The sequence below is a fragment of the Carcharhinus amblyrhynchos genome, unplaced genomic scaffold (assembly GCF_965287045.1).
Source record: "Carcharhinus amblyrhynchos unplaced genomic scaffold, sCarAmb.v2.hapA scaffold_45, whole genome shotgun sequence".
In the NCBI taxonomy this organism is placed as follows: Eukaryota; Metazoa; Chordata; class Chondrichthyes; order Carcharhiniformes; family Carcharhinidae; genus Carcharhinus; species Carcharhinus amblyrhynchos.
In genome coordinates this window covers 295,457-422,199 of record NW_027649786.1, presented here as the reverse complement: position 1 = coordinate 422,199, position 126,743 = coordinate 295,457, and the positions used below count along the sequence as shown (strand labels likewise).

General features: G+C 45.8%; 1 protein-coding gene across 1 annotated transcript; it reads left to right on the top strand.

Moving 5' to 3' along the window:
* Positions 1-17,232: 17,232 nt before the first annotated feature.
* On the top strand, positions 17,233-114,703 carry LOC145337230 (uncharacterized). The gene is made up of 20 exons (XM_080182022.1): positions 17,233-17,607; positions 28,205-28,300; positions 30,452-30,685; positions 36,002-36,024; positions 36,118-36,233; positions 39,767-40,312; positions 45,964-46,068; positions 83,494-83,732; positions 87,370-87,465; positions 88,071-88,408; positions 89,767-89,882; positions 93,069-93,665; positions 95,389-95,616; positions 100,746-101,064; positions 101,158-101,341; positions 104,309-104,398; positions 105,763-105,996; positions 107,558-107,580; positions 107,666-107,775; positions 114,156-114,703. Exons 1-20 carry the CDS (start codon positions 17,233-17,235, stop codon positions 114,701-114,703), a joined length of 4,617 nt encoding a protein of 1,538 aa, XP_080038148.1.
* The last annotated feature ends 12,040 nt before the right edge of the window (positions 114,704-126,743 follow it).

Genomic DNA, 126,743 nt, shown 5'->3' with positions numbered 1-126,743 from the left:
CAGTTATACAGGGCCTTGGTGAGGTCACACCTTGAGTATTGTGTGCAGTTTTGTTCTCCTAGTCTGAGGAAGGACATTCTTGCGAAGGAGACAGCGAAGGTTCACCAGACTGATTCTCAGAATGGCAGGATTGACATATGAAGAAAGACTGAATCCACTGGGCTTGTACTCACTGGAATTTAAAAGAATGAGGGAAACTCATAAACATATACAATCCTGATGGGACTGACCAGGCTAGAAGCGGGAAGAATGTTGGGAAAGTCCAGTACTAGTGGGTCACAGTTAAAGAATAAGGGGGTAAGCCATTCAGGACAGACATGTGGAAGAACTTCTTCACTCAGAGAGTTGTGAACCTGTGGAATTCTCTACCACAGAAAGCTGTTGGGGTCAGTTCATGAGATATGTTTGACAGGGAACTGGACATGGCCTTGCGGCTAAAGGGATCAAGGGGTATGGAGAGTACTGTGTGCAGTTTTGGTCGCCGCACTTGTGGAAGGATATATTGGCCTTGGAGGGAGTGCAGAGGACATTCACTAGGCTGATACCAGAGATGAAGAGGTTAGCCTATGAGGAGAGATTGAATAGACTGGATCTGTACTCAATGGAGTTTAGAAGGATCGGGGGGGATCTTATAGAGACGTATAAGATAATGAAGGGGATGGATAGGGTCGAGGTAGAGAGATTCTTCCTGCTTAGAAAGGAAGCCTCAAGATAAGGGGGGGTGGTGTGTGGTTTAGATCAGAGTTGAGGAGGAACTTCTTCACTCAAAGGGTGGTGAATCTCTGGAATTCTCTGCCTGTTGAAGTGGTGGAGGCTATTTTGCTAAATATATTTAAGTCACGGGTAGATAGGTTTTTGATAGACAAGGGAATTAAGGGTTATGGGTAGAAAGTGGGAAAGTGGAACTGATCCACTTCAGATCAGCCACGATCTTATTGAATGGTGGCGCAGGCTTGAAGGGCTAGATGGCCTACTCCTGCTCCTATTTCTTATGTTCTTAGGTTAAAGCGGGAATGGGATACTGAAAGTGCATGTTCAGCCATGATCATATTGAATGGTGGTGCAGGCTCCAGGGGCTGAATGACCTCCTCCTGCACCTATTCTCTATGTTTCTATAAATGGGCTCTTAAAGAAAGATTTTGAATAAAGCAGCAAGGAATTAAGTGACTGACTGTGTTATTTTAACTGTTCCTCAGCTCCAGCCTCTCTGACTCTAGATCTGAATACAGCAAATCCCTGCTGATCCTGTCAAAGGACCAGACCAGTGTGAGACTCGGACACAAGCTGCAGCCACTCCCTGACACCCGCAGAGGGTTGATTTCTGGCCCTTTGTCTTGGGGTCAGAAGGATTCACAACAGGGAGACATTACTGAGAGGTGGAGGTGGGGAATAAGAATTGGTAGGGTGTGGGAGTAGCCCGAGAGTCTGCAGACAGGAAAGGAGAATTTGCACTGAGACCCAAGACTGGATACTGGGCTGAGTCCCAGCAAAGTCTACGTTGCCTTCACCACTTCTGATACCATCCTCGCCCTGAGTGCGAATCCCCGGAGGATCGGAGTTTACCTGGACTATGAGGGTGGACATTTTACAATGGGGACAACATGTCCCCTCCCCACACTTTCACTGAGAGAATCTTTCCCTTCTTCTATCTGGGATCAAATGAAGAACTACCGATAATCATCGGGATTAAAATTTTCTAACAGATCAATCCCATAATTTCACAGCATCATCCTGCCTCCTGCCAGCTGTAACTGCTGGGTGTCAATCTCCGTCGTGGGCCAGATCTCAAACAATGACAGGAATGAGATAGAGAAACTGGTGAATGGATGTGTCAACAATAATGTCTTCCTTAATGTCAACAAAAACGAAGGAGATTACCATCGACTTGAAGCAGCGTGAGGAGAACATGCCCGTGTCTACATCAACAGGGATGAAAGGATCAAGAGCTTCAAGTTTTTAGGTGGCCAGATCACCAACAAGCTGTCCTGGTCCCCCCATGCTGACACTATAGTTAAGAAAGCCCACCAACACCTCTACTTTCTTAGAAGACTAAAGAAATTTGGCACGTCAGCTATGACTCTCACGAACTTTTACAGATGCACCACAGAAAACATTCCTTCTTTTTGTATCATACCTTGGTATGGCTCCTGCTGTGCCCAAGACGCAAGAAACTACAAAAGGTCGTGAATGTAGCCCAATCCATCACGCAAGCCAGCCTCTCATCCACTGACTTTGTCTACACTTCCCCCTGGCTTGGAAAAGCAGCCAGTATAATTAAGGACCCCATGCACATTCTTTCTTCCACTTTCTTCCATTGGGGAAGATACAAAAGTCTAAGGCCATGTACCAAACAACTCAAGAACAGTTTCTTCCCTGCTGCCATCAGACTTTTGAATGAACCTACCTTGTATTAAGTTGATCTTTCTCTACATCCTAGCTATGGCTGTAACACTACATTCTGCACTCTCTCGTTTCCTACTCTATGAATGGTATGCTTAGTATAGCACGCAAGAAACAATGTCTTTTACTGTATGCTAATACATGTGACAATAATAAACCAAATTAAATCAGGTGATGCAGATGGCCCTAGTGTTACCTGAGGTCAGAATGAGTACAACCCAATTACAATGTCTTGCTGGTGATATTTCTTTGGTTAATCGGTACAATGGAATAAGTTCATGGCAACTACTCCAGAGACCCCTGTAAAATTATATAACATCAATAACATTGTGAATCAATAGGCCACAGAGGGAGACTTAAAACACAATCACTGTTCCCTCAGCACTGAAGTGTCACCTCGGATTCTGTGCTTAAGCCTGTGTGAACGGCCCCAAGGATGCTGAACATCAGTTATATAGACAAACTGGAGAAATTACAACTGATTTCTCAGAGAATAGAAAGTTGGGAGGGGATTTGAGAAAAGTATTCAAAATCCTGAGGTGTCTGGATGGAGCCAATAGGAAGAAACTGTTCCCACACTTGAAAGGACCAAGAACATGAGGATTTAAAATAATTGGCTAGAGAAGAAGTCACAATGAGAAAATGTTTTTTCATGCAGCAGGAGATTTCAGGTCAGGAATGTACTGCCTGAGAATGTGGTGGACGCAGATTCAATCAAAAGGGAATGAGGCTGTTATCTGGAAAGGATGAATGTGCAGGGCTATGGAAAGAAGGCAGGAGAATGGCACTAAGTAAACTGCTCATTTGAAGAGTCAGCGTGGGCCAAATGGCCTTCTTCTGCACTGTAACAATTCTGTAATTCTGATGGGGACAGAGGTAAGGGAGCTGAGTGAAGACTGACCTGAGGCACACTCCCATGACTGGTGTTGAAACAGCCAAGGATAAAACCAAAGAGAGTAAACATGATGCTCATAATTGAAGAGGGAACTCAGCACAGCACACAGCTCCACCACAGTGTCTTAACTGAATCTTTGTAGAATTGCACAGCTGATCTCATTGAGACGTATAAGATGATGAATGGGATGGATAGGATAGAGGTGGAGAGACTCTTCCCGCTCAAAAAAGACAGTAGGACTAGGGGGCACAGCCTCAAGATAAAGGGGAGGCGGTTTAGAACGGAGTTGAGGAGGAACTTCTTCACTCAAAGGGTGGTGAATCTCTGGAATTCTCTGCCCGTTGAAGTGGTGGAGGCTGCCTCGCCAAATATTTTTAAGAAGCGGGTTGATGGGTTCTTGATAAGAGAGGGGATTAAGGGTTATGGGGAGAGGGCGGGAAAGTGGAACTGAGCCACAACAGATCAGCCATGATCTTATTGAATGGCGGGGCAGGCTCGAAGGGCTAGATGGCCTACTCCTGCTCCTATTTCTTATGTTCTTATGTTCTTAAATGCAAAGCTGAAAAAAGAAATCTTTTTATGAAGAGCTTCCATCTCACTGAGGAGGCTGCAGTCCAATCCATGTCCAACAATCTGCTCTGAAAACTCTGTTCAGTTTCTGAAAGCTGTGACATAATCAACCACAGCAGCGGAGACCATTCACCACATTCTAAAACAATCTGAATTAAACAACCCACAACATTCTCAAAGAGATATTTAATGTCCTGTCTCCCAATGTTCATGGATTCTTTTAAAAAATTGAAGGAGGCCTAGGGAGGTGAACAGAGAGGAATACAGAGGGTAGTGGTGGAGAGGCTAGGGGTAGGTGAGGAAGCAGGTCCTCCAGCTACTGGGCCTGAAGCAGGGGGAGGGGACACTGATGTTAAAAGGGGGCTTTTGATGGAGGTATCATCCACCTTCCCACCAAGATCTGAATCTGATTCGCTTTTGGGCTTCCCTTGCGCCTGGAAACTTTGATCGGCAGCCTGGAAACTGAAGCTGGGTGGGAAGCACCCCCTAGCGGTGAATAACTGGCCTCAGACCTCAATTAGGACAAGACCGTGCACTGGCTGAGACCATGGCCACTTTAGTGTAAAATTGCAGATAGGTTGGGGCAGACAGGAGTCCAGCTTGTCAGCCCATCAAGGAATTTTACACTCTCCCTCACTGTCAAGGTTGAGAATGGGCAGGGGGACTGTAAAATTCTGTCATAACCTCCATCTTCAATGGTTGAGATAATTACAGCCAAATAAATGCAGAGTAGCAATCAGTAAGCTGCTGGATTGTTAAATAGCCTGGTGTCGAGATCAGACAACTATAGATACTGTAGCGAAGGCTGGCGGAGTGATCTGGCCCATCTCCCTCTCACAGGTATAAAGGGGAACTTTCCTGTAGGAGTCTCTTTAGCTGGGTTGCCAGCTGACAGTGAACACTGTAGTCCCAGTCAAATGGTAATCGGAACTGTATATCTAGAGAAACTGGGATCATTCTCCTCAGATATTCAATCAAAGGGTTCGGTGAAGGGGTTTGATAAACAAAAATAAAGATAAATTCTTTCAGTTGGCTAAAAATGTCAGCAACTAGAGGATACGGAATTCAGGTAACAGCAGAAAAACAACCAGATGAACTGAATAAGTGCTGATTTTTTAAAAAATTCACAGGTTTAAATTTTTCTTGGGATGTGGGTGTCACTGGCAAGGCCAATATTTATTGCCCATCCTTAATTGCCCTTGAGAACGGGGTGGCAAGTTTCTTTCTTGTTTGGAAGTGATTTCTGGATTTGGATCCAGCAACACTGAAGGAACAGAAACATAATTCTGAGTCAGGGTGGTGAGTGGCTTCAACAGGAACTTGGAAGTAGTGGTGTTCCCATGCATCTGTGGCCCTTGTCTTTCTAGGAGTAAGAGGTTGTGAGTTACAAAAATGCTGTTTTAGGACTCTTTGTGAGTTGTTGTCGTGCAGCTTGTAGAGGATACACATTGCTGTTACAGTGCATTGGGCGCGAATGGGGTTCCATCAAAGTAGCTGCTTTGTCTTGGATGTGGCAAGCTTCATGTTGGAGCTGCACTCATCCAGCCAAATGACGAGTATTCCATCAACTCCTGACTTATGTCTTGTAGATGGTGGACAAGCTTCGGGATGTCAGCCGGTGAGTTATTTGCCATGGAATTCCCAGCCTGCTCTTATTCACACAGTATTTATATGGCAGGTCCATTTATATTTTTAGTCAATGATAGCCTCCAGGCTGCTGATAATGAGTGATTCCGTGATGCTAATGCCATTGAATATCAAGGAGAGGTGACTGGACATTCTCTTGTTGGAGATGGTCATCATCCTGCAATTGTGTAGCATGAATGCTATTTGCTACTTACCAGTCCAAGCTTCAATGTTGTAGAGGGAATGGAATCGGAGACTATGAACAGGAGTAGACTATCTAGCCCCTCACAACCTTTCCACTCAATGTGATCATGGCTGCTCTGTGACCTAACTTCGTAAAACCACCTCCCCTCTGGAATTCAGCTCTTTTGTTCACGAATGGATGTAATGAGGGCTGGAGCCAAATGACCCTGGTGCAACTCAGTGAACAGATTATTCCTGAGCACTGTCAATGTCACCTTCCACCATGTTGCTAATGATTGAGAGTAGACTCAGTTGATGGAACAATAACTAACTGGGTTAGCGTGGTCATGTTTAAGAACACAGCACATAAATTAATATTTTCCAAACTGTTTGGTAAATACTGATGTTACAGCTGTTCTTGAATGGTTTTGTCTGGAGCACTGTTAGTTATATAGTGTAAGTCTTCAGTACTTTGGTTGGGATGTTGTCAGTGCTGCTCGTCTATGCTGTATCCAGTACTTTCAGCTGTTTCTTCATGTCACATGGAGTGAATCAAATTAACTGAAGACTGGTATCTGTAATACTGGGATTTGCAAGACGAGTTTGTGATGGATCATCTTTAGACACCTCTGATATTATGCTCCAGCATGGAACCAATCTGCCCACAGAAAACATATTGATGTGCAAGTCATCAACATGCACTATGAGAGGGCACCTTCGACCAAATCGCCTCCTCTGGCTACTTGAGCAACATCATCCTCCCCACATCAGGTAAGTTACTACTCCAACCCAAGCCTGGTCTCATTCAAGAACCTCCTCACCTCCCCATCAGCATTACATCTTCTCGCATGTCACCCCACATGGTTAAACCCACCATGCCATAGATAACAGCTGAAAACCTATGGTAGAGAATTGGTCGGAGTAACAACTCCCTCCACTCACCCACCTGGCTTTAATTTCCCATAGCAACAGGCTCTCTTTAAACTGTTTCCGGGCTGGCCAAGGTCTCTGTGCAGCCACTCAACATCACTGAGGTTTGTCAAGATCATCCAGGCTGCAGCTGTGGTGAGGTTCAAACAATGACTCTCATTGTTGAGGATTATTCACTGATTAAACTCAAATGTGAGATTTTAAAATGCCATCTTTCTACACTAACAAGGCTATTTCTTGGCTCTGTGATTGTGCTCATGTTTACCGTGCACGTGCTAAATAAATAAATGAGCTTCTGACTGACATTTGTGGCAAATGCTTCAGTCTAATTTTGTTGCACTGATGTGCTGTACTCTGCCATTGTTGAGGATGGGGATATTTGTGGAGCATTCTCCTCTAGCTAGCTGTTTAATGTTCACCACAGGATATGGTAGCACTGCAAAGTTCGGGTGATTCATCGGTTGTGGGATGGCTGAGCTCTACTGCATGCTGGTTGCAGTGTCTAACATGATGCTGATCTGTACTGGAAATTCAGTAGGTTGTTATCTCAGTTCTAGATGTGCTCCGACAGACCTCGCGGAACCAGTCATGGTAATACCATTGAATGTCCAGGATATCTGGTGTTCCCCATTGGCTGTGCCTCTTCCTTACATGCAAAATGTTATTCATCCCGTTGAGCCTGCTCCATATTTAATAAGAACATTGCCGTACATTTACATCCAATCCACTTTCCTGCTCTATCCCTCGATTCCCCCAGTGCTTAGTAATTTATTAGCCTCAGTGCTAAGTATATTCAATAGTTGAATATTCATGTCTAGGGTGACCAATCCAAAGGTTCACAATCCTTGGTCCAGAAACTTCTCCTCCAACTCCTAAATAATTGACTCCTTACTTTAGTGTGGTTGTTCTTAGAACGATCTCTTGGACCAAAAAACAAACTGCTGCCACTTCCCCTTCCACTCTGTGTCTCTTTCCAATGGTCCGAACTAGTACAAGCTGCAGCATCTGATGTTTAAAACAGTTTCCTCATGGACAATCAAGGCCTTACTTGTCAGCCGTCTAATCTTTGACTTTCTTCCTCATCTGTGTAAAGTTACATTTGCTGGATTTCTACTGCGTCCCTGTCATGGAATCAGAGGGGGCAAGGGGTGAACAATGGAAACATCCATTGACCTTCAGAGATTTCTGGTCTCGCTCGAGTGAGGCCATAAAAACCCGTCCATTGTCTCAGTTGCATGGTGGCACAGTGGTCAGCAATGCTGCCTCAGAGCGCCAGGGAACTAGGTTTGTTTCCCGGCTTGGGTCGCTGTCTGTGTGAAGTTTGCACATTCTCCTCCAGGTGCTCCAGTTTCCTCCCACAGTCCGAAACACGTGCTAGTTAGATGCATTGGCCAAGCTAAATTATCCCTCAATTGACCCGAGCTGGTGCTGAATTTGATTTGATTTATTATTGTCATGTATATTAATTAGCCTACAGTGAAAAGAATGGTTTATTGCACTCTATACAAAGCATACCCTTCTTAGGGAAGGAAAGGAGAGTGTGCAGAATACAGTGTTACAGTCATAGCTAGGGTGTAGAGAAAGATCAACTTAATGCGAGGTAGGTCCATTCAAAGGTCTGATAGCAGCAGGGAAGAAACTGTTTTTGAGTCGGTTGGTACGTGATCTCAGACTTTTGCATTTTTCCCGATGGAAGAAGGTGGAAGTGAGTATGTCGAGGGTGCGTGGGGTCTTTGATTATGCTGGCTGCTTTCCCGATGCAGTGCGAAGTGTAGACAGAGTCAATGGATGGAAGGCTGGTTTTAGTGATGGACTGGGCTTCATTCACGACCCTTTGTAGTTTGATGCGGTCTTGGGCAAAGCAGGAGCCATACCACACTGCAATATTACCAGAAAGAATGCTTTCTATGATGCACCTCTAAAGGTTGGTCAGAGTCGTAGCAGACATGCCAAGTTTCCTTAGTCTTCTGAGAAAGTAAAGGCATTGGTGGGCTTTCTTAACTATAGCGTCTGCATGGAGGGACAAGGACTGGTGTTTGGTGATCTGGGCACCTAAAAATTTGAAGCTGTAACGATTTCTACTTTGTCTCCATTTATGTAGACAGGGCATGCCCTTCATTATGCTCCCTGAAGTGAATTACTATCTCCTTCATTTTGTTGACATTGAGGGAGAGATTATTGTTGGTTCACCAGTTCACCAGATTCTCTATCTCTTTCCTGTACTGTTATCTTGTCATTGTTTGAGATCCAACCACAACACTAGTGTCATCAGCAAACTTGAAAATCGAGTTGGAGGGGAATTTGGCCATACACAGGTGTATAAGGAGTATAGTAAAGGGCTGAGGACACAGCCTTGTGGGGCACCGGTGTTAAGGATTATTATGGAGGAGGTGTTGTTACTTATCCTTACTGATTGTGGTCTGTTGGTTAGAAGTCTATAATCCAATATAGAGGGAGCAGCTGAGCCCAGGCCATGAAGGTTGGAGATGAGTCTCGTCGGAATAATGATGTTGAAGGCTGTGCGTAGTCTATGAATAGGAATCTGACATAGGTGTCTTTGTTATCTTGGTGCTTCAGGGTTGAGTGTAGGGCCAGGGAGATGGTGTCTACTGTGGACCTGTTGCAGTGATAAGCAAACTGTGGTGGATCCAGGCAGTCCAGTAGGCAGAAATTGATTTATGCCATGAAGCACTTCATAATGAAGGATGTCAGAGCCAGCAGACAATAGTCATTAAGGCACACTGCCTGCTTTTCTTTGGTACTGGGATGATGGTCATCTTTGAAACAATAAGGACTTTAGATTGTTGTAAGGAGAAGTAAGATGTCTGCAAATATCCCCGCCAGCTGGTTCATGTAGGACCAGAGTGCATGTCCAGGTACCCCACCTGGGCCAATTGCTTTCCATGGGTTGACTTTAGAGAAAGCTGCTCTGACGTCGGCAATGGTGATCTCAGATACAGGTTCATCTCAGGCTTCAGGGATGGAGAGCATGCTCCTGTGGACCTCTTACTCAAAACGGGTGTAGAATGCCTTGAGCTCATCGGGGAGAGGTGCTTTGGAGCCAGCGATTTTACCTGCCTTCATCTTGTAGACTGTTATGTCTTGCAGACCTTGCCAGTCAGCGTGAATCCGTGTAGCTAGTCTGGGATTCTAGCTTGGTCCGGTATTGTCTTTTAGCATCTTCGATGGATCTCCTTAGAGCATATCTGGTTTTCTTGTGGAGGTTAAGGTACTTGACTTTTTGATTTATTATTGTCACGGGAATGTGGAACTGAGCCACGACAGATCAGCCATGATCTTATTGAATGGCGGGGCAGGCTTGAACGGCTGGATGGCCTACTCCTGCTCCTATTTCTTATGTTCTTATACAGTGAAAAGTATTGTTTCTTGCACGCTATACAGACAAAACATACTGTTCCTAGAGAAGACAACAAGTGCAGAATGTACTGTTACAGTCATAGCCAGGATATAGTGAAAGATCAACTTAATGCAAGGTAAGTCCATTCAAAAGTCTGACAGCAGCAGGAAAGAAACTGTTCTTGAGTTGGTTGGTATGTGACCTCGACTATTGTATCTTTTTCCTTGCAGAAGAAGATGGAAGAGAGAATGTCCGAGGTGCATGGGGTCCTTAATTATGCTGGCTGCTTTGCCGAGGCAGCGGGGAGTGTAGACAAGAGTTGATGGATGGGAGGCTGGTTTGCGTGATGGATTGGGCTACATTCACAATCTTTTTAAGTTCCTTGCGGTCTTGGGCAGAGCAGGAGCCCTACCAAGCTGTGATACAACCAGGAAGAATGTTTTCTATGATGCATCTGTAAAAGTTGGTGAGAGTCATTGCTGACATAGTAAATTTCCTTAGCCTCCTGAGAAAGTAGAGGCGTTGGTGGGCTTTCTTAACTATAGCGTTGGCATGGGTGGGAACCAGGAGAGGTTGTTGGTGATCTGGACACCAAAAAACTTGAAGCTTTCAACCCTTTCTACTTCATCCACATTGATGTAAACAGGGGCATGTTCTCCTTTACGCTTCCTGAAGTCGTTTTCTGAACGCCTCAGACTTAAGACTTCAGCAGGCAGTGGATATCCATGTTCATTCATGGTTTCTGGTTGGGAGACACACAGCTTTGCTTGTTTGGCACACAGTCTTCTACACACTTACTAATGAAGTCATTTACTGCAGTGACATACTTTTTCAGGCTGGTCGCAGAGTTTTTAAATACTGACCAGTCTACTAACTCTAAGCTGTCCCATAGGAGATCATCCGATTCCTCAGACCAAAACTGCATGACTTTCTTTGAGGGATTCTCCTGTTTCAGTTTTTGCTTGGCAATTAGAGGATTTTCATAGCAATTTAATTGCAATGTTAATGTAAACCTACTTGTGATATTAAGGCGAAGAAGCACTACCTTCCCCTGGACAAATGTGCTGCCCTGGGAACAATCTGACAAAATGATTTAAATATAACAGTAAAACTGGCAGAACCATCCAAAGTTATGTTTTGGGTGCCTTACAGTAAAGTGCAAGAGAATAGGTCACCGCACTCTGGGTTGCTGAACCAACCTGTCAGAGTTTATTGCGATAGGTATTGTTTCATCACAGGCTAAGGTAGAAGAGAGGGAAAATCTCCCAATGCCTCCGATGATGTCACCAGATGCATTGGTTTACAATACACCACATCCCTCCAACTGTACAACTGACATTAACTTTAACTCTTACTCGCTATGAACAATAACTATTTTACCAAGTATCATTACATACAGTTTTATATAAATATACAATCAGTACAAGAATCTTTTAGGTTTTGGCAGAAACCATCATTCGGAAGTCTTTGCTTTCATGCCCCTTGGTAGTCAGTTCACCACTTGGTTCAGGTACATCAGCTGATAAAATTGGTTCCTCTTCAGCTTCTACAGATGCTGTTGGTCCAACTTGTGTAGAATCTGAATTCAGCTCAATTCTGATCATAGCTTCAGGGATTTCCAAACACTGAGTGTCAAATGTTGGATTCTCAGATACCAACACCAAGAATTCTCTTTCTGAAGAGAGGATTTGATCTGTGTGTCTCCACCAAGCTTTCTCATCATCAGTTTGCGCCATATAAGAAATGTGCCCTGCTCTTGCAAGCACAATGACAGGTATCCACTTCTCACTTGAAGGGTAATTTCTCACTAAAACTTTTTCTCCTTGATCAAAACTTTGTTGTTTTGATGTTTGCTCACGGTGACTAACTTGGGTTTGTTGTCATTGCTGTGATATGGTAGTAGCACAGTGACAACAATGGTGGCGAGAATAGGTCAAGTTGAATTCTCAGTTTTCTTCTCAGGAACAGCATTGCCAGTGAATTTTGTGTGGTAGCAAGCTTCATGTTCCAATAGGACATAGGAAAGTTGGCTATATTCCTGGTAACAAACATTCATCTTTGGACACTTTAATGGCATGTTTCAGTGACTATACTAGCCTTCCTGCCAATCCATTAATAGATGGATGATATGTGGCAGTCTTTAAATGCTGTATGCCATTGTTCTTAAGGTAATTCACAAATTCCTGGGATGTGAATTGCGTCCTGTTATCACCAATCAGTCATTCAGGCTGCCCAAACTTGCGAACAAGTTGTCCATCTCCTTCACCATTGTAGATTTCATCACTCTGACTTCGGGCCACTTCAAACACGCACCCACTTCGACAAGAAACATGTAGCCTTTAATTGGCCCTGCAAAGTCCATGTGAATTTTCTGCTGGTGTTGTCTTGGCCAGTCATGAACTACTGGGTGAACTGCTCCCCAGTTAAACTTGATTTTGTTTCACCACGCTCTTCCAGAGGGGGCAGTAAAATTTCCCTTTCCTATGTGCAGTGGCAGTTCAGCTGATTGAACATTAGCTTCAACTTCAACCACTAAATATCCTTTCAGTGGGACAATCTCCTCAGAATGTGTTTGCATGGTTACGTTTGATGGTTTAAATGGTAGATGTTTAAGCTTCTGATTGCATATGCTTTCTGAGTAAAGTGATACAGCACTTCCCTATCCATTTCCATCTGTACTTCGTTTGTCTAACTTTAGGCAAAGCCAGAACCATTGCATATCCCGATTTATGAATGGGACACCCAGTTTAAGTTCTTGGGTCTTCACCAGTCTGCTATCACCTCAGAAAATTTTGTCCTTGTCAAATATTTCGGAGATCGTTTTTGTATTCTTGCATTTGTATTTCTTTGAGGTTTGAGAAGTCTGTCAAGTCCAACATGCCTTCAGGCTGTTTGCTCATTTTCCACAGAATTTTGAGCCCACCAATATCTTAAAGTGGAGTGGATTTCAATTTGATCTGAACTTGCATCAATCCCCCTTGATTACTGAATCCGTACATTACTTCAGAGATCTTTCTTCAACCTCTCACTGTTATGACGGCCACAATAAATTATCAATAGATCTCCCCATGACCCTTATAGAGTACGATTTCCCCTATTGAGTGAAGAGGTACTCAATAGGAAATGAGAAGCCGGAGTGTAAAACCAGCTGTCTTTGCCAGGCATGACTTGTGTACTGTAGCCACAGGGGCAGTGCTATGTTCAGCTTAAAAATAAAGGTGATGGAAGACTGGCCACGGTGAGATTCTAACACACTCCTTAATCTCAGCTCCCACAACACAACCCTCGAGTGACTGGTCTGCAAATGGACAGCATATTTCACAATGCACTTACTCAGCAAGAGTTATGTTGCTCAGTTCCAGTGAGGTCAACTCAGTGATAGCGATGTTAACAGAGGAATGGAATTACCAGCGACTGTCATCAGAGCGAGGGAGTGAAGAGTGAGATAAGGAGAAAATGGAGAGTGTGATCAGAGTGAACGTAGAGTGAAATAAGGAGAAAATGGAGAGTCTGTGATCAGAATAAGATCAAGTGAAAATAGAGGGTGGGATCAGAGTGAGTGAAGAGTGAAATCAGGAGAAAATGGAGAGTGTGATCAGAGTGAGTGAAGAGTGAGATAAGGAGAAAATGGAGGGACTGTGATCAGAGTGAGTGAAGAGTGAGATAAGGAGAAAATGGAGGGACTGTGATCAGTGAGTGAAGAGTGAGATAAGGAGAAAATGGAGAGTGTGATCAGAGTGAGTGAAGAGTGAGATAAGGAGAAAATGGAGAGTGTGATCAGAGTGAGTGAAGAGTGAGATAAGGAGAAAATGGAGGGACTGTGATCAGAGTGAGTGAAGAGTGAGATAAGGAGAAAATGGAGGGACTGTGATCAGTGAGTGAAGAGTGAGATAAGGAGAAAATGGAGAGTGTGATCAGAGTGAGTGAAGAGTGAGATAAGGAGAAAATGGAGAGTGTGATCAGAGTGAGTGAAGAGTGAGATAAGGAGAAAATGGAGGGACTGTGATCAGAGTGAGTGAAGAGTGAGATAAGGAGAAAATGGAGGTTGGGATCAGATTGAGGAGAAAATCTTCATTCCAGCCACAAAGGACCGTCACGTGCTGAACAGGCAGTCGCTGATTGGTGGTGTCCGTATCACGTGAGGAAGAGACGGTCTCTGATTGGTGAACACGGGGTCACGCTCGGAGCGCTTCTCGCGCGAGCGAATTTGGGCAGCGCGGGCGGCAACGAAAGGCTCACGTGCTGCGAGGCTGCGGTCGGTGGGGACGGGATCACGTGCTGCGAGGCTGCCGTCGCTGATTGGTGGGGACGGGGTCACGTGCTGAGTGGCTCGCGGGCGGCAGTTGACAGTTGGCGGTGTCACGTGTTGGGAGGGACGCGACCCTGATGTCTGGGGGCGATGGAGGAATCAGAGTGGGTGATATGAGTCAGGGCCAACATTGCCGAGCTGTGTTCCCGGTTCAGCCGCTCCCTGGGCTGGGCTGTCCGGCCTTCCTGTTCTGGAATAGCTCTGGCTGCTGTTAAAGTTGGGAGAGGATTAGTGAAGACGGCAGAGTCTGCCCTCTGGACTCAAAGCCCCGCTCCCTCTGTCTGTGTGTCCGGGACCCGAGCTCTTCCCGCTTCAAACCAGCCTTCAGCACCACAGGGACAGGGGAGCTGCGAAACCAAGGAGCCATTTCCCTGTCCTGCTGCTCCTGCTGCAAATTAAAGATCCCTCGGACCCTGTTTGAAGAACATTTCCCAGGTTTAATGACCAACATGACTCTGTCCAGACTCACATCATTCCTCCCTGTCCCATTCACTCACCCTCAATTACCCTCATTCAGGAGAAACATTCCCTCTCACCTCTTGCTTTGGGACAGGGAGGGAGAGGGTGAAGTCTTTTCCTTTCTATCCCTGATCCATATATCAAACCTGCTCAGGTACAGCAGCACCTCCAGCTTCAGCTCAACTAATCCAGAGACTTGTGGAGATCTGCGGACAGACCTGAGATCTATAGATGGTCAGGAGATCTGGAGACGGATGTGAGATCTGGAGATGGATGTGAGATCTGTAGATGGACAGGAGATCGGCAGACAGTTTAAAATTTATTTATTAGTGTCAGAAGTAGGCTTACATTAACACTGTGATGAAGTTACAGATAAAGCCCTGAGTTGCCACACTCTGACACCTGTTCAGGTGCACCGAGGGAGAATTTAGCACGGCTGATGCACCACAAAAGTGCCTGTCCCCCTAACTAATGAATATGCTGTTATCACTGCTCTTCCACTCCTATTTCTCCCTTCCTGCACTGCAATCACCTGTGGTACAGCGAAACTGGTGCTGACCGCACTCTGAGAAACCAATGCCCTCACTGGAATCCAAACAGAAAACTGATTGGTGCACTGGGCCCCAGGGGAATGCCTACAATACCTGCCTAATTTTCTTGATCACTCATTTCCTTTTGCCTCCAGTCTCCTATGCTGTGGTGTGACTACTCTGAAAGTGCTTTTCACATAGCTCTCAGCCACTATTACCCCAACTACTGCTTGGGCTTCAAAATCTGTAACTCAGGGTTCTGTGGTTATCAAAGTCACAAATGGCTTCCACGACTTCCCACATATTACAGGACAAAACTAATCCACGACCAAGATGTCCTATCATTGGCTTCAGTGTACTTTTACTCATGCAACTTCATTTTACCTGGCATCAACTTTATTTCTTGTTGCTTGAGTTTCTTACTTAAATGTAAGTAGCCCCTTTTAAAAAGATTGTGTTTTTCAAATTCTCAGGTTCTTGATGATCTTCCCTAACAGTTTCATGTGATGTTTGGCACAATGTGCTGCTGGTGTTTCAGAGAGACATCACCTGTGTATAAATAATTTCCTGCCACCCTGACCAGCAGGAAACATGGTGCAGAACCCGCTCGCCATGATGTTTAAGTTTTAAAAACAGTGAGTTCCACCCATTATCTCTGTTTGTCTTTCTGTGAATGCTGTCTGATTTACTGAGTGCAGCATTTTCTCTCAGGTTTGCAGCATCTGCAGTATTTTGTTTTGGAATGTGCAGAGTAATCTCAGGAATCAACAATAGTGCCATCAGGCAACAGCTGTACATCACTGAGCTCCTCAGCAATGTTATCATCAATCCACTGATCTTCAAGATAAAGACCATGATTCAGGTCTGGGAGGGGAGGAGAGGCAGGACGTAGTGCCGGTGGAAAGGGGCTGAGGGTACAGAATATTCAAACTAGTCAAGTGCAGGAAATCCTCAAAATCAGACACAATTACACGAGCAACCAGGAGAAATATTCAAGCAACAAACCTGTAAATACTACACGCTTCCTTTAAATGGAACTGATTAGAGGGGGAATCTGGGGAGATCCTTCACTCCATTTAACACCATGTCCAGCTGTGTGAGGTTAAGACAGGCTGGAGTGTGGAATTTGAAAATGGCAACAGTGGTTTCAAATCAGATTCCTGTCATCATCTGACTGCTCTACACACTGCCAGAGATCGTTAGGTCGGTGCGTCAGTTACTCACAGGAACTGTGCAGTCACATCTCAGACCCCATTTCTGAGCTTTATGTGGCCTCATTGCACCAATAAAGTGGCTACTTCCCAATTCAGCACCCATTGTCTTGGTATTATAAATATTTGATGTCTTATGACATCATGACTTTAAATTAAGGGGGGGTAGCTACAGGACGGATGTCAGGGGTAGGTTCTTTACCCAGCGGGTGGTGAGGGATTGGAATGCCCTGCCTGCTGCAGTTGTAGATGCGTCTAGTTTGGGGGCGTTTAAGAGATCTCTGGATAGGTTTATGGACGAAAAGGGATTGGTATAGGCTAGTGGGTCATTGTTTTTGTAACTGGTCGGCGCAACATCGTGGGCCGAAGGGCCTGTTCTGCGCTGTAATGTTCTATGTTCTATGTTCTATGTTCTATGTTCTATTGATACAATAATAATTTACTCACTCCTGATCAAAAGTCTGTGAGGACAGTTTAACTTAATTCTATTCTGGCTTTGTCCTCTATTAGCATAATGTAAAAATATATCTACATTTTTACAGGAACAGAGACAGAGTAGGGCCTGTCAGGCTGGCAGAATCCCTAAGTAATATTAGTGAACAAATCTTATTTATCTTCAATCTATTACTCATTTCCTGTGTCATTTTCTTGGCTGTGGTTTATAATAATGTTGCTGATAACAGGAAATGAAATTGCATATCCCACTGAACACTGATCACCATTTTGCTTAGAGTAACGAACAAGGTGATCAGCCCTTCAAAATGGAAGTTGATCTTTCCTGTGCTATTTGCCACAATCTGTATAAAGATCCTGTTTTAATTGACTGTGATCACAGCTTCTGTCGATCCTGTATAATCCAGTGCTGGGAGAAAGCTGTCACTGCCTCTTGTCCCATCTGTAGAAAGGAGACTTCATCTCAGGACCTGAGACCAATCCACGTCCTCTCCAACATCGTAGAGACATTTGTAAAACGTGACAAAGGTGATAAAATTCAGCTGGAATGCAGCCGCCACCAGGAGAAGCTGAAAGTTTTCTGTAAAACTGACAATCAGCCCATCTGTGTCGTTTGTCAGATTTCAAAAAATCATCAAAACCACGAGATGCTGCCAGTGGAAGAAGCTGCTGAAGAGTTTAAGGTGAGGAGATCCTGTGTAAAATAAAATACAGAAACAGATAACAGAATCCTCAACAGGGAACAATCATAGATTTGGGTTTCAGTGTCTCTCAGTAATTATTATTTAATTACTCAGTCTTTAGAGTAATTTGTATCAGTGCTTCAGAAACCAGGGACAGAGGGTGAAGGAGTTTCACTTGAGATCAATTTATATTTATCTAGCCGCATTAATGTAATAAAACATCCTGAGGCCCTTCACAGAAATGTTATAAAGTTACATTAAACACTGAGCCACATTGGGCAATGTTGGGACAGATGGAGCAAAGCTCGGTCAAAGAGTTGGGGTTTAAGGCATGTTTTTAAGAGTGAGAGGTGGAGAGTCAGAAAAGTTTAGGGAAAAATTTTCAGAGCTTACTACTTTAGCAATTAGAGGTGTAGTTACCAATGGGGGAGTAAATAAGATCAGGGATAATCAAGAGGTCAGGATTAGTTGAGAGCAGATTTCTCAGAACATTGTGGGGCCGAAGGAGATTACAGAAATAGAGAGGAGCAAAGACATGGAGAGATTTTAAATCTTAAGGATGTGGAAGATTTAAACTCCTGAAGGTGCATTACCAAAATTGAGAACTCCTGAATTATTTTCAGATCATTTATTAAATTAATTAAAATTTAAATTGACGCAAAAGACTTTTGACTGTGACAAGTGGGAACAGTTCACTTATCCCAGATTGGACGAATGGATGAAGTTGATCTCCATACTTCTGCTTTATTCAAACTTCTTTTTAGCTAGTCATAATGTTAAGCTGAAACCAGTATGGATCAGTTTGAAAAGCTCTCCTCTGCCTTAAATCTTCTTGGACTAACCAAGGTGCTAGGCGGGAGCCAGCATTGATCCATCTTCAGAGGCTCTCTTCTGTCCAGAGGATTGTTTTAAACTTTTTGAGAGTCATTCACTTACCTTTTTTCTGGGAAGCTTTTATGACAAATACTTGTTTGATTGTCCATGTATAAGAATCATTAGAACCAGGAGCAGCAGTGGGCAATTCACTCAAGCCTGCTCCACCATTTAATACAACCATGGCTGATCTCAACACTGCTTCAACTCCACCTTCCTGTCCATTCGCCGTATCCCTTCAAACCCATTACTAATTCAAAATGTGTCCACCTCTTCCTTAAATTACTCAATGCTCCAGCATCTGCCACACTCTGGGGTCGTGAATTCCACAGATTCATGATCCTTTGAGACTCAGAGATTAAACTCTCTCGCTCTTTCTCCCTCCCTCCAGGCCGCCACCCGCCCCCCCCCCCCCCCCCCCCCCCCCTTGCCTCATTTAGTGAGATGTTGGGATTCCCACCAATGGCGAATGGGGCTGTGACCCCCACACTGTCCCCTCTCTCCATCCCACAACCACCAGAGACTCTCCTTTTTCCTTTTCATCTTTAATTCCATTGGTCTCAGCACTTCTTTAAACTTAACTATTCCAAAATATAAAAATCTTTCATGTCTTTCCTATCTTGCCACTTTTGGTTCAAATAAAATTGAATAACCTTCCTTTGTTACTTTGCAAGGTGGAAAAACCTTTTATTCCCCTTTGGAATTTAATAGCTGAAAAAACCAGGTCCCCATCTATCCACTAATGCAAATTCCTACAACCGCTTGCCTGTAGTTTCATAACAAACACATGTATTTAGCACCTGTAGTGCTCCTCATCCTTCAATTCTTCAGACAAGCTGACTCTGTTAACTTTTCCCTATTTTAATTATATCATTCGCACACACATACAGACATATTTACAGAACAACACAATATTCCCCCAAAATATTTAAAACAGACCCATTATACAAGTCAGGAGTGTGAGGAAATACTCTCCACTTGTTTGATAGCTGCAGTTCCAACAACACTCAAGAAGCTTGACACCATCCACGACAGAGTTGCTAACTGATTGGCAAACATTCTCTCCCTCCACCACTGATGCACAGTGTCAGCCATGTGTAACATCTACAAGATCATCTGCCGGAACTCACCAAGGTCCCTTAGACAGCATCTTCCAAACCCATGACCGCAACCATCTAGAAGGATAAGAGCAGCAGACACATGGGAATACCACCACCTGGGTGCATTCAAAGGGAAACTACGTTAACGACAGTTGGGAATGGGGGAGGGGAAACAGAAGATCCCGCACTTGGCCAATGGTGGGCCACGTCTGCTACTATGAAACATGCGGCAAGTTAGATCATAAGATGTAGGAGCAGAAGTACGCCATTTAGCTCATCAAGTCTAAGGCCATTCAATGAGATTGTGACTGAACTGATAATCCTCACTTTCCTGTCTTATCGCCATAAACCTTGATCCCCTTGGTTAAAGATTTATCTATCTCGGCCTTGAACATACATAATTACCCAGCCTCTGTAATATTCTGCAGAAAGAAATTGATGGATGCACTACCTTCTGAGTGAGGAAACACCTCCCCATCTCTGTCTTAAATGGGCATCCTCTTACTCTGAGATTAGTTCCCTGGTCCTAGACTCTCCTGCAAGTGGAATCTCCCTGTCAGCATCTACCCTGTCAAGCCTCAGGAGAATCCAGTATGTCTCAAAAAGATCACATCTCATTCTTCTAAACGCCAATGAGTACAGGCTCAACATACTCAACCTCTTTTCATAAGAAACTCCCTCCATACCTGGCATAAACCAAGTGAATCTTCCCTGGTTGCCTCCAATGCCAGTCTATCTTTGATAAAGGAACCAAAACAGCTCACAGTATTCCGCTCATCAGGTTTACTTTTCATATTTCTCAATTTCAAACACCATGAAATTGAACTAACTTGAAGAAAAACAGACCCTGATTTGATGAGGTTTAATTTTTATATTTTTCTTTATAAGCTATAACACATGCAGCACAACCCTGCCCACCTTTGCACCCACTTCCCCTCCCCTAGCTGTGCCCACCCAGATTGCAGCAGTTCTCTCCCATTAACACCCCCCACCCAGAGCAACTTTCAGCTTCCACCACCCCTTACTGAGTATTTTTCCTCCCCAAGCTATTTTCTTTCATAACACTCCTCTTTCTCTTTCTTTCCCCTCCTTGTCCTTCATTTCACTTACTCCTTTTTTATCCCCTTCCCTGATTCCCATCCTCCTTATACCTACTCAACTGCCTCCCCACCTCCATTTCTTATTCTCCCCACCTCCCATACCGACCCTGCTACCTTACTAAATGAAAGTAGTTGACAAGGAAGGCTGGAAAACAGAAGTGATGTTTTCTAGGTGCTGTTGTGAAAATCTGAGCAAGACCAAGGCAACAAAGTGTTAGGGAGGTTCAGGAGGCCCCATGTACTGCAAGGTCAGCATGACCCCCAAGGACTGGAAGTTTGATGGGGCCTCATGGCTCAGGGAGATGCAGGAGGGGAGAGAGGCTAGAGGGAAGGATGGGTAGTTTTGAGCACATTAGATAGCTTTGAGCATGCTGATAGCTTTGAATGTGCTGGGTAGTTTTGAATGTGCTGGGTAGCTTTGAATGTGCTGGGCAGCTTTGAATGTGCTGGGCAGTTTTGAATGTCCTGGGTAGTTTTGAATGTGCTGGGTAGCTTTGAATGTGCTGGGTATTTATGAATGTGCTGGGTAGTTTTGAATGTGCTGGGTAGTTTTGAATGTGTTGACACGAAGATGAGTGGAAAAGAAAATTGCGTGGAGGGTGTGGAAAGTCTGCAGAGAGGTCTGGATAGGCTGAGCGAGTGGGCGAGGACCTGGCAGATGGAATATAATGTTAGCAAGTGTGAGGTTATCCACTTTGGCAGAAATAATAGTAGAAGGGATTATTATTTAAAAAGCAAAAAGCTGCAACATGCTAAGGTGCAGAGGGACCTGGGGGTCCTTGTGCACAAGTCGCAAAAACCCAGTCTGCAGGTGCAGCAGGTGATCAAAAACGTGAATGGAATGTTGGCCTTTATAGCGAGGGGCTAGAATATAAAAGTAGGGAGGTCTTGCTGCAACTGTACGGGGTACTGGTGAGGCCGCAGCTGGAGTACTGTGTGCAGTTTTGGTCGCTGCACTTGCGGAAGGATATATTGGCCTTGGAGGGAGTGCAGAGGAGGTTCACTAAGCTGATACTGGAGATGAGGGGGTTGGCCTATGAAGAGAGACTAAATAGACTGGGTCTGTACTTGTTGGAGTTTAGAAGGCTGAGGGGGAATCTCATAGAGACATATAAGATAATGAAGGGGATGGGTAGAGTAGAGGTAGAGAGATTCTTCCCGCTTAGAAAGGATAGCAGGACTAGAGGACAAAGCCTCAAAATAAGAGGGGGGTGGTTTAGATCAGAGTTGAGGAGCAACTTCTTCACTCAAAGGGTGGTGAATCTCTGGAATTCTCTGCCCGTTGAAGTGGTGGAAGCTACCTCGCTAAATATATTTAAGTCACGGGTAGATAGGTTTCTGATAGTCAAGGGAATTAAGGGTTACAGAGAGAAAGCGGGAAAGTGGAACTGATCCACTTCAGATCGGCCATGATCTTATTGAATGGCGGGGCAGGCTCGAAGGGCTAGATGGCCTACTCTTGCTCCTCGTTCTTATGTGCTGGGTAGTTTTGAATGTGCTGGGTAGTTTTGAATGTGCTGGGTAGTTTTGAATGCACTCAATATTGTTGAGCAAGCTACAAATTTGATATCAAATTTGGATGTTAAATTGTAAACGAGAGCATTGAGTACACTTAAAAGCAAAAATTATATTAATTAAATGTTTTGGTTAGTGTAAGCTGAGAGAAGATTTGATAGAGGTATTCAAATTCATGAGGGGTCTGGGGATGGAGCACAGAGAGAGAAACTGCTCCCATTGGTGGAAAGATCGAGAAGAAAAGGAAGGAGATTTTAGGGAATTACGGAAGAAGCAATGGTGACATGAGGAAAAGCTTTTTCATGCAGCCAATGGTTTGGATCTGGAATGCATTGCCTGAGAGTGTAATGGAGGCAGGTTCAAGGCATTCAAGTGGGAACTAGATCATTATCTGAAAAGGACAGTCATGTGGGTGGAGAAGGTTATTGATGAAGCAGCTGAAGATGGCCATAGGACAACATTGTAAGGAACTCCTGGTAATGTCCCCAGGCTAGTAATACAGAATGAACGCTAATTCTTTGTTCTGGAGACACAGGTTCAAATCCCACCACAACAGATAACGGAAATTAAATTTAGTTCATAAATTTGGAATTAAAATAAAAAGCTAGTCTTGGCTAGTCTTTGTGAAACCGTGAAACTATTTTGAAATTGTCATAAAAAAACATTTGGTTCACCAATGTTCTTGAGGGAAGGAAATCTGCCATCCCAATTTGGTCTGGCTTAGATGTGACTCTAGATCCACAATGTGGTTGACTCTTAAATACCCTAGAAATGAGTGTAGCAAGCCATTCAGTTCAAGGGTAATTAAGGATGGGCAATAAATGGTGGCTCAGCCAGTGATGTCCACATCCCATGAAAGAATAAGGGGAAGGAAATCTGTCATCTTTATCTGATCTGGCTAATATGAGGCTCCACAGACCCACACCAACATGGTTTACTCTTAAATAGCCTACAAATTCATTCAGTTGTAGCATATTTAAACTTCTGGTTCTTAATAACCTATGTCATAAACCTCTTTAAAATCACTATGAACTCAACTCCCTCTTTGATAATCTGTGACTCCTAAATTTATATCTGACATGTGGCATTACTCATTGACATCATGGTGTCTAAATCATAGTTATTTATTGGTGTTCTTGTTCGTCCATGTCATCAATGAGGACCTTGACACCATTAGTCATTTCGAGTCTGGTTGCGGTGTGTTCAAAGATGACTGATCAGGCCAATTCGGGCATGGAATGTCCTGGCATATATTGGACAGACTTGTGTAGACACTGTGGCTCTGGACTTGCACAGTTCGCACTTAAGTTGTGCTTCAGCAATACACCTTGCTTCGTAAGCTTGACAGCCTTTGTGGATGAGGCAGCTCCAGGTAGGGCGGTTTTGTGCCAGCATTTCCCAGATGGTCGTGTCTATGTCAGGTGACATCAGGGAGGCCTTGAGTGTGTCTTTGACTCGTTTCTTCTGCCCTCCACGCAAGCGTCTTCCAGCAGAGTTCCCCAAAAAGGAGCTGCTTAGGTATGCGCTTTTCTGACATACGGATAACATGACCTGCCCACCGGTTCTGTGCTCTCATCAGCAGTGTGTGGCCTGATGATAGACTTACTCTGGTGAGAACTTCAGTGTCTGGTACTTTATCTTGCCATCTGATGCGTAATATTCTGCGAAGACAAGTCATGTGGAAATGATTGAACTGTCTTGCATGCCTTTTGATACACAGTCCACGTTTCACAGGCATACAGGAGAGTAGTGAGTACCGTGGTGCTGTAGACCTTCAGTTTTGTTGCTGGGCTGATTCCTCGACGTTCCCATACAGTGGAGCGCAGTCTACCAAAAGTAGAAGTAGCCTTTGCTATTCTGCAATTAACTTTTGTATCAATAGTCACTGTGTGGGAGAGGGTGCTGCCAAGATAAGTGAACTGGTCCACTGCCTGTTGTTTCTGTCCTTTGATTATGATGATGGCTTCTGTGTACGGTGCATGAGGAGCAGGCTGGTGCATGACTTCGGTCTTTTTAATGTTGATGATGAGTCCACAGTTGTCACAAACCGTGGAAAATTTGTCCATACTGACTTGCGTATCTGGCTGTGAGCCAGTATACAGGGCGCAGTCATTGGCAAAGAGGAAGTCTCTCAGAACAGTCTCCTTCACTTTGGTAATAGCTTGAAGTCTCCTCAGGTTGAAAAGCTTCCCATCCACTCTGTACTTGAGGCTGATTCCAGCAACACTGTCCTGGAAGGCATCATTCAGCATGACAGTGAACATCATGCTGAACAGTGTGGGTGTGAGCACACAGCCCTGCTTGACTTCATTGGTGACTGGGAATACTTCAGAGGATTCTCTGCCATCCAGTACTCTGGCCATCTGCCATCATGGAACTGGCATACCATCTGAATGAATTTGGGGGGGCAGCCGAACTTTGACATGATCCTCCACAGGCCTTGTCGGCTTACAGTGTCGAAGGCTTTCGTGAGGTCAACAAACGTTGTGTAGAGCTTGCAGTTCTGCTCTTGACACTTCTCCTGAAGTTGGCGTGCAGCAAAAGTCATGTCAATAGTCCCACGACCTTTGTGGAAGCCACACTGTGACTCTGGAAGCAGGCCCAATGCCAGATGAGTCGCCAGATGAGTGACCAGATGATTTAGCAGGACTTTTGTGAGGGTTTTTCCTGTGATGGAGAGCAGTGAGATTCATCGGTGGTTGTCGCACACTTGCTGACTGCCCTTCCTCTTGTAGAGGTGTACGATGGAAGCATCTATAAGTTCCTGAGGAATGCATCCTTGCTTCCAAAAGGACTGGAACTACTCGGTGAGCTTCTCAATAAGTACAGGACCAGCAGCTTTGTAGATCTCTGCAGGTATGGCATCTGCCCCTGGGGATTTGCCACTGGGTAGCTGGCTGACAGCTTTCATGACTTCGGCTATTACCGGTGGGTCATCCATGGCGCTGTTGATATCAACCTGGGGAATCCTGTCTATTGCCTCATCGTTAATAGATGACGGTCTGTTGAGGACAGCTTCAAAGTGTTCAGCCCACCTCTGCAGGATCTGAGCCCTCTGTAATGAAAGTTGTACCATCTGTACTCAGGAGGGGGGAGCTCTTGAGAGAATGAGGTCTGTAGAGAGTGTTGAGGGCTTCATAGAACCGTTTCAAGTCGTTTCTGTCAGCATATCCCTGTATTTCATCTGCCTTGGCGCTCAGCCAGGCATCCAGCATTTTATGTAGTTTATTCTGGACTGTCCTGCGAGCACTGGTAAAAGCATTTTTCTTGGCAGTTGATGATGAGTCATTCCGACAGACCTGCTGAAGACTGTGCTTTTCAACAAGTAGAGCCTGTATGTTCTCATCATTGGATGAGTTTACTTGTTGGAGTTTAGAAGGATGAGGGGGTACGTTATAGAGACGTATAAGATAAAGAAGGGGATGGATAGGGTAGAGGTAGAGAGATTCTTCCTGCTTAGAAAGGATAGCAGGACTAGAGGGCACAGCCTCAAGATAAGGGGGGGGCAGTTTAGAATGGAGTTGAGGAGGAACTTCTTCACTCAAAGGGTGGTGAATCTCTGGAATTCTCTGCCCATTGAAGTGGTGGAGGCTACCTCGTTAAATATATTTTAAATCACGGGTAGATAGGTTTTTGATAGACAAGGGAATTAAGGGTTATGGGGAGAAAGCTGGAAAGTGGAACTGATCCACTTCAGATCAGCTATGATCTTATTGAATGGCGGGGCAGGCTCGAAGGGCTAGATGGCCTACTCCTGCTCCTATTTCTTATGTTCTTATGTTATTCTTATCGAACCAGTCATGCTGCTGCGGGTAGAGGGCTCGAGCATCTTCAGTACAGATGAATGGACAGCATCCCTGAAGCGTTCCCAGTTATCCTCAGCGCTGCCTACGAGGTGTAGGTCAGCAAGCTTGATTTCTAAGTCTTCAGCCAGTGCTGAAACTATGCTGCGGTTCTTTAGCTTGGCCACATTGATTCTTTTCATAACCTTGCTTCCTTGTGGTCGGCTCTTGGGTCTGATGCGGAGCCTCATTTTGGAGACAATGAGACTGTGATCTGTCCAGCAATCAGCACCACACATGGCCTTGGTCACTCTGACATCCTGCCTGTCTTTTCTCCTGAGAATGACATAGTTGATAAAATGTCAATGCTTAAAGTGGGGATGCATCCAAAAGGTCTTGTTACGGGTAGGCAGACGGAAGGTTGTGTTGGTGATGAGGAGGTCGTGTGCTGCACAGGTCTTCATTAAGAGTAGGCCATCAGCGTTACACTTGCCCACTCCATGCCTCCCAATGACTCCCTGCCAGATTGCAGTCACACCCTACTGTTACATTGAAATCGCCAAGCAAAATCAGCTTATTGGTACTGCTCATTGCTAATAGTAGGGCATCTAGTTCTTCGTAGAACTTGTCTTTCATCTCATCCAGGTTGTTCATTGTGGGAGCATAGGTGCTGATCAGGGTGGCTTGACTTCTGTTCTGTAGCAGAAGCTGTAATGTCATAAGCTGGCCATTCACCTCCTTGAATAGACTAGCAAGTTTCCGAACAAGGGACTCCTGATGGCGAATCCAACTCTAGCATCACGAAGCTTATTGCTGCTACGACCACTCCAGAAAAAAGTGTATCCACCTCCAGTTTCAGTCAACTGACCTACAGTGTCAGTGCAATGTCAGTGTTGTATCTTGCAAGCTTCCTGGCAACTAAGGCTGTTCTTCTCTCTAGTCTGTCTGCTGTAGGGTTGTCCAAAGATGTGCGCACGTTCCAAGTACCAGTGGTGAGTGGTGTCACCTTGTGTTTTGTTTGTTCGACTGCAAGATGGTATCCCTGCCAGCCGCGGTAAACTGGTCAGGGTGTCGTGAAGCAGGCAATGTTTAGGGCACCTTTTCTAGCCCCTTCCTCATTCTACGGAGGTGAGCAGTGTGTTCCTGAAGTGGACTGCTCAGTCGCCCAGGTAGACGCCAAGCTCCACTGCTGGTTCGGTCAGCGGAAAGCGACCATTAGACCTGAGCCGCCTGTGTGCAGGTCCGTGACTACAGCTCCCAATGTATCAACATCTGCTGCTTCGTCGTTCGTCCATCGCTACAGGACACATGATGATAATGATGGCGTCAAGACTAGTGCTTGATTTGGATTAAAGTGAGGGAGAGTTGCGCAGTGTCAGCCTCACTGTCTCTTCCCAATTTCCATCTAGATCCAGTGGCAAAACAAGAGTCAAGATGGCTAGAGATGGGACTAGGCACAGTGGATGACCAGGACGTCTTCTGTATCTTGTCCTGTTCTTCGCGTTCCACGACGCTTGCAGAAACCGCCTTCTTGACCATTGGACGCTCCATTGGTCTCGTCCGCTCAATCCGCTGGAGTCTGTCTTCACATGCTGGGTTAGACATCTCCCTATCTCACCGAGGGTTGAGACCCGTCGGCTATCCTCACCTGGTTTAGCCGGCTTGTTGAAGCCGTTGCCCGGGGTGTGGCCGCTGTCGCATGCAAACAACTGCGGGGAACCACAGTTGTGAGCTGAGTGCCAGTTAGGGACCAAGTGTGGACAAACCACCCTGAAAGGATGCAACGTATTCCCCCGCCAAAGGTACTACCCGTCCCTAAAACCCCATACATGCTCAATTCATTAGTATTTATTAGAGTGAAGCAAAAAACGGCAATGGGTTCTGCAGGACAGTACGTACAGTAGTAGCGGAATTACTTTTTGATAGCTTTATTGAGTCAATTTAAATGAATAAAATTTGAAGCCTGTGCATTATTCTCATATTTCAGGCAACACGTTGGTGAATTCAGTGGAAATAAAATCTCAGGTGGTTCCTATAATGAGTGACTGATTCCTAACACCAGTTTTACACCAGACAGCAAGCTGAAAATTTATCTCAGAAACTGCTCAATGAGAAGCAAAGGGGACTCCATCAAAATAATTTGTATATTTTTAATTTTAACAATTATATTTTATTTAGAGGTATTTATTTATGAAAAATGTACAAATTAATTGATGTTTTTATTCAGGAGGAACTGCGAATCTCACTGAAACCTGTCTGGAACAAGAAGGAGGAATGGAACACTGTAAAAAGGGATTATGAGAAAGCATTAATCCACATTCAGGTATTTCTGATCTGATTTAGTTCTACATTCTGTAGAATTGCATTGTGCAATTCTCTGGTCTCCACAAGAAGATGAAGAAATAATGGAGAACAGGCAAAAAAAATCAGAAAGATGGTTCCAAAATGAAGGGTGGAATTTTATGCATCAATCATGGTGGGGGCTGGCCCATAAAATGCAGCGAGCCACTCAAAACTCCATCAACCTTGTCGTGACCAGAAAATCTTGCCAACGAGTGGGCCTATAAAATTCCATCCTAAGAGGTGACATCAGTTGGGGTGGCACGGTGGCACAGTGGTTAGCACTGCTGTCTCTCAGCGCCAGGGACCTGAGTTTGATTCCCGACTTGGCTGACTGTGTGGAGTCTGCATGTTCTTCCCATGTCTGTGTGGGTTTCCTCCAGGTTCTCTGGTTTCCTCCCACAGTCCAAAAATGTACGGGTTAGATTGATTGGCTGTGCTAAATTGTTCCTTAGTGTTAGGGGGATGTCAGGGGGATTAGTAGGGAAAAAATTGTGGGGTTACGGAGATAGGGCCTGGGGGGGATTGTTGTCGGTGCAGGTTTGATGGGCCGAATGGCCTCCTTCTGCACTGTAGAGTATCTATGATTCTATTGGGAATCTTTATATAGGCTGCAGCAATTTTCTGAGAAAAGTGAGGGTTGAGGGATGTCCTATTAGAGTTATTGAAAATTAATATTTGTCCTTAACAAGGAGTCTAAAACCTGAGGTTTTCAATTCAAGATGGTCACCAATAACCCAACAGGGAAATTCAGCAACTCAATCCTGAGTAATAGCTCCCTCTTCTGAATAAATGATCATCTGATAATCTATTTCTATTGGGCGTGATTATCCTGAGTTGGGACTATGTACTCAGTCCAGAGTGTTTCCTGCTGCCGTTGGCAGCACCTTGTCAGGTGGGATTCTCCCACCCAGTGTGTGCAAATTTATGCATCCCGTGAGTCACACTAGCCAGCCGGTGTTCAGAGATCAGGGTGCCCTTTTTTACAGACCATCCCAATCTCTGCGGATGGAAACAACCCTCATTCCTGAAATGGTGACCACCCTCCCCTGCTGACCAGGAGAGCATTACCAATCTCATACTTCTCAGGTTAAATTTCATCTGCCACTTACCTGCCCATTTGCTCACCTATATCTTATAGCCCAAGACACTCAGCCTCACTGATAACCATCTGACCAGTCTTTGTGTCATCTGCAAATTAACTAATCCTACTGCCCACATAGAGACTGTGCCATTTATATAAATTACGAATAATAGAGGACTCAGCACAGATCTCTGTGGTATGCCACTGGACACTGGTTTCCAGTCACAAGAGCAGCCTTCTGTCGTCACCCTCTGTCTCCTACAACTGAGCCAATTTTGAATCTACTTTATTAACTTACCCTGTATCCCATGTCAGTTTCACTGGGGAGGTTCCCTTCTCCACAACTCTTCACTCAGCCCTAATATAGTCACACAGCCTTTAGTTGAAGTCTCTGAGCCTTCCTAGAAAGCTTAAATGCTTTAAAACCCTCTTGATTCCATTGAAAATCTTGGATTTCTTTTAATTTCAAAATGCAGTGCTTTGAAGTAGGCTAAATGGTTTTCTACTCAGGCTCCTGTCAGTTGTGTTTATTTACCTTTCCTTCATGCTTGAATGCATTTCAAGCATCCCCATTGGTCCTGACTGCAATGTTTAAAAGATTCTAAGGCTATGTGACAACTGTGGTTTCTTCAAAGGAAGTTAAATGATTTTGCCTCTTCCTTTGAAAGCCATCTATTTCCTTTGAGGAAACCTGCCAGGTGAGGAGGGGGGCATGGAGATTAAAGTTATCAGGACATTTTGAAGTTTTCACACATGACAGGCAGGAATGAAGATGTTGAGTAAAGAACTGCCTGAAATTACCATGCCAGGCATGATCTTTGGGTCTGCCAGAGCTAAAGGGGGCAGTTCCAGGTATGGGGTCCCTATCTCAGCGGAGCGTGGAGAAGTCAAATCCTTGCCCCCAATCCAAGCCCACCCAATCCCCAGGACCCTTGGGAGACTTAGGAATATTTTTCTCTCTAATATTCTGATATGAACAGAACTGCTCAGGCTGAACAACGTTTTAAACATCCTCATTTGATTTTTCAATCTCACTGATATTTTCCAAAGGACCAAAGTGTAAAGACAGAGAAACAGATTAAAGCTGAATTTGAAAAACTTCACCAGTTTCTCCGTGAGGAAGAGAGGATTGTGTTGGAAGATCTGAAACTGGAGAAAGAGAAAAAGAGTCAGGAGATGAAGGAGAGGATTGAGAAGATAACGGAGGAAATCTCATCGCTTTCAGTTACTGTTCAGAATATTGAACAAGAGCTGAGTGGACAGGACAATATCAAGTTTTTAACGGTAACTTTTTTTATTATTCTCTCCTTCACGGTCTTGAAGAATGAGCAGGTCGTGTCATTAAAATCTAGAATATAAAACTCACTGACCAAAATTACCCCAATCACCTGTGACATTTGGATTTCTCTGTCTCACATTAAGATCACTAATGGCTGTCTTTAACATGGAACTGACTAAATCTGGAGCTTGTTTAGTGTACTGTTATAGAGGGATAGTTTCATCAAATTAAACAATGAAGAAAATCAGCTTCATACAGAGTGAGAAACCCTCAGAATGGTCAGACCATTCTCCCCTGCATGTACATTTCCAGTACAGTTGTTGGTCTGAGACTGGGAGCAACAATCCAATCATGCCAAGCAGCACCATGTTTACAATGCTTGGCTCCTACTTGGTTAGAACTGTAATGGCTCTGTCCAAGAGAGAGCTCTCCACTGGGTCAGATACACAGATAGGTAAAGCTTTATCCCAGTTAAATAATTAAATGTTCAAAGAGTGCGAAGGGAGAGTCTCCACACTACAAACATTTAAGATCAATTTGATTTTCAGAATTTTCCAGGAATTTCAGTGAACCCCTGAATAGTTACTTTTGTGAATTCTCTGCTGTGTATTGAAATGTTGATTAATCTATTTGAACAGTATTGGTTGAGGGATTAATGTAGACCAGGACACTGAGAGAACTGTTGTGCTCTTCTTGGAATAGTGTCTTGGGATTTTTTTTTCAAAAATATACTTTATTCATAAAAATCACAATTAATCTATTGCAAAAATACAGGGCTTTGAATAGCAAAAACAATGTGGATTCAAAATATTTTTACAGATCTGTACAAATTACAATGACTACCTTTCAAAACTTAAAAACTATATCCATGCCTCAATATTTACAGATTTGTGCGGATTACAATGATTGCATTTCAATACTTAAAAACTATATACATGCCTCAATAAAATACTGTGTGCCGTTAGTGCTCAGATTGGCGCACAGCTCCGCAGGTCGAGGGTATTCTGCAGTTCCTGGGCCCTCGGTCTGCCTCCGTTAAAGGCCTTACAGTGTGGCCTTTCCCCATTGTGCCTTTGTGGTGGCTGCCCCAAGCTCCAGCCCGTCCCTCAGCACGTAGTCCTGGACCTTGGAATGTGCCAGTCTGCAACACTCGGTTGACGACAGTTCTTTCCGCTGGAAGATCAGCAAGTTTCGGGCGGACCAAAGTGCGTCCTTCACCGAGTTGATGACCTTCCAGCAGCAGTTGATATTTGTCTTGGTGTGCGTCCCTGGAAACAGCCCGTAGAGCACAGAGCCCTGCGTCACCGAGCTGCTCGGGACGAACCTCGACCAATACCACTGCATCTCGCTCCAGACCTTCTTTGCAAAGGCACATTCCACAAGGAGGTGTGCAACCGTCTCATCAGCCCCGCAGCCGCTTCGAGGGCAGCGTGCGGTGCTGCTGAGACCTCGAGTGCGCATAAAGGATCTGACGGGGAGTGCCCTTCTCACCACCAGCCAAGCCAGATCTTGGTGCTTGTTTGTCAGTTCTGGTGATGAGGCATTCTGCCAGATGACACTGACAGTCCGCTCAGGGAACCTTCCGACAGGATCCGCCATTCCCTTTTCTCTCAGGGCCTCAAGGACGTTACGCGCTGACCACTGCTTAATCGCCCTGTGGTCAAAGGTGTGTTTCCGGAAAAATTCCTCCACGAAGGACGGTACGGTCCAACTACTTGGAACGTTCCGTGGCAGTGGGGCCAGTCCCATCCTCCGCAACACTGGGGACAGGTAGAACCTCAAAACAAAGTGGCACTTGCTGTTAGTGTACTGAGGATCTACGCACAGCTTGATGCAGCCGCACACAAAGGTAGCCATCAGGATGAGGGCTGCGTTGGGAACATTTTTCCCTCCGTTCTCTGGAGATTTGTGCATCGCTTCCCTCCGGACGCGATCCATTCTTGATTTCCAGATAAACTTGAAGATGGCCTGCGTCACTGCTGCAGTGCAGGATTTGGGGATAGGCCACACCTGCGCCACGTACAACAACACGGACAGCACCTCGCATCGGATCACCAGGTTTTTCCCTGTCATGGAGAGCGAGCGTTGCTCCCACAAGCCCAGTTTCTGCCTGGCTTTGGCGATGCGCTCCTCCCAGTTTTTGGCGCATGCCCCTGCCACTCCAAACCATATCCCCAGCACCTTCAGGTAATCTGCCCTGACGGTGAACGGGACAAAGGATTTGTCGGCCCAGTTCCCAAAGAACATGGCCTCGCACTTACCCTGGTTGACTTTGGCTCCCGAGGCCATCTCAAACTGCTCGCAGACCTGGAGGAGCCTGCGAACAGACGAGGGGTCTGAGCAGAAGACAGCCACGTCATCCATGTACAGGGAGGCTTTGACCTGCGTGCCTCCACTGCCTGGGATTGTCACCCCTTTGATGCCTGGGTCGCTTCTGAGGGCCTCGGCAAAGGGTTCAATGCAACACGCAAAAAGGACGGAGGAGAGAGGGCAGCCCTGTCTGACTCCAGACCTGATTTGGAAGCTATCTGTTTCCTCCCCATTGATTGAAACTGCGCTACTGATGTCTTGTGTAGAGCAGCCAGATCCAATTGCAGATTCCCTCCGCAAAGCCCATTTTGGAGAGCACATCCATCATGTAGCTGTGTGATATTCTGTCAAACGCCTTCTCCTGGTCGAGGCTGATGAGGCAGGTATCCACCTGCCTGTCTTGCACGTAGGCGATCGTATCCCTGAGTAGTGCAAGGCTGTCAGAGATCTTCCTGCCGGGTACAGCACAGGTTTGATCAGGATGGATCACTGACCCCAGAGCAGACTTGACCCGGTTGGCGATGACTTTGGACAGAATTTTGTAATCCACGTTCAATACTGAAATGGGTCGCCAATTTCGAATTTCTTCCCTTTCCCCCTTCTGCTTGTAGATGAGGGTAATGATGCCTTTCCTCATGGATTCTGACATCCTGCCCTCCAGAAGCATACTCTCGTATACTTCCAGGAGGTCCGGGCCTGTCAAGTCCCACAACGCCGAGTAAAACTCAGCCGGTAAGCCGTCGCTTCCGGGAGTTTTACCCTTCTGAAAGGACTCGACGGCCTTGGTCAGCTCGTCCAGAGATACCAGTCTGTCCAGGCTGTCCTGCTCGCCATCGTCTAAGACCTGTGTGATAGACGACAGGAAAGACTGGGAGGCCGTGCTGTCTGTCGGCTTCAGGTCATACAGTCTGGCATAGAAGGATTTGCAGATCCTCAGTATGTCAGACTGCGATGACCCTACTCTTCCTTCAGGCTGCTGATCACAGAGGTTTCTCTGTGTACCTTCTGGAAGAAGAAGCGCGAGCACTTTTCGTCCTGCTCCACGGAGCGGACCCTGGACCGGAAGATGACCTTGGCGGCCTCCAAGGCAAAGAGCGAAGCTTGCTGGCTCTTCACCTCCTGGACCTCCTCCCTGACATCGAGCCCCATCGTCTGCAGTTGGAGCAGTTCCTGCATGCTTTTCTGGAGTCGGGACATTTCCCCCCGTCTCCCCCTTGCAAATGAAGAACCTTTTGATGTTGTCTTTGATGGTTTCCCACCAGAGCGATGGAGACTCAAAGAAGGGCTTGACTGTCCTCCAACCGTGGTAAACCCTCCTGAGTTCCTCGATGTTCTCTGGGGTCAACAGTTCTACATTCAGCTTCCAGGACCCCCTGCCCTTTTTCTGGTTTGCCTCCAGCTGACAGTCAGCCAGCAGGAGGCCGTGGTCAGAGAAGAACACTGGCCTGACGTCGGTGGGCCTGACTGTGAGCGTGCGGGACACAAACATAAAGTCGATCCTGGAGCGGACTGACCTGTCGGGCTGCGACCACGTGTACCTGCGCTGCCCTCCGTCTGCTGGGTTGCTGAAGACGTCGAGCAGCTTGGCATCTTTGACCGTCTCCAGCAGGGCTCTGGACGTAGCGTCCAGTTTGTTTTTAGCCCTGCTGGATCGGTCGGCCTTGTCTGTGGTGCAGTTGAAATCCCCACCCAGGATGACCGGCCTGGAGGTGGTGAGCAGCAGCGGCAGCTGCTCAAAAACCGCCAGCCGCTCGGTTTTGACGGCAGGGGCATACACATTAATCAACCTGAGAGGGCAGTTTTTGTACGTGACGTCTGCTACGAGGAGGCGTCCCCCCACCACCTCCCTAACTTCAGAGATGGTGAAGCCACCTCCCCGCAGCAGGATGCCCAGGCCCGAGGAACGGCAGTCGTTCCCACCTGACCAGATGGACGGTCCGTGGGACCACACACTCGACCACCGCCTGTAGCTGCTGAGGTGAGGTATCCCACACTCCTGCAGGAACAGCAGGTCCGCCTTGACATTGGCCAGGTAGGACAATGTGGACGCACATCTCAATCCATCTTTAACACTGTGTATGTTAACCGAGGCAAACTTTAAAGACATTTTTAAAGTAGAAAGAGATTTGGCAGTTCTTACATGTCCGTCAGTTAGCCTGCACCAGCTGCCACATTCCTGGGGCGCTGACGAATTTCTGCAGGGTGGCAGGGCTGATGTAGCAGTCCGACCCTGCCTCAGATCCCCGCTGGCGAGCGGGTGACATCGTCGGAGTTATGTGTCTTGGGATCTTTTACTTCAGCTGAGCAGACAGAAGACAGCTCAGTTTAACACCTCAGAGCTGAAAGCTGCTCCCGCTGACGATGGAGTTCCCATTCAGCTGGTTGCTCATTGAGCTCAGTGTGACTCACAGCAATTGTAGCTGACATTAGAATTCACTCTGTATGCTTCAGCTTTTCAGCTGAACAGAGTGCTCTGACACTCTATCTGAACAAAAAAACCGAACAGTACAGTACAGGAACAGGCCCTTCAGCCCTCCAAGCCTGCGCCAATCACGTCCTATCTAGACCAATCGCCTGTATCTGCCTCAACCACAACATTTGGCAGTGCATTCCAGGCCAACACTGTCTTCTGTGTAAAAAAAACTTAGCCTTCTAGAATAGTCAGTGATTTCTATTGGATAGCACTGGGATAGATTCACAGAAACATTTGTCTCCGGAGACATACAGATTATAAAATGAAAACTTTAAAGTGAATCTCTTTAAACAATAAATTAATAGCAGCAGTTGGAAATTGATCAGGATTTTACAATTGGATTGTAACTCTGTGAGTTGTGTAGGAAGATCGAATCATTTGTAATATTGTGGAGTAACTCACAGTCCAGTGAGGACAGGAAGAGGCAGTCCCATAACTTTCTATATTTAAAATGTACTTTCTGTGGAATTCAGTCTCTTACTTTTTCTGATAAAATGTCCTCCAAACACAAACAGTAATAATTGTTCTTGTTCCACAGAAATTTCTGGATATACAGAAAAGGTAAAATTTACACCCTTGATGTGATTTTTATTTCTAACATATTTCTCCCCCAGCCTGGAATGATCCAACACTGACCTTTATCTCCTGTTTCAGAGTGAAGCGAACTCTCCCAGAACCACAGAAGGTTTACCCTTTAATAAATGTGGGGAAGTACATTGGCTCATTGCAGTACAGAGTGTGGAAAAAGATGCTGACAGTGATTAATACAGGTGGGTGTGAGCTTCCTGACACCAGCTATTAAACAGGTCTCTCTATTATTAGTAGAAGGGACCGGTCTCTTTATAATAAATATATAATTGTATTTGTAACGGATTAGATTTTACCTCAGTCGGTTTTCTGTTAAAATACAGAATTGTCAGATCAGAGTCACAGTGACCAGCTCCACCTGCTGTATACTCACAGTATTGGGAAGGGATATTGTCCATTCAACCTCCCTTTGTTGATCATTAATCCAGCATTCTGTTTTTCTTTTTCCTTCTTCCACAAAACTAGAGCTGTCAACATAAATATCTCATCCCTCAGGGTGAATTCCTACCCTGGATCTTCTCCCAGTTTCCCAAGCACCCTGTACAGTACAAGTATGGGCTTGTCCCGGATAGTTGATTTTACTTCAGTCAGTTTTCTGCTAATGAACAGATCTGTTTCCATTTGACACTTTTTTGCTGAATAATTACCCATAACCAGAAATTTCAGCAGGGGTATTTTCAGGGCAGATGAGGGATTTTCTGAGCTGCCATCTGCCCCACAAATCCTGACCCTGTCCCAATTCCTGCAGTCTTGGGGATTTCACTATTGTGAGTCAGTGTCAATGTTATTTCCCATTTGAATAGGGAAGCAGCTTTCAGTGCGAGTAAACTAGTCAGAAATGTCAGGGACAGGAGGGAGCTATGTTTGAAAACTGAAAAATATTGCTGCTTTTCTGAATGATCACGATCAAGCAGTGATTGATTACAATTGGGAATTGAACATTTGAAATGCTCAATGTCCTCCATGACTTCAGCAACACTGGATATAAAATAAACATTAAATTTTAGGGGAGTGAATGGGGACAGTGAAATTTGTTTTTCTGGATTGTTCCATGATGTACCTCCCACTGCGTGCTAAACTAAAGTTAAATAGTTAGGATCTGTGACTTTGCTGGTTTACAATTCACCTGAATGAAAAGTGTCCTTCCCTAATGTCCACACAGAACTCAGTCCACCACAGTGGCTTCACTTTGCTTTCTCCTAGGGAGGTGCAGCCCTCCCCCACAGTGGATTCTGGGGAGATTTGTCTACTGCTAGCTGAAAATCTGCATTTCACATCCACCGGACAATATTACTATCTGTGGCAGTTAAATCGCTGCTGCTTCAATTTCTCTGCATCCCTCCAAGTAACATCTGGTGACCTTTACCACATTACACCTTCATGATCTTTTAAATGTTTTACTCCATCCTTCCAGTTACAAAGCCAGTGCTCAGAGTGGACTGAGCAACCCAAATCCATTCCTTGCTTGCTCCAAAAACCGTTCTACCTTTTGCACTCTCATTCCCTTTGCCTGTCATGCTCTCTCTGTCCAGCACACCACCTCTCCATCTCCGCTTGACACAACCTTGCTGTACCTGTTGCACTCTCTCTTTCTCTGCACATTGCAGTCTCTTGCTGTCTGGCAAAGTGCTTTTCTGTCTTTGCTGGTTACAATCTTGTTCCATAAAACCATAAGATTTAGGAGCAGAAGCAGACCATTTGACCAATCAAGTCTGCTCCACGAATCAATGAGATCATGACTGATTTCATAATCCTCAACTCCACTTTCCTGCCTTAACCCCATTACCCTAGATTCCCTTACTGTTGAAAAATCTGTCTATCTCAGAGTTAAACAGCGACCCAGCCTCCACCGCTCTCTATGGTAAAGAATTGGACAGATTCACTATCCTCTGAATGAATAAATTCCTCCCCATCTCTGCCTTAAATGAGTGTTCCCTGTTAGGAATAGGTTAACAGTCATCTTCTACTTAGTCCTCAATTGGATGTTAATCATTTAACGGAAGTCAGTGGGATATATAAAGAGTTACAGGTGGCACTGGGTGTTGGGTATGTGTATGTGGAGTTGTATTATAGAATAAAGTGAGTTTGTGAAGAAGCAGGGCTTGCATTATCTTTTATTACTGGACTGCTCAACAACCTCTTACTCTGAGATGATGCTGTCTGGTGCTAGCCTTTCCCACAAGGGGAAGTAACCTCTCAGCATCTACCCTGTCAAGCCCCCTGAGAACCTGATATGTCTCAATGCCTTCTCATCCTTCTGAACTCCAATGTGTACAGGCCCTACTCAACCTTTCCTCAAACAAAAATCCCTCCATACCTGAGATCAACCTGGTGAACCTTCTTTGGACTGTCTTTAAACTGTATACCTTTCTTTAAGTAAGGTGACCAAAACTGTTCATAGTGTTTCAGATGTGGCCTAACTAGTGCCTTGTGCAGTTTTACCAAGACTTCCCTATTTTTATACTCCATGCCCTTTGTAAAAATAAGGCCAAAATTTCATTTGCTTTCCCTATTCCTGCTCAACTTGCATGTTAGCTTTTTTGTGATTTAAGCATGAGGTCCCCCAAATCTCTCTGTGCTGTGACTTTCTGCAGTCTTTCTCCATTTAAATAATATTTAGCTCCTTTATTCTTCCTGCCAATATGCCTACTGAATATTCGCATTATTCTACATTTCATTCTATATGCAGTTTTTGTCCAATCATTTATTTATATCCCTCTGTAGACTCACTACTTAATTTTCCGTATTTTTGTGCCATGTGCAAAATTGGCAATAGAACAGATAATTAATATATATTGTAAATAATTGTGGCCCATCACTGATTCCTGTGGCACTTCACTAGTTACAGGTTGCCATCCTAAAATGCCCCTCTCATCCCAACTCTGTCAACTATTAGCTAGCCTTTTGTGTTTTTCAGGCTCTCTTTTCCTGTCTCACATCAGTCACACTGTCTCTCTCTGCCTTTTGCGCTTTTTCTTTCTGCCTGAGATACTTATGCATCCTTCTGTCAGTCTTACCCACTGTCCCTCTTTCTCACTGTCTGCTATCTCTCACTCTCTCCCTATAACCAGTCCATTCTGCCTGCATGTTCTACCTCTCTCTCTCTCTCTATCACACAGACACGCACACTGAATCAGGATTCTACCACAGTAAAACTCTGAAATAGAGGCAGAATAAAGGCAGAGGGGGGAGGGACTTACCAGTATCATCACTGGCATGCTCTCTCTTACACTTTCAAATGCACTCTGTCTCTCTGTCTGTCTCTTGCCTTCTCCTCTCTCTTCCCCTTCTATAACTCTCTCCTTTCTCTGTTGGTCTCTCTCTCTGTCTCTCTGTCACACCCTCTGTCGATCATCCCTTGCGCCCCTCTGCCTTTATTCTGCCTCTATTTCAGAGTTTTACTGTGGTAGAATCCTGATTCAGTGCTGTCCTGGAGTCCCATCTGCCCCCATCTCCCCGCCCACCTCCTCCCCAACCCCTCACTAGCTCCACTCCCTTCCTCTGTCTATCCCTCCTCCCCAAAACATTACCTCTCACCCCTACTCCTCCTACTCCTCCCACTCCTCCCTGCACTTCTCCTCACCCATTCCTCCTTCCCCACTCCCCCACCTCCTCTCCCTAATTCCGGATCGTTACTGATTTTCCCAATCACAAACCGGCTGTGAAAGTTACAGTGAGTCTGACTAACGCTTTATCCGTGTCCATCTGTTCCCAGCTCCAGTCACTTTTGACCCTAATACAGCCCATCCTAAACTTCTCCTGTCTGAAGACCTGAGCACCGTGAGAAACACCGGGAAACGGCAGCAGCTCCCCGACAATCCGGAGAGATTTGATCCCTGTCCCTGTGTCCTGGGATCAGAGGGATTCACATCAGGAAAACATTCCTGGGAGGTGGAGGTGGGAAACAAGACTGACTGGGTTGTGGGTGTGGCCAAGGAATCCATCAATAGGAAGGTTAAAATAACCTTGGATCCAGGAAGCGGATATTGGATGATGATGCTGAGAGAGGGGAATAAATACTGGGCTAACAACTGGTTAGAACCGGATGTGAAGCTGAGAAAGATTCGAGTCTGTCTGGATTATGAGGGAGGGAAGGTGTCCTTTTATAACTCAGATAACAAGTCTCATATCTACACTTTCACTAGTATATTCACTGAGAAACTCTATCCTTGCTTCAGCCCATTTCTCACTGATGGGGATAAAAATATAGAACCCCTGAAAATCTGTTCCCGGGCAGTAACAATCCAGGAGGATGAGGGTTTAATCCTTTCATCCAAATAAAGACTTTCTTGTTGGGGGGGGGGTGGGGGTTGTTCCTATGTAGGAGAGGGGTTGGTGCCCTTCGTGGATCCTGCTCCCACACCCCCCCCAATTCAAATAAAGCCACCCTCTGACCCAGAACTTCCAGAGCAGCCCACTGCCCTTGACCGTGGGGGTGGGATGGTGACAGAGGCAGTGCCTGCTGTCTCTGTTTACGATGAATGAAATTTACTTGGATGAAGGGATTGAAGGGTGAATTACCAAATTTGCTGATGACAGAAAGTTAGGAAAATGATCTGTGAACAGTACATTTGGAGGCTGCAAAAAGCTACAGTTAGATTAAGTGAGTAGGCAAAGATCAGGCGAAAGTGAAATTGTTCATTTTGTAAGGTAGAATAATAAAGCAACGTATTATCTAAATGGTGAGAGGTTACAGATATGGGTGGCATGGTAGCACAGTGGTTAGCATTGCTGCTTCACAGCTCCAGGGACCTGGGTTCGATTCCCAGCTCGGGTCACTGTGTGGAGTTTGCACATTCTCCTCGTGTCTGCATGGATTTCCTCCCACAGTCCAAAGATGTGTGGGTTAAGTTGATTGGCCATGCTAAATTGCTCCTTAGTGTCCTGAGATGCATAGGTTAGTGGGATTAGCAGGAAAAATATATAGGGAGATGGGGGTCTGGCTTGGGTGGGATTGTGGTTGGTGCAGACTCGATGGGCCAAAGGGCCTCTTTCTTCACTGTAGGGTTCTATGATTCTATGATCTCTGAGGTGCGGAGGGATCTGGGGTCAGTATACAGATACAGCAAGCAATTGGGAAAGCTAATGGAATGCTGTTGTTTATAGAAAGGGGAATTGAATACAAAGATAAAGAGGTTATACTTCAGGTGTACAGGACACCAGTGAGATCACATTTGGAGTACTACATATAATATTGGTCTCCTTATTTAAGGGAGGATGTAAATGCATTGGAAGCAATTCAGAGAAGATTTATCAGGCTGGAATGGGTGGGTTGTCTTCTGAGGAAAGGTTGGCTAATCTAGGGTTGTATCTACGGGAGTTTAGAAGAGTAGGAGGCAACTTGATTGAAACATAAGATCCTGAGGGGTCTTCATGAGGTGGATATGGAGAGGATGTTTTCTCTTGTTGGGGGGCATGGTTTAAAATGAGGAATTACCCACTTAAAACAGAAATATTCTTTTCTCTCAATGTGTGCTGTACTTTCTTCCTGAAGCGGAAGCCCAACTTTGGATATTCTTAAGGCAGAGCTGGGTGGATTCTTGGTAAGCAAAGGGTGATAGGTTATTGGCAGTAAGCAGGATGGAGATTTGGGGTTACAATCAGATCAGTCATGATCTGTTTAGGGTCTGCTTCTTGTTCGTATGTTCGCCCAGTCTTCCCCTCAGCACAGACTACAAGATATTTACTAGGGCCACATCTGCTCTTTTGGCAACACTTTGACCTACATGAGCCATCTGACCAGTCCTAAACAGATGAGAAGATATTCAACAGCATGGATCACCAGCACTAGGTTCAGATTCTGTGGCCATTCAGATTTGGGACACACTTCTTCACCCAAATCCATATGGAGTGTCTGATTGAGAGTAACTCCCATGCTATTCAACTCTGCCTAGAATTTCATTTAAAAGGCTTTTTTTTGTTATTCTTTCACAGGGAACACCTAATTGTTAATGGGTTCCAATAAGAGAGGCACAAATAGACATAGAGTTAAGTTGTGGCTCTTGGATTATGAGATACATGATTTTGATGTGTAATTCTGTAAATAAATGCACATTAATGTGTGAAGATTGGCTCCAGCTCCATCCTTCACTAACTGACTTTCTGGACTATTAATAGTTTTAGAGGAATCCTCCACAATAGAAGCCTGAGTTGGTGCCGTTCCCAGGACAGAGACAGTCTTTCAGATCACCCTGTCCTGCTGAGTTAGGCCATCTGAATATTATGGTGCAAAATCATCTTACTGCTGTGACACATTGTTTTTTACAGGAACAATTCAAGTCTGTCACAAAGAAAGCTTCGTTCTATGTTCTATATATGTATTGTTGTATCTATTTGAAGAATAAATCTCAAATTATAGAGCCATGGGAAAGAATTTTCAGCTCCTGCAGAAAGGGAGAACCCAAAAATATCAGCATTGGTTTTGTAAACCTCTCCATTGCCAATGCTCATAACATGATGAAGCTGGGATCACAATCCCGTCTGATCCCCTGTTCAAAGATAATGGCTGAAATTCTCCCATCTCACCCATCACGGGAATTGTAGCAGGCGAGACAGAAAATTTGGTGGACCACATAAAGGTCCATTGAGCTCGGGCGGGGATATTTGGTGTTAAGGCGCAGATGGCCAAACAATCCCAACCAATTAAAATTATTAATGAGTTGTTAATAGCTCATAAACAGGAGGATGTTGGGATTGTTATAGGGGTGTCCAGGCTGAACACTATCTGGGAATATGAATGGAGGTGTTATTCAGTGGGGAGCCAGTCATGGCCAATAGAAGAATTACCTCAGTCACATAAAAGGGTAAACGGTGCAGAAGAGAGTTCAGCCAATGGGAAACATAGAAACTAGAAGCAGGAGGAGGTCATTTGGCCTTTCAGGCCTGCTCTGCCATTCATCATGATCATGGCTGATCATCAAATTCAATATCCTGATCCCCCTTTCTCCCATATCCCTCGATCCCTTTAGCCCCAAGAGCTATATCTAATCTATTCCAATCAAACAACGTTTTGGCCTTAACTACTTTCTGTGATAGTGAATTCCACACATTCATCACCCTCTGGGCGAAGAAATTTCTTCTCACCTCAGGTATCCATGGCACTGCACAGCTAGCAGGGAGAGTGGGAACTTCTATTTTGGGCATCTCAGGGCAGAAGAACAGGGAACAAGACAGTCGGATTGTTGCTTGCCCAGGAAGATGGCAGCAGCTGGCAATGGAGGCAAACAGTTTTCAGATTGTGGGATTGTGGCGATGAGCAGAAAGCCTTGGGCTTCAGAACTCATCACTGATAAAAGAGTTGAAGGGATATTCCCTAAGTTGAGGTCACAATTAGACTAGCCATGATACTACAAAATAATGGAGAAATCCTGATGGCCTGAATAATTTGGTGCTGCTTCTAATTTGTATGTTTGTTTGGAGGAGGACAGAGGTAAATGAGGGGTACACAGGATTCCGAGGCAATACCCCAATGTAGGATGCTTAGCCAGATCCCAGATCTTTGGAAGATCTCATTAGGGACCGATAACATTTTGTTTAAAGTAGATAAAGCGGAGATTCAAAGTAGTGGCTTCTGGAGTAAAGCCACAAGATTCCAAGGGTACCAAACAAAAATAAACTTTACCAAGTTCAGAAAGATAAAACAATTTATAATATGTGTTTTATACTCAAACATTCAGGGTAAGTGTGAGGTACATGTGAATGAACAGATAAACTGTGAATGGACACACCACACTCAGTCTAAATGACAGAAACAACCAAAACAGATTTCATGGATTTACATAAGAACATAAGAACATAAGAAATAGGAGCAGGAATAGGCCATCCAGCCCTTCGAGCCTGCCCCGCCATTCAATAAGATCATGGCTGATCTGTCGCTGCTCAGTTCCACTTTCCCGCCCTCTCCCCATAACCCTTAATCCCCTCTCCTATCAAAAACCCATCAACCCGCATCTTAAAAATATTTAGCGAGGCAGCCTCCACCACTTCAACGGGCAGAGAATTCCAGAGATTCACCACCCTTTGAGTGAAGAAGTTCCTCCTCAACTCCGTTCTAAACCGCCCCCCTTTTATCTTGAGGCTGTGCCCCCTAGTCCTACTGTCTTTTTTGAGCGGGAAGAGTCTTTCCACCTCTATCCTATCCATCCCATTCATCATCTTATACGTCTCAATGAGATCTCCCCTCATTCTTCTAAACTCTAACGAGTACAAGCCCAGTTTATTCAGCCTCTCCTCATAGCTCAACCCCCTCAACTCCGGTATCAGCCTAGTAAACCTCCTCTGCACTCTCTCCAAGGCCAAAATATCTTTGCGCATGTGCGGCGCCCAGAACTGCACACTGTACTCCAGCTGCGGCCTCACCAATGCCCTATACAGCTGCAGCAAGACCTCCCTACTTTTATATTCAATCCCCCTCGCTATGAAGGCCAGCATCCCATTCGCCTTCCTGACCACCTGCTGCACCTGCAAGCTGGGTTTTTGCGACTCATGCACAAGGACCCCGAGGTCCCTCTGCACTGTCGCCTGCTGCAGTTTTTCGCCCCGTAAGTAATAGTCCTTCCTACCATTCTTCCTACCAAAGTGGACCACCTCACACTTGCCAACATTAAATTCCATTTGCCATTTCCTGGCCCATTCGCCCAGCCTATCTAGATCCTTCTGTAGACTCTCCACACCCTCCGCACAATTTGCCGTTCCCCCAATCTTGGTGTCATCAGCAAATTTCGACACTGTACACTCGGTTCCCTCCTCCAGATCATCTATATAAATGGTAAAAAGCTGAGGCCCCAGCACCGACCCCTGGGGCACTCCACTAGTCACCATCCGCCAATCCGAATAGCACCCGTTGACCCCCACTCTCTGCCTCCTATTTGACAACCAATCCTCTATCCACGCTAACACCCTACCCCCAACTCCATGTCCCTCGACCTTCTGCAATAACCTCTTGTGAGGTACTTCAAACGCCTTCTGAAAATCTAGAAAGACCACATCCACCGGCTCTCCTCTATCCACCGCCCTAGACACATCCTCATAGAACTCCAGTAAATTTGTCAGACACGACTTCCCTTTAATGAAACCGTGCTGCGTCTGCTCTATCAAGCAATTCCCTTCAAGATGCCTCGCAATTTCCTCCTTAATGACAGATTCTAACATTTTACCTACCACAGACGTTAAACTAACCGGCCTATAATTCCCCGCCTTTTGCCTGGCACCCTTCTTAAACAACGGCGTAACAATAGCCGTTTTCCAATCATCCAGCACTTCCCCGGAATCCAGCGACGTTTGGAAAATAACCACCAAGGCATCCACTATCACCTCCACCATTTCAGAACCCTCGGATGCATTCCATCCGGTCCTGGGGACTTGTCCACAATCAGTCCCTCCAGTCTGTCGAGCACCGCCTCTCTAGTAACAGTAATGTCATTAAGACCCTCCAGTCCTACCACCTTTCCATCGCTAACACCCGGCAAATTATTCATGTCCTCCTCCGTGAAGACAGAAACAAAAAAGTTATTCAATACCTTAGCCATATCCCCATCCCCTACCACTAGGTCCCCTTTCTCATCCTCTAAAGGACCAACATTCACCCTAGCCAGCCTCTTCCTTTTTATATATTTATAAAAACTCTTGCTATCCTTTTTTACATTAAGCGCTAGCCCAGCTTCATAGTTTCTCCTACCCTTCTTTGTCAACTCCTTTGTCAATCTTTGTTGACATTTAAACCTCTCCCAATCCTCTTCTCGCCCACTACTCTTAGCTACTCTAAATTCCTCCGCTTTTAGTTTAACACTTTCCTTCACCTCCTTCGTTATCCATGGCTTATTACCTCTCCTCCTACTATCCTTTTTGACCATCGGAATAAATTTCCGCTGAGCACCAAGAAAGATCTCCTTAAAGATCCTCCACTCTCAACAGATTTCCCAGATGTCAGTTACACTGTTGGGCAAAATCTTGAGCCCATGTTCACCATCTGTGAGGTTGCTGGTGAAGCTCAAGATCCAGAAGTCGCAGCTCTTGCCAGTAAGAACGCGACTTCGGACCTTCCCAGTTCATTGCTGATGATGTCATCAAGTTTATGCTCTTTCCATGCATCTCAATATTACTTACCCACACACACCCATCTTCTCTTGCCCCCCACCCTCCCCACCCTCCCACCATTATTGACACTGCACTGACATGTCATACAGATGTGAAACTTTTGAGGAGGCACAAAGGTAATTATATGAGGGACATGGCCAGGAGTGCCAACCTGTGCCAAGAGGCGTGCCCCAGTGAGATCCTCATGGAGCACGGGGAAGGTAGAAGGAGCCAATGATCATGAGGGAAAGGAGGAGAAGAGGCAGATGATCACGGGAGGGGGAGGCATGTAAATGCTCACTCCTTTTGGGGATGGGGCAGGAGCCCCTGACGCCCCAAGTAGTGCAGTGGCAGGAGATTTATTGGAGTTCTGATCAGGGCACCCTTTAAAGATGACATAGAACATAGAACACTACAGCACAAACAGGCCCTTCGGCCCACGAGTTGCGCCGATCACATCAACACCTACCAATCTATAGACCTATCTATAACCCCCAATCCCATTAAACCCCATATACTCATCCAGAAGTCTTTTAAAAGACCCCAGCGAGTTCGCCTCCACCACCACTGACGGCAGCCTATTCCGTTCACTCACCACCCTCTGAGTGAAAAACTTACCCCTAACATCACCTCTGTACTTTCCTCCCCGCACCTTAAATCTGTGTCCTCTCGTAGCGACCATTTCAACCCGGGGAAATAGCCTCTGAGAATCCACCCTATCTACTCCTCTCAACATTTTATAAACTTCTATCAGGTCGCCTCTCAACCTTCGTCTCTCCAGGGAGAAGAGTCCCAGCTCCCTCAACCTAACTTCATAAGGCATGCCTCCCAGACCAGGCAACATCCTTGTAAATCTCCTCTGTACCCTTTCAATAGCTTCTACGTCTTTCCTATAGTGAGGCGACCAGAACTGCGCACAGTACTCCAAATGAGGCCTGACAAGGGTCTTATAAAGTTGCAGCATTACCTCCCGATTCCTAACTCAATCCCTCGATTAATGAAGGCCAGCACACCATACGCCTTCTTGACCACATCCTCCACCTGCGAGGCCGATTTAAGAGTCCTGTGGACCCAGACCCCAAGATCCTTCTGCTCTTCAACACTACTATGACATCCCGATCTCTGAGCAGCTGGGGTTTACACAGTGAGAAGTCTTACAGCACCAGGTGAAAGTCCAACAGGTTTATTTGGTAGCAAACGCCACTAGCTTTTGGGGCTCTGTCCCTTCGTCAGGTGAGTAGGGAGTTCTGATCACAAACAGGGCATATAAAGACATGTTTGTGATCAGAACTCCCCACTCACCTGATGAAAGGGCAGAACCCTAAAAAGTAGTGGCATTTGCTGCCAAATATACCTGTTGGCCTTTAACCTGGTGTTGTGTGACTTAGAACATAGAACATAGAACATTACAGCGCAGAACATGCCCTTCGGCCCACGATGTTGCGCCGACCAGTTAAAAAAAAACAACAACAACAATGACCCACTAACCTAAACCAATCCCTTTTCGTCCATAAACCTGTCCACAGACCTCTTAAACGCCCCCAAACTAGGCGCATTTACAACTGCAGCAGGCAGGGCATTCCAATCCCTCACCACCCTCTGGGTAAAGAACCTACCCCTGACATCTGTCCTATAACTACCCCCCCTTAGTTTAAAGCCATGCCCCCTCGTGCTAGATTTTTCCATCAGAGGAAAAAGGCTATCACTATCCACCCTATCTAAACCTCTAATTATCTTATATGTTTCAATAAGATCCCCTCTTAGCCGCCTTCTTTCCAGCGAAAACAACCCCAAATCCCTCAGCCTCTCCTCATAGGATCTCCCCTCCATACCAGGCAACATCCTGGTAAACCTCCTCTGCACCCTCTCCAAAGCCTCCACATCCTTCCTGTAATGTGGGGACCAGAACTGCACACAATACTCCAAGTGCGGCCGCACCAGAGTTGTGTACAGTTGCAACATAACGCTACGACTCCGAAATTCAATCCCCCTACCAATAAACGCCAAGACACTGTATGCCTTCTTAACAACCTTATCTACTTGATTCCCAACTTTCAGGGATCTATGTACACATACACCTAGATCCCTCTGCTCCTCCACACTATTCAAAGTCTTCCCGTTAGCCCTATACTCAACACATCTGTTATTCCTACCAAAGTGAATTACCTCACATTTCTCTGCATTAAACTCCATCCGCCACCTCTCGGCCCAGCTCTGCAACCTGTCTAAGTCTTCCTGCAAACTATGACACCCTTCCTCACTATCTACCACACCTCCGACTTTGGTGTCATCAGCAAATTTACTGATCCACCCAACTATACCCTCATCCAGATCATTAATAAAAATCACAAACAGCAGTGGCCCCAACACAGATCCCTGAGGCACACCACTTGTAACCGAACTCCATGATGAATATTTACCGTCAACCACTACCCTCTGTCTCCTATCCGCTAGCCAATTCCTAATCCAGTTCCCTAGATCACCCCCAATCCCATACATCTGCATTTTGTGCAGAAGCCTACCATGGTGAACCTTATCAAACGCCTTACTAAAATCCATATACACCACGTCCACTGCCTTACCCCCATCCACCTCTTTGGTCACTTTCTCAAAAAACTCAATAAGGTTAGTAAGGCACGACCTACCCACCACAAAACCATGCTGACTATCTCCAATCAACTCATTACTCTCCAAATAACTATAAATCCTATCCCTAATAATTTTTTCCAAAACCTTGCCCACAACAGAAGTGAGACTCACCGGTCTATAATTCCCGGGGAAGTCTCTGTTCCCCTTCTTAAACAATGGGACAACATTCGCTAACCTCCAATCATCTGGTACTATACCAGAGGCCAACGACGACCTGAAGATCAGAGCCAGAGGCTCTGCAATCACTTCTCTTGCCTCCCAGAGAATCCTGGGGTAAATCCCATCCGGACCAGGGGACTTATCTATTTTCAGACCCTCCAGAATATCCAGCACATCCTCCTTATCAACTGTAACACTGTCAATTCTACTCCCCTGCAACCCAGTGTCCTCCTCAGCTATATCCATGTCCCCCTGCGTGAACACCGAAGAGAAATATTGGTTCAATGCTTCACCAATCTCCTCCGGTTCCACACATAACTTCCCTCTGCCGTCTATAACTGGCCCTAACCTTGCCCTAACCAACCTTCTGTTCTTGACATACCTATAGAACGCCTTAGGATTCTCCTTAACCCTATCAGCCAAAGTCTTCTCATGTCCTCTTTTAGCCCTTCTTAGCTCGCTCTTCAACTTCTTATTGTGTTTATCCCAGTCCAATGCTGGCATCTCCATATGGGAGTATGCCAGCTTGTTTAAGCCCTGCTCCCCTCTAGATTTGTTTTTGCAGAGTTCAATAGAATCGGGAAAGAAAACTGACCAGTTTCAGAGAGAAACAGACTGGTTTTATCACCAGAAACTACACTCTGCCATTTTTTGGTCAGATTTTGCCTTTTTTCTGGGAATTTTCTCCCAGTGTCGCTCCCACTTGGATGGTTTTAACAATGGCCCACCTCAGTGGCTTTCAATTTCACTTTCCAAGATTCCTCCTCTCTGGATTCCCAAGCACATTCAAACACCAGTTCACAATCACACTTTCAAATCCATGGCTGTGCCAAGCAGGACATCACTGCTTCAAAAAGGTACCTTAACCCCAGTGACCTTTTTTTGCTTAAAATCTGCTCCCTGCAGCCCTTTCTCTAACAATTTAACTCAACATAACTGGGACCTCTGCCTGTCCCTGTTGCTGTGGCCTTAGAATGACAGCCACAAGCTGTTCATTAACCCTTGAATTGATCTGGCGACTTATCAAAACATGTCCAAAGGGTTCCATCCTTGTTACTCGTCTAGAACCGTTGTAACAAGCATCGGAACATCGTGCACAATCTTCATCGACTGCTGGGTGAGCACCAAGGGACACGAAGATCAACGGATTTCATGGTGTTGCGATGCTAGTGTTGGACTGGGGCGGACAAGATGAGAGGTCACACGACACTGGGTTACAGTCCAACAAGTTTATTTGAAATCACAAGCTTTTGGAGTGCTGTTCCTTCACTCTGAAAGCTTGTGATTTAAATAAATGTGTTAGACTATAACCTAGTGTCATGTGACCCTATCAATGGATTTTGTGATATATCTCCCATCAATGAGGAAGCTACCTGGATATGACTAATACAAAGTACTAGGAGCAACCATGACTGTGCAGGCAGATGGGACAGATATCTGTAACCTCATCACCAAAGATCTCATACCTCACAGCAGTGGGTCATCATGTCCAGCCAATGACATCAAAGACCTTGAACTCCTTCACCTCCAGTTCCTACCAACAATCAGTTGTAGACCTTGGTGGCATCTCTCATTTCACTTTGTCCAGCCGAACAATGCATTAATTTCCCTGCAGACTCAATGTTGCAAGGGCAGAGAACATTGGGTTTCACTGCTGTCATTGGATTCTTCCAGGTGGTCTCCAAATCCCCCCCATGCATGGATGGACATTGCATAATTGCTGGAGCAGCATCCATCACTGTGCCCTGCTGCAAACATGGTCACGGGGAGTGGAGGGGTGGGGGCGGGGAATGGCAGGAGGGCAGTATAGTGGAGGCGCAGGGGCAGGGGGCTGAGGATGAAGAAGGTATCGGGGTGGCACCCTCATTCTCCTTCTGGTCATTCCCGTTGCCTTGAGGAAGGCTCTAGCTGGGTTGCACCTGATATCTCATCCAAATACCCCAGTATCAATAGTGGCACAGACCAGCCGACACTGCACAGTATAGCAGTTTCTGTACGCACTCCAAGTGCTGTTGTATAGCTCTCCATATAAAACAGTTCTTTCACTGGAAGCAAACCTTAATCAGCCTTGGAGAGTACAAGCTGCTGCAGTTCTCCTTTTCATTCATCCGTGGAATGTGAGCATTGCTGGCTGGGACAGCATTTCTTTACCTATCCTTAATTATCCTCTGACTCAGGAGCTCACGAGACTATTTCTGAGGATATTTTAAGAGTTAATCACATTGTTGTGGATATTTAGTCCAGCACGCAGATATCCTTCCCTGTAAAGGACATTAGTGAACCAGATGAGTGTTTACAATAAATTACAATGGTCTTAAGGTAATCACTTTTAATTCCTATTGAATTCAAATTTCACCATCTACCATGGTGGGATTCAAACCTGGGTCCCCAGATCCTTTGATAGGTCTACTGGATTACTAACCTAGTGACAATAGCCCTACTGGGATCTTGCTGTCAGGATAATTCCTGACATTGGGATTGTCTGCAGAATCTGAGCTGCTCCCATCGTCCAATCAAGGATGGTGAGCTGTCTCTTCATGTTGCTGACCCAATCAGGGAGCCTAGAGTTCTGTAACCTCGGTGTTATCAGAGGGAGGTGGCCAGAGCTGAGACTGTGAGAGTGAACAAGGCCTCCATTAGGAGATGCCTCACAGAGGATGTGGAAGCTCTTTATTTGTCAGGACCATGCCTGCAAGCCCTGGTGATCAAAGGGGCAACACCTTCAGCGGTGGTGTCGGGATTGAAGGGGCAATCCCTCTTTTGGAGCCGCTGGATGTGATGTGGCTTTAATATCTTCAGACATGTATTGTATCTCTCTAGTAGGAGCTGATAACCAAATAAGACAGGTGTACCAGTGATTCTGGAGACAGGGGGAGTGGTTATTGGGATGAACCCTCTCAGTCGGAACACTGTGCTGCTGAGGTGGTCTGTACCCACGGAGCCCACCTGTATTTGTCATTCCTGAAGCATTAATTTATCTGCTGTCTTTATGAACATTACCTGGTCTGCTGAAAGTTTCCAGCATTTTCTTTCTTTGTTTCAGGTTTGCAACGTCTGCAGTAATTTTGTTTGGATTTTCCCGTTCTGATATTTACCAGCAGGCGACCCAATCACTCTCCCTAACTCCCCAATGTACTTTAGGAACCTCACAGGATATTTAAGGATTAGGATTGACATTTGGCCCATCTGACTCAATCTATCCAGGAGGGCCCGACTTTTCCCACTTCATTATGATGATCCCTCTTTCTACAGAGAAGATCTTTTAGTTTTCAGTCTGGGGTTTGTGATTTACTCTATTCATCCTGTGTTCTCTTGACCTTTTATGAAATTCATTCTTGTGATATGACTTGCTGGCAAGGGCAGAATTTATTGCCTATTTCTTATTCTTTCCCTTTGATTTAATAGCTTTCAAAGGGATAGTGCAGGCATAATGGACTGAATGGTCCCCTTATGTCCTGTGTGATTCCACAGCAAATCAAAGATCATTCAAAATGAGATTTGTATTTGACAAGCCCTCTTGAACAAGAACTCTCATGAACTTTTACAGATGCACCATAGAAAGCATTCTTTCTGGTTGTATTACAGCTTGGTATGTATGGGCTCCTGCTCTGCCCAAGACCACAAGGAACTACAAAGGGTTGTGAACAAAGCCCAGTCCATCACTCAAACCAACCTCCCACCCACTGACTCTGTCTATACCTCCCGCTGCCTCAGAAAAGCAGCCAGTATAATCAAGGACTCCATGCACCCTGGACATTCTCTCTTCCACCTTTTTCCATTGGGAAAAAGATACTGAGGACATGTACCAACCAACTGAGGAACAACTTCTTCCCTGCAGCCATCAGACTTTTGAATGGACCTACCTTGCATTAAGTTGATCTTTCTCTACACCCTAGCTATGACTGCAACACCACATTCTGCAATCTCTCTTTTCCTTCTCTATGAATGGAATGCTTTGTCTATAGTGTGCAAGAAACAATACTTTTCACTATATCGCAATACACGTGACGATAATAAATCAAATCAGATCAGAAGAAACAATCAATTTCTTAGGGATACCAGCAGATGGCAGAACAATTCCAGTTATTTACTGTCACACTGCTTCCACACAGTGTAGAGAGAACAAGTCCGACAGATACTGAAGACACACAGACCCAGATTTTCCGAAAGATCTTCTGCTCTCACAGTTGCCAGTGTTGCCAGCACCCTTGGTCTCTGCGAAACCCATGGCAGAGGTGTGCCATCAGCTGGACTGGAAGATCCCACTGGCCACAGAGTTTACTCCTATCCCATAAGAACCTTGAGTAAATATTTCTTTGCCAATCTCTGGAGATATTTCTCTTATTAGACTGGAGTAATCAGCAGACAAAATAACAGGAATAGATCACAAACAACAGCAGGGGATACTGGAAACACACAGCAGGTCAGATAGTGAATGTGGAGAGAGCAGACAGCTCAATGTGTGAGCAGTGGAGTCTTTGTCAGAACTACATCGGGTTTTGCTGTTTGTTGTTTGATTCACTGTCACTTCTCCAGGAAAGTCCACCTCCAGGAAGTTCTGCTCCTCTCTTTGACATGGTCTCTGTTTGTTTCTGTTCCCTGCTCACTTTTGACCCTATGTGATTTTGATTGGATTGTGTCCATCAGTCTCAGACCCAGCAGATTGAATAGGAACTTTTAAAAGGAAATTGGATCAGAGCTAGCACAGACACAACAGACTGAGTGGCCTCTTTCTGTGTTGTAAGATTCTCTGATTCTATAAATAGAATGGGGAGACCAGGGGAACATTAATTAATTGCACAGCAGAGCACTGACTGAGAATTAAAATTTCCAATCAAATTATGGTCAGTTTAGTGCTGTGGATCTGCGCTGCAAACTACTGGTGACTTTAGGCCTGATTTTTACCCGAGGTGGGTAACTCAAATCATATAACTTCCTGACTGCACTCCCACTTTGGGAAAAAGTGCAAATGATGCATGTTTACTCTGGGGCATGAACATAGAACATAGAACCCTACAGTGTAGAAACATGCTGGAGTTGGAGCTACTGTTCCTGGATACAGACCAGAAGTGGCCACAGGGGCTGCTGATTGCTGAAGGCGGCTGATGAAATTGCCTGTCTCAGTTCTCTGCATCCTGTTACATACATCCTCTAGCCCTCACAGACCCTCACTCTACACACTCCCCATGCCCATTCATGCCAACTCATGCTATTCCAAACACCCCCAATGACATTAAAAACCCTATCCAAGTCAACCAACTTATACTCCTCACCTATCACCCCAAAACCTCTTCTACCCTCCATGTCAACTCATGCTTCCTACTACCCGCAATGATCCCTCAAACTCTCCATGCCAACACACACTCATATCTTTGGGTCTTAATGCCATTAACAGCATCTTAGTTCCAACTGGTCATCCACCATCCTTTTTCCTACATCCTCCATGTCAACTCCCCAATATTCACTATAGCTCGATCTCAGAAGCCATGTTGAGATGAAATAATTCTAAATAAGACGTCACAATGTTCGAAATACTCATGCAAGCCCACTCAGTATATTTAAACCCTTCAATCCCTTATAAAAGTAAACCTTTTATTCATAACCCCTTATCAAAGACATCTAATCCTTTAATAACCTCTTGAGCTGTCAGACTCAACCTCCCCCCCTCCCCCCCCAATCGTGATAACAACAGATTAAGGAATTAAGAAAGCAATAAGTGATAGCACATTCAGGTTATGTCAATAAATAGCTGGAACAGTTCATGAAATTGTGAGTACAGTTTTATATTTCAACTGAGACGTAGGTCAGTTGTGTGTTTTTTTTAAAGGGCAGGTTGATTAAATAACTTGAGTTTCACAGAACGTATCCACTTCAGCAGGAGATATGTCTACTCTAAAAATTCTGAACATGCACATGGCAGTTAAGTCCCTTGCTCCTGAAAAATGTAGTCTCTTTGAACTCAGCACTGAATTCAAATAGCCCTGATAAGTTTGGCTTTCCAACATGTGGCAGCTAAACACTGCCCCCTTTCCCCTTACCCACAAAAAAAGGATGTTAAAATAGGTCATGGCTACCAAGTCCTCGTCCCACTTGCCATTCTTGAAGGTCCCTGCAGTCTTACCCTCTGCATGTGTTTGCAAGTTCCACATTCTTACTTTTCTCTGAAAACCATCCAAGACGGGAAGAAAAATCAGCGCCTGTTAATTATTAATTGGTGTTGCACTGTCATGTTGTACAAGCAGTACGGTGGCACAGTGGTTAGCACTGCTGCCTCACAGAATCGGGTTCAGTTCCAGCCTCAGGTAATTGTCTGTGCGGAGTTTGCACATTCTCCCTGCACATTGCCCTCCATAGGCAACATCCTGGTAAATCTCTTCTGTACCCTCACCAAAGCTTTCACATCCTTCTGGAAGTGTGGTGACTAGAATTGAACACTATATTCCAAATGTGGCCTAACTAAGGTTCTATAAAGCTGCAACATGACTTGTCAATTTTTAAACTCAATGCCTGGCTGAAGAAGGCAAGCATGCCGTAATGCCTTCTTGTCTACCTTCTCCACCTGCATTGCCACTTTCACTGAACTGTGCACTTGTACACCCAGATCCCTCGAGTCACACAGGCTCTGAGAGAACAGTCCAGAAACAGAACTCTGTAAGTAAGCAGCTTATCTGCATGGTGTAGCACCATCCATGACCATACCTTGGAGCTGTAAATAGTTAAAGACTACCAATGAAGAGTTCATTTTTAAATATACAAGTTTCACAACATCCAACAAAGTCTTGAAGACAACATACAGTGATAGCAAACAGCACCTATATTGTGACACCTGGTAAGATACTTACCATCTGGATCCAGTAGTCCTCACCTCTTTCCAGTCACCACGTTTCACTCACAAAAGCAATAGTAAATAGATTGGAATGTGAGTTTTCAGAGAATATTAAACTTGGAGAGCTCGGAAATAATTTCAAGCTAAGTCTTAAGATCATAACTAATTCCCAGATGTTATGTATTCGCTGGGTTGCTGAAAAATGATTTATCTCAAAGCATTGCAGAGTTCTAAATCCACTTTATTGACAGAACTTTTAAACATCTCAGAACTTATAGGAATTTCAAAATGTCTGCTTGTTCAGAGCTCATAGCCCAAATCTTTTCTGTTATTTTCTCAGATTTCTTAATTCCCTAGCTCTAAGCACAGGCACAAGTAATTTATGCAAGTGTTCAAGGATAATGTACTGCACTATCAAAATCAAACATAGATTAAACAAACCATTTTTTGCATCTTTTCTCCCTTTTTCTATGGATGAAATCATCCTAAGTAACAAACATGTAAACATGAAGTCATTTCTTCCAGTCCCAACTGGCTGTTCTTTTTCTAAGTACAGAAATATCCTTTGAAATATAAAACTCTTTCAATCTGACATTAAGAACATAAGAACATAAGAAATAGGAGCAGGAGTAGGCCATCTAGCCCTTTGAGCCTGCCCCGCCATTCAACAAGATCATGGCTGATCTGAAGTGGATCAGTTCCACTTTCCTGCTTTCTCCCCATAACCTTTAATTCCCTTGTCTATCAGAAACCTGTCTACCCGTGACTTAAATATATTCAGTGAGGTAGCCTCCATAAGTCAGAATGAATTTGTTGTTGTGGGTCTGATTTGATTTATTTTGGCATATTTATTGTTATACAATGAAAAGTATTGTGTAATCAAATTGCTGATGTAAAAGTCAGTATTACATACCAGCAAAGAAAATATATCCTCATAATAACTGCCCTCAAAATATCCCGGTCCCCTGTTACCAAGCATTTTACATTCAACTTGGTATTGTCATCCAACAGATAAGCATTGGTGCTGAACAACCATTGGATCTCCTTTGGACCTGAAAGAGATAATATAAGTTTATGATCACAGTCTCATCAACTGGCTGAAATATGGTCAGTAAGATGGGAACGTTACAAGCCATGACCCTGTTGGCTGGTGGCTTAACAAGTTAATTAAGGCCCTTCTCCTGACTAGAGTTCTGAGCCCTTACAAGGTTTTTCTTGATTTGGAGATGCCAGTTTGAACTGGAATGGACAAGATGAGAGGTCTCACGACACCAGGTTAGAATCCAAGGTTTATTTGAAATCATAGTGCTTCACGTCATTAGTGTACGCTTAAACTCGACCATCTGATGGGCAACACGACAGCTCAGTGACTATCACTGTTTGCTGTGCAGATACATGGATTTGGGCCGGTGTCTGCAGGAGTTTTCACATTCTCCCCGTGATTGCGTGGGTTTTCTCCAGGTGCTCCGGTTTCCTCCCACACCCCAAAGATGTGCTCTTAGGCTGATTGGTGTAACAAATTATCCCTAAATTAGTCTTCCCTCAATCTCCCCCAATAGGCGTAGACATAGATCATAGGTAGAGGAGGGCACTCATAATATTAAAATGGCGGCGTGGGCTTGTTGGGCCGAAGGGCCTGTTTCCCGTGCTGTGTTGTTCTTTGTTCTATAAGCTTACGTAGCACTGCTTCTTAATCAGGGGAAGTCACCTAATGAAGGGGCAGCACTCCTGTGTGTTCTAGTCTGCATCTTCAATATGTCCATTTTGCCAAAGCTTGGTCACAGTAAGGAAAATAGTACAATGTTTACAAAAAGTGCGGAGGTAAAGATCCATTGCTGGCAAATTTCTGGCTACAATAATGGACAAATATTCTCCTCTCTAGCATGTGTCTTTTTCTGACCAGAGGTCTGTTTACTACTTCAAATTCAGCAGATGTCTACAAGGAGAAAGGAGTCTGAAACAAAGGCTGGAATTTTCAATCCTGTTCCCCCCCAGTAGCTGCAGCGACCCATGCAAACTTTCATTGATTTAGGTGGGGAATGGAAGAGCTGCCGGGGGAGAGGCTGGAGAATTATGGTCTAAGCCTTACACATCTCACTGTGGAACGGGCTGCCTTCTGAGTGTGCCTTTCTGTGGGCCCTGTACACATTGCTGTGAGAAAATCCTTTTCCACAGAATTATACATAATTCGTCATTATAGATAATTCTATATGTAGTCACTTGATCTAACCATTTGAAAAATTAGGTTATTTTGTGGTGGTCTATAGAAGCAGTATCTCCCATGGCGTATTCTTCTTCGACATTCTACACATCAATATGAAATGGTTCCACTTCGAGAATGACTTGGATTTTTTTCCCTCGAGACACCCTTCAGTTTGCAGCTCGCAGGAGACAGTGAGGCAACGTGAAATTATAGGGTGGTGTGCAAGTGACATCTAACCCAGCAGATTGTCAGTGGTTCTTCATTTGATCCGTATAGAAGAAGGGAAAGATTCTCTCAGTGAAAGTGTGGGAAGGGGACATGTTGTCCCCATTGTAAAATGTCCACCCTCATAGTCCAGGTAAACTCCGATCCTCTGGGAATTCACACTCAGGGCAAGGATGGTATCAGAAGTGGTGAAGGCAACATAAACTTTGCTGGAACTCAGCCACACAGCCCAGTAACCAGTCTCGGGTCTCACTGCAAATTCCCCTTTCCTCTCTGCAGACTCTCGGGCTACTCCCACACCCCACCAATTCTTATTCCCCACCTCCACCTCCCAGTAATGGCTCCCTGTTGTGAATCCCTCTGATCCCAAGACAAAGGGCCAGGAATCTTAGAACATAGAAAAACTACAGCACAAACAGGCCCTTCGGCCCACAAGTTGCGCCGATGATATCCGTACCTACTAGGCTTACCTATAACCCTCAATTCTATTAAGTCCCATGTACTCATCCAGAAGTTTCTTAAAAGACCCTATCGAATTTGCTTCCATCATCACCGACGGCAGCCGATTCCACTCACCCACCACCCTCTGAGTGAAAAACTTACCCTGACATCTCCTCTGTACCTATTCCCCAGCACCTTAAACCTGTGTCCGCTCATAGCGACCATTTCAGCCCTGGGAAATAGCCTCAGAGAATCCACCCTATCTATTCCTCTCAACATCTTATACACTTCTATCAGGTTGACTCTCATTCTTCGTCTCTCTAAGGAGAAAAGACTGAGCTCCCTCAACCTATCCTCGTAAGACATGCCACCCAATCCAGGCAACATCCTTGTAAATCTCCTCTGCACCCTTTCAATATCTTCCACATCCCTCCTGTAATGAGGCGACCAGAACTGAGCACAGCATTCCAAGAGAGGTCTGACCAGGGTCTTATAAAGCTGCAGCATTATCTCCTGACTCTGAAACGCAATCCCTCGATTGTTGAAGGCCAGTACACCATACGCCTTCTTAACCTCTGCAGGTTTTTAGGGAGTGCCTACTGTTTGTCTCTGAGTGTCACACTGGTCCAGTCCTCAGACAGGATGATCTGGGAATTCATTGTGTTCAGATCAAAAGCCAGAGAGACTGGAGCTGAGGGAAATTAAAATAACACAGAGTGGTTTAGTTCCTTACTGTGGATTTATTCAAGCTCTTTTGTTTGTAAGAAACTCAAAAGGGGAGTTCATAGCAATTACATCGTATTTAAATGGCTCCAGGTTGTGTTATTGGAACCTGGGATTTACCCTTCTGAAATCACTCTGATGCTCCAACCCTGATAAGAGCAGATTGGAAAGGGGTGCACATTCTGTCTTATTGTTCTTTTCTACAGCTCTTGGCATCATGCTTCAATTCTGACAAGAAATCCATTGGATCTTAGTCAATTATCAATGTTTCAAGAGTGACCCGCACCTTTAAAAGAATGCTCTGTTAGAGTTCTTGAAGGAGTGACTAAGCGACATGGATGAAAAGGAATTTATAGATGTAGTTTACTTGAATTTCTGCAAGATACTTGATAAGAATCATAGAATCATACAATGCAGAAGAGGCCCTCCTGCCCATTGAGTCCACATAAACACACTAGAAATACCTGAACTCCCACCAAATCCCATCTGCCAGCACTTGGCCCATAACCCTGATTAAGTTGCTGCATCAAAGGTTACTGCGCAAAATGAGATGTGTTATGAATTCTATAACCAGAAAGATGTGATGGGGACCTCACTATTTACGTTCCATTTGCTTTATTCTTTAATGGAGAGTGGTCATTCAGAGAACATAAAATCCCGACAGTGCCGAAGGAGGCCATTCAGCCCATTGAGGCTACACCAACAACAATCCCACCTAGGCCCTATCCCTGTAACTCTGACACTGGGGGGCAATTTAGCATGGCCAATCCACCTAACCTGCACATCTTTGAACACTAAGGGGCAATTTCGCATGGCCAATCCATATAAGCTGCACATCTTTGGACCATGGGAGGAAACCAGAGCACCCGGGAGGAAGCCCACGCAGACATGGGGAGAATAGAACATAGAACATAGAACATTACAGCGCGGAACAGGCCCTTCGGCCCACAATGTTGCGCCGACCAGTCTTATTTTTAAAAAAAAACATTGACCCACTAATCTAAACCACTCCTTTTTCGTCCATAAACCTATCCACCAATCTCTTAAACGCCCCCAAACTAGGCGCATTTACAACTGAAGCAGGCAGGGCATTCCAGTCCCTCACCACCCTCTGGGTAAAGAACCTGCCCCTGACATCCGTCCTATAACTACCCCCCCTTAATTTAAAGCCATGCCCCCTCGTGCTAGATTTCTCCATCCGAGGAAACAGGCTATCACCATCCACCCTATCTAAACCTCTAATCATCTTATATGTTTCTATAAGATCCCCTCTTAGCCGCCTTCTTTCCAGTGAAAACAACCCCAAATCCCTCAGTCTCTCCTCATAGGACCTCCCCTGCATACCAGGCAACATCCTGGTAAACCTCCTCTGCACCCTCTCCAAAGCCTCCACATCCTTCCTGTAATGTGGGGACCAGAACTGCACACAGTACTCCAAGTGCGGCCGCACCAGAGTTGTGTACAGTTGCAACATGACGCTGCGACTCCTAAATTCAATCCCCCTACCAATAAACGCCAAGACACCGTATGCCTTCTTAACAACCTTATCTACTTGATTCCCAACTTTCAGGGATCTATGTACACATACACCTAGATCCCTCTGCTCCTCCACTCTATTCAAAGTCCTCCCGTTAGCCCTATACTCAACACATGTGCAAACTGTGCAAACTCTACATGGACACTGTCCCAAGCTGGGAACCGAATTCGGGTCCCATTGCTGTGAGGCAGTAATGCTAACCAATGTACTACTGTGCTGCCCATGCCTTGCTAGTTGGGCCAGCAATTATTCCTTATACCTAATTGCCCTTGAGAAGGTGGTGGTGGTGATCTGCCTTCTTGAACAGCTGCAGTCCACATGAGACCTCCGTAGTGTTATTGAAAAGTGTGTTCCAAGATTTGGACCCAGTATCAGTGAAGGAAATGCAATGCAATTGCAAATCAGGATGGTTTGTGGCTTGGAAGGGAACTTGCAGGCAATGGCACTCCCATGCTGATGCTGCCCTTGGCCTTATAAGTAGAAGAAGACATGGGTTTAGAAGGCGCTGTCAAAGGAGCCTTGGTGAGATATTGCAATGCATTTTTATAGTTATGGCCCTCACGATTATTTGGCTAAGTTTCAAATGCTCCATTTTGATCATCAGTTGAAAATGATTATTAAAGGATTAGCTATCTATGGTTAGCAAAATAGATTAGTTTAAAGTTTATTTATTAGTGTCACAAGTCAGCTTGCATTAACATTGCAATGAAGTTACTGTGAAAATCTCCAAGTGGCCACACTCCGGTGCCTGTTCGGATAAACTGATGGAGAATTTAGAATGGACAATGTACCTAACCGTCACGTCTTTCGGACTGTGGGAGGAAACCGGAACACCTGGAGGAAACCCACGTAGACACAGGGAGAACCTGCAAACTCTGCACAGTCAGTCACCCACACCAGGAATCAAACCTGTGTCCCTGGCGCAGAGGCAGCAGTGCTAACCAGTGGGCCACTGTTCTGCCCCACATTATTATTTTTGTTTATATTGTAAATTAATAACTTAAGGGATTTAAATTTTTAATGGGTTTTATGAGGTTTTTTTAGTATTAAATAAGTTTGAGTGAGATCTTTTTTAGATTGTTTGACCATTTTTGTTTATCTCCACATGGCTCCTGAGTTCTACCCATAGCTGTACTGGCTGTGAGCGATACATGGCAGGGCACATGAGAGGGCGTGAAGGTGGCATGGGATATATAAATAAATGATAAAGGGAAAATGAGCAGGAGTGGAGATGATATTGGGGTTATGAAGGGAGCATGAGGGGTAGCATCCAGAGATGGCTGGCTTGATTCTTTCCTACTCCCCACTCCCTTAGGATGAAAATATGCCGTTCACTGCAACAGATGGGAAAATCCCACTGGCATGAACAGTGGTAAGATTCCAGCTGACAAGTCTTTTAAATGTGGCAAGTGACGAGTTAGGAAGTTTCCTGATTCAAGCTTCCCATCTCCTTTCAGCAAATCTGGCCTACTTTCTTTGACAGAATATGATTCAATGTACAAAGAAATGTATTATAAATCAGGATGTTTAGCAGGGTTAATGACATCTATCGTCTCTCTCCATGCTGCATATTGTAAAGGTCTGTTGAATTTTCCAATGGACAGGGCACCATCTGCCAATGACAGTATGTTACGTTCATCATTAATCCTGCAAATATAAAACAATCGATTGTAAATTGACCAGAATCACTTCCCTGAACTATGTTACCAAACTCTGCAGTTTCAATAAAGTTCATTTCCTACCTCTTCTTCCAAAACATTTCATAGAACATAGAACATAGAACATAGAACATTACAGCGCAGAACAGGCCCTTCGGCCCACGATGTTGCGCCGACCAGTTAAAAAACAATGACCCACTAATCTAAACCAATCCCTTTTCATCCATAAACCTATCCACGGATCTCTTAAATGCCCCCAAACTAGGCGCATTTACAACTGCAGCAGGCAGGGCATTCCAATCCCTTACCACCCTCTGGGTAAAGAACCTACCCCTGACATCCGTCCTATAACTACCCCCCCTTAATTTAAAGCCATGCCCCCTCGTGCTAGCTTTCTCCATCCGAGGAAAAATGCTATCACTATCCACCCTATCTAAACCTCTAATCATCTTATATGTTTCAATAAGATCCCCTCTTAGCCGCCTTCTTTCTAGCGAAAACAACCCCAAATCCCTCAGTCTCTCCTCATAGGACCTCCCCTCCATACCAGGCAACATCCTGGTAAACCTCTTCTGCACCCTCTCCAAAGCCTCCACATCCTTCCTGTAATGTGGGGACCAGAACTGCACACAGTACTCCAAGTGCGACCGCACCAGAGTTGTGTACAGTTGCAACGTGACGCTGCGACTCCTAAATTCAATCCCCCTACCAATAAACGCCAAGACACCGTATGCCTTCTTAACAATCTTATCTACTTGATTCCCAACTTTCAGGGATCTATGTACACATACACCTAGATCCCTCTGTTCATCCACACTATTCAAAGCCCTCCCGTTAGCCCTATACTCAACACATCTGTTATTCCTACCAAAGTGAATTACCTCACACTTCTCCGCATTAAACTCCATCCGCCACCTCTCGGCCCAGCTCTGCAACCTGTCTAAGTCTCCCTGCAAACTATGACACCCTTCCTCACAATCTACCACACCTCCGACTTTGGTGTCATCAGCAAATTTACTAATCCACCCAACTATACCCTCATCCAGATCATTAATAAAAATTACAAACAGCAGTGGCCCCAAAACAGATCCCTGAGGCACACCACTCATAACCGAACTCCATGACGAATATTTACCATCAACCACCACCCTCTGTCTCCTATCTGCTAGCCAATTCCTGATCCAATTTCCTAGACTACCCTCAATCCCATACATCTGCATTTTCTGCAGAAGCCTACCATGGTGAACCTTATCAAACGCCTTACTAAAATCCATATATACCACGTCAACTGCCTTACCCCCATCCACCTCTTTGGTCACTTTCTCAAAAAACTCAATAAGGTTAGTAAGCCTACCCGCTACAAAACCATGCTGACTATCTCCAATCAATTCATTACTCTCCAAATAACTATAAATCCTATCCCTAATAATTTTTTCTAAAACCTTGCCCACAACGGAAGTAAGACTCACCGGTCTATAATTCCCGGGGAAGTCTCTGTTCCCCTTCTTAAACAATGGGACAACATTCGCTATCCTCCAATCTTCCGGTACTATACCAGAGACCAACGACGACCTGAAGATCAGAGCCAGAGGCTCTGCAATCACCTCTCTTGCCTCCCAGAGAATCCTAGGGTAAATCCCATCCGGACCAGGGGACTTATCTATTTTCAAATCCTCTAGAATATCCAGCACATCCCCCTTATCAACTGCAATACTGTCTATTTTACACCCCTGCAACCCAGTGTCCTCCTCAGCTATATTCATGTCCCCCTGCGTGAACACCGAAGAGAAATATTGGTTCAATGCCTCTCCAATCTCTTCCGGTTCCACACACTACTTCCCTCTACTGTCTGTAACTGGCCCTAATCTTGCCCTAACCAACCTTCTGTTCTTGACATACCTATAGAACGCCTTAGGATTCTCCTTAATCCTATCAGCCAAAGTCTTCTCATGTCCTCTTTTAGCCCTTCTTAACTCACTTTTCAACTCCCTCCTAGCCAATCTAAAGCTTTCTAATGCACGACCTGAGCCCTCAAGCCTCATCCGAACATAAGCCTCCTTTTTCTTTTTAACCAACGAATCAACTTTTTTAGTGCACCACTCCCTGAAATAAACAAAACCCAAATCTGAGTTGACAGAGACGGATTGTCTATATCCAGAAAGCGGAAATGACACTCACATTGTTACGAGCTCCTGAGAATCGTCAATTTCCATTGCGGCTGTCGACAGACAGGTAGAAAGACAAGTATACATCAAGGACAGAGGAGCGTTGTAGGTAGTGCAAAGACATTTAAGAACAAAATTGGCAGGTTACCTTTATCCAGGAAGACTTAATCGACTGGGTTTCTTTTGTCTGAAGACAAGGACACTAAGAGGTGACCCAGAAAGGTCTATTAAATGATGAAAGGGTTTGATCGGGTAAACGTACTTGTGAGGGACACCAGAATTTAGAACAAAGATATGACATGGTGATTAAGAAATTGGAATAACCTCTTTACCCAGAGAGCAGCCAGGAAACACAACTAACATTTCTTAGCATGGCCCATCACATTGAGATAAAGGCAAAATACTGAGAATGCTGGAATCTGAAACAAAAACAGAAAATGCTGGCGAAACTCAGCAGGTCTGACAACATCTGTGGACAGTGAACATAAGAACATAACATAAGAAATAGGAGCAGGAGTAGGCCATCTCGCCCTTTGAGCCTGCCCCGCCATTCAATAAGATCATGGCTGATCTGTCGTGGCTCAGTTCCACATTCCCGCCCTCTCCCCATAACCCTTAATCCCCTCTCTCATCAAAAACCCATCAACCCACGTCTTAAAAATATTTAGCGAGGTAGCCTCCACCACTTCAACGGGCAGAGAATTCCAGAGATTCACCACCCTTTGAGTGAAGCGGTTCCTCCTCAACTCCGTTCTAAACCGCACCCCCTTTATCTTGAGGCTATGCCTCCTAGTCCTACTATCCTTTCTGAGCGGGAAGAGTCTCTCCACCTCTATCCTATCCATCCCATTCATCATCTTATACGTCTCAATGAGATCTCCCCTCATTCTTCTAAACTCTAACGAGTACAAGCCTAATTTATTCAGCCTCTCCTCATAGCTCAACCCCCTCAACTCCGGCATCAGCCTAGTAAACCTCCTCTGCACTCCCTCCAAGGCCAAAATATCCTTGCGTAAGTACGGCGCCCAAAACTGCACCCAGTACTCCAGCTGCGGCCTCACCAATGCCCTATACAGCCACAGCAAGACCTCCCTACTTTTATATTCAATCCCCCTCGCTATGAAGGCCAGCATCCCATTCGCCTTCCTGACCACCTGCTGCACCTGCAAGCTGGGTTTTTGCGATTCATGCACAAGGACCCCGAGGTCCCTCTGCACCGTCGCCTGCTGCAGTTTTTTGCCACGTAAGTAATAACCCTTCCTACCATTATTCCTACCAAAGTGGACCACCTCGCACTTGCCAACATTAAATTCCATTTGCCATTTCCTGGCCCATTCGCCCAGCCTATCTAGATCCTTCTGCAGACTCTCCACACCCTCCGCACAATTTGCCGTTCCACCAATCTTGGTGTCATCTGAAAATTTCGACACCCTACACTCGGTTCCCTCCTCCAGATCATCGATATAAATGGTAAATAGCTGAGGCCCCAGCACCGACCCCTGGGGCACTCCACTAGTCACCATCCGCCAATCCGAATAGCACCCGTTGACCCCCACTCTCTGCCTCCTATTTGACAGCCAATCGTCTATCCACGCTAACACCCTACCCCCAACTCCATGTCCCCTGACCTTCTGAATGGAGCTAACATTTTGAATTAGGGTGTTCTGGGCGTCCAGACTCAAAACATTGGCTCTATTCTCTCTCCACAGGCACTGCCAGACCTGCTGAGTTTCACCAGCATTTTCTGCTTTTGTTTCCATCATGTTGAGAGGCTGACTGGCTGCTGGGTGGGTAGATTTTCAGCTCCAGTTCACATCAGGGCAGATGATGGCAAGGGTTGGTCAGAGGTCAGGAGTCAGTGGAAGGTCATAGACCTTAAGGGTCAGAGGCTGGGGCAGGGGAGGGGGTCGGCGTGTGGGGATGGGGGAGAGTTAGGAGGCTGGAGGGATTAAAAAGCGGAAGGACCAAAAGATGAGGATTGAAAGTCAGTGTTCTAGTTGGGGATGAGGGAGGTGGGGGCAAGGAGGGGTAGGGGGTATGGGGGTGGGGCTACCACAGTCCAAGATGGGGAAGGGACAGAGAACACAATGTGGTGAGGTTCGTGTCTACAGGGTTGCGTTAGGATGTGGCAACTGCACTGGTGGGGAGTCGTCTGACACTGGAGGCCACTTAGAGAAAGCTGGAGATTGAAAATCTGAGTGACTGGAGGGAAAGGTGGGCGTGTGATCTGAGCTGGAGCAATCAGGGGTCAGAAAGATCAGAGGGTGAGGGGGGCGAGCAGCAGGCATTAGTGAAGGTCAGAAGCTGGAGGTGTTAGAGGACGTGAAATGGAGGGTCAGAGACTGGAGGATTGGGTGGGAAAATGAGATGTAATCAGTGAGGCTGGAGGCCTTGGGATAAGATGGAAACCTCAGGGGCCTTTGGGGATGGGACTGGAGGCCTGGAAGGGCTGAGATTAGAGGCAGCTAGGTGTGAATTGGAGGCTGTTGGGGGGAGGAATTGGGGGAGGGGGTGGTAGAATAAATTGAAGTCATGGGGGGGGTAAATTTGGCATGTCAGCTACGACTCTCACCAACACTTACAGATGCACCAAAGAAAACATTCAGTTTGTATCACGGCTTGGTATGGGCTCCTGCTCTGCCCAAGACCACAAGAAACTACAAAAGGTTAGAGTCTAGAGGGTTGCGTAAGGATGTGGCAGTTGCACTGATGGAGAGTCGTCTGACATTGGAGGCCACTTAGAGAAAGCTGAGGTAGCCCAGTCCATCATGCAAACCATCATCCCATCCATTGACTCTGTCTACACTTCCTGCTGCCTCAGCAAAGCAGCCAGCATAATTAAGGACCCCACGCACCCCAGACATTCTCGCTTCCCCCTTCTTCCTTTGGGAAAAGGATACAAAAGTCTGACGTCGTGTACCAACCGACTCAAGAACAGCTTCTTCCCTGCTGCTGTCAGACTTTTGAATGGACCTACCTTGCATTAAGTTGATCTTTCTCTACACTCTAGCTATGACTGTAACACTACATTCTGCGCTCTTCGTTTCCTTCTCTATGAATGATACGTTTTGTCTGTGTAGCGTGCAAGAAATAATACTTTTCACTGTATGTTAATACATGTGACAATAAATCAAATCAATTCAAATCAAAGCTTCTTTAACCGGGATGAAGCTGTGCTCTCTGTGTTCCTGTGAAACTACACAATTCACACAGATCAATTTCTTGTCCATTTCTCAAAACAGCTTCAGTTCTTCCTGATTTTCCTCACAGTAAAGTTTACTTCCCTTCTCTTTCCGATTCAGCTTTAATTTTCGAGCTTTCTCGGCCAGACTTGGCTGGACTGGTAGGATTTGATTAACCTCAAGTGTTCTTACTGGAATCTCCTCTCTATATTCTGGGCAGGAGTTTATCTCCTTTTCCTAACACTGGGTGATCCAGGAGCGGCAGAAGTTGTGTCCGCACTCCAGTGAAACCGGATCAGTGAAGAAATTGAGACAAACATAGAACATTACAGCGCAGGACAGGCCCTTCGGCCCTCGGTATTGCTCAGACCAGTGGAACCAATCTAATGACCCTCTAACCTAAACTATTCCAATGTTATCCATATGCCTATCCACTGACCATTTGAACGCCCTTAAAGTTGGCGAGTCCACAACTGCTGCAGGCAGGGCATTCCACGCCCTTGCTACCCTCTGAGTAAAGAACCTACCTCTGACATCCATCCCATAATTACCACCTCTTAATTTAAAGCTATGTCCCCTTGTGTTAGCCATCACCATCTGAGGAAAAAGGCTCTCACTATCCACCCTATCTAACCCTCTGATCATCTTGTATGCCTCAATTAGGTCACCTCTCAACCTTCTTCTTTCTAATGAAAACAACCTCAAGTCCCTCAGCCTTTCCTCATAAGACCTTCAGGACAATTTAAATCTTGTGTGAAACTCTGCTCCTGCTGTCTGGAATCCATGTTCACTCTCAATACTTCCTGATTCAACCTGCAGGGTCAGGTGGATCCAGCTCCAGTTCCACTCTCAGATCACGCAAAGTCCTGGAAATGCTCTTCACATTTGGATGAGATAACGCAAGTTAAAAAACAGTGTGTGTGAGGCATTGCGAACAGCTGAGATTGAGATAGACAGGCAATTTCTTGAGAGTGGGACTCTGCAGTGGGAAAATGGGGGGGGGGGGAGAGAAGAGAGTAACACCGATTACAATATTGAAAGAGCCTTTATCAAATGACATTCCGTTGTGATGTGACTAAGGTAAACTTTCATCCCCCGCCCCCACCTCCCGCATCCTTCTTAAACCTTCAAAGACTGCACACGCTCCGGGCATACTCTCTTCCACCTCCTTCTGTCGGGAAAAAGATACAAAAGTCTGAGGATACGTACCAACCAACTCAAGACCAGCTTCTTCCCTGCTGCCATCAAACTTTTAAATGGACCTACCTTGTATTAAGCTGATCCTTCTCTTCATCCTACCTGTAACTGCGATATTACATTCTGCACCCTCTCCTTTCCTCCTTCCCTATGTACTTCATGAAAGGTATGCTTTATCTGTGTAGTGTGCAAGGAACAATATTTGTCGCCGTATACTAATACATGTGACAATAACAAATCAAATCAAATCATAAACTATCTGCAGCTGACAAGGTTGATCACATCATCCTTTTCAGAAGTGTAAAAACTCTTATGGGATTGGTCAGCATAGCGTAAGATCACCCTGGCAGAAAAGCTATCTTCTTTCTCTTTCTGGAAAAACAAGAAACAAAACACAAAAACAAGAAAACTAGAAATATCGAGGTCCCCTGATTCAGGTTTCCATGTTGATGCTCCTGAGGCAATAGGATGCCACCTTGCACCCTCTTATCTAAACAAGTTTTTGGCAAGAGCTAACAAATTTCAACCAAGGCAAAAATTGCTGGTGTGACCAGCCTGACATTTTGGGTACCTGCCCTGCATATATTGGTTAGAAAGTTCAAACAAGTGATTGACACAAGGTAAACTAAAGATAGAGGAAGAGCAGGAAAGATGGTGAAGATGGAAAAAGTCCAGGGGAGATGGAGAAGATGGTAGATGATCAGGAGAGATGGTGAAGGTGGAGGAATACCAGGTGAGATGGAGAAGATTGCAGAATATCAGGTAATATGGACAAGATGGGAAAAGGTCAGAAGAGATGGAGAAGATGGTGGAATATTAGGGGAGATGGAGAAAAATGGCAGAATATCAGGGGAGATGGAGAAGGTGGAGAAAAACCAGGGAAGACTGAGAAGATGCGAAAGACTGGGTGAGATGGAGAAGGTGGAGAAAGTCCAAGGAAGATGGAGAAGGTGGAGAAAGAGCTGGAGAGATGGAGAAAATGGAGAAAGACTAGGGGAGATGGAGAAAATGGAGAAAGAGCAGGGGAGGTGGAGAAGGTGGAGAAAGACTAGGGGAGATGGAGAAAAGGGAGAAAGAGCAGGGGAGATGGAGAAAAGGGAGAAAGAGCAGGGGAGATGGAGAAAAGGGAGAAAGAGCAGGGGAGATGGAGAAAAGGGAGAAAGAGCAGGGGAGATGGAGAAGGTACAGAAAGACCAGTGAAAATGGAGAAGTTGGAGAAAGGGCAGGGGAGATGGAGAAGGACCAGGGAGATGGTGAAGGTGGAGAAAGACCAGAGAAGGTGGAGAAAGAGCAGGGGAAATGGAGAAGATGGAGGAAGAGGAGAGTCAGAGTTTCTTAACACCTTAGTTACTGATCAAAGTTTTGCTGCCATGAGATGCAAAGATACACTCATGCCCTCCATCCACTTGTCCTTTAAGATCAGTAAAATGCTCTTGTTCGGCACGAGTCACATGCTTTTTCCATCTATTTGGCTGATAACTCGTATCTAAACTTCCTAAGAAACGTCCTATTTGACAAAGCAAAGGCCCTGAAAAAAATCCCCTCAGTTAAGCATGACACATGTACATTGTGGAGAATGTCGAATTTCTGCTCTGTCACTCATCTATGATAATACCTGTGAAGCATGCACCATTACCACAACTAATTCCCCAACTCGCTCAACTTGTTCCACCAACTTTCTTGGCATTTCACTATCACCGAGGTGAAAATTAAAACATGCGCTATACACCATTTTACACTGAGGAATGTAATATAACAAGTAGGAGTAAGGGATTAATTCTACACTGTGAACACCCAGAAACCTGTTTGGGAAAAATAATAAAAGTAACTTCATAGTAAGCTAATTTCAATCCATTAGAATAAACTCTGCTCGCCAGAATCACCAGCCCCGCGCTGAATCATGTCCTCAATAAAACATGCAGTCACACCAATGTGTTTCACAATGGTATACCTGGCTTCACTCAGGACTTCGAGGTTAGTTACAGTCTCCTGTTCCAGAGTATATTATAATCTCAGTCCCGGTTATCTCAGTCAGTCTGTGACATTCTCCTGTTTCAGAGTATATTCTGTATCTCTCAGTCCCGGTTATCTCAGTCAGTGCTGTTACATTCTCTTGTTCCAGAGTATATTCTGTATCTTTCAATCCCGGTTATCTCAGTCAGTGCTGTTACATTCTCTTGTTCCAGAGTATATTCTGTATCTTTCAATCCCGGTTATCTCAGTCAGTGCTGTTACATTCTCTTGTTCCAGAGTATATTCTGTATCTTTCAATCCCGGTTATCTCAGTCAGTGCTGTTACATTCTCTTGTTCCAGAGTATATTCTGTATCTTTCAATCCCGGTTATCTCAGTCAGTGCTGTTACATTCTCCTGTTCCAGAGTATATTCTGTATCTCTCAATCCCAGTTATCTCAGTCTGTGCTATTACATTCTCCTGTTCCAGAGTATATTCTGTATCTCTCAATCCTGGTTATCTCAGCCAGTGCTGTTACATTCTCCTGTTCCAGAGTATATTCTGTATCTCTCAGTCCCGGTTATCTCAGTCAGTCTGTTACGTTCTCCTGTTCCAGAGTATATTATGTATCTCTCAGTCCCGGTTACCTCAGTCAGTCTGTTACATTCTCCTGTTCCAGAGTATATTATGTTTGCAGGATTTTGCAGGCTAGCTCATCCCAAAATTGTAAAATCCTGCTTGAGGTCAACGGATCTTTCAATTTTCCATCTCTTGCCGGCTCCGATTCCGGTGGCAGGCAGGACAGTAAAATTCCGTTCTGTATCTCCCTCTCCCTGCTGGTGGATTTTGTCAGTGGGACAGGACATACTTAGGGCCAGTCATAGGGATGACTTGGCAACTTGATAAGTTCTGCACCATAACTACACTGTGTAATAATTCCAATTTGGACCCTCATCTTTTTAAATTGATGGGATGTGCATGATGCGCGAAGAATGTAACTCTGTTGGTTGGGCCAGCATTTATGATGTGGCAATGCTGGACTGGGTTAAGCACAGTAAGAAATCTCACAACATCAGGTTAAAGTCCAACAGCAGTAGCTTTCGGAGCCCCAAATCCCTTCTTCAGATGAGTGGGAGTTGTGTTCGCAAACAGTGCAAATAAAGACACAAACTCAATTTTCAAGATAATGGTTGGAATGTGAGTCTTTCCAGCTAATCAAGTCTTCAAGGTACAGACAATGTGAGTGGAGAGAGGGTTAAGCACAGGTTAAAGAGATGTGTATTGTCTCCAGACAGGACAGTTAGTGAGATTTTGCAAGCCCAGGCAGGTCACGGGGGTTACAGATAGTGTGACATGAACCTAAGATCCTGGTTGAGGCCGTCCTCATGTGTGTGGAACTTGGCTATCAGTTTCTGCTCAGCAATTCTGTGCTGTCGTGTGTCGTGAAGGCCGCCTTGGAGAACACTTACCTAAAGATCAGAGGCTGAATGCCTGTGACCACTTGTCACTGCCCTCCATTCAGAAACACTGTCACCCTCTGTCTTCTTTGACCGAGCCTGTTTTGTACACACCTTGCCAGCTCACCTCTGATCCCGTGCGACTTCACCTTCTGCCCTAGTCTGCCATGAGGGACCTTGTCAATTGCAGTGTTTGGACCAATTTCAAAAGCTTTGTCTTAGTTACCTTCAGTAAACCACCTTGCGTGACCTCCTCCACACCCAGCTACTTCTAAGCCCCTGAAAGAGACATTATTCCTCAAGGCACTCCTTATTTAAACCTGAAGGGTGGCATGGTGGTATAGTGGTTAGCACTGCTGCCTCACTGTGCCAGGGACCCGGGTTCGATTCCCGGCTTGGGTCACTGTCTGTGCAGAGTCGGCACGTTCTCCCTGTGTCTGCGTGGGTTTCCTCCGGGTGCTCCGGTTTCTTCCCACAATCTGAAAGATGTGCTGGTTAGGTGCATTGGACGTGCTAAATTCTCCCTCAATGTATCTAAACAAACCTCCCGAAATAAATATACCTCTGCCACAAGTGTGCCATAGAAAACAAGAATGCTGGTGTGATGCTGTCAGATGCTGTAGTTTTCTTGACACACATAGGCAAGTCTGAAGTCAGAACAGCTTCCCAAAACACCAGGGAGAGAGAGAGAAAGAGAGATAGAACACTACATCCAGCCCAAAATAAAACACCTTCTAAATAAAACAGCAGCCCACAACTGAAAGTGAAACTTAAAAAAAATCTGCCCAAAGGCACCTGATGTACCCATCATTCTTTCTCCAACAATTCAGGGTCATAAAAATCCCAGCACTGCCCAGGTGAGCGGGAATACCATTCACAAACAGGGCATATAAAGACACAAACTCAATTTACAAAATAATGATTGGAATGTGAGTCTTTACAGGTAATCAAGTCTTAAGGGTACAGACAATGTGAGAGGAGAGAGCAGGATAGTTAGTGAGATTTTGCAAGCCCAGGCAAGTCATTATGGGGGTTGCAGATCGTGTGACATGAACCCAAGATCCTCATGTGTGTGGAACTTGGCGATCAGTCTCTGCTCAGCGACTCTGCACGGTCGTGTGTCATGAAAACCGTCTTGGAGAACGCTTACCCGAAGATCAGAGACTGAATGCCAGTAACCTCTAGTGGTGTATCTCAGGGGTCAGTGCTGGGCCCATTGCTGCTTGTTATCTATATCAACGATTTGGATGACAATGTACAACATATGATCAGGAAATTTGCAGATGATACTAAATAAATGTATTGTAGACAATGAAGAAGGTTATCAAATTGCAGCAGTACCTTGATCAGCTGGGGAAGTGGGCTGAAAAATGACAAATAGAGTTTAATACAGATATGTACGAGTTGTTGCAAATAAGGTAAGATGGTAGGACCTTAGGGAATATTGTGGAACAGAGGGACCTTGGAGTTCAGCTGCATGATTCTCTAAAGGTGGAGTCACAGGGCAGTGAAGAAGGTTTTTGGCACACAGGCCTTCATCAGTCAGGGCATTGAGTATAGTTGTTGGGAAGTCATGTTGAAGTTGTACAGGACTTTGTGAGGCCTCACCCTGCAGTATTGTGTTCAATTCTGGTCGCCTTGCTAAAGGAAAGATGTTATTAAACTGAAGAGAGTGCTGAAGAGATTCACAAGAATGTTGCCAGGACTCAAGGAACTGAGTTATAGGGAGAGATTGGACATGGTGGGACTCTTTTCTTTGGAGACTGAGGGGTGATCTTATAGAGGTATATAAGATCACGAGAGGCATGGATAGGGGGAATGCACTCAATCTTTTTCCCAGGGATGCGGAATCGAAAACTAGAGGGCAGAGGTTGAAGTTAAGAGGGAAAAGAGTTAATGGGAACCTGAGGATCAACGTTTTTCACACAGAGGGTAGTACGTGTGTGGAATGAGCTGCCGGAGGAAGTGGTTGAGGCAGGGACTTTGCCAACATTCAAAAGGTATTTAGACAGATACACGGATAGGAAAAGTTGAGAGGGATATGAGCCAAATGCTGGAAAATGAGGTTAGCTTAGAGGTTTTTTTTGGTCTGCATGGACCATTTTGGGCCAAAGGGCCTGTCTCCATGCCATAGATTCTATGTTTCAATGAACTTAGACCTGTATTTTTGAAATCATATTCTGTATTAAAAGCACACACCTTGGCTAATGACACAAAGCATGATGGGATATAGTTAAGTAAAAGGAACTACGTTCCTCGGAACAATGCAGCTACTGAGCGAGGGGATGAGCAACTCTTATCAGTGTCTCTAGATAGTCCTAATAAATAGAATATTCACTAACCAAGGACAAAGCCAGGGATCCCAGACAGCTCTACTGAATAGGATATACATTACATCAGATAAAAGGATCTGGGAAGTGTCAAGTGACTGTGCGAATCTCTTAAAGTTCACAAACTGATCATGTAGTCTCATGCTGTCCAGGAGTAAATGTTATTGGCCAAGATAAAAAAATTCGTACCAATAATGATTGGCTCATGTCTGGCTGGGGTGAGCAAGGGGTGTGCAAATGACTTATGAAAATTGTATCATTCTAATCCTAAGATTGATGTAATTTCAGAGTGATTTGGAACTTCCTCAAATCTCTCTCCCTTGTACCTTGAACCAAGCTTGGAAAATAAAACTTGTTAACGTAATACTCACTCTGCGAGCCTTTTGTGTTAGCTGAGCTGTAATTAAGCGAAAACCAGCCTTAATACGTAGTCTCTGAAAATACTGTTCAAACACCAACTCCTTTTAGAAGTTATTTGTCTTAACTGCTGTACAAATTATCTACAATTGCATTAACTTTCGATTCTCCAACTATATTAAAATAGCATCAGACGTTCGATTTACCTTTGAAATTTGCTGCCCCACTTTAAATCTGGATACTGTAGTTATCTCTTTAACTCAAAATACATTGTTTCCTCTTCCTTGAATTATTCTGTTAAATGCCTTGGTTTCTGTTCTCTTAACTCCAATCATCTTAAACATTCTTTCTGTCCCAATTCCCTGGTTATCTGAATTGTAACTTATTCCTGAGATAGTCTGCATCTTTGCAGCTCCCTTGTCCTGTTCAGTGTCTCCTGGCAGAGTTGAGAGAGGTTCATACCTCTCTATGCTGTCTCCAACTTCCAAAATTCAGCTAAAATTAAAACTTTAAAGCTTTTTTATCCTTAGGAGGGCTTCCAGTTGCTAAACAGCCCCTGCTAGTTCTATTTATTCCGAATGCCATACTTCTCTCTAAGCATAATAACATTATTGAATTTGAAACCAGCCTCCACAAATAAGAACTCTTTTGACAAGAACAAATATAAACTCTTTTGTCCAGTATGAATCTAACTATAAGTTTTACCCTTCCAGGCACATAAATATTAAATTAGACACAATTAAAACTCTTATTCCTGATGTTTACCAACACAAATATAAATCGCTTAAAACTACCTTTGTTTTCCTAACACACTGCACACTGTCCCCATTAACAAAAGGCCTGAAAATTCACCCCAAAGGATCATCAACATATGGGCTGAATTTCCAGGTAACATAACGGAGAGAAAAGCCTCAGAACCGTTCGAGAAACAATTTGCTATTACAACAGGAGGATATTAAATCTTGATAGGTGGATCGAACTGGTAGAATGTCGCTTCTCTGTAATTATCTTGAAATATTGTTTTGATTGACTTGGTCAAATGTTATAACTATGGTCATGAATGCAGTGAAATGTTACGTTACGGACGTATTTCATTTCTATCATTGTCCCAGTGAGAAAGCCAAAGAGTTAATCCTTTTGCAGTTGCTTTGACATAAGTAATCCTGCAACCCCCTAGCCCAGCAATCAATTAAATACAGAACACACTCGATGAGAGTGAAGGCTTGTGTTTATTAAATGTGAAGACTGCTTATCAAAAGAGGAGGTGATAAATGCTATTTGCCGAAGTTTTATGTATCTCGATTAGATACAGAGGTCTTCTTTCTCCCTGTTTTATTTTGCATCTCTACCATGTTAATAAAGTTAGTTGCTATGATGATATATTTTCATTAGTCTGGGCTTTTTAGAAACTTGTGAAGTAAATTTCAAATCTTCAATATTGAAAGGTCTACATTTCTTCACAACTGCCATCAACATTTATTTTTTTGAAGCTGGCTGCACTCCACCAGTGCAGTACCATTTAAAGTTCATTTATTAGTGTCACAAGAAGGCTTACATTAACACCACAATGAAGTTACTATGAAAATCCCCTAGTTGCCACACTCTGTTGCCTGATTGGGTACACTGAGGGAGAATTTAGCACGGCCAATGCACCCAGCCGCCTTTCAGACTGTGGGAGGAAACCGGAGCACCCGGAGGAGACTCACTCAGACACGGGGAGACCTCCACTCAGACATTGACCCAAGCAGGGAATCAAACCCGGGTCCCTGGCACTGTGAGGCAGCAATGCTAACCACTGTGCCACCAACATTTGATGAATTGCAAACTCCCCGTCTGTTGCAATACTTTATCATCTTGTGCATTAGGCTGCCCATAGCGTTGTTTAGGAGAACATATGATCAAGCTGTTTAAGCACCCCTGAAATTTCTATGTCTTTATTTAGTAAAACGAACCATTGTTTCTTTGGACAGGATGCACCTTTGAGCAACAGAATAGGGGCTGGTATTGGCTCACCCCCTCCACCCGTCTCCACTGGGAGGCAGAACTCTCCCTCTCTTCCCCTGGGGGAGGCAGACTCCCCACACCCCGGCGGACCCCTACCCTCCCCCCCACAGAAGGCAGACACCTCCCCTGCCTCCCACCCCAACCCCCTCCACCCCACCGTCCCCAACAGGCCAACATTCATTCAACAAAATCAGACCTTATCTTGTGCCTCAATTCCACCTTCCTGCATTTTCCTCTTCTGCCCTTAATACCACAAATCCATTATTCTCTTTTTCCATCCACTCTGAACTGAACATCTACAGTTCTCTGGGGTGGAGAACACTGACTCATAACCATTTCTCCCATCTTAGTCCTAAATTTCCAATCCCTTACCCTGAGACTTTGATCCTGTGTTCCAGATTCCCTAGCCAGCAGAAACAATTTCAGAGCCTTTGCTCTGTTAAGCCCTGTGTTCTATTGTTCATGTGCCGGGGAGCTAACAGGTCACACGCTACATTTTCATTTTATATCTATACAAAATTTCTAAAATTAAAAAAAAAACTGGACAAATATCCTCTCAACGTGATTGCAGCTAAGACCATCTGTGACCCTCGATCTATGGGAGCTAACATGGTATTTTCACAGAAATGATACCTTGTTATCTCTGAAGAGGCCCTAATGACCTGCTGTAGGCTGCAGACCTCAAAATTCACAGAGAACTATACAAAGGACATATCCATTTCATAAACCAGACTTGGGCAACTGGAACCAATTCTTCTGCTTGGAAAAAGGACCCCACAGCCTCCCCATTCAAGGCTTACTGGTGAGAACATTAATCATCTCAGGGACCCAGGGAGAGGCAGAATGGAGAGATGGGAGTCATATTTCATGGACTGCTCCCTGGTAACTGGTAATATTGCTTTGTGGTACGAAGAGGTATCTCTACCATTTTACCATCTGTAAGCAGTAAAAAGAGGGGGGCATCTTTGCCCATCTGTGCAGCCTTGACTGCAATTTCTGTAGCATTGCCTACAAGACTGATTCACTCCACCTACCTAGCTTATCAGGGAGGTCATCTCTACTGGAAAAATGAATTATCTAGTATAAGTTCAGCCGCTAACCTCTGAAGGAATACACCATTTGGACTTTGATTCTCAATTCTGGACACACAATAAGAAATCATTATTTTCTCTGTGGTCTTTACATAAGGAACATAAGAAATAGGAGCAGGAGTAGGCCATCCAGCCCTTCGAGCCTGCCCCGCCATTCAATAAGATCATGGCTGATCTGTCGTGGCTCAGTTCCACTTTCCCGCCCTCTCCCCATAACCCTTAATCCCCTCTCCTATCAAAAACCCATCAACCCGCGTCTTAAAAATATTTAGCGAGGCAGCCTCCACCACTTCAACGGGCAGAGAATTCCAGAGATTCACCACCCTTTGAGTGAAGAAGTTCCTCCTCAACTCCGTTCTAAACCGCCCCCCTTTTATCTTGAGGCTGTGCCCCCTAGTCCTACTGTCTTTTTTGAGCGGGAAGAGTCTTTCCACCTCTATCCTATCCATCCCATTCATCATCTTATACGTCTCAATGAGATCTCCCCTCATTCTTCTAAACTCTAACGAGTACAAGCCCAGTTTATTCAGCCTCTCCTCATAGCTCAACCCCCTCAACTCCGGTATCAGCCTAGTAAACCTCCTCTGCACTCCCTCCAAGGCCAAAATATCTTTGCGCAGGTGCGGCGCCCAAAACTGCACACAGTACTCCAGCTGCGGCCTCACCAATGCCCTATACAGCTGCAGCAAGACCTCCCTACTTTTATATTCAATCCCCCTCGCTATGAAGGCCAGCATCCCATTCGCCTTCCTGACCACCTGCTGCACCTGCAACCTGGGTTTTTGCGACTCATGCACAAGGACCCCGAGGTCCCTCTGCACCGTCGCCTGCTGTAGTTTTTCGCCCCGTAAGTAATAGTCCTTCCTACCATTCTTCCTACCAAAGTAGGCCACCTCACACTTGCCAACATTAAATTCCATTTGCCATTTCCTGGCCCATTCGCCCAGCCTATCTAGATCCTTCTGCAGACTCTCCACACCCTTCACACAATTTGCCGTTCCCCCAATCTTGGTGTCATCAGCAAATTTCGACACCCTACACTCGGTTCCCTCCTCCGGATCATCTATATAAATGGTAAATAGCTGAGGCCCCAGCACTGACCCCTGGGGCACTCCACTAGTCACCATCCGCCAATCCGAATAGCACCCGTTGACCCCCACTCTCTGCCTCCTATTTGACAACCAATCCTCTATCCACGCTAACACCCTACCCCCAACTCCATGTCCCTCGACCTTCTGCAATAACCTCTTGTGAGGCACTTTGTCAAACGCCTTCTGAAAATCTAGAAAGACCACATCCACCGGCTCTCTTCTATCCACCGCCCTAGACACATCCTCATAGAACTCCAGTAAATTTGTCAGACACGACTTCCCTTTAGTGAAACCGTGCTGCGTCTGCTCTATCAAGCAATTCCCTTCAAGATGCCTCGCAATTTCCTCCTTAATGACAGATTCTAACATTTTACCTACCACAGACGTTAAACTAACCGGCCTATAATTCCTCGCCTTTTGCCTGGCACCCTTCTTAAACAACGGCGTAACATTAGCTGTTTTCCAATCATTTTTTCCAATCACTTTGCTCTGTAACTCTTTTCTTCTCTATCATTTTTTTTACTGTATGAGTGTGGGAAATGCCACTGTTCTTAAGGGGCAGACAAACCAGACACCTTTCCGTTTACGGTTGGGTAATGAGAGAATGGAATCAGGGTTGTTTAAATTAATCCTTAACATACAGAATGTGAACCCACTGCCAAGGGAGGTAGTGGAAGCAGATAGGACAGTGACATTTTAAGGGATATCTGGTCAAATACATGAATAGGATGGGAATAGAGGGAGATGGGTAGGGGGCTTTAGTTCAGTCGAGCAGCATGATCGCCGCAGGATTGGAGAGCCCAAGGGCCTGTGTTCCTGTAATTTTCTTTGCTCTTTGTTCATCAGGCAGGTCTGGGGGGGTGTTTGGTGGGGGTATGGTGTTGGGGTAGTCACCGCAAATCCTCGTCCTCTCGATTATGTTATGGACTCCACCCTGTAAGGATAGAAGAGCATTGATTCATCCGCCCTCTACCTTCAGTGCCGTTCCAGCCTGACCAACTCCACCTGATGAACGGTTTGCAATCTGTGACCCTGGACCCGCAACAGAAGCAGGCCAAGTGTCCAGAGCTCACAGCCTTGGCTGACATCAATGTCAGGGCCAGTTGGCACAGATCCATGCCAACTCAGTGCTCCCCCTTTTGCGGCATTGCACCCAAGCACACCTCAGTAGGACATGGCGGCTGACCTGGGCTGCCACCTCTATCCAGGCTGCCTTCTTTTGCCACCTCTGGGCATCAAGATGTCCTACCTTGCACTGACCTCCTCTACAAGGATTCTGGAAACTTGGAAGGGCTGCAGGTACACTCCCGTCTGGCGTGACCTCGTCCATAAGTTTCCAGTCCCACCCACCTGGTGGGCCAGACAGGGCTCCCTGGTCTCACTGACTACTTTCTCCAACACATTGTTCTGTCTGTTTCTTCCACCAACTCCGACCATGCAGATAGTTTGTGGTGTAGACTTTCTGCTCCAATAACAGACATTTCCTTCATCATCGACCCCGCAGATCAATTCCTTCCTCGTTATCAATCAGTTCAAACTCCCCAGCATAAAGAACCTATTTTGTGAGAATTTCCATATTAAACAAAAACAGATCGAACAAGTTTGCACGAGGAACGCAATATGAATAATCTGCCCTGGTGGGAGAGGTGTCAGTCAGAACAATAGCAGATTATTAATTAAAAAAAACACAAACATTTGAGAAAAAAGATTGTGATTCTTTAAAGCTGCTTTTTCAATTTTATTCTTTAAAAATATCTGCATTTCAGTAGCATTTCTTTGGTACAACATTCATATAAGTTTATAAATAAAGCTATTTCAAACAGTTAATGTGAAGTTCATCAGTTCTGGTGAAAGATCATCCATCTTGAACATTTTCCAGCGAGATTCTCCAGTCCTGCTGCTGTGTGCGGACATTTCACCGAGTGCGAAATTCTCCATACTCGCTGGCAGCAGTGGTGGGGCTTGAACAGCTGGTGAATTAACTCTATATTCTCTCTCAGATGCTGCCAGATCAGCTGAGGTTTTTCTTTCCAACAATTTCTCTTTTTATTTCTGACTTCCAGCAGTTGTGGTTTTTAGCTTTTCAGAAGCGCACTAACGGTGAAATTTTCTGGTCTTCGGATCGTCTGAGACCCAACTTTTGACTTGAATTGAATGTCGGGACCTGATACAAATCCTGGAGTCATAGAATCCTTACAGTGCAGAAGGAGGCCATTCGGCTCATCGAGTCTGCACCGACCACAATCCCATCCAGGCCCTATCCTTATAAACATTATGGGTCAACCCACAGCACATGGACTGCCGCGATTCAAGAAGGCAGTTCACCAGCACCTTCTCAAGGGCAACCAGGGCAATAAACGCTGGCCAGCCAGTGATGCCCATGTCCCACAAATGAATTACAAAAGGCACAATAGTTAGCACTGCTGTTTCACAGCGCTAGTGACCTGGGTTCAACTCCCAGCTTAGGTCACTGTCTGTGCAGAGTCTGCACATTCTCCCCTGTGTCTACATAGATTTCCTCCGGGTGCTCCAGTTTCCTCCCACAGTCCGAAAGACACGCTGCTTAGGGTTCATTGGCCGTGCTAAATTCTCCTCCTTCCTGAAAGTTGGGAATCAAGTAGATAAGGTTGTTAAGAAGGCATACGGTGTCTTGGTGTTTATTGGTAGGGGGATTGAATTTAGGAGTCGCAGCGTCATGATGCAACTGTACACAACTCTGGTGCGGCCGCACTTGGAGTATTGTGTGCAGTTCTGGTCCCCACATTACAGGAAGGATGTAGAGGCTTTGGAGAGGGTGCAGAGGAGGTTTACCAGGATGTTGCCTGGTATGGAGGGGAGATCCTATGAGGAGAGACTGAGAGATTTGGGGTTGTTTTCGCTGGAAAGAAGGCGGCTAAGAGGGGACCTTATTGAAACATATAAGATGATTAGAGGTTTAGACAGGGTGGATAGTGATAGCCTTTTTCCTCGGATGGAGAAAGCTAGCACGAGGGGGCACGGCTTTAAATTAAGGGGGGGTAGTTATAGGACTGATGTCAGGGGTAGGTTCTTTACCCAGAGGGTGGTGAGGGACTGGAATGCCCTGCCAGCTGCAGTTGTAAATGCGCCTAGTTTGGGGGCGTTTAAGAGATCTGTGGATAGGTTTATGGACGAAATGGGATTGGTTTAGATTAGTGGGTTAGTGTTGTTTTTTTTAAAAGCTGGTCGGCGCAACATCGTGGGCCAAAGGGCCTGTTCTGCGCTGTAATGTTCTATGTTCTATGTTCTATGTTCCTTCAGTGTACCCAGTGTGGTGACAAGGGTATTTTCATTGCAGTGTTAATGTAAGCCTACTTGTGACACGAATAAATAAACTTAAACCTTTACCCCCCCCTCTCATTCCCCGAGAGACGAAATATTTATCTATCCCAGCCTTAAATATATTTGACGATGGAACATCCTGCACCCTATGGGACAGAGAATCCGAAAGATTCACTTCCCTTTGGGTGAAGTACGACCTCTTCATCTCAGTCCTGAGTGATTGGTCTCTTATCCTGAGGCTACGTTTTAGATTGTGTTTTAGCTTCTCTGACCAGTGGAAACAATCTCTTGGCATCCACAATGTCAAGCCCCTTCACAGATTTCAATCAGTTCGCCTCTCATTATTCTGAGGTCCAGACACTGTGGGCCCAATTTACTCAGCCTCTCATCGTAGGGCAACCCACTCCCGGGGGATCAAATTATTGAGCCATCACTGTGCTGCCTCCAATGCAATTCTATCCTTTCTTCAGTGTGGAGCTCAAAACTGCACTCCAGCTGCAGTCTCACCAAAACCCTCTACAATAGCCAGACCCCTTCAGTTTTGTACTCCTGCATTAAAGACCAACATATCATTTGTCTTCTTAATGGTTTATGCCAACTTCCTGCATTCCAAGCACACCCAAGCCTGTTTGAGAATCAACAGTAAGAAGGTTAACACCTTTTAAAAATGCTCAGTTCAGACTGGGTCGGGATGGTAGGAAACTAAATAACCAGTCTGGTTATTCAACAATCCATTTAAATGTATCACTGTCGCCTGCCCTTTCCTGAGTTGTGACATTGCTGCAGGAGTCAGCAGCACAAAGCTAGAAGTGTTTCAGTTAATACGGGGGCCACCAATTTTTATGGGACTCGGCAAAACCTGAGCAATCCTTCGAGATGTCCAACATCTGGGAGATGCTGAAAAGTGATCAGCGGAAGGAGCTCTGCAACCTCCACAAGGAGAAGGTGAAATTATTCTGTAAAACTGACAACCAGCCCATCTGTGTCGTTTGTCAGAGTTCGAAAAGCCATCAGAGCCACGAGTTGCTGCCGCTGGAAGAAGCAGCTGAAGAGTTTAAGGTGAGGAGATACCGTTAAATTAGGGAGACCGAACAGAATTCATCCAAAACACACCGAGTGCTTATTGACTGGGGTTGGGGCACAGCTGTCAATACCTAAGACATTTTGATAATGCATAAAAGCAAATTACTGTGGACGCTGGAATCTGAAACCAAAAGAGAAAATGCTGGAAAATCTCAGCAGGTCTGGCAGCATCTGTGGGGAGAGAAAGGAGCTGACGTTTCGAGCCGCAATCACGCTTCAAAGAGGGCATCTGGACTGGAAACGTCAGCTCTTTTCTCTCTCCGCAGATGGTGCCAGGCCTGCTGAGATTTTCCAGCATTTTCTCTTTTGGTTGTTGATGATGTGTTTGTACTATTGTACTTACTGAGCCATTACGTGGGCTGTTGTTTGTATCTTTGCCTCAGGGGCCAGGGGCAGGATGTGCAAGTGTTAGATTAGTGTAAATGAGCCCATCGACTGCAAACTGAAATCTCTCATGTAGCATGGTCCAGAAGTGAGGAAGTTAATGTATCACCAATTATCACCAATTCATCTATCACCAGTACCTCTTTTGATTTGATTTCATTTATATTTGTCACATGTATTAGAATACAGTGAAACGTATTGTTTCCTGCGCCCTATTCAAAAGCCTGATGGCAGCAGAGAAGAAATTGTTCTTGAGTCGGTTGGTATTTGTCCTCAGACTTTTGTATCTTTTTCTCGATGGAACGAGGTGGAAGAGAGAATGTCCGGGGTGTGTGGAGTCCTTAATTATGCTGGCTGCTTTGCCGAGGCAGCGGGAAGGGTAGACAGAGTTCATGGATGGGAGGCTGGTTTGCGTGATGGGACTGGGCTACATTCACAACTCTTCGTAGTTTCTTGCAGTCTTGGGCAGAGCAGGAGCCAGGCCAAGCTGTGATACAACCAGAAAGAATGCTTTCTGTGGTGCATCTGTAAAAATTGGTGAGAGTTGCGAACGAAGACCAGTCCATAATGCAAACTAAACTCCCATCCATTAACTCTGTCCACTTCCTGCTACCTCGGCAAAGCAGCCAGCATAATTAAGGACCCCATGCACCCCGGACATTCTCTCTTCCCCCTTCTTCTGTTTGGAAAAAGATACAAAACTCTGAGGCCATGTACTAACCGACTCAAGAACAGCTTCTTCCCTGCTGCCATCAGACTTTTGAATGGACCTACCTCGCATTAAGTTGATCTTCCTATACACCCTAGCCATTACTGTAATACTACATTCTACACTCTCTCCTTTCCTTCTCTTTTGTTAGTATCCTTTGTTTGCATAGTGTGCATGAAGCAATGCTTTTCACTGTGTACTAATACATATGACAACAATAAATCAAACCAATTCAAATCAAAAAATCCTCCAAACCTCCAGGGAACTAAGTCCCAGCCCCTCCTTAGAATATAAACCTTCCAGTCCCGGTAACATTCTTGTAAATTGTTTTTGCACCCTTTCCAGTTTAATAACATTCTTCTGATAGCAGGGCGACCAGAATTATATACAATACTCCAAATGTGGCCTTACCAATGTCTTGTACAGTTGTAACATAATGTCCCAACTCCTGTACTCAGTGCCGTGACTGATGAAGGCAAGTGTATCAAACGCCTTCCTCATCACCCTGTCTACCTGTGATGCCACTTTCAAGGTACTAAGTACCTGCACTACTGGGTCTCTCTGTTTGACAACACTCCCCAGGCCTTACCATTAACTGTGTAACTCCTGCCCTTGTTTGTTTTCCCAAATGCAACATTTCACATTTATCTGAATTAAACTCCATCTGCCATTCCTCAGCCCAGTTGATCCAGTTCCCGTTGGAATCTTGGGTAACCTTCCTCACTGTCCACCACCAGTTTTGGTGTCATCCGCAAACTTACTAACCATGCCTTCTATATTCACATCCAAATCATTTATATAAATGACAAACAACAGTGGACCCAGCACCGATCCCTGCGGCAATCCCCCTCCTCTCTTACCTCCTGTTCGATCTTTCCTATAGCATCTGTACCTATAGCCTGGAACATTGAGCTGCTAGTCCTGTCCCTCCCTTAGCCATGTCTGTGTAAGAGCTATCATACCCAATATCATGTACCCACCCATGCCCTGAGTTCACCTGCTTTGCCCGTTAGGCCTCTTGCACTGAAACGAATGCCGTTTAATTCATCAGGCTTCTGCCATTCCCCACCAGGCATGCCTTGTTTATTTAACTTACTCTCTTTAAATTCTGTACTAGTCTCAACACTCCCTTTTGTCTCACTATTCTGTATGTCCCAGCCCCCTGCCAGATTAGTTTAAACCCCCTCCCCAAATAGCTTTAGCAAAACTCCCTGACAGTATATTGCCCGCCCCCCCCCAACCTCCAGTTCAGGTACAACACTTCCCTCTTGTAGAAGAGACCTCCGGCCCAGAAGAGTTCCCAGTGCTCCAAAAATCTGAATCCCTGGTGAGCAATTAACAGGTTTTTATCTGGGTGGCACAGTGGTTAGCACTGCTGCCTCACAGCACCAGGGTCCTGGATGATAGAGTCATAGAGTCATAGAGGTTTATAGCACGGAAACAGGCCCTTCGGCCCAACTTGTCCATGCTGCCCATTTTTTTAAGACCCCGCAAGCTAATCCTAATTGCCCACATTTGGCCCATATCCCCCTATACCCATTGCACCCATGTAACTATCTAAACGCTTTTTAAAAGATAAAATTGAACCCACCTCTACTACTACCTCTGGCAGCTTGTTCCAGACACTCGCCACCCTCTGGATGAAAAAAATTGCTCCTCTGGACACTTTTGGATCTCTCCCCTCTCACATTAAACCTATGCCCTCTGGTTTTAGACTCCCCTACCTTTGGGAGAAGACATCGGCTATCTATCTTGTCTGTGCCCCTCATTATTTTATAGACCTCTATAAGATCACCCCTCAGCCTCCTACACTCCAGAGAGAAAAGTCCCAGTCTATTCAGCCTCTCCTTATAACTCAATCCATCAAGTCCCGGTAGCATCCCAGTAAATCAATCATTCCCGGCTTGATCCACTATCTGTGTGGAGTTTGCATGTTCTCCCCATGTCTGACTGGGTTTCCACTAGTTGGTCCGGTTTCTGCTCACATTCCAAAGGTTAGGTGGATTGGCCATGCTAAATTGACCCTAGTGTCAGGGGAACGAGCTAAGGTAAATGCAATGGGTTATGGGAATAGGGACTGTGGTTGGTGCAGATGGGCTGAATGGCCAGCTTCTGTACTGTTGGTTTCTCTGATTCTCTCAGTTGCTAATTGCTGTCTGGTATAATTTTGACATTAGGGATCAGCTCCTTTCTATAGGAACCACCTGATTCCCAGATGATCAAAGCGATGACCGAGCGGTATTGTCGCCGGACTATTAATGTGGCTCATGAATGTTCTTACGCAGCCTGAAAGTAGGCTCAGATCCACAATGTTGTGAATGACAAATTAAGGGCTGTTAGGGATGGGTTAAAAAATGCTGGCTCAGCCCCCAAGCCCCATGTCCCGTTGAATAAACAAAACAACTTGTTAACTTTCTATAGGTAAGGGTTTGAGAATTTTCGTTGATTAATAGAAAAAGAGTTTAATTTTCAGATGTTTTTGGTACAAAATGTACCCTTGAATTGAAGTTATTTCTTCAGGTGGAGTTGCAAACTTTCCTGAGGCCAATCCAGGACAAGAGGAAGGAACGTGATGCTGTGAAAAGCGATTATGAGAAAATATTAACCCACATTCAGGTACTTTCAGAGTCATAGAATATCCACAGTGCAGAAAGTGGCCATTTGGCCCATCGGATCTACCCCGACAACAATCCACCCAGGCCCTATTCCCATAACCCCTCATATCTATCATGCTAATCCACCTGACATTGTGGTCAATTTAGCATGGCCAATCCACCTAACCCGCACATCTTTGGACTGTGGGAGGAAATCACAGCACCTGGTGGAAACCCATGCAGACATGGGGAGAATGTGCAGACTCCACAAAGAGGGCCACCCAAGGCCGGAATTGAACCTGGCCCCTGGTGTTGTGAGCCAGCAGTGTTAACCACTGTGCCACCGTACTGCCCAAAATACTTCTGATGCCCCTTTCTGTTCAATATTCATCACTGGAATAAAATCTCACTTCAGCAAATCAGTCATTCACCGCAGACATTTCCCATGTTCTGATGAAACCTGAGTTGAATAAAACACCAGCAATTCTCTTCTTCTGAATGAGTCTCCAATGAGTCAGTTCACTGCACCAGGGAGGGTTTTACTCTTATGAGAATCTTATGCAGGAAACTGCACAATGTCTCTAAAACGTTCATTTCTATTTTTCAACCTCAATCTTACTTCTCAAGAACCAAGGTACAAACACGGAGAAGCAGATCAAAGCAGAATTTGAAAAACTTCACCAGTTTCTCCGTGAAGAAGAGAGGATTGTGTTGGAAGACCTGAAGCTGGAGAAAGAGAAAAAGAGTCAGGAGATGAAGGAGAGGATTGAGAAGGTAACAAAGGAAATCTCATCGCTTTCCACCACTGTAAAGGACATTGAACAGGAGCTGAGTGAACAGAACAACATCAGCCTCTTAACGGTAACTGTTTCTGTGTTTTTTGTTTCCTTTGTCACTTCCTGGACATCATATCTGAGATTGTGCATGTTGTTCAAACATAAAGAATCTTGTTCCATGTCAGCATCATAGAATCAGTGCAGTGCAGGAGGAGGCCATTCGGCCCATTGATCCTGCACCAATAACAATCCCACCTATCTCCATAGCCCCACATATTTCCCCTTCTAATCCCCCTGAAGCTGAGGGTCAATTTAGCATGGTCACGCAACCTAACTCGCATGTCTTTGGACTGCGGGAGGAAACCAGAGCACCCGGAGGAAACCCACGCAGACACGCGGAGAATGTACAAATTCCATACAGACAGTGCCCTGAGGCCGGAATCGGGCCCTGGTGCTGTGCCACCACACCACCCCATATGTAGTAAGAAGTGAAGACTGGCAGAGCTGAAACGATGGGATTGCTGCCCGTCACGGGAATCGGAGTGGGCGAGAGGTGGAACATGGAAAGGTCCATTGACCTCGGGTGGGATTTTACAGTTTCAGGATGAGCGAGTCTGTAAAATCTTGCCCAATAACTCTGCTTCTCTCTCTCCACAGATACTGCCAGTCCTGCTGAGTATTCCCAGTATTTCGTGGGGTCTGAATTGTTAGGAACTCATCCCCATGACTCCGGCACCCCTCCCACTGCCACGTCACATTGATTGGCACAAGGCGGGATCTCCATTCTCTTGATGTGGAGAGCTTCCAGCCAGTCAGAGTGGCCAGCTGCTCTCCAGGCACAGCGCTACGGTGGCTGGAAGAGGCACTGCAGCAAGTTGCCTGGAAGTTGCAGGGAGCCAGAGTGAAGGTGAGTGGAAGGGATCCAGACCGGGGTTGTGGCGGGGGAGGAGAGTGCCTTTGGGGGTCACAAAGGGAGCATTTGGGTTTTCAGGATAGGCCGTGTGGTGAGGGAAGTCCAGAAACCTCAACATGATCCTGTGACGAGTGTCAACAATATTAAAATCTTTCAGAATTTTAATATTGCCTTTGATATCTTAGGTGAACTTTCTCTTGCTAAACGCAAAGAACCCTTGCCCATTCTTCCATGAGTAGGACCTTGCCTCTTTGCTACCATTCAAAATGGAGGTGTTGTGAGGATTTCTGTTTGAGAACTGGGTTCAAATCCCAGACCAGGATTAGTGGAAAAGGCATTCATGATGTGTTTGAATAGATTGAGAATCAGTCTACAAATCCTTTTCCAACAACGGGAAAACAAGTGTGTGTGTGTGAAGAAAACAAACGCATTTATTAAAATGTATAGAATCAATTCTCTTACATTTTTGCAATAAATTGTCCTCAGTAGAAACAGTAATAATTGTTCTTGTTCCACAGAAATTTCCGGATATACAGGAAGGGTAAAATTTACACCCTTGATGTGATTTTTATTTCTAACATATTTCTCCCCCAGTCTGGAATGATCCAACACTGACCTTTATCTCCTGTTTCAGAGTGAAGCGAACTCTCCCAGAGCCACAGAGGGTTTACCCTTTAATAAATGTGGGGAAGTACATTTGCTCACTGCAGTACAGAGTGTGGAAAAAGATGCTGACAGTGATTAATACAGGTGGGTGTGAGCTTCCTCACACCAGCTATTAAACAGCTGTCTATTATTAGTAGAAGGGACCGGTCTCTTTAAAATAAATATATAATTGTATTTGTAACGGATTAGATTTTACTTCAGTCAGTTTTCTATTAAAATTCACCATTAACAGACCCCACGTATCCTGGACATTCTCTCTTCCACCTCCTTCCATCGGGAAAGATACAAAAATCTGATGACCAACCAACTCAAGAACAGCTTCTTCCCTGCTGCTGTCAGACTTTTGAATGGACTTACCTCGTATTACGTTGATCTTTCTCTACACCCTAGCTATGACTGTAACACTGCATCCTGCACTCTCTCCCTTCCTTCCCTATGAATGGTATGCTTTGTCTGTGTAGCACTGAAACAACAATGCTTTTCACTTTATCCCAGTACAGGTGACAATAATAAATCAAATCAAATCAAATCAACACTTAGCCGAGCTGCTGGGTTTTCTCAGCATTTTCAGTTTTTGTTTCGGAATTTTGGCACCCTGTGTATTTTGTTGCCGAGGGAATATATTTCACGTGAAGGAGACCAGATGGAGAGATCCGGTTTTCAAAACTGTATTCATGTGTAAGGGTGGGAATGTCCACACCACATTTTCACACTTGAATATATAACAAACACCCTGAACGCCAAGAGCAATGATACCTTTTGAAATCATCCTCCCATGCACGTTCAGGTAAGTAACACAGGACAAAGGGAGAGTTACTGAGCAGTACATCGATTATTCAAACTTCACACAGGCCACGTTTATATCAGTGTTATCGATGGGTGAAGAGGAAAAGTACTCTTGGTTTTGCTGACAGTCGCTCCATTCATTTCAACTATTGAAATTAATAAACATTCTCTGCAGGGTTTGCACAGAGAATATCCCAATATCCCAGAATATCCCAGAGAATATGTGTCTCAAACTCTTCGGCCAATTTTTTAACTAATACTCCGGTTTCCTCCCACAGTCCAAAGATGTGGGCGTTAGGTCGATTAGCCATGGTATATTGACCCAAGTGTCAGAGGGGTTAGCAGGGAAAATTTTGGTGTTATAAGAATAGGGCCGGATGGGATTGTGGTCAGTACAGTCTCGATAGGCCGAATGGCCTCCTTCTGCACAGTAGGGATTCTATGATTCTATATTCTGCACCCTCTGGTTTCCTTCTCTATGAATGGTATGCATTGTCTTTAGAGCATGCAAGAAACAATGCTTTTCACTGTATCCCAATACATGTGACAATAATAAATCAAATCCATGCACTCCCTGGGAGATGGTGGAAGGGGACCTAAAATTGTAGCGATTAGATTCCCTCCAGAATTCTGCCTGGTCCACCCCAGACTCAATTTCGTGGTAGGGCAGACAGGGTTCTCAATGGGAAACCCATTCATTCCCCTCACTCTTACCCGCACACAAACTCTGTGTTTCTGTCTATCTATCGTATACAGTATCTAACACACTGCATGTTGTATGTCTCTTAGATATGTATGCTGAGTGTCTCTCTCTCTCTCTGTAACACACTGCCTCTTTCACGTATGCCTTGTGTCATTTGCAGGTACGTTGTGTCTCATTTACGCACACCGTGTCTCCCACGCAAACACACTCATTCACGCTCTGCATCTCTGGGACATGGGGAATCCAGATAGAGAGGAACAGAATTTAATCTGGGTCCCTCTCACCCTACCACCTCCTCTCCCCCACCCCTCATTCCAAGTCTACCTGTGAAGGGCTTCCTCAGCCTCACTGCAGGGTGTCCACCAGTTATTCCCTTGGAATAGCTTTCTATTTCACTTGTGCACTGCTTAAACTCTTCCCTGAGGGATGTTTTTCAAATTCTAATTCATTGTTTAATTTTCTTAACATCAGGGAAGCAGAGGTTGTTTTAGATGAGCCATATTTCTATCTCTAAATATTAGAATTAATCGATTTAAGTGGGCTTAATTTACTGTTTCTGTGTAAGGAAGGGCAAACCTATGGTTAGATTCATGCAGACAATATTGTTGCGTGTGTGTGAGTTTGGTCGATTCAAATTGTGCTTCTGTTGTGATTAGAGAGGGCAATGGTGTGAAAAGTATACAACTTAGGAAAAGCAAAAAGCCATTGCTTTAGAGCAGTAACATTTTGTGATTGCATGTTTCAATTGAATTTCTAGCAGTTGGTTTCAGGAAGATGGAGAGAGAAAAACATCTCTCTCAGCTTTTCTAGAAGAAAAACCATATCATGGAGTAATAGTTAAGAAAACAAGTGCAGAAATTCAAAGGGCAGCTAGTTAAGGAAACTAGAGAAATGAAGAGATATTTCCAAAAAGTCTGAAGTTAAAGGAAACACTGTTCGGAAAAGTCAAAGGGAATTGCAAAGGAATTGGATTGTGAGAGACCAGAAAGATATCTGAATTCATTTTATGGTCTGTGATATCTTACTACAGTTTATGAAACAATAATTGAAATAATTGTGGAATCTGAAGCTGGATCTCAGAATTTGTATGAAAGCCTTTAAGACAAAGGAAGCCTGAAAGGAGAGGTGGGAAAACTGGACCTGGAATCCTTGTTAAAACAGTGGAGAGGAGGCTTTGTTTGAAAGGATAGTTGGAACACCTGGAGCTGGATTCTTAATGATTTTAAAGTGTGACATTTTGGGAGCGGAGTTTGGAAGCACTCATGTAACAATCACCTGGGGCGCTGATGAAGGGTCATCTAGACTTGTAACATTGACTCTATTCTCTCTCCACAGATGCTTTCAGACATGCTGAGATTTTCCAACATTTTCTGTTTTTGTTTTAGATTCTAGCATCTGCAGTATTTTGCCTTTATCAGTTGGGGGGATGATGATGAGGATTCCATGGGAGATCGGTTGAGTGGTGAAACCCATTTGTTTTCATTGAAAACTGTACATGTTTATGAAGTAACAGGAAGAGTAAATGAGTATTGTACTATAACCAAATCTTTAATGTTTAATAAATGTTTTTCTTGTTTTAAAAACTAATTAGCACTTTTGTGCCTCTATTCCTCAACATCTTCTAAAAAATAGTAGAAATTACGATCGTTTGAGTCAGGGTTCCATTCTGGAATCTTCCAGTCCAGTAATAATATCAACAATATCATAGCATCATTCGCTAACCGGCTGTGAAAGTTACAGTGAGTCTGACTAACATTTTATCCGTCTCTATCTGTTCCCAGCTCCAGTCACCTTTGACCCTAATACAGCCCATCCTAAACTTCTCCTGTCTGAGGACCTGAGCACCGTGAGATACACCGGGAAACGGCAGCAGCTCCCCGACAATCCGGAGAGATTTGATCCCTGTCCCTGTGTCCTGGGATCAGAGGGATTCACATCAGGAAAATATTCCTGGGAGGTGGAGGTGGGGAACAAGACTGAGTGGGATGTGGGTGTGGCCAAGGAATCCATCAATAGGAAGGGAATTTTCACCCTGAATCCCAGTAACCGATCCTGGACAGTGAAGCTGAAAGAAAGGAACAGTGATTTGAGTCATGCCAAATCCTCAAAATGTTTAGATCTGAGTGTGCATCCGAGAAAGATTCTAGTCTGTCTGGATTATGAGGGAGGGAAGGTGTCCTTTTATAACTCGGATAACAAGTCCCATATCTACACTTTCACTGGTACATTCACTGAGAAACTCTATCCTTATTTCAGTCCAGGTTTCACTGATGGGGGTAAAAACACAGAACCCCTAAAAATCTGTCCCCGGACAGTAACAATCCAGGAGGATGAGGGTTTTATCCCTTCATCCAAACAAAATAGCTTCAAAAAGACCCAATAACACTGATAATAACAATGAATATTCAAAATCTGAGAAAACCTCTCCAATGCCATTAATCACCAGAACATACCCACAGAGTCCTGTTAATGAGGCTATCTTAAGGTAGGAATGTTGTACAATATCCTATTACTGTTGTGACATGTTGTTGTTTTGCTGCTATCCTTCCAGTCCATCTCAAATAGAGATTTCTGATAGACAAGGGGATTAAGGGTTATGGAGAGAAAGCGGGAAAGTGGAACTGATCCACTTCAGATCAGCCATGATCTTATTGATTGGCGGGGCAGGCTCGAAGGGCTAGATGGCCTACTCCTGCTCCTATTTCTTATGTTCTTTGTTTATAATGCATAACTGACTGCCATGTCTGATTCAGAAGGAGTGAGAAAACAATTTATTTACAAGTGTTAGTAAAAAAACATTAAAATTGCAGCCTAGATGTGAAAGATGCATCTTTCCGTGGATAACTTTTGATCTGATTTGATTTATTATTGTCACATGTATTAGTATACAGTGAAAAGTATTGTTTCTTGAACGCTGTATAGACAAAGCATACTGTTCATAGAGAAGGAAAGAAGAAAAACCGGTGTTACAGTCATAGTTAAGGTGCAGACAAAGATCAACTTAATACAAGGTAGGTCCATTCAAAAGTCTGATGGCAGCAGGGAAGAAGCTGTTCTTGTGTCAGTTGATACCTGTCCTCAGACTTTTGTATCTTTTTCCCGATGGAAGAAGGTAGAAGAAAGAATGTAGAAAGCGTGGGGTCCTTAATTATGCTGGCTGCTTTTCCAAGGCAGCAGGAAGTGTAGACAGAGTCAATGGATGGGAGGCTGGTTTGCGTGATGGATTGGGATACATTCACAACCTTTTGTAGTTTCTTGCAAGTTAGGAATTGTATCAAGTTGAAAGAAATGTACACATTGCTGCAAAGATTAGTAGTGGACCAGGAGAGTGGGAACATTTCAATACAAAAGGATGGCACAGTGGTTAGCACCGCTGCCTCACAGCGCCAGGGACTAGGGTTTGATTCCTGTCTTGGGTCACTGTTTCTCCAGAGTCTGCATGTTCTCCCCGTGTCTGCGTGGGTTTCCTCCCAGAGTCCGAAAGACATGGTGGTTAGGTGCATTGGCCGTGCTAAATTCTCCCTCAATGTATCTGAACAGGTGCAGAAGTGTGGCGACTAGGGGATTTTCACAGTAACTTAATTGTGGTGTCAATGTAGGCCTACTTTTAACTAATAAATAAACAAAATAATAATAAAGAGGGTGAAATTAGAGTAGGAGAGAACACTGAAAATCCAAAGACTAACGGTCAGAACTTCTCACGAGTATATAAAAAGTACAAGGGTAGATGATGTGAGAGCTGATACCTGAGAGGCTGAATCAATAATGGGGAATGAAGAAATGGCAGAGAGTTTGAGCAAATATCTCTCTTCAAAGGAAAAGGCACAAAATACACCCTGACAAAAGCAGTTGAGAGGCAAAAGGGAGAGAGGAATTTTAAAAAATCATGAACACTGGGGAATGTTTATTGGGGAAATGAAGGGAACTAAAGTCTAACAGGTCGTTGGACCAGATGGCCTGCATGCTATGTGTAAAGTTGTTGTGTTTTATGCAAAAGATGGCAAGGGTCTAACAACTTAAAACAGTTTACTTGACAGGATTGCATGTGTGGCCATACTGGGCGAACCCCCTTCTGAGCAACATGTCACTTTCTGTGCACAGGACCAACCTCCTGTTCTGGTCCCTCCACTCCAATGTTATGGAAAGAAAGATGCTACATAAAACACTCGGGGCACGACACCACCCTCGTCATCCTGCCAGCAGCGCCCGATGCAGTCCTGGCAGAAGTTGTGGCCGCAGTCCAGGATGACCGGGTCGGTGAAGAGGTCCAGGCAGATGGGGCAGTTCAGGTACTCAGCCAGGCCTTCCTCCTGCTGCTTGCAAGCCATGGTGTGTGGGCACAAACTAGGCTCAATGTTCACCACTCCTGCTAGCAACGGGAATGCCTCGCAGAGAACACTGTGAATCCTGCAATAACTCCACAAACAGCAACAAAATGTTCTCCCTGATACTGAGAGCAATTCCATTGGTTTAATTCCAAGTTACGCTGAAATTTTTTTTATTATTCAGTCAGGCACAGTAAATTTGAAAGTTAATTCTTTCATGAGATGCCTGAGTCACTGATAATCTACAGGGATGTACTGCGGACAATGTGCTCTCTGTAGCTTCTTTGTTATAAGTTATACAGTGATATGGTCAACGTATGAAATGTACAGATGCCCTGTGTACCGTCTACAAGATACAATTCATCAAATATCTTTAGACAGCACCTTCCAAACCCGCAATCATTTCCATCTAGAAGGACAAGGGCAGCAGATACCTGGAAACACCACCATCTGGAGGCATCCCTCTGAGTCCACATCAATGGGGACAAAGTAGAAATGGTTGAGAGCTTCTAGTGGTGTTCAGATCACCAACAACCTGCCCTGGTCCCCCCATGCCAACACTATAGTTAAGAAAGCCCACTAACACCTCTACTTTTTCAGGAGACTAGGAAAATTTGGCATGTCAGCTACGACTCCCACCAATTTTTACAAATGTCCCACAGAAAGCATCCTGTTCCAGATGTAGCACAGCTTGGTATGGCTCCTGCTCTGCCCAAGAACATATGAAACTACAAAAGGTCATGAACAGAGCCCAGTCCATCACGCAAATCAGCCTCCCATTCACTCGTCCACACTTCCCGCTGCCTTACCAAAGCAGTCAGCATAATTAAGGACCCCACATATTCTGGACATTCTCTCTTCTACCTCCTTCCGTTGGGTAAAAGATACAAAATTCTGAGGTCACGTACCAACCGACTCAACAACAGCTTCTTCCCTGCTGCTGTCACAGTTTTGAATGAACCTACCTTGCATTAAGTTGATCCTTCTCTACACCCCAGCTATAGCTGTAAACTACATTCTGCAATCTCTCATTTCCTTCTCTATGAACGGTATGTTTGTCTGTATAGTACACAAGAGACAATACTTTTCACTGTTATGTTAATACATGTGACAATAATAAATCAAATCAAATCAAATCACATGTATTAGTTTACAGTAAAAAGCATTCTTTCTTGCACTCTATACAGACAAAGCATACTGTTCATAGAGAAGGAATGGAGAGAGTGCAGAATGTAGTGTTACAGTCATAGGTAGGGTGCAGAGAAAGATCAACTTAATGCAAGGTAGGTCCATTCAAAAGACTGACAGCATCTGGAAAGAAACTGTTCTTGAGTCACTTGGTACGCGATCTCAGACTTTTGTTTATTTATTAGTGTCACATGTAGGCTTACATTAACGCTGCGATGAAGTGACTGTGAAAATCCCCTAGTCGCTACACTCTGGTACCTGTCTGGGCAACACTGAGAACTTAGCACAGTTAATGCACGTCTTTCACACCGTGGGAGAAAAACGGAGCACCCTGAAGAAACCCATGCAGATACGGGGAGAGTGTGCAGACTCCACACAGACCGTGACCCAAGCCAGGAATCAAACCCAGGCGTTGTGAGGCAGCTAACCACTGTGTCACTGTGCCACAATTTCAGTTCCTCCCCCCGACTATTTAATGCTTTAAACATTCTTTGTGAAAAATGTATCCCTGTTTTCGGTCTCGAGCTTACACTTTTCATCTTGAGCCTTCCCTTGTCCTTTCGAATTCAGTCCTGATGAGGGAGCTTTTATTCATCATTAAAATACAAGAAAAATCAAGGACTGCTGGAAATCTGGAATAAAGATGATGATCTCAGCAGATCTGGCAGCAAGTGTGGGGAGAGAAACAGACTTAATATTTCGGGTTCAATCTGACTGCGCTTTGGAACATTTAATGGCCATCCTCGGTTTCTTTTTGGATTCATTAGCTCTTCCGAAGAGCTAGTACAGGCCTGAGGGGCTGAATGTGCTGCATGATTCCATAATAAATCTGAATGTTGAGGCTGAGGAACGCACCCTGCTGACTCTGTCAATCGGGTGAGGGTGAGCTTTGGGTGGAAGCAGCTGTGACCTCTGTCCACCCTGGGAAGGAAGACTCTCCCTGGAGAGCTGTCGTCCGATCAGACTGACCCATAGCTCCCCAGCTCATCCGGGCACAGCGCTGCAGTGGCCAGAAGAAGAACTGCAGAGCCGTGCCTGAGACGGGCTCTCCGACCTCGCTTGCGGCTGGGGTTCTCCGGTCCCGCTGCAGTGAACGGAGATTGGGTTGACCGCCCCCTTCCCGGCCTCAGAGCTGGGAGGGGACCGTCACACCCTGGCTGACATTTATTCAAAGGGAGAATCGCGCTGACAAACCCTGGTGAAGGATGTCAGATAAATGAGCCACTTCAGAGAGCTACCAGCAGATGGTGGAATTGTTCCAGTCATTTGCTCTTGTACTAAGCCGTCCATCCAATGCAGTGGCATGGTGCCCAGTCCTCACCGCCCTGCACGCATCAGCGGATAAAACAATGACAAATCAATTACACCAGCAGCAAATGCTGTAAGTACCCCAGTTGGTCAGCTGGCGATAGCCCCCGGATATATTCTCCCACTGGGGAAAAGATACAGAAGTCTGACATCATGTACCAACTGACTCAAGAACAGCTTCTTCCCTGCTGCTGTCAGACTATTGAATGGACCTACCTCACATTAAGTTGATCTTTCTCTACACCCTCGCTGTGACTATAACACTACATTCTGCACCCTCTCCTTTCCTCCTCTATGCTTTCTCTGTATAGTGCGCTAGAAACAATATTTTTCACTGTATCCCAATACATGTGACAATAATAAATCGAATCAAAGTTACTCACCACCCTGACTTGCAAATATATCGGCCGTTCCTTCGCTGTAACTGGGTCAAAGTCCTGAAGCTCCCTCCCTAACAGCACTGTGGATGTACCTATCATTATTATTGTAGAATCCCTACCGTGCAGAAGGAGGCCATTCGGGCCATTGAGTCTGCACCAACCACAATCCCATCCAGGCCCTATCCTTGTAGCCCCATGCATTTACCCTAGCTAGTCCTCTTGAAACTAATTTATCACAACCAATCCACCTAACCCGCACATCTTTGGACTGTGGGAGGAAACCAGAGCAGCCGGAGGAAACCCACGCAGGCACGGGGAGAATGTGCAAATTCCACACAGACAGTGACCCAAGGCTGGAATTGAACCATCGTCCCTGGCGCTGTGAGGCAGCAGTGCTAACCACTGTGCCACCCTGCTGGGCTATTAATCCAGAAACTCAGATAATGTTCTGCGGACCCGGGTTCGAGTCCCACCACGGCAGGTGGTGGAATTTAAATTCAACAAAAAAAAATCTGGAATTAGGAATCTACTGATGACCATGAAACCATTGTCGCAAAAACCCACCCGGTTCACTAATGTCCCTTTCGGGAAGGAAATCTGCTGTCCTTCCCTGGTCTGACCTCCATGTGGTTCCAGTGCATTGACCCTGAAACAAAATGGGCCAGCAAGCCACTCAGTTCAAAGACAATCTGGGGACGTCCGAATGGAATGAAAAAAAGAAGCCTGAATTGTAAGGGGGAACAGGGGGAGTGTGTTGGACCATACCCTGGAACAGTTCCATCCTGCCAGTGACAGACTGAGCAGCGGGAAATATCCCCAAAACTTCAACTGTTGGGTTTAGATATTTCTTGTAGGGGGGATGCCATCATTAGCCTTGTACAGCAATCATACAGCAGGTGAGGAGACCCTTTGGCCCATTGTGCTCTGGGCTCTCTGACCTCCCTGCTACTATCATTACCCGGTCTGGCCCCCATGTGACTCCAGTCCCGCAGCAATGTGGTGGACTCTTAGCTGCCCCTCTGGCAAGCCACTCAGTTCGAGGGCAATTAGGGATGGGCAACTAATCACCTTTTCTATTTATTCTTTGTGGACCTGTGGGTGTCGCTGGGCAGACCAGCATTTATTACCCTTTCCTAATTGCCCCTGCGGAAGGCAGCGGCGACCTGCCTTCTTCAACCTGCTGCAGCCCCTGAGGGTGTAGGTGCACCCACTGTGCTGTTAGAGAGGGAGCTTCAGGATTTTGACCCAGATACGGTGAAGGAACGGCCGATATATTTGCAAGTCAGGGTGGTGAGTGACTTTGATTTGATTTATTATTGTCACATGTGAAATTACACAGTGAAAAGTATTGTTCTTAGTGGGCTGTACAGACAAAGCATACTGTTCATAGAGGAGGAAAGGAGAGAGTGCAGAATGTAGTGTTTCAGTCATAGCTAGGGTGCAGAGAAAGATCAACTTAATGCGAGGTAGGTCCATTCAAAAGTCTGACAGCAGCAGGGAAGAAGCTGTTCTTGAGTCAGTTGGTACGTGTCCTCAGACTTTGGTATCTTTTTCCCAACGGAAGGAGGTGGAACAGAATATATCCGGGGTGGGTGGGGTTCTTAATTATGCTGCTGGCTTTTCTGAGGCGGTGTAGATGGTGTCAACGGATGGGAGGCTGGTTTGTGAGATGGATTGGGCTACGCTCACGACACTTTGTAGTTCCTTGCAGTCTTGGGCAGAGCAGGAGCCCAGACCAAGCTGTGATACAACCAGAAAGAATGCTTTCTATGGTGCATCTGTAAAAGTTGGTGAGAGTCGTGGCTGACATGGAGAATTTCCTTAGCCTCCTGAGAAAGTAGAGGCGTAGGTGGGGCTTCCTTAACTATAGTGTCGGCGTGGGGGGGGACCAGGACAGGTTGTTCGTGCTCTGGTCACCTAAAAACCTGAAGCTCTCGATCATTTCTTCTTGTAGATGGTACACAGGGCATCTGTACATTTCATACTTTGACCATATCACTGTATAACTTATAACAAAGAAGCTACAGAGAGCACACTGTCCAAAGTACATCTCTGTAGATTATCAGTGACTCAGGCATCTCATGAAAGAATGAACTTTCAAATTTACTGTGCCTGACTGAATAATAAAAAAAAACTTCAGCGTAACTTGGAATTAAACCAATGGAATTGCTCTCAGTATCAGGAAGAACATTTTGTTGCTGTTTGTGGAGTTATTGCAGGATTCACAGTGTTCTCTGCGAGGCATTTCCGTTGCTAGCAGGAGTGGTGAACATTGAGCCTAGTTTGTGCCCACACACCATGGCTTGCAAGCAGCAGGAGGAAGGCCTGGCTGAGTACCTGAACTGCCCCATCTGCCTGGACCTCTTCACCGACCCGGTCATCCTGGACTGTGGCCACAACTTCTGCCAGGACTGCATCGGGCGCTACTGGCAGGAGGGTGAGGCGGTGTCGTGCCCCGAGTGCAGGAAGGTGTTCCAGGAGAGGAACCTCAGGCTCAACCGGGCTCTTGGCAACTTGGCCGACAGGGCCCGCAGGCTGATGGGGCCGGAGGGGGCCGGGGGGAGACAGCAGCAGCGGCGAGAGGAGGGTGAGGAAGAGGAGGAGGAGGAGGAGGAGGAGGAGGAGGAGGAGGGCGAGAAGGCAGGCTCCCTGCTCTGGGTACCCTGCAGGCACAGCCTGGAGGACCGGAGGAATGAATTCCGCTTCTACTGCAGTGAACACCGGGAAGAGCTCAAGCTGTTTTGTGAGACGGACAAGGAGCTGATCTGCGTGATGTGTCTGGATGGACGGGGGGGCCAGAGTCACAGGTCCCACAACTTCATGCTCATCACTGAAGCTGTGGAGATGTACAAGGTACAGGAATTCACACTCAGTGTGGAAAACATTCCAGTATGATGTATGTACCAGAATGTTTTAATGTAGGGGCTCGATTAATTCGAATCACAGAATCCCTACAGTGCAGAAGGAGGCCATTCAGCCCATCGAGTCTGCACTGTCAGCAATCCCACCCGGGCACGCTCCCCGTAACCCCACATATTTACCCCGCTAATCCCTCTAATCTACACATCCCAGATCACTAAGGGGCAATTTAACATGGCCAATCCATCTAACCTACACATCTTTGGATACTAAGGGGCAATTTAGCATGGACAATCCCCCTAACCTGCACATCTTTGGACCCTAAGGGGCAATTTAGCATGGCCAATCCACCTAACCTGCACATCTTTGGATACTAAGGGGCAATTTAGCATGGCCAATCCCCCTAACCCGCACATCTTTGGACCCTAAGGGGCAATTTAGCATGGCCAATCTCCCTAATCTACACATCGTTAGACACTAAGGGGCAATTTAGCATGGCCAATCCACCTAACCTACACATCTTTGGACACTGAGGGGAAATTTAGCATGGCCAATCTACCCTAACCTGCACATCTTTGGACACTAAGGGGCAATTTAGCATGGCCAATCCCCCTAACCCACACATCTTTGGATACTAAGGGACAATTTAGCATGGCCAATCCCCCTAACCCACACATCTTTGGATACTAAGAGGCAATTTAGCATGGCCAATCCACCTAATTGACACATCCACCTGTGTCTACACCAGAGAGAAAGTTCAACAAAGATTCACAGAATCATAGAATCATAGAACCATACAGCGCAGAAGAGGCCCTTCAGCCCATCAAGTCTGCATTGACACATTAGAAACACCTGAACTCTCACCTCCTCCCATTTACCAGCACTTGATCCATTGTCCTGATTTTTATGATGTGCCAAGTGTTCATCCAGTTATTTGCTAAAGGATGTGAGGCATCCCCCCCTCTCCCACTGTCCCAGGCACCAGAGTAATCCCTACGATTGTTCCCAAAGCTGAGATTCCGGGAACTGGGTCAATGTCGCCTTGAGTTTAGAAAAATGTGACATGATTTCATTGAATCAACCAGAATTCTCCCAGGGTCTGACAGGGTGGATGCAAGAAGGACGTATCCCCGACTGCAGTCTAGGACCAGGGGACACAGCCTCTGAATAAGGGGCAATATATTGAAGTAAGGAGCAATTTTCTAACTTATAGGGTGGTGAACCTTTGAGATTCTCAAACCCAGAGGGCTCAGTCATTGAGTTACTTCAACATGGAGACCAATACACTTCGAGGTATGAGCAAGAGATTTGAGGATAGTGCAGGAAAATGGCATAGAGGTCGAATATCAGCCTTGACTGGCGCCACGGTGGCTAGCACCAGGGACATAGAAACATAAAAGACAGGAGGAGGCCATTCAGCCCCTCAAGCCTGCTTCGCCATTCATCACAATTTTGGCTGATTGTCCAACTCAATAGCCTCATCCTGCTTTCTCCCCTATGACCCTGTTCTCCCCAAGTACTATATGGCCATCTCTTGAAATGCCTCCTCATCTCTGGTTTCAATTCTCGGCTTGGGTAACCATCTGTGTGGGTTTTACACTTTCTCCCTGTGTCTGTGTGGTTTTCCTTCCACAGTCCATGCTAAGTTGCTCATTAGTGTCCAAAGATGTGCAGGTTAGGTGGATTGGCCATGCTAAATTGCCCTTTAGTGTCCAAAGATGTGTAGGTTCGGTGGATTGGCCATGCTAAATTGCCCCTTAGTGTCCAAAGATGTGCAGGTTAGGTGGATTGGCCATGCTAAGTTGCCCCTTAGTGTCCAAAGATGTGTAGATTCGGTGGATTGGCCATGCTAAATTATCCCTTAGTGTCCAAAGAAGTGCAGGTTAGGTGGATTGGCCATGCTAAATTGCCCCTTAGTGTCCAAAGATGTGTAGGTTAGGTGGATTGGCCATGCTAAATTGCCCCTTAGTTTCCAAAGATGTGTAGGTTAGGTGGATTGGCCATGTTAGATGTGTGGGTTTACGGGGATAGGGTGAAATGGAATGGGGCTGGATAAGATGCTCTTCTGGAGAGTCAGTGTGGACTCGATACTGAACAGAATTGGGTGAAAATTATTGATTCATGAGAGTGGGCCGGGGATTAGAACATTGATGAAGTTTTTTTAAAAGATTAAAGTTTATTTAGTAGTCACAAGTAGGCTTACATTAACACTGCGATGAAGTTACTGTGAAAATCCCCTAGTCGCCACACTCCGGGGCCTGTTCAGTACACTGAGGGAGAATTTAGCACGGCCAATGTACCTAACCAGCATGTCTTTGGGATTGTGAGCATAGATTGGAGAGCTTGGGACTGTTCTCCTCGGAGGGAAGAAGGCTAAGAGGAGATTTGATTGAGATGTTCAAAATCATGAGGGAGTTGGAGAGAGTAGAAGTGTAACCATTGGTGGAAGGATCGAGAATGAGAGGAGAAAGGTTTAAACTAAAATAAAGGGTTGCTTGTTTAAGAGAATTATTTCTCTTTCAGGCTGTCACGAGTCTCTGGGACTCTCAGGAAGCAGTGGGAGCAGAGTCTTTGAATATTTTGGAGGTAGAGTTAGATAGATTCTTGATGAACGAGGGGGTGAAAGGTTATCGGGTGTCGGCTGAAATGTGGCATTGAGGTTACAATCAGATTAACCATAATCTTATTGAATGGCAGAGCAGGCTCGAGAGGCTGAGAAGGCCACTCCCGATCCCTATGATTGCGTGTTCCAGCCAGTGGAAAAATGATGGACCGAATGGCCTCCTTACAGCACTGTAACAATTGTGTGATTGTGTGAGTGTCACCCTTCCTCTGGCAGTTTGCACTGAGGCTGGGGATCGTGGGGTCGGTAGGGACCTCGCTGGATCTTCCGCAGGGTACATACCCAAACTCTTCCATGTGGACAAGTGCACTCACTCAGCCTGTGTAACTGTCTTTCAGGACAAGCTGAAATCATTATCTGACATTCTCCGAGCCAAGTCCGCTCTCCTGGAAGCCAAACTGACCCAAAAACAAGTCCTCGAGGTCGGGGTAAGTTTTTAATCTGCCCTATTTTGACTCGTTTTACTTTTTTGTGTCCCCTTCCCACCTCTTAGCCACCCTCCCCCCTGCACTCTGTCCCTGCAGCTCCCATATCCCCAGTCTGGACTTTAGTGAGGCCTTTGACAAGGTCCCTCACGGCAGACTGGTCCCGAAGGTGAAGTCACGTGGGATCAGAGGTGAGCTGGCAAGGTGGATACAGAACTGGCTCCGCCGAAGTCCAACACTGGCATCTCTATATCATCAGCCAAAGAAGACAGAGGGTACCAGTGGAAGGGTATACTTCTGAATGGAAGGCAGTGACAAGTGGACTTTAACCTGGTGTTGTGAGACTTCTTACAAGTGGCGTTCCTCAGGGATCAGTGCTGGGACCTTTGCTGTTTGTAATACAAAGAAATGATTTGCAGGAAAATGTAACTGGTTTGATTAGTAAGTTTGCAGACGACACAAAGTTTGGTGGATTTGTGGATAGCGATGAGGACCATCAGAGGATATAATAGAATATATATCAGTTGGAGATTTGGGTGGAGAGATGGCAGATGGAGTTTAATCCAGACAAGTGTGAGATAATGCATTTTGGAAGGTCTAATACAGATAGGAAATATACAGTAAATGGCAGAACCCTTACGAGCACTGATAAGCAAAGGGATTTGGGTGTACAGGTACACAGGTCACTGAAAGTGGCAATGCAGGTGGAGAAAGTGGTCAAGAAGGCATGCGGCATGCTTACCTTCATTGGCAAGTCATGTTACAGCTTTATAGAACCTTAATTAGACTGCACTAGGAATATAGTGTTCAATTCTGGTCACCACACTACCACAAAGATGTGGAGGCTTTGGAGAGGGTACAGAAAAGATTTACCAGGATGTTGGCCGGTATGGGGGGCATTAGCTATGAGAGGTTGGGGAAACTTGGTTTGTTCTCACTGGGACGATGGAGGTTGAGGGGCGACCTGACAGAAGTTTGCAAGATTATGAGGGGCAGGGACAGAGTGGATAGTCAGAAACTTTTTCCCAGGGTGACAGAGTCAATTACTAGGGGGGGGGGGGACACAGGTTTAAGGTGCGAGGGGCAAGGTTTAAAGGAGATGTACGAGGCAAGTTTTTTAGGGTGGTGGGTGCCTGGAACTCGCTGCCGGGGGAGGGAGTGGAAGTGGATACGATTGTGACTTTTAAGGGGCAACTTGACAAACACATGAATAGGATGGGAATAGAGGGATATGATCCCCGGAAGGGTAGGGGGTTTTAGTTCAGTGGGGCAGCATGATCGATGTAGGCTCTGAGGGGCCAAAGGGCCTGTTCCTATGCTGTAATTTTCTTTGTTCTTTGCCGGATGAAAGTCGTTATTCCTTTCAGGACCAGACAAGCCAATTGCAGAACTTTGTCATGTCCGAGTTTGCCAAGATGCACCAGATCCTGATCCGGGTGGAGCAGCGATTCATCGCCGATCTGAAGGAGAACGTGGAGAAGATTTCGGAAAAGCTGGAGCGGAATCTGCTGGACATCCAGCAGAACTTGGGCACGATCCAGGAAAAGCTCTCCAGATCGCAGACCCAGCTGGATGAGGAGGACACCATCGCCTTCTTAAAGGTAAGTCACACCTGGATCGGTGAGAGCAATCCCAGGGGTAAAACATGAGGAATTTCTACATGTCAACAGCTTCTTTATCACTTGTGCTGGGTCAGGGGGGGTCAGGGTTACAGGGTTGGAGCAACAACGATGGCAAAGGAGTCATGAACAGGACTGAGTAATCCAATGGTCCAAGCTAAGTCTCTGAAATCACGGGTTCAAATCCCAAGCACTGCAGCCGGTGGAATTAAAGTTCATTCAACTAAATCTGGAATAAAAACAGAAAATATACAAACATAGAAACTAGAAGCAGGAAGAGGCCATTTGGCCCTTCGAGCCTGCTCCGCCATTCATTATGACCATGACTGATCATCAAATTCAATAGCCTGATCCTCCCTTCCTTCCATATCCCTCGATCCTTTTAACCCCCCCGAGCGATATCTAATTTCTTCTTGAAATCGCACAACGTTTTGGCCTCAACTACTTTCTGTGGGACTGAATCCCACACAATCCCCACCCTCTGGGGGAAGAAATTTCTCCTCCCCTCAGTCCCGAAACTGGTGAGGCCAAACCTGAAGGATGTCCTCGCTGCGCAGGGGGCACAGCGAAGGTTTCCCAGGCTGATCCCTGGGATGGAAGGACTGTCATGTGACCAAGCGGGTTAGGATTATATTCACTGGAGTTTAGAAGAGGGGATCTCAGAGAAACTTATAAAATTCTAACAGGGTTAGACAGGGTAGATTCAGAAAGAATGTTTCTGATGGTTGGGGGGACGGGTGCCAAAACTAGGGGAATGTTGTGTGATTTCAAGAAGAAATTAGATATCACTCTTGGGGCTAACGGGGTGAAGGGATATTGGGGGGAAAAGGGGGGGAATCAGGACATTGAATTTGATGATCAACCATGATCACAATAAATGGTAGACCAGGCTCGAATGGCCTCCTTCTGCTTCTAGTTTCTACGGTCAAGAGCTTGGGTATAAGCTGTGTCTTATGGAGGAGGGAAGGGGGTTTGGGGGTGGCGGTAGTGGGCCGAGAGTTGGAGATTATGTGGCCGGGGATAACGCTGCCTCCAAAATGTATTTGTTCAATTCTTCCGTTTTGTCTCAATCTCTATGTGGACCGAGATATAAGTCCACGTGCGTTGGCATGTGTTGATGCATTGGCCGACGCATACAGTCTGAGGGCAGCTGGATTGAGTCTCCAAATATAAAACCTTAACGTGAGAGCTTGGGGTAATATCAGGGGACGCTTCTTCAGGTGTGGGGGAGTAAAAATCTCAAACTCTTTCCCACTCCCACCAAAAAGCCGTCAAGGCTGGGAAAAGGCGTCAATTGAAATATTCACGCGGAGATTAATAGATTTGTTCGGGGAAGGTATTAAAGATTCTGGAACCAAGTTGTCTGGATGGAGTACCAAGTGATAGGGCAGTCTGGGAGGCCAAAGAGTGTTATCTTGTTCCAAAAATGCTTGACACGCAATACATTACAGGGGCTTTTGGGATTTAGATATCTGCCCCACAATCCTTTGTACCTCGTCATATGTCATAAGATTCAATTGTCCCTTTTGTTGGCTTTTTTTAGGACCAAGCTGATCAGGAGATGAGGTATGTGCTGTTCTTTACAGGGACTCCGACACAAGTTCCACTGTTCTCAATCCCGCGGCGTAACGTGAATGTTCTTTGTTAACAGTGAGGACACCGGACAGCTCCTGTTGGTCACCGATCGTTTGCCGAAAGGGATTTTCCAAGGACCACTGCAGTATGCAGCCTGGAAGGAAATGGCTGATAGCATCAGCCCCGGTGAGAGGTTCTCAACACACACACCCTCCCCCTCTTTCACCGCTCGCCGAACGGAATGGCCAACATCCCCCCCCAAAAAAAACAGGACAGCCTTCAATCGTACACACACGTAACATTGTGTCCCATTGTATCCAACACCGAGGCAATGAGCTCAAAGTCCTTGCTGTTGAAAGTTCCTCGCTGGCCCTCAAGGCTACAAGATTTGATGCTAAACGCTAAGCAGAGCCTGAAGGAGTTCCGTAGATATCTGATGTTCGAGAACAAATCCAATACATTGTTACACAACAACGAAACCCCTTGTGCTTACGATGTAACTAAGTCCAATTACAGTGTCAGTGCAGATGACGCAATTTGGGGTTTCGTAGCAGCAAGCGTGGGATAGAGGGTCACAGAGAGAGAGAAAAAAAGTAAGCACGTTGGTTAGAAATTTGGAGGCTTTTTAATTCCCACTCAGTTATAAATCCACATATCAAACTATCTGCATGTATTGGACTTGGTAGAACAATAGAATAATTAGGTTGGAGAAAGTAGTTTTAAAGTGTCATAAGTAGGCCTACATTAACACTGCAATGAAATCACTGTGAAAATCCCCTACGCCGGCACCTGTTTGGGTACACTGAGGGAGAATTTAGCACGGCGAATACATCTAACCAGCACGTTTTTTGGACTGTGGGAGGAAACCAGAGCGCCCGGAGGAAACCCACGCAGACACGGGGAGAACATGCAAACTCCACACAGACAGTGACCCGAGCCAGGAATTGAACCCGGGTCTCTGGTGCTGTGAAGCAGCAGTGCTAACCGCTGTGCCACCATGGTGCTCACAGTGGCACGGCTGTGTGGACATTCTCCCCGTGTCTGCGTGGGTTTCCTCCGGGTGCTCTGGTTTCCTCCCACAGTCCGAAAGACGTGCAGGTTAGGTAGATTAGCCAAGCTAAATTCTCCCTCAGTGTACCCGAACAGGCACCGGAGTGTGGCAACTAGGGGATTTTCACAATAACTTCATTGCATTGTAAATATAAACCTACTTGTGATAAATAAACTTTAAACTCACATTCTCTGGTGTTGCTCAGTCTTTTACAGCGAGTGTTTCATTTATCCGTGCCAGTGTGAAAATGTGTTTCGGAACTGACTGTGGTCAGGAATGTGTTTCGTGACAGCTTCCAGACTCAACAGGCTAAAAATTCCGATTGATTCATTCCTTTAACAAAAAACAACCTCATTTTTCGCAACCTTGAAGTTGCTGCTTTTTCCTTCAGTGTTTGTCCTCCTCACTGAGTAGACTTTGTCAGATAAAGGGATGAATTTTTATACAGAGACATTCTCGGTGCCCAGAGATTCATTAAGGCATTGTGCAGTTCCAAACCGTGACTGATTACACCCAATTAGTTGGCTTCTTTATTTAAGAATCTCCTTCGCAACATACTTGTGAGGAAGCATCAGTTAATGAACAACTTTCTTTGTAAAGAAAACCCTTTAAAATGTTGTTGAAATGTGGCTCGTTTCCAATTATTGTTGGCAGTTGAGTAATCGCATTGAAGTGCTTCAGATTTGCATTTTGGAGAGAATTTCTAAAAATAGCTTGTCCTTTAGATGCTGTTGTCAGCTGGCCTAGAAAGTAGGCTTCTGGCCTAAAGAACAGGCCCCTGGCCTAGAGAACAGGCTCCTGGCCCAGAGAACTGGCTCCTGGCTGAGAGAACAGGCTCCTGGCCTAGAGAAAAGGCTCCCAGCCGAGAGAACAGGCCCCTGGCCTCGAGAACATTCTCCTGACCTAGAGAACAGGCACGTGGCTGAGAGAACATTCTCCTGACCCAGAGAACAGCTGCTCCCCTAGAGAACAGGCTTCTGGCCTAGTGAACATGCTCCTGGCTGAGAGAATAGCTCCTGGTCTCAGGAAAGGCTTCTGGCCTAGAGACCAGACTCCTGGCCTACAGAACAGACTGGTTGGCTGAGCGAACTGGCTCCTGGCCAAGAGAACAGGCTCCCGGCCTAGACAAAAGACTCCTGGCCGAGAGGACACGCTCCTGGCCTAGCAAACAGGCTCTTGGCTGAGAGAACAGACTCCTGGCCTACAGAACAGGCTGGTTGGCTGAGTGAACTGGCTCCTGGACTAGAGAACAGGCTCCTGGCCTAGGGTTTAAAGGCCTCCGGCCAAGAATCTAGGCTCCTGGACAAGGATATAAATGCTCTGGATGCGCGTATAGGTTCCTTGGCTGAGCGGTTGGATTAGGGGGAATGGGTCCTCTGGATTATAATGCAGGTTTTCTGGATGAAGAGATAGTTCCGTAGCCGAGGGAATAGATTCCCTGGTTGAGGGGGTCGTTTCCAAGGCCAAGTGGGTAGACTCCCGCATTGAGGGGATAGGTTAAGGGGATCTGGTTAAGGGAGCAGGTTCCCTGGTTGAGGATAGGTTCCCTGGGCAAGGGGGTAGGTTCTGCGGTTGAGGGAGTGGATTCCCTCGTTGAGGGTTTAGATTCCTTGGCCTACTTTTCATGAGCGGAAATGATCATGGGGTATTGTTTAAAATGGGTGTTTGGTCCACTAAAACCCTGGGGTAAAAGTGAAGGTATACCCCTCACTGCCTCATCCCTATCGCTGGGCCCTGAGCTTTCATTACACTTGACACACTTTCTCCCTGGTTTTGACACAGGATGATGGACGGTCCTTCAACCTCATGCTGGGTCCCACTTGAAATCAGCATTTAACTATCTCAGAAACCTTCGTCTTCTGAGAGGGGCAGTGGGGGGTAAACTGATCCACTTTAAGGGGCATTTATCTCTCAGGTGGCAGAAGACTGGGAAGGAAGAGAGATTTATAGAGCCACTAACCCAACCTCAGGAGATCCCCACGGGCTTAACAACCAACCAAATACTCTTGAAATGCTGCCACGCAGGAAATACAGCTGCCAAGTTGTGCACAGCAAGGTCCCACAATCACATATCTGATAACTGAGCAAACGATCAGTTTTAGTGCTGGCGATGGAGGAAGGAATATTGTCAAGGGAGATCTCGCTGGTTGGTGGGAGAGTTGTCAACTTCTGTAGAAGGCAGGGTCAGGATCAGCAATGTGTCAACAGTACGCGCACCTCTCCAACAACCTGTAAAACAAAGCATTGAGGCTATCTAATGTGATGATGGAATAGGTTTCATAATCACTGGCATCAGAATTGTACTTATTTACATTGATTAACAAATTTATTGGAGGTTTTTTTGAGGATATAATTTGTCTGGTAGATAAAGGAGAACCAGTAGATGTTGTACACCTGGATTTCCGAAGCACATTCAGAAAGATGCCATATGTTAGGTTAATCAGCAAGTTTAGGCATCATGAAATTGGTGCTAATACATTAGCATGGTAGGAGCTTGACTAATAAACAGGAAGAAAAGAGTCAGTATAAATGGGGCATTAAATTGGTCAGGTAATGAATATTGAGTCAGAGTCTGGGCCCTCAGCTATTTACATTCTATATTAATGATTCATAAAGAGTGAGAATAATCAAAGTTTCCTGAGTGGAAACTCAAAACTGGATAAACTTCCAAGCAGCCAAGTGCTTTCAGGCCTTCTTTTGTAATAACATTGTGGTTAGGAACAATGATGCTGGGGGGTGGGGTGTAAATCAGATGCATTCAACTTAGAAGAGAAAGATAAACACTGCATACTGTGCAGAAACCATTAAACTGTCTATCAAAATCTTGTTAGACTGTACTATGAAGTTGAGTGAAAATAAGGATTTCCAGAGGAAAGCGAAGGTTTTCTAGGGGATAAAAAGGAATTCAAAGGATTTCCAAGGACTTTAATGGATTTTCATGGAATTGTGCTTTCTAGGAAGGCTCAAAGGCGAAGAGTAAATGCAATATTAAAACAAATGGGGCCAAGTGAACAGCTGTGGAGAAGGAAATTCTATCCCCAACTCCAATGAAAGTGACTTTTCCTATCAGCCAGAGGGCTTGAAAGGGGCCTTTTCACACCTGATTCTCCTGAGGGACAGAAAGAGGAAACTTTTCTGGAAGGGGCAGCATGGTGGCACAGTGGTTAGCACTGCTGCCTCATAGCGCCAGGGTCCCAGATTCGATTCCTGGCTTGGGTTTCTGTCTGTATGGAGTCTGCACATTCTCTGTGGGTTTCCTCCAGGTTCTCCGTTTTCCTCCCATAGCCCAAAAATGTGTGGGTTAGGTTGATTGGCCATGCAGAATTGTCCCTGAGCACGAGGGGGACTAGGAGAGTAACTACATGGGGTTATGTGGATAGGGACTGTTGTCTGTGCAGACTCAATGGGCCAAATCCCTTCTGCATTGTAGGGATGCTATGAAAAAAAGAATGAAGCGCTCCCGTGATTTGACAGATGCCGGGGAGGGTGGTGGTGGGGAGTCGGGGGGGGTGCGGGGAATGGAGATTAAAGTGACCAGACTAAGATTCAAAGATCTTACAGCTCACAGACCAGAATGAAGACTTTGATCAGCGAGATGCCTCAAACTACCATCTCAAACGTGATGTTCAGATTTCCCAGGGGTTGAAGGGACTGTCTAACCACAGAGCCCCCAGCCCGAGGGCCCTTGGGGGACGCTCCCTTTGCAGCCTGGCAGCAACAGAGGGGCATTAGTGCACTTGCCTCCTTGACCCCACCCCCCCAACCTTGGGTTCCAATGTGCCAGGCCCACGGTGCTCATGACCAGAGCTTGACTGGGGCCAATCCCACGGATGAAAAGTGGGAGGGTTTTGAATCGAGATTCAAGCGCGCTAATTACATTCAAGTTCACACAGTTGAATAATGATTGGACTTCTCCAGCTCTGGTGAGGTGAGCTGGGGAATGATGATGCGTTCCCCAGCTGGTAGGAATCCTGATTTAGACCCTATGCCCAATTCAGTGAAAGATGTGTAGGTTAGGTGGATTGGCCATGCTAACTTGTCCCTTAGTGTCCAAAGATGTTCAGGTTAGGTGGATTGGCCATGCTAAATTGCCCCTTAGTGTCCAAAGATGTTCAGGTTAGATGGATTGGCCATGCTAAATTGCCCCTTAGTGTCTAAAGATGTTCAGGTTAGATGGATTGGCCATGCTAAATTGCCCCTTAGTGTCCAAAGATGTGCAGGTTAGGGGGATTGGCCATGCTAAATTGCCCCTTAGTGTCCAAAGATGTGCAGGTTAGGTGGATTGGCCATGCTAAATTGCCCCTTAGTGTCCAAAGATGTTCAGGTTAGATGGATTGGCCATGCTAAATTGTCCCTTAGTGTTTAAAGATGTGCAGGTTCGGATGGATTGGCCATGCTAAATTGCCCCTTAGTGTCCAAAGATGTGTAGGTTTGGTGGATTGGCCGTGCTAAGTTGCCACTTAGTGTCCAAAGATGTGCAGGTTAGGTGGATTGGCCATGCTAAATTGCCCCTTAGTGCCCAAAGATGTGCAGGTTAGGTGGATTGGCCATGCTAAATTGCCCCTTAGTGTCCAAAGATGTTCAGGTTAGATGGATTGGCCATGCTAAATTGCCCCTTAGTGTCCAAAGATGTTCAGGTTAGATGGATTGGCCATGCTAAATTGCCCCTTCGTGTCCAAAGATGTGCAGGTTAGGGGGATTGGCCATGCTAAATTGCCCCTTAGTGTCCAAAGATGTGCAGGTTAGGTGGATTGGCCATGCTAAATTGCCCCTTAGTGTCCAAAGATGTTCAGGTTAGATGGATTGGCCATGCTAAATTGTCCCTTAGTGTTTAAAGATGTGCAGGTTCGGATGGATTGGCCATGCTAAATTGCCCCTTAGTGTCCAAAGATGTGTAGGTTTGGTGGATTGGCCGTGCTAAGTTGCCACTTAGTGTCCAAAGATGTGCAGGTTAGGTGGATTGGCCATGCTAAATTGCCCCTTAGTGCCCAAAGATGTGCAGGTTAGGTGGATTGGCCATGCTAAATTGCCCCTTAGTGTCCAAAGATGTTCAGGTTAGATGGATTGGCCATGCTAAATTGCCCCTTAGTGTCCAAAGATGTTCAGGTTAGATGGATTGGCCATGCTAAATTGCCCCTTAGTGTCCAAAGATGTTCAGGTTGGGTGGATTGGCCATGCTAAATTGCCCCTTAGTGTCCAAAGATGTTCAGGTTGGGTGGATTGGCCATGCTAAATTGTCCCTTAGTGTTTAAAGGTGTGCAGGTTAGGATGGATTGGCCATGCTAAATTACCCCTTAGTGTCCAAAGATGTGCGGGTTAGGTGGATTGGCCATGCTAAATTGTCCTTTAGTGTCAGGGGGATTAGCAGGGTAAGTGTGTGAGGTTAAGGGAATAGTGTGGGATTGTGTCTCAGTACAGATGCGATGGGCTGAATGACCTCTTTCAGTACTGTAGGGATTTTATGATTTTGTGACTTTGTGATTACTTGTTATCTCTCTCCCTCTCTCTGGATCAGTTCCGGCATCAGTGACCCTGAACCCGAAGACGGCTCACTCCTGGCTCCTCATATCGGAAGACTTGACCAGTGTCAGATACGCAAACAAGCAGCAGCAGCTGCCCGACACCCCGGAGAGGTTCAATCCCTCTCTCTGCGTGTTGGGCTCCCCGGGCTTCACCATGGGGAGGCATTACTGGGAGGTGGTGGTGGGCGAGAGCACCGAGTGGGACGTGGGCGTGGTGAAGGAGTCCATCAACAGGAAGGGGGACATCACGGCCATCCCGCAGGCTGGCTACTGGATCGTGTGGCTCAGGAACGGCAACGACTACAAGGCTGGCTCCCTGCCCCGCACCCGGCTCAGGCTGAGCACCCGTCCCAGGAGGATCGGGGTGTACCTGGACTACGAGGGAGGCCAGGTGTCCTTCTACAATGCGGACAACATGTCCCACCTGCACACCTTCACCGACCTGTTCACCGAGAAACTGTACCCCTTCTTCAGCCCCTGCCTGAGTGGGCACGGGGAGAACTCGGAGCCACTGAAAATATGCCAGTCTACCTTTCATTAACGGCCCGGGAGCTCATTCCCAATCGTCCCCCTTCCCTTGACCCTCTCCCCTTCACCCTCTCGGCCTGTTGAGTGCGGGCCAGGATTGGCGAGGCGGGAGGTGGGTGGAGAAGGGTAAATCAGGAGAGATGTCTCTTACGCCCATTGTCGCACCTAGCCAGTATCCCGCAGAACCTGTGTCAGGGGGCGGGGAAGGCGGGGTAAGGGGGTGGGGAAATGGGGTAAAACAGATGGCGATTGCAACCGTTCTTGTGCTGCCTTGCCAACCCTTGCCCAGTTTCACCCTCTGCCCGTGGCTTCCCTCATGTTGTCCCCGTCTAACCCAAAGGGAAGTGGTATTATGGTGAGAATATTCATCCAGGAACTCAGCTCCCGTCCTGGGGACCCGGGTTCAAATCCCGCCTCAGCAACTGGTGGAATTTGAATTCATTAATTTAAAAAAAACCTGGAATTAGGAATCTTCTGAAGACCATGAAACCAATGTCAGAAAAACCCATCTGGTTCGTTAAAGGGAAGGAAATCTGCCGTCCTTACCCAGTCTGGCCTACATGTGATTCCAGAGTCGCAGCAACGTGGTTGACTCTCAGCTGCCCTCTGAACGGCCCAGCAAGACACTCAGTTGTTTAAGAAGGTACCTTCTCAAGGGCAACGAGGGATGGGCAATAAATGCTGGCCAGCCAGCGACGCTCATTTCCCACGAATGAATAAATCTCCCCCTCTCACCCACATTCCCCTCTATGACGTCTTTCCCTTGACTTTTTAGAACAATGGAATTTATAGCTTTAATTAGCCTGGCTCACAGCAATCTGCAAAATGGATAACACTGCGTGCACTGATTGTCAAATTCAGACACTTTGGCTCACCTTCTGCCAGCTTTTGTAAGCAATTTGCGCACAATTTCACAACCCCTTTTCAATGTGCCAGGCAGCTTTTAGCTCAGCACTTCAACTTCCCAGATTAGTTGTCTCAGAGTCTCACATTCTCCAGTTAAATGGAAGTACCTTCAGCTACACCTGGGTCGGTCTGTTATTACATTGTCAGGGTCCCAAGATTGTACCTGGATTATCATTCGATTCTTGAATTCTTTTTCTCACAGAAGCAGAGGATAGAATAGCAGAATGCCCACAGTGCAGAAGGAGGGTAACCACTGTGGCACCGTGCCACCCTCTGTGATAAACTGCCCTGGCTATCTTCCCCCATTGAAATGAGCCGAGGGCAGCCCTGGCAGACGTTCAGGGACTGGGCGCTCCATCCAGGCCACATTTGATTAAGAGTGGCTCCCTTTAAGTTGTTGAAGAACAACTTAAGCCGCCAAGATTAATGCAGTCTGTGGGGGTTGGTGATGTTTAATTGTCCCATCAACACTTGGAAAAGGGCTGAACGACCACCACTTTCTTTGTACGACGTGTTTGAGGCTATTTGTCATCAAAAGGAAACATTCACCCTGGGAGATGACAGGAAATGATAGCCCAGAACAAGACTTGAACATGTCGATATGTGCAAGCTATGTGGATTGGCCGTGTTAAATTGCCTCTTAGTGTCCATAGATGTGTAGGTTAGATGGATTGGCCATGCCAAATTGCCCCATAGTGTCTAAAGATGTGCGGGTTATGTGGGTTGGCCATGCTAAATTACCCCTTAGTGTCCAAAGATGTGCAGGTTAGGTGGATTGGCCATGCTAAATTGTCCCTTAGTGTCCAAAGACATGCAGGTTAGGTGGATTGGCCATGCTAATTTGCCCCTTAGTGTCCAAAGACATGCAGGTTAGGGTGGATTGGCCATGCTAAATTTCTCCTCAGTGTCCAAAGATGTGTGGGTTAGGTGGATTGGCCATGCTAAATTGTCCCTTAGTGTCTAACGATGTGTAGATTAGGGAGATTGGCCATGCTAAATTGCCCCTTAGTGTCCAAAGATGTGTGGGTTAGGTGGATTGGCCATGCTAAATTGTCCCTTAGTGTTTAAAGATGTGCAGGATAGGTGGATTGGCCATGCTAAATTGTCCCTTAGGGTCCAAAGATGGCTGGGTTAGATAGATTAGCCATGCTAGTCTCTAGGTGTCAGGGGGATTAGCAGGGTAAGTACGTGGGGTTACGGGGATAGGCCTTGGGTGGGATTATTGTTGCTGCAGGCTCCTTGGGCTGAGTGACCTCCTTCTGCACCGTAGGGATTCTATGGTTTCTGTGATGATGAAGTGGTCTAATGATCGAATTCTGTATCCTGGGTGTGTGGGGGGTGGGGGAGGGTGGAGGGTGGGGTGGGTGGGGGGGAGCGGGAGGATCTTAATTGCTGAATTAATGTTGGAGATTGTGCGTTGTCAGCTTGTTACGAGATCTGCAGACGCCAACTGTGTTAAATCATAATAAAGGTCGCCACAGCTAGTGCTTTACTGCTATCATTGTCCAAATGGAACTCCTTATTCTGCTTACATGTTTTATACTCAGCGAGTTAGAGTGTATCATCCCGGGAACCGCACCACAGTCATCGTGAAGGCAGCTTAGATGCTGCTACAAAGTTAACTACAATTTGATCCCCAACATTATCGCAGTGAGTCTCGATTAAAGTTACACAGGAACCACTTTCTTCACCACCATCGCAGAAGAAATCCATGTCTAATCAGTGCAACTTCACTCTTTCCAGGCATTTCTGAACCCTTAAGATCAATTCTTATCAATCCTTTGAAAGGACCAGTTTAAATTCTGTAACAGATTCCTCTCTGCTAACAATGCTGTGTCCCACACTGGGGTAGGGATCCCCACACTCACAGATTCCCCTCTGCTAACAGTGCTCTGTCCCACACTGGGGTAGGGATCCCCACACTCACAGATTCCCCTCTGCTAACAATGCTGTGTCCCACACTGGGGTAGGGATCCCCCACACTCACAGATTCCCCTCTGCTAACAGTGCTGTGACCCACACTGGGGTAGGGATCCCCACACTCACAGACTCCCCTCTGCTAACAATTCCATGTCCCACACTGGGGTAGGGATCCCCACACTCACAGATTCCCCTCTGCTAACAATGCTCTGTCCCACACTGGGATAGGGATCCCCACACTCACAGACTCCCCTCTGCTAACAATTCCATGTCCCACACTGGGGTAGGGATCCCCACACTCACAGATTCCCCTCTGCTAACAGTGCTGTGTCCCACACTGGGGTAGGGATCCCCACACTCACAGATTCCCCTCTGCTAACAGTGCTGTGTCCCACACTGGGGTAGGGATCCCCACACTCACAGATTCCCCTCTGCTAACAGTGCTGTGTCCCACACTGGGGTAGGGGTCCCCACACTCACAGATTCCCCTCTGCTAACAATGCTCTGTCCCACACTGGGGTAGGGATCCTCCACACTCACAGATTCCCCTCTGCTAACAGTGCTGTGTCCCACACTGGGGTAGGGATCCTCCACACTCACAGATTCCCCTCTGCTAACAGTGCTGTGTCCCACACTGGGGTAGGGATCCCCACACTCACAGATTCCCCTCTGCTAACAGTGCTGTGTCCCACACTGGGGTAGGGATCCTCCACACTCACAGATTCCCCTCTGCTAACAATGCTGTGTCCCACACTGGGATAGGGATCCTCCACACTCACAGATTCCCCTCTGCTAACAGTGCTGTGACCCACACTGGGGTAGGGATCCCCCACACTCACAGATTCCCCTCTGCTAACAGTGCAGTGTCCCACACTGGGGTAGGGATCCCCACACTCACAGATTCCCCTCTGCTAACAGTGCTGTGTCCCACACTGGGGTAGGGGCCCCCACACTCACAGATTCCCCTCTGCTAACAGTGCTCTGTCCCACACTGGGGTAGGGATCCCCACACTCACAGATTCCCCTCTGCTAACAGTGCTGTGTCCCACACTGGGGTATGGGCCCCCACACTCACAGATTCCCCTCTGCTAACAATGCAGTGTCCCACACTGGGGTAGGGATCCCCACACTCACAGATTCCCCTCTGCTAACAGTGCTGTGTCCCACACTGGGGTAGGGGCCCCCACACTCACAGATTCCCCTCTGCTAACAGTGCTCTGTCCCACACTGGGGTAGGGATCCCCACACTCACAGATTCCCCTCTGCTAACAGTGCTGTGTCCCACACTGGGGTATGGGCCCCCACACTCACAGATTCCCCTCTGCTAACAATGCAGTGTCCCACACTGGGGTAGGGATCCCCACACTCACAGATTCCCCTCTGCTAACAGTGCTGTGTCCCACACTGGGGTAGGGATCCCCCACACTCACAGATTCCCCTCTGCTAACAGTGCTCTGTCCCACACTGGGGTATGGGCCCCTACACTCACAGATTCCCCTCTGCTAACAGTGCTGTGTCCCACACTGGGGTAGGGATCCCCACACTCACCGATTCCCCTCTGCTAACAATTCCATGTCCCACACTGGGGTAGGGATCCCCACACTCACAGATTCCTCTCTGCTAACAATTCCATGTCCCACACTGGGGTAGGGATCCCCACACTCACAGATTCCCCTCTGCTAACAGTGCTCTGTCCCACACTGGGGTAGGGATCCCCACACTCACAGATTCCCCTCTGCTAACAGTGCTGTGTCCCACACTGGGGTAGGGATCCCCACACTCACAGATTCCCCTCTGCTAACAGTGCTGTGTCCCACACTGGGATAGGGATCCCCCACACTCACAGATTCCCCTCTGCTAACAGTGCTGTGTCCCACACTGGGGTAGGGATCCCCACACTCACAGATTCCTCTCTGCTAACAATTCCATGTCCCACACTGGGGTAGGGATCCCCCACACTCACAGATTCCCCTCTGCTAACAGTGCAGTGTCCCACACTGGGGTAGGGATCCCCACACTCACAGATTCCCCTCTGCTAACAATTCCATGTCCCACACTGGGGTAGGGATCCCCCACACTCACAGATTCCCCTCTGCTAACAGTGCTGTGTCCCACACTGGGGTAGGGATCCCCACACTCACAGATTCCCCTCTGCTAACAATGCTGTGACCCACACTGGGGTAGGGATCCCCACACTCACAGATTCCTCTCTGCTAACAATTCCATGTCCCACACTGGGGTAGGGATCCCCACACTCACAGATTCCTCTCTGCTAACAGTGCTGTGTCCCACACTGGGGTAGGGATCCCCCACACTCACAGATTCCCCTCTGCTAACAGTGCAGTGTCCCACACTGGGGTAGGGATCCCCCACACTCACAGATTCCCCTCTGCTAACAGTGCTGTGACCCACACTGGGGTAGGGATCCCCACACTCACAGATTCCCCTCTGCTAACAGTGCTGTGACCCACACTGGGGTAGGGATCCCCACACTCACAGATTCCCCTCTGCTAACAATGCTGTGTCCCACACTGGGATAGGGATCCTCCACACTCACAGATTCCCCTCTGCTAACAATTCCATGTCCCACACTGGGATAGGGATCCTCCACACTCACAGATTCCCCTCTGCTAACAATTCCATGTCCCACACTGGGGTAGGGATCCCCACACTCACAGATTCCCCTCTGCTAACAATGCTGTGTCCCACACTGGGGTAGGGATCCCCCACACTCACAGATTCCCCTCTGCTAACAGTGCTGTGACCCACACTGGGGTAGGGATCCCCACACTCACAGATTCCCCTCTGCTAACAGTGCTCTGTCCCACACTGGGGTAGGGATCCCCACACTCACAGATTCCCCTCTGCTAACAGTGCTCTGTCCCACACTGGGGTAGGGATCCCCACACTCACAGATTCCCCTCTGCTAACAATTCCATGTCCCACACTGGGGTAGGGGTGAAGAAATTTCTCCTCACCTCAGTCCTAAAAGTCCTAAAAGGTTATCCTCAAACTGTGACCCTTAGTCTGGACTCCCCCACTATTAGGAATATTCTTTCTGAATCTACCCTGTGTCGAAACATAGAAACCTTCAGTGCTGAAGGAGGCCATTCAGCCCATTGAGTCTGCACTGTCCACAATCCCACTCGGGCGCTATCCCCATAACGCCATACATTTACCCCAGCTACTCCCCATGACACTAAGGGGCAATCCACCTAACTTGCACATCTTGGACTGTGGGAGGACATTTCATGGTAACTTCATTGCAGCGTTAATGTAAGCCTTACTTGTGACAAATAAATAAATAAAATAAAACTGGAGGAAACCCACGCAGACACGGGGAGAATGTGTAGACTCCACATGGACTGTGTCTCAAGGCAGGAATCGAACCTGGGTCCCTGGCGCTGCGAGGCAGCAGTGCTAACCACTGTGCTGCCAGGAATCGAACCCGGGTCCCTGGCGCTGCGAGGCAGCAGTGCCAACCACTGTGTCACCATGTCACCAGGAATTGAACCCGTGTCCCTGGCGCTGTGAGGCAACGGTGCTAACCACTGTGCCACCATGCTGCCCTAATCCTATTAGAATTTTATAAGTTTCTATGCGATCCCCTCTCACTCTTCCAAACTCCAGTGAATATAGTTCTAACCAACTTAGTTTCTCCTCATATGACAGACCTGCCATTCCAGGAATCAGCCTGGCAAACCTTCACTGCACCCTCTCTATAGCAAGGACATCCTTCCTCAGATAAGGGCACCAAAACTGCACACAATACTCCTTTTGTGGCCTCACCAACACCCTGTACAATTGTAGAAAAACACCACTAATCCTATTCTCAAATCCTAATTAAAGGGAAACGTGCCTGGAGATGCAGTTTGACATCAACAGCTGCCTTGGCCAAATGTGTATGTGTGAACACTGTTCTGGCCTTATTCCCATTCCCACGCCCACAAAAATTGTAGATACTGTGTTCAGGGATTTTGTAAGAATCTCTGTGTTGTTGCGAAAAGTCGTGTCAAAAGGAATCCCTCATCAAATGAAAATCAGGAGTTAAATCACTCAAGTTTTAGTCCCAGTCCTGCTCATGTGAATTAATCTTAACTCTGTTGAGTTCAAATGAGCTTGCTTCAAGTTTCTGCACTTCTCGCTTCCTTTTTCCTCTTCTTTCAATTCAAGTTTCCTTTATTTCTGTCTTACCCGTTCTCCAGTTTATTCACTTCCCTTTTTTTTCCATGTCAAGCTGTTCCGCTTGTAATCGAATCTGAGCTAACTCAGAATACGTGCCATTAGGATCAATCTTTTTCTCCCCAGAATTGAAGGATTGAGCCAGTAGACTCATAGATATATCTTAACTTAGAGTCATTGAGATACTTCAACAACCTCTGTCTTTTTAGCCCCTAATACCTGAGCATTGCAAGCTGACTTTCCACTGAATACAACTGTGTAATTTCGGGATTCAAATCTAAGATCTTTGATTTGTTACGATCGCTTAAGAGACCACTTGCTTTTAAACAGGGGTATGAATTTCCAAGCTATCTATCTATGTGTCTGGATCAACCTCATCCCCCTGATTTCAAAGCTGCATATGTGATGTTCTCATTCACAAATGGAGCTACTGATCACTGAGACAATTGTTATTCTATAACTATAGTTAAGAAAGTCCACCAACGCCTCTACTTTCTCAGAAGACTAAGGAAATTTGGTATGTCAGCTACGACCCTCACCAACTTTTACAGATGCCCCATAGAAAGCATTCTTTCCGGTTGTATCACAGCTTGGTCTGGGCTCTTGCTCTGCCCAAGACTGCAAGGAACTACAAAAGGTCGTGAATGTAGCCCAATCCATCACACAAACCAGCCTCCCATCCATTGACTCTGTCTACACTTCCCGCTGCCTCGGCAAAGCAGCCAGCATAATTAAGGACCCCACGTACACCCGGACATTCCCTTTTCCATCTTCTTCTGTCAGGAGGTCACGTACCAACCAGCTCAAGAACAGCTTCTTCCCTGCTGCTGTCAGACTTTTGAATGGACCTACCTCGCATTAAGTTGATCTTTCTCTACACCCTCGCTGTGACTGTAACACTACATTCTGCACTCTGTCCTTTCCCTCTCTACATACGGTATGTTTTGTCTGTATAGCGTGTAAGAAGCAATACTTTTCACTGCAAACTAATACATGTGACAAAAATAAATCGAACCAAATCAAATCAAACATCTCCGAATTCTGTGCACTTTGAGGGCTCACTTAAGCTTAAATAAAATCATAAGTCTGACAAACTTGGGCTTGCCTTCCAAATACTGAAAGTACAATCTAAATTTATTACACATTAACAATATAGTGACAGGCCAAGACAAAAACAACAAGGTATTTATATAGCCCGTGTAACATACACTTCACGGGAAAGTGAACAAATAAAGGTTTACATGCAACCGGAGGAGGTATTACCACATGTTCGAAATCTTGGTCAGATTGCTTGGTTTGAAAGTGGGTTTAGAATCATAGTATCCCTACAGTGCAGAAAGAGGCCATTCAGCCCATCGAGTCTGCAGCAACAACAACCCCACCCAGGCCCTATCCCCGTAGTCCCACATATTTACCCTACTAATCCCCCTGACACTAAGGGGCAATTAGCATGGCCAATCCACCTAACCTGCACATCTTTGGACACTAAGGGGCAATTTAGCATGGCCAATCCACCTAACCTGCACATCTTTGTATACTATGGGGCAACTTGGCATGGCCAATCCACCTAACCTGCACATCTTTGGACACTAAGGGGCAATTTAGCATGGCCAATCCCCCTAACCTGCACATCTTTGGACACTAAGGGGCAATTTAGCATGGCCAATCCACCTAACCTGCACATCTTTGGACACTAAGGGGCAATTTAGCATGGCCAATCCCCCTGACCTGCACATCTTTGGACACTAAGGGGCAATTTAGCATGGCCAATCCCCCTAACCTGCACATCTTTGGACACTAAGGGGCAATTTAGCATGGCCAATCCACCTAACCTGCACATCTTTGTATACTATGGGGCAACTTGGCATGGCCAATCCACCTAACCTGCACATCTTTGGACACTAAGGGGCAATTTAGCATGGCCAATCCCCCTAACCTGCACATCTTTGGACACTAAGGGGCAATTTAGCATGGCCAATCCACCTAACCTGCACATCTTTGGACACTAAGGGGCAATTTAGCGTGGCCAATCCACCTATGGCCAATCCACCTAACCTGCACATCTTTAAACTGTGGGAGGAAACCGGAGCGTCTGAGGAAACCCACGCAGACACGGGGAGAACATGCAGACTCCTCACAGACAGTGACTCGAGGCTGAAATTGAACCCGGGTCCCTGGTGAGGCAGCAGGGCTAATCACTGTGCTGCCCACGTTTTTATCTGAGGGTGAGGGAGATTTACATTAAATTATATTTCATGCATTACAGTCAATGTGCCCCTGGGGTCCCGGGCACTGTTATTCCTTTAGATTTGTCACTCCGCAGCTTCCTGTACCCTTGACATTAAAAAACCACTGTGCAGCCTTGGAAAAAACACTGAATCAGTGCGGAAAGTTCATGTCTTCTTCCAAGTTTTCTTCTGTGACCCCTGTTCAGCTCAGTACACAGCAGTTAGATCACTGGGACAAGTGGTTCAGAGGTGTGAATTAGTGCTCCAGTGGATATCAGTTCAAATCCAAACACAGCTCTGAAGTTCAGTTCCATTAATTAAATATACCTGGAATTTAAAAAAGGGAGAAAAAGCTGGCATCAGAACAATGACAATCCAGGTACTCGATTATTGGGAAAAGACATTTACATCAGGGAGTCAAAAAGCTAAAGTTTATTAGCTTACATTAACGCTGCAATGAAGTTACTGTGAAAATCCCCTAGTCGCCAACACTCCGGCACCTGTTCGGGTTACACTGAGGGAGAATTTAGCATGGCTGATGCACCCTAACCTGCACATCTTTCAGACTGTGGGAGGAAACCGGAGCACCCAGAGGAAAGTGTGAGGTGGTCCACTTTGGTAGGAAGAATGGTAGGAAGGACTATTACTTACGGGGCGAAAAACTGCAGCAGGCGACGGTGCAGAGGGACCTCGGGGTCCTTGTGCATGAGTCGCAAAAACCCAGCCTGCAGGTGCAGCAGGTGGTCAGGAAGGCGAATGGGATGCTGGCCTTCATAGCGAGGGGGATTGAATATAAAAGTAGGGAGGTCTTGCTGCAGCTGTATAGGGCATTGGTGAGGCCGCAGCTGGAGTACTGTGTGCAGTTTTGGGCGCCGCACCTGCGCAAGGATATTTTGGCCTTGGAGGGAGTGCAGAGGAGGTTTACTAGGCTGATACCGGAGTTGAGGGGGTTGAGCTATGAGGAGAGGCTGAATAAACTAGGCTTGTACTCGTTAGAGTTTAGAAGAATGAGGGGAGATCTCATTGAGACGTATAAGATGATGAATGGGATGGATAGGATAGAGGTGGAAAGACTCTTCCCGCTCAAAAAAGACAGTAGGACTAGGGGGCACAGCCTCAAGATAAAGGGGGGGCGGTTCAGAACGGAGTTGAGGAGGAACTTCTTCACTCAAAGGGTGGTGAATCTCTGGAATTCTCTGCCCGTTGAAGTGGTGGAGGCTGCCTCGCTAAATATTTTTAAGACGCGGGTTGATGGGTTTTTGATAAGAGAGGGGATTAAGGGTTATGGGGAGAGGGCGGGAAAGTGGAACTGAGCCACGACAGATCAGCCATGATCTTATTGAATGGCGGGGCAGGCTCGAAGGGCTAGATGGCCTACTCCTGCTCCTATTTCTTATGTTCTTATGTTCTTATGTTCTAAACCCACGCAGACACAGGGAGAATGTGCAGAATCATAAGACATAGGCCTATCGAGTCTGCTCCGCATTCAATCATAGCTGATATTTTTCTCATCCTCATTCTCCTGCCTTTTACCCATAGCCCCTGATTAATCAAGAACCTATCTATCTCTGTCTTAAAGACACTCAGTGACCCGGCCCCCTCTGTGGCAAAGACTTCCACAGATTCCCCACTCTCTGGCTGAAGAAATTCCTCCTCATCTCTGTTTTAAAGGATCGTCCCTTCAGCCTGAGGTTGTGCCCTCTGGTTCTAGTTTTTCCTGCTAGTGGAAACATCCTCTCCAAGTCCACTCTATCCAGGCCTCGCAGTGTCCTGTAAGTTTCAATAAGGTCCCCCCCCCTCATCCTTCTAAACTTTAATGAGACCCAGAGTTCCTCATACAACAAGCTCTTCATTCCAGGGATCATTCTTGTGAACCTCCCCTGGACCCTTTCCAAGGCCAGCACATCATTCCTTAGATATGGGGCCCAAAACTGCCCACAATACTCCAAATGGGGGTCTGACTCTGCACTAACAGTGATCCAAGCTGGGAATTGAAACCAGGTCTTTGGCGTTGTGAGGTAGCAGTGCTAACCATCGTATCATCGTGCCAACGTTACAAGTCTTTGCCTACCTAGTCTTTCTCTGCCACTCCAGACTCTCAATAACATAGCTGACTCCTAACTACCCTCTGGAACAGATCAGTCAGCCGCCATCTTGGCAACCGAATGGCTCGCTTATTGGGACAAGGGCAATTAGTGATGGGCAATAGGCCTTGCTTCTATCAGCGCTTGGCTTTTTAAAAATTCATTCATGGGACATGGGTGTCACTGGTTGGCCAGCACTTATTACCCGTCCCTAGTTGCCCTTGATGGGCAGTTGAGAGTCAACCACATTGCTGTGGCTCTGGAGTTACATGTAGGCCAGACCGGGTAAGGATGGCAGATTTCCTTCCCCAAAGGGAACCAGATGGCTTTTTCCTACAATCAATTCACCATCATCAGTAGATTCTTAATTTCAGATTTTTTTTTCCATTGAATTCGAATTCCACCATCTGCCGTGATGGGATTTGAACCCAGGTCCCAGAACATTAGCTGAACTGCTGGGTTAATAGTCTAGTGATAACACTACGAGGCCATCACCTCCCCATCACATTCACTGATCTGCTTTTGATTTGTGTGAGGCAGGTGATTTTTAAGAGAGGAAGCTGTGACAGTGTGGAATCAAGCGAGCAGTGAGCTCCTACGGCCCCCTGCTCTCCATTCATCCTGTACCCTGCCTTCCCTGCCCTATTAAACGGCATGTTCATAGAATCATCGCATCCCTACAGTGCAGAATGAGGCCAGCCAGCCCATCAAGACTGTACCAGTAACAATCCCA

Excerpts from the sequence above, each read along its gene's own strand:
- LOC145337230 (XM_080182022.1), top strand. The coding sequence starts at position 17,233 with ATGGAAGTTGATCTTTCCTGTGCTATTTGCCACAATCTGTATAAAGAT. Across the intron at positions 36,025-36,117 it reads TTTCTGGATATACAGAAAAG|AGTGAAGCGAACTCTCCCAG; the intron begins GTAAAATTTACA and ends CTCCTGTTTCAG. Across the intron at positions 83,733-87,369 it reads AAGCAGCTGAAGAGTTTAAG|GTGGAGTTGCAAACTTTCCT; the intron begins GTGAGGAGATAC and ends TTATTTCTTCAG.